The sequence below is a fragment of the Melozone crissalis genome, unplaced genomic scaffold (assembly GCF_028551555.1).
Source record: "Melozone crissalis strain CALT ecotype California unplaced genomic scaffold, PUWL_Pcris_2 ptg000029l_1, whole genome shotgun sequence".
In the NCBI taxonomy this organism is placed as follows: domain Eukaryota; kingdom Metazoa; phylum Chordata; class Aves; order Passeriformes; family Passerellidae; genus Melozone; species Melozone crissalis.
The window spans coordinates 18,334,749-18,460,519 of NW_026535807.1; the positions used below are offsets into that span (position 1 = coordinate 18,334,749).

A 125,771-nucleotide genomic window follows, 5' to 3' on the forward strand; every position below is an offset into this window, starting at 1 on the left:
ATATTACCCATCATGACTTACTTGCAATCATAAATTCACACACATAATATTTGCTTCTTATCCTGTGAGCTGAGCTTAGGAAGGATATGTGAAAGAAAAGAAACTTAAGTATGAAAAATAGGATGCCCTGAGGGAAAAAATAATGGGAGAATGACTACATTTATTTATGTAATGGGAATAAAACCATGCTCATATCCTCCTGACATCCATAAAGCCATACAGAGGAATACACACACAGTTCCACACAAAACTTTTAAATATAACATTCGTATAACATTTAAGTAAAATTTAAGAACATTTATATAAAGTTTAAATTTATATAACAGATACATAAAGAAAACTTTTATAAATGTACCTATTCCCTGGGAATTCTGGACCTAGCCAATGAAAATTACACATTTCCACCTCTCAGGGAGTTTCTCAGCATCACCAAAATGAACATCACTAATTATTTTCCATCAGACACCAGAAGAACTCTTCACTGCCATCAGGAGAACTTCTCCAGGTGCTGAGACAAGAAACTCAGCGCAGCTCAGGAACAGCCTGCTGAGAATCACCTAAAATAGGGAAAAAACTGAGAATTCTTCCCTCCACTGCTCCTCCTGTGACCACTGCAGGCACAAAGGAGAGTGGCTCCTCAACACTGATTTATTTTTTTTTATTTCCCTTGCAGTGCTGAGCTCCAGAATTCCCTGAAATTGAGCTCAGGATTTGTGTGGAATCTTGCTCAGGAAATGCAATCAGCCACTGTTCCTTCCTACTGAAACCATGCCACAAGAGTCTGAAGCAACAAAATATAAATAAATAAAGAAATAAAGAAATGAAGAAATAAATAAAGAAATAAAGAAATAAAGAAATAAGGTTTTTAAAATTATATAGAAATAAATAAATGAATCAGAGAGCTCTCCTGGCAGGTCTGTGTCATTCCCTACATGATTAATTGTGACTATATCACCCAGAAGTAATATTTAAGCTCATAAATTTCTAGCATATATATTCTCCACATGCACACACACCTCCAGGATGTGTTGGACTTCCTGAGCCAATTTTCAGGATTAAGAGTTTTGCAAAAACTTCTCAATAAAGAAAAGCAGGGAGGGGGAAGATTCATCCATAAAACTCAAAAGTATTTGTGAAAACAACTCAGTTTCTCTTCGCTGAATTCAGTCGAGGCCAAATTCAAGTTTCAGCTCCTCCAAGCCTCTTCAGGATCTAAAATAATTTCCTTTCCTTTTGCCCCTGGCCCTCTGCCACTAAAAACCAATTGAATGTTCTCATTTCCACCACCTTCCTTCAATACAGAGGGGCTGAATATAATTTTGTTTTCCTTATCTTGAACATGAAAACCTTTCTTCTTCCTTCACAAAACACAATTACCAAACATTAATAACTTCCCAAGTATCTAAAATTTAGGACTTTTGAGCAGGAATGGTGAAGTTTCTCAAGATTGCACATTCCCCCAGACTGCTTTTCAGGACACAAAACTCCTCATGATTTCCAGTATCAATAAAACACAGATTTAAATTAATATTTTAAAAGTGTAAGCACCAGACTTATGAGCACTTTCATGTGGTTTATGGTTGTTTAATGGCTAAAAATAGCTCTGTGGGTCACTAAAAAAGCACTTGTGTGTTTTTAAAAGGCATTTCTGCATCAGTGCCTGGTGTGGAAGGAGGCTCACCTTTCAGCTCCAGCTAAAAACAGATCCTCTCCTGCAGACAGTGGAATTAGAAAGGAACAGAATCCTCTCCCTGTCCAGTTTCTGTTCATCCACAGAGACAACCAGCCAGTATTGTCTGAAATTCATGGGCCATTACCCACCTTAACAGCTCCAGTGTGGAGGCAGGAATGTAAATAACATTTATGTTGGAAATTACAGCAATGTAAAGCAAACACTCACTTGACAGAATCAGAATAAAGAAAGACAGTGGAAAACAGCAACCAAAATCCAGAATTTCTGGGAATCTCCAGCAGAGCCAACTCTTAGAAGCTCAAAAGCAGAAATGCTGGAACAGTCCTTAGCAGAAGCACTAATAAGAATAAACCATCTATCTATCTATCTATCTATCTGTCTATCTATCTATCTGTCTGTCTATCTATCTATCTATCTATCTATTATCTATTATCTATTTAACACTAGAAAGCACAAACAAACCAAAGAAATCCCCCAAAAAATTCCCCCCACAAGGTGTTTCCATTCTTTACAAAAACTATAAAAAGCAAAACATTGCACTGTCACAGATCTGAAATAATCAAGGTTCTTTTAGTTCTTCCTTCCAGGAGCTTCCACAATACTCCCATGATTAGGAAATTGATTTTTCTTGTCTCTCATCACAGTCTGAAAAAAAATAAACTCATCTCCTTCGGAGAAAACTCTGCATATCAACATCATGCATGGAGAAATGGAAGTACTTTCACTCAGAAATATTGACTTTGATTGCATTAGAAAATTGAATCTGATGTCTTTATTTGTGATTAATCACGGATGCGACCTTTCAGTTTTTGAATTATGTTCTGTTCACAACAGGAAAGTTGGAGGGTCTGGAAGGAGGATAATTTATTTTCACCAGAGATTCACCCTCTACCCTTTGTATGCCTCTGTGGAAAAGCTCAGACTGAGTTGAAAGACCCCAAAGAAATGAATGACAATGAAATGTTGTCCATCCTTCCCACACTACTCTGTGACTCAGCCCCACAGCCATGACCATCATAATTTTTAGGCTGACAGTGTTCCCTGGCTCACAGCCACCCCCAAACCATGCAAGGGCATTTAAACCGCAGATGTAAACAGTGAGTTCAGGATGAAAGCATGATTTCCCACACCAAAAAGTCTTCTTTTTATATTTAAACTGAATAATTAAAATAGTGCTTTTAAAAGGCATTTGTAATTACACTTTCTTGCCTTGTTCCCTTGGTTAAAATGAGGGAGATTTATTAAATATATACACTGCCATAATAGATTTATTGTATGGTGTTAAAAAATGTTCAAGCTATTTCCAGGCTGCCCATCTCATTCCTTCCTCCACTTCCATTCCAAATGAATTCCCCGGAATGAATTCCCACCCTCAAGGATGACCACAACCCTTTTTAGTGTTTTACCCCAAAATCTCATTTATTCAGTGCCTGGACCTCACGTTAGGGGAGCAGTGCAATGTGGCAGTCATATTTTCTGGAAAAATCTTTCTGCCCAGGACTTTTCTCCTGGGAAGCTGAGAAGCCTCAGAGAAAAGGAAAACAATTCTTATCTCATTTGCTTCTCCTGTGTTGTGCTGATGTGGAATGTGTTTGGAGATTGTTTACCCACAGGTGATTGTTCCATTGCATTCTGCTGGGAGTTGTTTTCACTCCTTGGCCAATCAATGCCAAACTGTGTTGAGGCTCTGGAAGGAGTCACAAGTTTTCATTATTATCTTTTTAGCATTCTGTAAGTATCCTTGCTGTATTCTTTAGTATGGTTTAGTATAGCATTCTTTAATAATATAATACCATAAAATAATAAATTAGCCTTCTAAGAACATGGAATCAAATTCACCATTCCGTCCTTTGTCTGTGAACCCCACAAATACAATAGTGCAACACCAGAGCGACCTCCACAGAGAGGAGCTGGAATTCCCATCCCTGGAAGTTTCCTAAAATTAAACAGAGCCAGGGCTGGCCAGGTCCAGGAGGGGCAGGGATCCCACTGGGACAGAGTCTGGGTTAGGAACTTCCTTTCACACTGTGCAGAGCAAAGTAGAAGGCACAGGATTTCTCTCTGGTTTCTGTGGTTGAGATTATTACTAAATATTACAAATATTTAATAATATAGATTATATATTTAATGTATATAATGTCTATATTATAATATATATAATTTTTAATATTTATTTCATTATTAAAATTATTTCTATTTATTTATACAGAATTATTTTTATGTCTTTTTAATTTTTATATTTGAAATTATTTTATATTTCTTTATAATTATAATTATTTATATTTATAATTATTTTATTTATTTATAAATTATATTATATATATAATATATAATTTATGTATTTAATAATATATAACCCTGAGGTGTTAGAAAATCTCGTTTTTCCCAGCCCCATGATCAAAGGAGAAGTTGAGATTCATTGGTTCTGCTTTTCAAGGTTGTTTATTTGCTCTTATCCATTATATTCTTTCTCTGACCTGCTGAGATCAGTCCAGCAGGTCGGGTTGTGGCACAGTCCCTGCCCTTGGGTGGTGTTAACATTTAATGCTAAGAACTGTGTGTACTTTATTTACAATAATGTTCCAGTACCTATCACCTATGTTAGTCTGTCTCTACTCTAAACCAATCCAAAAGTGCCACCATCACAGCAGAAGATGAAGGAGAAGGAGAAAGAAGAAGAAAGAAGAACAACAAGAAGAAGACGACATGTCCAGATTCCTCCATCTTACTTCTTGAATCTCTGTAGGGGACAGAATGTAAGAAAATAAAGATGGTGTAGAAAGTAATCTCACCCCTAAGGAACTACAGCTGGGCCAATTACCAAAGATCAGGAGCAGGCCTGACTTTACCAGGCCACAGCTGTAAGCAATGAGACGAAGATGCTATAAAAGGGTGGGGTGGCTGGGTGAGAAGGGAACTGGGGTCAGTGGCTGCTTTGTGTGGGAGAAAGAGGCAGTGCTTTGAGGAGATATCCATGAGAAACACCAAGAAGGTGAAACTTTTGCGATAAGGAGACAACAGCATGGAACCCCTGTGATAAGATGACAACAAACCTCCATTCTAAATCCCCAAAATTCTACTTTTTCACTCTGTGATAAATTCACCATCATTCTATTCAAACTCTTGTGGCTTGTATATCCTCACACAAAGTTGGTAATTGTTTCCATGGACTAAAATCAAAGGCACAGGTGTTGGTGATTCTGTGCCAGGGTCTCAAGTCCTCCAGGGCAGCCAGAGGAATGTCCTGGGTCCCAACAGATTTCTGCCTGAAGGAGCTGGAATTGGGTGCTCAGGGTCTGGGACTGTGCATTGAGTGATTACACAAAACCTCTGTCCTTCAGCGCTTTTCTTCCTCCCCTATTCCAGAACCAAGGAGCTTTCAGACACTGTCACAGATATATTTTATGAAAAATCCTTTTGCCAGGATTTTTTCTCCTGAGAAGTTGAGAGGCCTCAGAAATGAAATGCAAACAATGGTTATCTGCTGCTGTGGAATGCAACAGGTGCATCTGTGATTGGTCTCATGTGGCTGTTTCTAATTAATGGCCAATCACAGCCAGCTGGGTCAGACTCTCTGGTCAGTCACGAGATTTTGTTATCATTCCTTTCTATTCTTTGCAAGCCTTCTGAAGAAATCCTTTCTTCTATTCTTTTAGTATAGTTTTAATATATCATTTTTTTATTATAATATATATCATAAAATAATAAATCAGATTTCTGAAACATGGAGTCAGATTCTCATCTCTTCCCTCACCCTGGGACCCCTGTGAACACAGTCACAAGACAGCAAAACTCCTTTTTTTTTTCTGGTTTTTATTTCCCTGCTTATGGTTAATGTATATTCAGGCCTTGTGGCACAACAGAGCCCTTTGAAGGGTAGAAATCTGTTTCTTATCTCCCCTGGTTTATCTTTGCTGGGCAGTTTCCCTGACAGCACTGTTTTATCCCGTGCCAGAATAAATCCCTCACTGTAAGTGCAAAGAAAGACTGAGCATGTTTATAAAATAGAATAAATCTCCGTTTATCTGGAGATTAAATCTCCTTTTATCTGGATCAGGGCCTCTCACAACCTGCAAGACAACAACCAGGCAATCTCAGTCCCAAAAGCCAAGTTCTTAAGTGCTTTCTGAAGACTATTTTGAGATTTCTAAGAAAATTTTACCACACCATAAATCTCTAAGGGTGTAATTACTGGTAATATTCTCAGAAACTTTGTTTCACCTTTTCCATGGGAATATGTTTGACCTATGGCAATGGAAAAATTGATGACCCAAATGGACAGTAGGGCATTCACTAACACTTAAACAGGTTTATCTGCCATGTTGAAACTATAATGGCAATTTTATATGGGATAAAATTTCATTTAATAATTATATTTTATATTATAATTATATAGTATATCGTATATGGCATATAGTATGTCTTAATTTTATAAAATTATAATTTTAATTTATAGTTTTACACTATTTATACATCCCAGAGCTCCATTTCTCAAAACTCAACACTATCTGAACAAAATACCCACCAGACTGTTGAAAAGAAACCCAAACAAAAAATTATCATTGGAGACAGATTAGCAAAGACTCCATGATATCAATTATACCTCTATTCATTGATTTATATTAAAGGCAGCACCAGAAATATTGCCTGTATTAAATACTCCCTGTTTATACAGCAATGCCATGGATCCACTGATAACAAAGCAACTCCTAAGGACAAAAATAACACCCGAGAGATGAAGAAGCAGCACAAAACAAATGAGGAGTCAGAATTCAAACTTCAAAGCAGAACTCCTGGTCAGGGAGTGTCAAACTTCACCTGCCTGACTCATTTCCTGACACCTGAAAGGGGCTGTGGCTGAGCCCATTATAAATTCATTTATAATGAATGTATTTATATATATTCTTTTTTTTATATATATATATGTATATATATATATAAATATATATGTATATATATATGTATATATATATGTATAGATGTATATATGTATATGTATATGTATAATATATATTTTATAATAGCACAAACAGGGCTGGGACCCACCTGTCTCCTTCTGCAGCTCCATGAATGCTTAGGATGTTCTAAAGGTGATTTTTTGATTTTTTTGCATCTCAGCTTTTGCTTTGCAGATGTTTAATTTGAGATTAAGACACATGGGCTCCATTTTCCACTCCCAGAATCTTTTGGTGCAGAGCTTCACATTTATTGGGCTCAGTCAGGAATAGCCACACAAATATGAGTACAAATAAAAATATAAAAATATAAAAATATAAAAATATAAAAATATAAATTATAGGAATATAAATAGTACATATGTGAACTAAATGTTTTAGTTATTTTAAAAAGAGAGACAACCAAAAGAGAGGGGGATAAAGCCAATGCAACAGGCAGTTTTTCAATGAGAAAAAAAAACCTGTTAAATGAGTTTAATGATATTAATAGTCTCCCAAATTGGCAAATTATCCACAATACCTCAATGGTTTATGTGCACTGGAAGCAGCAAATCATGGAGATCATTAAAGACATAAAGCTTACAGATATTTCAAATACATGCTGGCAAGAGAAGATTGCTTGTATCCAAAACAATCAATACAAGAAAACACAGAAAAACAAGCACAGCACATATTTCAGCTATTACAAATTACTACTTTTGGCATAATGGGCACTAAAAAGAATTCACAAAGATTTACTCATCTGCAAGGGCAGATGAATTTGTTATGTATTATTTGTTATTTATTATTTATATTTTTATTTTATTAATAATTATTAATTATTATTTATTTTAAAGACAAATCTGAAAATTCAATCAAAAATCTGCTTTAATGATTGCTTGCAGTGCTCCGAAGTTTAACAAGCAGAATTAAAAACAAGAGTAGTGAGCGTGCAGACACAATGAACATTTAAACAAAGTCTAAAAAACCCTGACAAACACTCAAACACTTGCACTATTATTAGCCTGTTGCTCAGTTTTCCCAAATAAAAACTAATGGCAGTGTTAAATCAAGAGGGCTCTGTGTCCCAGACCATAATCCATTTGCTTTGTTTGAAATTCCATCAGGGCTTGTTTGAAACAGGATTTCTTCAGAATCCTCCAGCCACAGGAGTCCGGGTTGGAAGTTTTGAGGAGGAAGCTTGAGAAGTGATAAATTGTTAACAGCCTGCTAAATTTGTCAGAGTGTTTTGTGAAACTTCTGAGAGCTTGTTCATGTTATGGCGAATTTTTAGCTTCGTCCGGCAGTATAAATCACAATTTCAAAATAAATGCAGAGCTCTGGGCAGGAGACAATGGAGGCACATCCCCCAGGCTCCTTCCTGTGGCAGCTGGGGCTCCTCAGGTGTGTGACCAGCTGGGGACAGGGGCCAAGGCATCCTGGGGACATCAGGAACAGCATTCCCAGCAGGGCAGGGAGGGATCCTGTCCCCCTGCTAAGCCCTAGGGGCACATCTGGAGTGACCCTGCCCACCTGGCTGGCCTTGGGGGCACATCTGGAGTGATCCTGCCCCTCTGCCCAGCCCTGGGGGCACATCTGGAGCCATCCTGCCCCTCTACCCAGCCCTAGGGGCACATCTGGAATGTCCCTGCCCCTCTGCCCAGCCCTGGGGGCACATCTGGAGTGATCCTGTCCCTCTGTCCCTCTACCCTGGGAGCACATCTGAAATGATCCTTCCCCTCTGCCCGGCCTGTGAGGCAGATCTGAAATGATCCTGTTTCCCTGCCCAGCCCTGGGGGAACATCTGGAGGATCCTGCCCCTCTGCCCAGCCCTGGGGGAACATCTGGAGGATCCTGCCCATCTGCCCAGCCCTGAGCAGAGAGCAGAGAGGCCGTGGGCTCCCCTCCCTGGGGATATTCCAGAGCTGTGTGCCCACAGTCCCATCCATGTGCCCAGGGATGGCCCTGCTGGAGCAGGCAGGTGGCACCAGCTGAGCCCTGTGGTCACCGCCAGCCTGAGCCATGCTGGCATTCTGTGATTTACTTTGGTAATTTCTATATAAACGCAAATTTCTGTTCTACCTTCAGCAGCACAAAGCCCCTGGCACTCTGAAGGAGGTTAAATCTAGTTTAGAACTAGGATTTGCTGGGAGACAGGAACATCCCACAGCAACCCTTCAGCAGGGGGCTAAGCCCAGCACCTCTGGGGGGCCTTGCAGGAAGCATTGTCTGCATGGAAGAGGTCAAAAGGAGAATAAAAACACACAGAGCAGCTGCAAATCAGTTTTCTATAAAAATAATTGTAATATAATATAATATAATATAATATAATATAATATAATCATTATACTATAATATAATAATATAATATTATATAACATCATATTATATTAATATTATAATATTATTAAATTGTATATTATAGTATTATATTATTGTTATTTTGATTATAATAATATATATTATTATACATATAATCTATATAGTACATATAATATATAATATATGTGTATATACATTATAATAATATAATATAATATAATATAATATAATATAATATAATATAATATAATATAATATAATATAATATAATATAATATAATATAATATAAATTTTTGCATATATTATATTAAATACTAAAACTATACGAAAGAAATAGAAAGGATACATCAGAAGGCTTAACAAGAATGAATAATAAAATCTTGTGACTGACTCCTCAGAGTCCAACACAGCTGATGGTGATTGGTCATTAACTAAAAACAACTCCCATGGAACCAATCAAAGATTCACCTGTTGGTAAAGGATCTCCAGACCACATGCCCAAACCATCAGATAATTATTGTTTTCATTCTTTTCTGAGGCCTCTCAGCTTCCCAGGAGAAGAAATCCTGGTGAAGGGATTTTTCAGAGAATGTGATGGTGACACCTCCTGTGCAGGTGGAACTTCCTGGGCACCAGGTCCTGCCTGTGCCTGTTCTGTTTCTCTGAGCAGAGCCGGGTCCCTGCTCTGACACCCAGAGACAGGACCCAAGCTGGCTCCCAAACCCAAAATGGGTTTATCATAATGGCAATGGGACAGGGAATAACTCAAGAGCAAAAAGATTGCTTTAGTAACACCAAAAAAGAGTTCATGGATGTCACACTTTGCTGAGAGTTGCACTTTTTGGCAATGGGTGTTATCCTCTCAGACTGAGGGCAGGAACACGGGGATTTCCTGCATTTTCCTGTTTGCTCATGGTGGAGAGCAATTGTGCAAAGTTTACAATTCCTCTTCACCAGCTTCTCGAACAATGAAGTTACCAAGTGCCCAACAATGCTGTTTGCAAAAACATCATTGCACAAGTTCTTCGTGTCCTGCATCACAAAATTCCCCCTTTGAACCCACGGAGAGTTTTGTGCAACACATTTCTAAACATTGTTTAAAATGAGGGAAAAATAAGCGTGATCTTAAAGAAAGGAATGAATATTGCAATAAAATCCTCCAAGCCCTGCACGCGCGTTTAACACAGAGCAGATGTGCTGGACCTGTGTGAATCACAAAAACATCACTTTAGCTAAATATGCAACAACGTGTTACACATCTGGGATTTTTCTAGGTCTTGAAGTAGTTGTGTAAGACATCTCCACTAAAAGAAGCTCCAGGTAATTCCGTAGTGCTGGTGACAGAGCAGGGTGACAGCGCCGTGACTGATGGGCTGGGCTGCTCCCGGATGCTCCGCAGACTCTCGGGTTACCTCAGGTGAGCGCTCACAGCTCAGCCAGCTCTCATTCCCACGGCTCTGCGGACACACCCGGGGCTCTCCGGCGGGCAGGGAGAGCGGAACCGCGGGCAGAGCCGGGATCTTCCCCGGAGAGAGCGGAGCATCCCTCGGCAGCGTCCCGGGGCACAGCGGCGGGACGGAGCCGGGCATCCCACCGCATCCACCGCCTCCCATCAGATCCCACCGCTTCCTATCGCTTCTCATCGCTTCCTATCAGATCCCACACGCATCCCACCGCCTCCAATCAGATCCCACCGCTTCCCATCGCATTCACCGCCTGTCACCGCTTCCCACTTCATCCCACCGCTGCCCATCTCCTCGCACCGCATCCCATCCCATCCCATCCCATCCCATCCCATCCCATCCCATCCTACCACTTCCCACCTCATCCCATCGCCTCCCACCTTATCCCATAGCCTCCCACCTCATCCCACCGTATCCCACCGCTTCCCACCACACCCCATCGCTTCTCATCTCATCCATCGCCTCGCCTCCCATCGCATCCTCCGCCTCCCCCGCGTCCCAGCCCAGCCCAGCCCCAGCGGGAGCGGCGGCTCCTCCCGGCCGCGCTGCCCGAGCTGCCGCAGCCGCTGCCCTGCTCCTGCTGCCCTCGGTGAGTGACCCGCGACGGGGACAGGGACAGCGGGAGGGACTGGGGGGATTGGAGGAGCTGGAGGAACTGGGGGAATTGGAGGAATTGCAGGGATTGGAGGAACTGGAGGGTTTGGAGTAACTGGGGGGACTGGAGAGATTGGAGGAACTGGAGGGACTGGAGGAATTGCAGGGACTGGAGGAACTGGAGGGTTTGGTGGAACTGGAGAGACTGGAGAGATTGGAGGAACTGAAGGGATTGGAGGGATTGGTGGAACTGGAGGCTGGGGGAGCGCGGGTGGCTCCTCGGGGCTCGCTTGTCCCCCCTGAGAGCAGCGAGAGGAGCAGAGGAGGAAAGCAAACAGGAGCAGCACAACTCACCAGCAAACCCAGCCCGCTTTTGAGAACTCTCCCTGCTTTTGAGAACTCTCTCTCAGCACAAATCAGGGGCAGCAAACCCACCCCGCTTGTGAGAGCTCTCCCTGCTTTTGAGAGCTCTCTCTCAGCCAGCACAAATGAGGAGCTCTGGCAGGTTCTGGCTGCTCCTCACCCTGCGCATCCCAGCCCGGAGCAGCGGAGGGGAGCGTGGAGCAGAGGGGCTCCCTAAGGGCAAACCAAGCGGGAGGAAAACCCCAAGAGTGCAGCAATAGGCTGCAGGAAGCTCAGCCAGCTTCTCCCTGGAAGACATTTGTCCCAGCTGCAGATCCAGCAGCCCCAAAGGTCCCCGGGGCACAGAGGAGTCGCTGCGGGTCAGGCACGGAGGGGATGCTCAGGTGGAGATGGGAAGGAAAGGAAGTGTTAGGAAAATTAACCCACAAACAGGTTTATATCCAAAAAGGAGAAAGAAGAGTCCTTTTTAGGCTTTATTTGAATAAAGGGAGAGGCCATGGGGCATTCCCCTGGGGTCTCTCACTTTTTTGGAGGATGCAGCCTCCTTTTTATCCCAATTTCCCATTTCCCTTCTCTCTTTCCCCATTTCTGAGGTACCTGAGAGGTTCAGACTTCCCAAAACACCAGATATTTCCCTCTAAAGCACAACCTTCCCTTTTAATTTTTAATTCTTATGGCATTTAGGGGTTTTTATTCCTCGTTGTTTCTTTCATCTTTCAATGTCTAATTTCATTTATCATCAAACCTACAGTTTGTTTGTAAAAGCAAATATCTTTTTCCATTCATCAATCAGTGGAATCCTTCCCATGGTTTCTTTTATCTCCCAGTGCTGGTTTTATCCACCTGCAGACCCACAGCTGGTTTGGAAAGACACATCCAGTACTCCTGTCAGAAGGGAAGCAGATAAAGTCCAGGTTCCCCATTGCACTCAGCAACTCAACACTTGAATTAATATGGTTTAGGGGAGCTCCTTTCAGCACAGAAAATATTTCTGCTCTTGTTTCAAGCATCTTTCTGGCAAGGGAAGGGAAAAACAGGCAGGGAGGGGTTGGTTCCTGGTTTAAGGAGAACAGGGGCTTGGCTGAAGAAAGAGGACGAGAAAGAACTGAAACCCTCAGGACCTTCTGAAAACAATTGTACTCTTGAGAGGAAAAATCCTAAATGCATTAATTTCATAGAGATCTCTCCTCAAACACAAGTGCAGCACATCCTGAGGGGGGTGACCCTGCAGCAGGGACATTGATGGAGCCTTCCTTTATGGACAGGAATGATGGAGAGGAATGGGAATTCGTGGAAAAGATCTTTTCAAAGTTTTTACTTGCATGACACCAAGCTCTCTCAGACTCTGTTCCCCTTTGCCATCTGCTTAATTCAACAAAAAACCATTAAAACTGTCTGGGGGAAAAAAAAAAGAAAAAAAAAGAAGCTTGTTTAAGTCAGATCTGGTGAACAGTAACTTCACCAGATGTTGGAAGAGACTGAAAATACAGATTCCAAATTAAAGATTTAAAAAAACCAAACAGGTGTAAACAGGTTTCAGGTAGCACACTGTACATCATGGACGTTTATAACTTTTTATATATTATATATATAAAGTCAGATGAGCATTTCTATAAAGGAAAAACTTTGTATTTTCAATTATTTATTGCTAAAATATGAAGGAACTCATAAAATTACTACAGATGTTTGAAGAGACTAAAAACACAGCTTCCAAATTAAAGATTTTTTTTTAAAAAAAGTGACCTAAAATAAAAATAAACCTTTCAGTAACAGGCTTTACTTTTATTCCCAGTACAAGGAGACAGTGACTCCTCACACCCACTAGGACTTCTAAATCTGTGCATTCTTGTGATGGTTTTCATACAGTTCCAAAGCATAAAAAGCTCACTTGAGCTGAATTCAAGTAAATCCCCAAAGAGTTTTCATAGTGATCAATCTCACCACTGAAAAAACTCCCACCTCTTACTCTCATACATTGTTTTTTACTTTTGTGAGTAGCGATTCCCAAGCCACTTGGAAAGAACCAGACTTTAATGTTTGAATGACAGCATAAGTTACATTTTTAAAAGTTAATCATATTTCTGATGCACAAGGATTAAACCTACCAAGGTTTACAGTTGTCAGGGGTTGGAGTCCAAAAAAAAAATCAAGTTTTTTTTGCTATCCTTGTAGGAAAAATGTCCTGTTAGACTGCGTTGGGGTAACAGATTGAGAACCCAGAGCAGAAAGGCAGCACTGCAGCTGCTCAGCTCTAAAGGAGCCACATTGCTGGGAAATTCCCTTTGTTTATAAGGGATTTTACAGCTCAAGGGTTTATTTCCTGCATCACAGCACAGAGGACTTTTCATCCATCACAGCAGTGATTTCACAGGTCTGGCACCTACAGCAAATTCCCTTTTTACACACAAGTAATGGAGCAAAGAATATAAGACAGCACAAATTATATTATATTATATTGAAGAATATTATATTTAAATATTATATATTATATTGAAGAAAATTATATTTAAATACTGTTTTGCTAAGAGATCACATTGATGACCATTTTTTTGATATTGGTAATATTTAGACTAGCAGAGAAAATTAATGCCATATCTGGAAGCTTTGGGAATCTTGTCAAGATGAGACTTTCCTCCAATCTCTTGGTAGAAATAACCCATATTTGGGAAATGCTATCACAAGAACAAGACTGGGTTTTGTCATGGAAAAACTGACATTTAGTATAATTTTTACTAGAAAATTCAGCTGCTAAAAGAGGATTTTCATGGAAGCCTGAGCTTACATTTAGAAGGCCAAAACATTCTTTGGATTGTGGCCATCTTCTGTTAACTCTTTTTAATATTAATGGACTATAAGCCAAGTGTTAAAGAGAGTTGTTTAAAAAATGCCAGCCAGTGTCAAAAAAAGTCTGTATTTGTCTCCTGATAACTTCAGGTTAAGGATGAAACTTAAACACAATAAATTTACTTAGGGGAAAAAATGAAGTAAACACAGCGGTGTGTAGAAAATTGTTTAATTAAGTAACTGTTTATGCTGCTTGAAGGATACTGAAGCTGCACTTCCAAACTGTCCTGGCTGGACTGAGACATTGTCATTTCAGTGGGAACAACAGGCAGCTTTACCAAGTTTTTCATTTACTTTTTATCAAAAATATTCCTTGAATATTGGCAGGCATTGAATAGGGACTGTTCCCTTACAGAGAAATAAATGAGTTTTTGAGAGAGAAATTAATCAAACTCCTAGCATGTTTGTACTTTCAACAACTCAAGGATAATTTAAAGGGGAAAAATCACTATAAAAATAAGTTTCTTAGGTACAACAGAGTGAGTAAAGGCAATCTGAATCAAAATCTCACTTTCTGCTTGAATTTAGCCTGAATCAAAATCTCATTTTCTGCTTGAATTTAGTCTGAATCAAAATCTCACTTTCTGCTTGAATTTAGTCTGATGAACAAGAATTTTGCTCTTTGCAGCTCTAATTTCTTAAAAATCTACCAGCAAGAGACTTGCCAATTTCTAGAAACTTTCTCCCACTCAGTCAGGGCTTAATAGATTGCACCTGCCCTAAAGAGGCACCAGGCATCCACTTAGCATCTCCCAGTAGATTCCTGCTCCTTGGAAATGTAACACAATAACAAATCATGATTGCTGAGCCTCCCTGTAGAAAAAGCTCTTCACAGACAGCAAAAATTAAGGAGGCATTTCACGGTGAGGTCAGGGTTTAGAGTTTCCACAAAGTAAACCAATGTTTTTGGTTGTTTTTTTGTTTTTAAATCCGTTCTTAGTGAACTTTGTTTCAGTGCAATTGAACTGTGCAAACATTAAAGCCCATTTATTCATTATTATTGCTTTCTTCTGCTGGGTTAGAGATAAGGAGTGACATCAGTAGCTCCTGAAGAAAGGGCACCTTAACCTGCTTTGGAGCAGGAGTTCCCCAGATCAATTCTGCACGTTGCTTCCTCAATCCTGCCCTCAGCAGTGCCAGGAGAAGGTTTGGGAAGCAGTGAACACCATTTACTGTATTCTGCTGGTTTATTCACCAGAATTGTCAGGGCTGGAAGGATCTCTGGAGATCATCCAGGCCAGGCCCAAATGCAGTTCATGGATTCCATTTGCAGCCAAGGAGAGCTGACTAACCAGGCAGATTTCTTTGCTGGTATTTTTTCCAGTTGAAGACTCAGTTAAAGTTGCCTTTTCTCCCTTTATTTTGTCATAAATTTAAATGGGAATACGAGGGGGTGAAGATCAGTCATTCCAGCTTCTTACATCAGCTCCTTGCCTTGGCCATGCCCCTGCACTTAAGCACACCTGAAGAGCTGGAGACAAAGACACAGACTGGGATGTAAACACTATCCAGACATGCTGGTTTAACTTCCATGGAATAATTTCTGTCCTCAGCATCCATTGAGTCATTTCTGTCCTCAGCATCCATGGCGTCATTCCTATCCTCAGCATCCATGGAATCATTTCTGTCTTCAACATCCATGGAGCAGTTTCTGTCCTCAACATCCATGGAATAATTTCTGTCCTCAACACCCATGGATTCATTTCTGTCCTCAGCATCCATGGAGTCATTTCTATCCTCAACATCCTTATTCCTGTCCTCAGCATCCATGGAGCAGTTTCTGTCCTCAGCATCCATGGAGTAATTTCTCTTCTCAGCATCCATGGAGTAGTTTCTGCCCTCAACATCCATGGAGTCATTTCTGTCTTCAACATCCATGGAATAATTTCTGTCCTCAACACCCATGGAATAATTTCTGTCCTCAGCATCCATGGAGTCATTTCTGTCCTTAACATCCATGGAGTAATTTCTGTCCTCAACATCCATGGAATAATTTCTGTCCCCAACATCCATGGAGCGGTTTCTGTCTCCAACATCCATGGAGTCATTTCTGTCCTCAACATCCATGGAATAATTTCAATCCTCAGCATCCATGGAGTCATTTCTGTCCTCAGCAATGGCTCCTGTCCAGCAATTCCTGTCCGCAGAAATGACTCCATCCATGGAATAATTTCTGTCCTCAACACCCATGGAATCATTTCTGTCCTCATTCTCAGGAGATGCTCTGTGAGCTGTGAGCAGCTGCCTCAGAGGAATTGTCCGGGCAGAGCCTGAAGGATCCAGGATCACAGCATTTCCCAGGTACTCCTGTCTCCTCTGCCTATGGATGCTGCTGGCACCAAGGACACAGCTCCTCTCCCAACACCCACCTGTGAGTAAAGCCCGGGCAAGAAGGAATTTGACCTCTCATAAGGCAGCACAAATCATTTGAGCTCAAACCCTGGTTACTGGAATAAAAGGGATAAAGTTAAACGAAGTATTGCATCACTGAGTTTCAATAGGAAATGCTGATTATTGAACAATCTGTTGCATTGTGTTGCTCTGGACATGTTTGGAGTTATGAGGGTGAGAAATCCCATGCATACCTCAATGCTAGTTGTGTAAATACTTTGAGCAAATATATGCACAGTCTCAATTTCCTTCCGTATTGCTTTAGGAGACTTACCAGAACATAAACTCAGACAAGCTATGAAATGGCACAGAATGTGTGTCACCCTCACAGACATTTTTCATCAATGGACAGGAGGCAGAATTTGGGCACTTATCATTTGCTCCAAAACATAAAATATCATTAATTAATCCTGCACTGCGGATGAAGTTAGCAGTTGGGAAGCAGAAGATGCTTATTAATCCTGAAAAATCCTAATATTCTGTATTTAATCTCGAATAGGCCTGGCATCTTTAAATGTTTGAAATCTGTGCGAGCCTAAATTGTGTAGGAAGAGATTACTCATTACCTATAATTTGAACGATTGCCTACTGACTGCCAACTGCTGGATTCTCAAACTGTTGGAGGCTGTAAATAAGCACTGGCTTGTTTAAATTATTTAGTACAAAATATGTAAATATTGCTTTTACTAGCACATTTTAAATTGGTTTGCCAATATGGAGCTTATGTTATGGTTCACAATCAGCTGTTTAATGAGATATGATGAATTAAAACTGTGAGGGATTAAATTTTTTCTTTAGATTGTGGGATCTGAAATAGATGAAGCTCTATGAAAACTGTTTGGGATTGGTTAGTGGGGTTTCCTAAAACACAAATCACCTGTATGTAAATGTCACTGTTGTATTTTCTGAAAAATCCCTTCACCAGGATTTCTTTCCTGGGAAGCTACGAAGCCTCAGAGGAAAAAAAAAAAACAAAACAATATTATCTCATTTGCTTCTCCTGTGTTTTGCTGCTTTGGAATGTGGTTGGAGATTGTTTATCAAACAGGTGATTGTTAGATTGGTTTAATGTGAATTGTTTTAACTTAATAACCAACCACAATCTGGCTGTGTTGGACTCTGGAGAGGAGTTGCAAGTTTTCATCATTCTTTGTAACCTTCTGCCTGCATCCTTTCTCTATTTAGTACAGTTTTAGTATAGCATTTATTTAATATATTATAAATAGCATAGAATAATAAATTAGCCTTATGAGAACATGGAGTCAGATTCCTCACCTCTCTCCTCATCCTAGAGACACAGCAAACTCAGCATGTAAAATGTCTTAAAAATTTGTTTTTTAGGAAAGCCCTAAAAGGGACAGTGCTAAGCTGAGGCACAAATTAGCTTTATTATCTTATTACTACAGTGACTGAGCAGGTTTTTTTCCTTTCCTCTAGTTGTGGAAATAAAAATCCCCAAGCAGCCCAACACGTTTTCACCCAGGAGTGCAAACCATGACTGAACGCCCAAGGCCTAGACGCCCATTCCGCTTCTCCCTCACCAAAAAGATGTCCAACAACACAACAGAGGCCTCCAGCAGCGCTCCCCGAGCCCTCCTAGGCCTGTTCCTGGGCAGCATCTCCCTGATCACCATCGTCATGAACATCCTGGTGCTGTGTGCCGTGAGGACGGAGAAGAAGCTGCAGACCGTGGGTAATTTATACATCGTGAGCCTCTCCATCGCCGACCTGATCGTGGGGGCGGCCGTCATGCCCCTCAACATCGTGGACCTGCTGAGCCCCCGGTGGCCCCTGGGGCTGGCAGCCTGCTTGTTCTGGCTCTCCATGGATTACGTGGCCAGCACGGCCTCCATTTTCAACCTCTTCATCCTGTGCGTGGACCGGTACCGCTCGGTGCAGCAGCCGCTCCGGTACCTCAAGTACCGCACCAAGATGAGGGCCTCACTGCTTATCCTGGGGGTCTGGCTGCTCTCCTTCACCTGGCTCATCCCCATCCTGGGCTGGCACGTCTTTGCCAACAACGGGCACAGGACGGTGCAGGGGAACAACAAGTGTGAGACGGAGTTCTTCGAGGTGACCTGGTTCAAAGTGCTGGCGGCCATCCTCAACTTCTACCTGCCCTCGCTGCTGATGCTGTGGTTCTACTGCAGAATCTTCAGCGCTGTTCGAAAGCACTGCCAGCACAGAGAGCTCAGCAATGGCTCCTACTGGTCCTCAGTGGAAAAAGCCACCACTCCTCAGACCAAGACGAAGGATGGGAAAAATATCTGCCTCCAGGAGCAAGTCGTAGGTGGGAACACCCCCGGTGCAGACAAGGAAAGCTCCCCAGAGCCCCATAAAGTGGAGGCAGAGCTTTGTTTCAGCTATCCTGACAGAGCTTCAAAGGCCCTGAGTAATGGGAAAGTCCTGAACTGGAGCTGCTTCTCTCTCAGCACAGCCAAGGCTGAGCCTGGCTTGGATAAAGCAGAGAAGAGGGGGGTGTGTGCCACAAAAGAAATTGCTAATGAGGAGCAGCCCGGCTGCCAGGACAGTGACTCCAGCGGGGCATCAGACCACCACACCTTCACTGAGGTGGCAGAGCCCAGCCCCAGAGGAGCCTGCTGTCCTCATGGGAGGACAGAGCGCAGGGACTCGAGGGGAATGGCATTCCTGAGGAAAACCTGGCACACGCTGCACAGGCACTCCAGGAGCATCCACTGGCACGGCAACAGGGAGAGGAAGGCAGCCAGGCAGCTGGGGGTGATCATGGCAGCCTTCATGCTCTGCTGGATCCCCTACTTTGTGCTCTTCATGGTGATAACCTTCCACGACCACAAACAGCTCTCAGAGCTGCACAGGGCCACCATATGGCTGGGCTACATCAACTCCACCTTGAACCCGTTCCTCTACCCTCTCTGCAACCAGAATTTCAAGAAGACTTTTAAAAAGATCCTTCACATTCATTGATGCTGGTCTGGGGTTTTGGAGCTCAAGTGCAGCTCAGGATTTTGACCAAACAAAATGTTCTGGTTCCAAGGGATGGGTACAGTGAAAGACTTTGGCAAACTGTAATCTGTAAAAGTGGGAAATGTGCATTTAATAGTTTTAACACATTTAAAGAGCAACTTCAGGTCAAGAATCTGAAAAACTCAAGGTCAGTACATGAACTGTTACACTGTTGTCAACCTTTCACCACTTGATACCACCACTTCCTTCACAGAAACCTCTTCAGTGATTATAAATTATTCAGCTACAGAAAAGGAAGAAATCACATTTCTGTCATTGGCCAAAAACATTTTTCTCTTTCAATTTACTCCATAACCACATTGCTTGTGAAGTGAGATTTGCAAGTGGAGGTACTTTGCACAGTCAAAGAAAGAACTTGCAACTGTCTAAAAAACTCCCCTATTTATTTATAGCTTCCTCCAAAGTACAAACTTTTCATCAAATGTCAAGTTTTACTGTGTATCCTACTGTATCTCTTTGATATCATGCTTATATTAACTGTACATTAACTTTGCTGGAAAAAAAGGTAGATTTTTTTATGTCCCAAAAGAGTTTCCATGCTCAATATACTGTCATCATCTGCTCCAGAAGGGTGTGCTGCTGTTTCTAGACTTGCAGAATATAGTTGATTATACATTAAATATGTTTACCTTTTCTACCCTTTGCATTTAATTGTATTTCATAAATCTTGCTGTTGTAAATTTCAGCAGAAAAACACAATAATTTAATATTTGGTATTGGAAAAGAGACCAAGAAGATGCTGAAGTACAACTGAAAGCTGGGCTGGCTTGGATGTTACGAAGAAAAAAGAAATTCCTCTCATTGCTTTTGCTGTGCTGCTGAATTTCCCACATTCTGAACAGTTTCTTAATTGTATTTAAAGGATTCATTATTAAATCAACCCCTAAAATGTCTGCATTTTAATACATTGGGGAAATGTGCTAAAGGAATAACCTTAAATTCAGGCTATATCAGTGTATCATGCAAGGTTCAGAGATTAATTGACTTTGGTTTCAAGTTGCACTCAGGAAAAACTGCAATTAGGAAAATTAAATCTAGGAGAAATAAGGCAAAATGCAGAGAGAGAACATAAAACCAACAAAATTCTTTGCAGAATTCAGACAACTTTTTCACTGCAGGAGGAACACCTTCACAAGGAGTGAAATGCACCTTTTTGGAGTAGAGAACAGAACCTTTTGAAACACATTCCCTAATCCCTGGCCTTCCACAAACAATTGCTGAGGTTCACAGCCATTAAATTGTTTTTTTTCCTATTCTGATTTGCAACAGCAATTCTGGCCAGAATGGATGGTAATTTAGATGATCCCTGAGGAAATAAAAGTCAGCCACAGTTATTAGTGCTGAAAAACACATTTACCTAAGGGCTGCTGAGAGTTATCAAGAAATCTATCCTGTTGCTCATGAAAATTGCCTTTCCTGACCTTAAAATGTGCTAATACGTGACAAAACCTCAGCAAGATCATTGAAAATTGGTCTAAAAATGGTGGTGACTGTAACAACAAAAATGTTTGGTAAAAATAAAGAACATTCAAACAGCTAAACCCAGGAAAATAAAGCTGCCTGAACATTGTTTTTTAATTTAAAGCCTTTTTAGCCATGATCTTTGTGTAACTGTGTTAACAGCAAAGACAGGGGATTTGTGATAACCAATTTTATAGCTATTAGATAACAATAAACAGGGAAATGGGACAGTGCATATTTTAAAAAGCAAGTACCTAAGAAAATTCCTGAGTTTATTTCACTGAGCAGCCAGTTCCAGTGGCTCTGGATGTGAGGGAAGCAGAGGAAAGCAAATTACGGTAAGAAATGGAGAAACCTCCCACCAACGTGGGGCAAGGCTCGAGAGAATATTTCAGGAGTGGTTTCCTGTAAAATGCTTTCAGTGTTTTCCATTTGACAGCCAAGGTCAGAGGACACTGAGCTTCAGAGAACCCAAAGAGAGTCTGGGGATTTCTTGTGAAAAACACATTCACTCTCCTGTGAGTGAAAAACACCAATCACTTGTTTCCAAAATTTTAAATGGTTATATAAATAGCAATATAATTAGAGTAATAAAAATTTTGGACAATTTGGATTTAGGACAATATGAGACAATAGAAACAAAGAGTTGCAGACATCCAGGTACCTTTTTCTGGGCAAAATAAACCCGAAAAAGAACCCACATTAACAGAGGATTAACTCTTAAAAAAATAACCTGTTGCATGTTCATACATCTCATACATGATGCATAAATTCCATTCAAACACAGGATTCTGCCTGGTCAGTGTCAGCTTCTTCCTCTGAATCCTGATGGCATTTTCAGGACTGAGTGAGGAAGAAGAAGTTCATTTCTTCTGATGAGGGAGCAATAAATTCTTTTTATCTGAAAGATTTAGGTGTCCTGTGGCTACTATCTCAGTGGGGGTACCTCATTCCTCTCTTTAAAAAAAGTATCTTACATAGCATAGTTTCTATTTTAACCTTATGTTATAACCTTAAACTATATTTAACACACTACTTAAGAGAATTAATACAACATAAGTCTCTAACATAACACATATACTATTCATTTTAATAATTGCAAGAAGCCAATAATAAAATACGCATTTTTCACATGTGGAAATTTAAAAATCACTGGCAGCTGAGCTATCTTGGGTGTGAAATAGATCTCCAAGAGCTTATGAGACCTGGCTTGAGGAGACCCCTATTTCACTCCAGTTATGGGCTTTGGTCCATAACTCTCCATATTTTGGTCCAAAATATGGTCCATATTTTCTTCAGAGGGTGAGTGCTGACAGTTGGCAGATGTGTACAGGCGTCCTCTTCATTCATGGAGGATTGAATGGATGTTATCCCATCCCAGCAAGCATTTTAACACAAGCGTACTTACATCAGCTATTTCACTGAGCTTATTTAACAACAGAAATAAAAACTGTATCTTTATAACAAAGTTACTTTAACACTACACATGCAAAATCCATTTTAACACTTGCGAAAAGCCAGTATTATACTATGTATCCCTGACAAAGGTGTGCTGGGATTGTGATGTGCTGGTTTACAGCTCTCGGAGCTCTCCGTGGGACAGCAGGGACACCTGGCGGGGCAGCAGCGAGCCCGGGATGCCGCGGCCAGCCGGGAATTCCACCGCGCTCTTCCACACCGGCAGCAAATGCCGCCCACAGGAGAGGAAACAGCAGTGCAGGAGCACGTGTGGGCATTTTCCCACCGTCTAAAATGGAATTAAATTAAATTATTAAATCTTCTGAGGGCTCTGCTGCGTGCAGGGGAAGAAGGAGCAGCACAGGGCAGCGGACACACGGACGGCAGCGGACACACGGACGGCAGCGGACACACGGACGGCAGCGGACACACGTGCGGCTCCGAGCGCTGCGGGGCGCGGGTCAGCCGGACTGCCCCGAAGCGGAGGATGCTACCGAGAGCGGACGAGCACAGCCGCATCCCGCCGGGATCGGGACCGGGATCGGTATGGGGATGGAGATCGGGACCGGGATGGGGATGGGGATCGGGATGGGGATCGGGATGAGGATGAGGATGGGGACCGGGACCGGCCCGCCCAGCGTGGCCCTCACGCCATCACCCCGCGCCGCCCGGCCGTCACACGCTCCGCCGCGGTAACATCACCGCTGTGCGCCGGCCGGGCATGCCGGAAGTGCGGAGCGAGCGGCGCAGCCGGTAAGGGGGAACGGGGATGGAGTGCCACGGGTCCAGAGAGCCTACACGGCACCGGCACCGTCACTGCCGGGTCACAGCCCCGGCACGGTCCCCGCCCTGCCCCTTGCTCCCCGCGGTCGGTGTGCCCGGGCCTCACCGGCTCCCCGGGCTGCAGTCAGGCGTACACGGGGCGGGGGCTGCCCCGGGCCGGGCCGGGGCCGTGTCAGTGTGCGGGGATGGTGCCATGTCCGTGTTCGGTGCCGGCGCTATGTATGTCCTCTGTCAGCCCGTGTCACTGTGCGGGTCCCGGTACCGTGTGGCTGTGCGAGGCTGGTCCCATGTCAATGTGCGGGGATGGACCCATGTCTGTGTTCGGGCCCGGTGCCGTGTGGCTGTGCCGTTCCCGTGTCCGTGTACGGGGACAGTGCCATGGCCATGTCCGTGTTCGGTCCCGGTGCCGTGTGGCTGTGCCGTTCCCGTGTCCGTGTACGGGGATAGTGCCATGGCCATGTCCGTGTTCGGTCCCGGTGCCGTGTGGCTGTGCCGTTCCCGTGTCCCTGTCCGGCCCCGTTCCCGTGTTGGACCTCTGTCCGTCCATGTCGCTGTGCGGGGCCGGTGCTGGTCCGGGTACCGTGTGGCTGTGCCGTGTCCGGTGCCGGTGTCCCTGTACCGTGCTTGGTGCCGGTGTCCCTGTGCCGTGACCTTGTCCGTGCTCGATCCCATTCCCGTGTGGTTGTGCCGTGTCCGTGCTCGGTCCCGTTCCTATGTGGCTGTCCCGGTGCCGGTGTCCCGGTGCCATCCCGGCTGTATCTCTGTTCACAGGGCCGCGCTCCCCCCGGGCCATGGCCGCAGCAGCCCCGTTCCGTGCCGGGCCATGCCCGCTGTGTCCGTGTCCCGGTGCCCATCCAGGCTGTGTCTCTGTTCACAGGGCCGCACTCCCCCCGGGCCATGGCCGCAGCAGCCCCGTGCCGTGCCGGGCCGTGCCGTGCCGGTCCGGTTCCGCTGCAGTTCGCCCCGTTCAGCAGCGCGCTGGACGCGGGCTTCTGGCACGAGCTGACCCAGAGGAAACTCAACCAGTACCGCCTGGACGAGACCCCCAAGCTCATCAAGGGCTACTACTACAACGGTGAGCACCCGCTGACCCACCCACCGGGATCTGCCAATTCCACCAGGCCCTGCCAATCCCACCAGGCCCTGCCAATTCCACTGGGCTCTGCCAGTTCCACCGGCCCTGCCAATTGCACCACTCTGCCAATTCCACCAGGCCCTACCAATCCCACCAGGCCCTGCCAATTCCACCAGGCCCTGCCAATTCCACTGGGCTCTGCCAGTTCCACCGGCCCTGCCAATTGCACCACTCTGCCAATTCCACCAGGCCCTACCAATCCCACCAGGCCCTACCAGTTCCACTGGGCTCTGCCAGTTCCACCAGGCCCTACCAATCCCACCGGCCCTGCCAATTCCACCCAGCTCTGCCAATTCCTGCCTCTCCTCTCAGCCTATTCTGCTCCTCTGGCACATTTCAGATGTTTCTGAGACACTACAAAGAGTGGCTGGGAGTTTTGTATGTTTCGCTGTAATTTACATCAACAAAAACCAGAAATAACCCCAATGTTTTGGTTTAAAAGGAGCTTTGTTGTTGCTTTTTTGTCCAGGTGATCCTTTGGGCTTGCCAGCTCGCTTGACACTGGAGTTCAGTGCCTTTGATATGTAAGTACAGGCTGGGGTTTGCCTCCATTTGTGTGTGGAGACACTTTCCTGACATAAAATTGATATATTAGTTAGAGAAACTCTATGTGAGAATAGATAACTCAACGTGAGAATAGATAACTCTACATGAGAATAAATAACTCAACATGAGAATAGATAATTCTACATGAGAATAAGTAATTCTGCATGAGAATCAATAACTACATGAGAATCAATAATTCTACATGAGAGTAAATAACTCTACATGAGAGTAAATAACTCTACATGAGAGTAAATAATTCTACGTCAGAATAAATAATTCTGCATGAGAATAAGTAATTCTGCATGAGAATCAATAATTCTACATGAGAATCAATAATTCTACATGAGAATCAATAATTCTGCATGAGAATAAATAACTCTACATGAGAGTAAATAATTCTACATAAGAATAAATAATTCTACATGAGAATAAGTGATTCTGCATGAGAATCAATTATTCTACATGAGAATCAATAACTCTACATGAGAATAAACTCTACATGAGTGGAGTTTATTTCCCTTTGGTAAAAAATCTTCTTACCAAAGGTTTTTGTTCTCACAGTCACCATCCTTTTTAGACCAATTTTCAATGATTTTTGTCGTGTATTAGTATATTTTAAGGTCAGAAAAGGCAATTTTCCTGAATAAATTAATAATGAACTTTATAGCAGTGAAGGGACTGCTTTGAGTCACAAAAAATTAACTCCTTCTGGCTGAATTTAAAATATTCCTTCTTTTTCCCAGGAATGCTTCAATACCAGCACGTTGCTGTCCTGCTTTTGGAACGTTGTATAACACCAACACTTTTGAGACTTTCAAATCCTGTGACAAGAAAGCACTTCTGGACAAGGAAGCAAATGAGGTGAGATTTAAAATCAGCTCACTGAGTGTTTTCAAATCCTTTCTACCCCTTGAAGTGCTTCACACTCTGCCCCAAATTTGGGGATACTCCAGTCCTGAGTAGCCTCAGGATTTAGCTTATTCTGGAAGGAAGAGTTTGGTGTTTGCTTTTTACTGTTCTCTACAAAAGATTTAATTTAATTAATGATAACTAATTCTACATGGAGAACTCCACACATTTTAAGCTCTGCAATGCTCTTGGAGCTGCCAGGGACTTGAATTCTGTAGAGCACATATTTTAAATTTGTGTTCATACCTAAAAACCAGCAGTGCCTGGTTTAAACCTCAGATTAATGCAATTTATCTGTATGACAGAGAGATGGGGGAGCTCCACAGGAGGAAGAAGCCTGAGATAAAGCAAGAAAAAGATGGGTGAGAGGGGCTGGTCTGCCTGCTCTGTCAGCAGTTAATTTAATGTCTTGGCCTGGGGAGAGGTGAAAGTCAAATTTAAGATGCTTTACTTTGACCTGTCCTTGATTCCTTTAATTACTTACCTTGGGTAACAAAGTTTTCATGCATATCTTCACTCCAAAATAGGAATTTTTTGCATTCCTGTGGCCTTGTAATTCCCTGTTGTCTGACCTTTAAAATCCTTTTAATGCAGATAGTTGTATGAATAAATTCAGTTAAAAAAAAAAAAAAAAACAGTGAATGTTTATCTCCAAACTTTAAGAATTACAGATTTTTGCAGCTGTTCTCATGTCCTCTTGGTGTTTCTCTGCCCTTTTTCTTCCTCCTTGTCCCCACAATCCATTGCAGATCTGGGAATCCATCAAATCTGGAGCTGCCCTGGAGAACCCAATGCTCCTGAACAGGTTCCTGCTGCTGACATTTGCAGTGAGTAAAGATAATTTGTGTCTCCTACTTGTAGTGGAAGTAGTGAAGTAGTTTCTTTTTAGGAATATTAGTATATTTTCTATTCATAATAATGCTGCATTAATTTATTTTTATATTATTTTCTACAAATTAGATTACCTGATGGCCTTACAGATATCAGTAGAAGTAGAGCAGCTGTTTCATGTTTAATTAATTGAAAACGTTACTAAATGTTCCTGCTAACAAAGCCTGAAGGATTGTACACATATTGTCTGTTTAAATCTTAAATAAAAACATTTACAGAGAATAGAAGTCTTTTAGTATTTTTATGATTTTCTAAAATCATTGTGAGGTTCCCATTCCCATGGTTAAAATCATAAACCATTAATTTTAATTAGCATTATATAATTTATTTTGATATGTCTCTTTATTACCTAATTTTACTTCTTTTTTTCCCCCTAGGATTTAAAGAAGTATCATTTCTATTACTGGTTTTGCTACCCTGCTCTCTGCTTCCCTGATGGAATTGAGATCACACAGAAGCCTGTCTGTCTTGGGGACAGGTTCTCACTAAATCAGGTACTCAAAATCCTAAAGATTGTGAATTCTGCAACACTGAGAACTCCTGTGAGCTTTAAAACTCAGTATTTTGGTCACCACATCCTGAATTAATTGGAGACTAATTTATTTCAAAAACTTCACTTTTTTATTTCTATGTTTGTTTTTTTATTTACCTTTTGTTCCATAACTTGTTTAAATTATCTCAGTTTACGTGCAGATATGGCAAACAATTCTTGAAGAGGTGATTATGCTAAGCTATATATTTTATATTTATTTTTGAGATATATATGTTAAGCTGTATATAAAAATGAATATTCATATGTAGTTATGGATACAACTTGGTTTTGAAATTCATTTAAAAAACCTTTATAAAGGGGCATCCCCTGAGTGAGGCAACTCATTAAAATTACAAAATTGTTAATAAAGTGCATGTTTAGATAAGAAAATAAGTTAATTTTTTAAATTTTTTAGGAAAAAAATAAACAAATTTTAGTTTCTTTCATATTACAGTGCAGAATTGTTAAAGCTGTTGGTTCAGTTGCGTTTGCTCTTTCAGATCCAAGCCCTGCAGAAAGCCTACGATGATCTCTGCCAGGAGGAGGGGGTGACAGCCCTGCCTTATTTTTTAATCAAGTATCATGATAATTCTGTCATGATATCCCTGCTGAAAAAGTGGGATGGCTTCTTTCAAGACCAAGGAGAAAAGGTAATGAGAATTTTATATGATTTTATATAATTAAATGTTTTATCTGTGAATGGTTTGAGGTTTTAATGCTGAGCTGGGCACGGTGGTTGAGTCCTGAGGGTGGCTGTAAAGTGATTTTTGTGCTGTTTTCCCTTTGATTTGTTCTCTTGCTGGCCTTTCACTTTTTGATCATCCCAAAATCAGTGCAGAATTTTGGGTTTGGAGCAAGGCTTCAGTTGCTGGGCTTCCCTCCTAATTGTGTTTTTAAAGTAATAAAAATGCATTTACTGCAGGGAACATCCAGTGTCCCTGAAGAGGCCAAACTGAAGGAATCTCAAAGCTGTGGCAAAAGCTTGAGGAAAACCTGGTGTGAGCATGGATTAAATATTTATAAATATGCAAAATGTGTCTGTAGGCCAGAAGTTTTAAATAAAAATGCCAAATACCCTTTGCCTGACTGTGGATGGAGGAGTTCTCAATTGAATAATTTCATTTGCAGGTGACAGTTGGAGTTTATGATCCTTGTAATTTATCCCAGTATCCAGGGTGGCCACTGAGAAACTTCCTGATCCTGGCAGCCCACAAATGGTACCTGTTTTATTCTTTCCCACCAAGATTATTTATTGGTTGATATTAAATGAGATCATTTTCTCCATGGTGTTTCACTAATATCAATATTGCTTGATATGAAATGAGATCATTTTCTCCATGGTGTTTCACTCATATCACCCACCTGAGATTTTCTTTTTCCCCTTGATATTCACTTGGAGTGATTCTGATTTTGTGCATTATTCTGGTTTTTACTTTTGTCAGTCACAAATTCCTGTAATCCTAAAATGAATGCATTTCCCTGGGAATGCAAACCTCACACCCTGCCAGTACCCTCCAGCTGTGTCAAATCTTATTTAAAATACTCTGTGAATTTAAATAATTAATTAGTGTCAAGTAATAGCAGACTTACATTTTAAAAAATTGATATTAGTAGGTTTTCTTCCTGTACCACTTGAATTTTTTTTGTTGGGGAGAAGATGGGAAGAGAAGACAGTTACATTCTGTGTTTTGAAAAAAAGGATTCAAATTATCAAATGAATTTGTGTTGCTGTAACAAAACTGTAATTAAGTTGCACTTCCATAGTTTTGAGAGTTACATTTACACAGCCTTGGGGTTGAGAAGGGTTTAGGCACTAAAATTCTCAATTTTTGTTTGGGTGTTTGAATCATAAGGAGGAAAAATTATATATATTGAGAACTCAGAGGATCATGGTGCTGATGTGTGCTCTGGTGCTTTTTTGCTTTTTATTCCTCTGAATCTGCAGTTTGTCCAGTGCTGGATGAATGCAAGGACAGGCTGACAGTGGAATTGCTTTGGAGCTGTGTCACACCAAACATTTACACTTCAGGGATTATTTCTCTTTCTGTACCTGATAAAGACAACACTCTCAGTACCAAGACAAAAAGGCTCATTCAGAACCTGCAAAGGACTAAACCTGTGTGAAATGCTGTTAAAATAATTCTCTTTTCTATGAAAGAAGTTGCATGTCTGCCTCTATTTCTCTTTTATCTGGCAGGGGCAGTGCTCTGCAGAGGCTGGAAGTGCTCTGCTTCAGAGACAGGACCATGCAAGGGGTGAGGGACATCACCCACAGCATCATCTTTGAAATCAAACTGCCACAGGCACCCCTGGGCCCAGGTGAGCCATTAAAAACTATATTTTCCCCTTTTTTTTGCCTTCTTAATCACTGCTGACATGGCAAAATAAATTACTACTAAAAATTGTTATTTATGCTAAGTTGTTTCAAATGGATTTTAAATTGTTTCAATTATCTCTAAAGGAAGTGGTTCCTTTTTCAACAAAGAAAGAAGAGGGAATATTCTCTCTTAAATTTTTTCCTCCTGTAATTGTGTTTCCAATTGAAAACTAAGAAAAATCCTCTTGGTGATATAGAAAATGAAATAGAACAGCAGTTTGTCTCATTTTTTCTTGTTGAATTTTTATGCAGCCCCTCAGGTAGGAAAAAAGTGATAGTGAATTTATGGGATGCAAAATTTCTGGAGAATTTCTAAAATGATAAAAACCTATCCCAGAGTGGAACTGTTGCTTTAATCCCATAGTGACACATCCAGGTGTATTTTAAAGCAGTAGACTTAAAATGTTGAAAAATAATCTCAGATTTAATTTCTAGGTACAGGACAGCACCACAAATTTTCTCTACCTCAGGCCAAAAGTTCTGAATGCTTCATATGTCCTTGTTGCAAATTATTTCATTCTATATAATTAAAATACATAATTCTCCACTGAATTTGCACGTGGGGTCTAGGGACCATGAAATGATGACTGAAATTAGCAAAATTGACTGAATTATGAATTTACTGAGCTTGGCATTAAAGATCCGATGGGGAATGATGCCAGGCTCTGTGCTGGGTTTGAAGCTGAACAGGCAAAAGCAGCACAGGGGACACCTGAGAGCAAATTAAACTGCAGATTATTTACTGGCAGGTTTAAAATAAGGGTTTTTCCAACAGGGTTAAGTCCAAAAAATTTCTTTTTTTATGTCCTAGGATATTAAGGTTTTTATTCTTTATTTCCTTTTTCTTCCCTTTTTTTATTTTTTTGTTTTGTTTTTGTTGTTTTGTTTGGGTTTTTAATTTTTTTTGTGTTTTAAATATTTCAAACAGATTGTCCAAAAGCTGTTGGATGGGAGAAGAACCAAAAGGGAAGCATGGGGCCAAGGATGGTGAATCTCAGTGAATGCATGGATCCAAAAAGGTTTGGTTTTTATCTTTTAAATCCCCACAGTTTTCTTTACTTGGGTTTAATCCATAGCAAGTTGAAATGTGAAATAGGGAAGAATATGCAGTAAAACATCCACTGGATATTGTTTGGACTTTCTTTTGGAGGGAAGGACCTTCACAGAGCACATATTTAGAATTTATCCTCATACCCAAAAACTGGATATGCAGTGCACTGCCTGCAGCAGAAATCTTGGCAATTTTGGGCTCTAGCTGAGAATTCTGAATGCATTTATTTAAAACTGAGTGAAATGTAGGTCAGAGTGTTACAGGCCTGTGGAATTTCATTGAATTCCATAACCTGCAGGGTGTTCATGAAAATGAGCATGGGGGAAAGTTCATCCTTTGGGGTTTGTCAGAGTGGGACAGGAAGGAGCTCAGGAAAATGAGATTTTAATAATTTTTATCATTCTGTACATGATGTTTGGGCAATGGATTGAAAAGAATGGGGTTACAGAGTGTCTGCAACTGTGTCCTTGCCTTGGAAAAACTTCTTGGTGTGATGGTTCAGGTTCAGCCCATCAAGCAAAGCCATTTTTATGAAGCATTTGTGGAAATTCTCAGAGTCTTCACAGATATTCAATAAAATTCATCTCAGAGTTCTTAATTCTTCAAGTTTCTTGACCTTCTTTACTTGATTACATTATCTAAGTGCTTCCCAAAGAGGTGTTGGTAAAATGCCAGCCTTGACAAGAGCCATTTAAATCCTTGTTGGACAAATCATTTTCTGGATGCTGAAAAGATTTTATTTAGGATGTGTGAGGGAATGAAACTTGCAGGAATCCGAGACCTGTGCTGGTCTGGCTTGGTGAGGGCTTTAACACTCTGTGCTCTGATGGATATAAAACTCTGCCCCTTGCTTGAACACAGATTTCCTACTTCATTTTCTTTCTCAAACTTCCACAAAGATGGCCCCATGTGCCTTAGGCACGTGTGGAATATTTCAAGTTAAGGGCAGGAGTAACTGGATACAGGAAACCAGGTAGTTTCAAAAAGAAACAAAAATTTATGGATAAATTATCTGTCTTAGCACTCATCTTAACAAGAATCTTGGCTGAGACACCATTTTTATTTCCTATTTGCATTAATTTTATTTTAGATTGTTACCTTTTCAGAAGCTCTTGTCTGTTTGTTTTTTCATATTACCTATGTGTTATACTACTTCATTTTTCTTTCTCAAACTTCCACAAAGAAGGCCCCACATGCTTTCTTTAGGGCACAAGTGGAGTATTTCAAGTTAAGGGCAGGTGTTACTGGATACAGGAAACCAGGTAGTTTAAAAAAGAAACAAAAATTTATGGACAAATTATCTGTCTTAGCATTCAGCTTAACAGGAATCTTGGCTGAGACACCATTTTTATTTTCATATTTGCGTGAATTTTGTTATTAAAATTTTAGGTTTAGATTGTTACTTTTTCAGAAGCCCTTGCGTGTTTTTCATATTACCTATGTGTTATACTGCTGAATTCTTTCTCTTCTTTAAAATAGTGTTTAAAAATTACCTCATTCAGCTGAAATATCAGTGATTTGTTTGTTGGAGAAGCACAGGAGGGTTCAGAGGTTGTTGTTATTTATTCCCTGGCACAGGTTGGCAGAATCCTCCGTGGATCTGAATTTGAAGTTGATGTGCTGGAGGTTGGTGCCTACTCTGGATCTGGAGAAGATTGTGGCTGCCAAGTGTCTGCTGCTGGGAGCTGGCACCCTGGGCTGCAGTGTGGCAAGGACCTTGATGGTGAATCCTTCATCTCACAAATAACCTCCTGCTTCTCATAAAATCTAAATTAATTTATTTTTTCTGTCCAGCTGCCATGACACATCAGATCCAAATTGCATTCTCTGCATCAGAATACACAGAATTCACATTAGTTATATTAGAAATTGCAAGGAAGAGGTGAAATCTGTACATAATGGAAATAAATTACTGAAGTTCTGCTGACATGAGATAGTAAGGGAACGTTGGCAGAATATTTTGAATTTATTTAAAAAAAAGAAATTCTGGAACAAATTAACAAGCTACAAAGGGCAAATTCACAGGAAGCACTTGAAATAACTGCGCTGGTGATTCCTTTCAGGGATGTTCACCCTATTCCACTGAATTCAGCAGGGTTTGAGGGATTTCTGTTAAATGCTATATTTAGCATTTAAAACCCAAATTATTTATATATATATTTATATAAAATTTATATATTTATTATATATAGACATTTAGCAACCAAATTTTCTGTTCCCTTATTTCAGTCACTTCAAAAAACTACAAAAACTTTGGTAGCTTAAAAAAAGTGAACAAAACTCAACGTTGAGTGTGTGACATTACACAAAAACATTTCCCAAGGCTGTTGTACTTACCTTTGTTAACTTTTGTTCTCCTTTAGGGCTGGGGGGTGAGGAAAATCACTTTTGTGGACAATGCAAAGATCTCCTACTCCAACCCCGTGCGGCAGCCGCTCTACGAGTTCGAGGATTGCCTGAGTGGGGGCAAGCCCAAGGCTCTGGCAGCAGCAGAAAGGCTGCAGAAAATCTTCCCAGGAGTGGTAAAATCATAATTTCCATGTTGCTATCACTGGGGGAAAGGAAAAAATGGGAAAAAAAAAAAAGTGACTTTAAATTGCTATTCCAAGTTGTAGTAGTTAAACATTAAAAACACTTTGCAGGTGTTATGAAATATTATAGGTGGTTACTGAAATATCTTAGTTGGTTACTGAAATATTTCAGGAGGTTACTAAAGTTTTTCAGTTAGCTACGGAAATATTTTACTTCAAATTTCTGTTCCTGGTAACTTTGTTGAGGTAAATTGTCACAATATGACACAAAATGAACGACACTCACACGCCGAGATGTCCAAGGCAAATAAATCTAGTTTATTTCTGGACCTCAATATTTATAGAATTCCAAAAGTGACCATGGATTGGAGGATGAAATTGCCAACCACACTGGTCAAACCAACAGTCCATCAATTCTCTCCTCCTCCAGAAAGGAGTGCAAACCAATCATTATTTACATGAAAAGTCCATTACAAAAATGTGAACATCAGAAGGCTCAGAAGAACTTTAGAAGAATGGGGAGACAGTAAATATTTGTAGTAATGAAATATAATTAAGGATCATTAAGTAAATTTTTAGCTTGTTGATAGTGAAGTGAATTTTTTTCTTGTCTAGGATGTCCTAAGGAGCTTTGAGTAATGCCAGGTCAGACATATTAGTTGTCTACTCTGGGAGCAGGTCCTGAGAGAAGTAATAAATGTATTTTTGAGATTTCCTTTTATTTTTCACACCTCAAATTTGCAATCTTCTCTAAATTGATTTTCTATATTAGAAGCTATAGCTTAATTTTTAGCAGCTGGCAAAGAGAACAACATACAGTCCCCTTTTCTAGATGTCATGCTAATAATTTATGAGATGCTAACTAAATATTTTGGATAATTTGGAGGCATTTTAAAACTTTTCTTAGATTCCTGAGATTTTGGGATTCTGTGGAATGAGCAAGATCTTTCACTGAGGATACGTATGGACATTTACTCTTCCTTAAAATAATGCCAATGTGCTCTTTGAGCTCTTTTTGCCATTGTTTGGCAGCCAAATGCACCTCAGCCACTTTGGCTGGTGACTGCTATCTTTGTTTTGAGGCACATTTATTCAAATAAAATTGTTGGAGCTGCCAGGCTTGTCTGTATTCCTTCAGCTGCAATGCCTGGATTGAGCTTTTTTTGGAATTCTGGTAGGATTTTAATATTTACAAACCACATTGACCATTTTGTGGTGCAGTCAATTCTTGCTTATTTATTTTAATTTATTAAACACATAAATTATCAAATCAATTATAATTGATAAATTAATAAGTTATTAACAAATAATTAAACCCTGAGTCACCAGCAGTATGAGTTGAGCTGATCTAATCAATCAGCACTTGAGCAGCACAGGCTTGATGGGTTATCCATGAACACTTTATTCATACACAACATGGATTAAGTTCTGTATTCCTAGCAGGAATTTTGGAGGAGATAATGACACTGGAATTAAAGCCTGCCCAAAAATTTCCTGATGTCTGTGGTGATGGTACAGAGGGGAGAAAAAGGTGGATCCTTTGGTATGGTTAATGCAGCTGTTACCCACAGGCATTTCTCCAAGCTGCTAGACGGGCCCTGGTTCTTTTTATCCTCAGGGTGATATCTGTCTGTTGTTTCTGTCTGTTATTTCTGTATGTTATTTATTTCTGTATGTTATTTCTGTCTGTTATTTATGTGTGTTCATCCTTTTGGTCATTTGACTCACCTGGATTTATGAGTTGTGCTGATCATTAATTGATCTGTGCAAAAGCACATCCCACCAACCTTCCTCTCCTCTCTTCCCGTGGAATTTTATGCTTGGTTCATCCAGTTTTTGTATTTTGGTTCCTAATTTTTCCTGCAGTGCCAAACAGGGAGGCTTTGGCAAGGCTTGTCCTTCTGTGGCATAAATGAGGGCTCCATCCTTCCCTTCCCTTCCAGCAGATGGCTGGCAGCTTGTGCTGCCACATTTCCAAAGGAGTGAATGAATTGTTTGCATTGTCCATGCATTGTGTAGATGCTTCTTTGGCTCAGTATTTGCTGTTAGTGTGTCCTGCCCAAGTCAGGGGCTGGAAGAGGGAAATGTTTCTGCCACAGGAACAAATCCTGCAGCTCTGCAGTGACAAGTCTCAGAATTGCTTTTTGATGTCTCAGATTCCCACATGGCTGGGGAATTACATCCAAGGCTGTTCTCCTGCTGAGGAACTGAAAATGAGGAGCAGAGTGTGTGATGCTGCACATGGCTGTGACTGAAGCAGAAATAAAAACTGCAGCCTGTTAAAATCATGTGGGAAGGGGCTGGAAAGAGAATCAGGACACAATTTTCAATCACTGATCATAATCATGTGTGAATGTGGCTGCTTGGCTTTGGGGTGCTGTTTGTAACCCCTGGGATCAGGAGCAGCTCCTCTCTGTTCTTGTAGTGATTTTCTAGGCCTGCTAAGACTTTGAGTGTGTTCTGCAGAAATCCAGGGTGAGAAACCCCAGCAGCGTGCCTCAGTGCCCAACCCTGCCCCACAGAGAGGTGCAGGGAGCAGAGCTGCCATTCTGACAAGGGGGATTGAATTTGTCCTCTGCTCTGTGCTGGATTTTACACCTGTTTCATCACAAGGTCACCCTCTGAACTGCTGGTTTTCTCTCTGCCTCTCTCCAGAGCTCTGAGGGTTACAACATGAGCATCCCCATGCCAGGCCACCCCGTGAACTTCTCAGAGGTGACCATGGCCCAGGCTCAGAAGGACGTGGCACAGCTGGAGGAGCTCATTGAGAGCCACGATGTGGTGTTCCTGCTGATGGACACCAGGGAGAGCCGCTGGCTGCCGGCTCTCATCGCAGCCAGCAAGAGGAAGGTGGGCCACAAGCTATTCATTGCTTTTCTCCCTTTCCTTTCATTTTCTTTCCTTTTTTTTCCTTTCTTTTTTTTTTTTTCTTTCCTTTTTTTCCCCTTTCCTTTTTTTCCCTTTCCTTTTTCCCTTTCCTTCCCCATCAATGGCCAGATGTGGTGTTCCTGCTGATGGACACCTGGGAGAGCTGCTGGCTGCCTGCTCTCATTGCAGGTGTGCTGCCAATCCATTCATTTCCTTTTCCCCCTTTCCTTTTCCCCTTCTCTTTTCCCTTTCCTGCTGTCATTGCAGCCAGCAAGAGGAAGGTGCTGCCAGTCCTTTCCTTTCCTTTCCTTTCCTTGAAATTTCCTTGAAATTTCCTTTCCTTGAAATTTTTCCTTTCCTTTCCTTGAAATTTCCTTTCCTTGAAATTTCCTTTCCTTGAAATTTCCTTTCCATGAAATTTCCTTCCCTTTCCTTCAAATTTCCTTTCCTTCACATTTCCTTGCCTTCTCCTTCCCTTTTCCTTCCCCTTCCGTGTCTCCTTTTTCCCCTTTCCTGCTCTCATTGCAGCCAGCAAGAGGAAGGTGTCCCACCAAGACACTCATTTCCTTCCCTTTCATTCTCCCTTTATTTTAAGTCCTTTATTTTATTTTATTTTATTATTATTTATTTCTTATTTTAATTCCTTTATTTTAAATTTCTGGCCCTGAGCACTGGATTTCTTTCTTTATAGCTTAAATGAGCTTCCCTTTGCCAGTGGAGAGATTCAGTGAGGGCTTCACTGGGTCACAGCCTCAGGTGTAAGTGTGTGTAAATTGATAATTCATTAGCTCCTCCCAAATCCTCCTGGCCTTTCTTGCACCTGTGCTCTTGCTTTCTGTTGTAGCTGTTTAAAAACAGCACAGAAATGACAAAAATGGCAAGTTTGCAAAGCTTGTTATCTCCTTATAAAAAATCTGATTCTATTCCCCAGAGGACTGACTCTCCATGTTTGTTTAAAAATAAACATCAATAATATTAACCCATCACACAGCCCAGGCAGGGTGTTCCTGGCACTGTGTTTGTGCTGCTCATGGACACAAAATTCCTGCTACATACTGAGCAGAAATTTGGAGCAGAAATCATGCGAATAAACCAATTTCTGGCCTTTCTGTTCTTCTTCAGAGCTGCCAATATGAGCATCTTAAAGTTCAATTTTTAAATCTCTTCAGAATTTTAAAACAATTCAAGTCAGCCAACTCCCAATTATTATAGGAGTTGGCTGATTTTAATTATTATTTTTATTATCATTACCACAAAATCTTTGTGTTGTTTTGGTACCATACAGAACTTTTTTTTTCAACTCAACCCAAATTCTACTTTCAACTGTGGTAAGAGTTTTTCAAAACTTCAGTTTTAAAATTTCAAAGTTTGAAGCTGGGAAGTGCCAGGGCCAGCCTACTCTTCCACGTGGCATGGCTGGGAATTTCCAGCAATATGTGGAGTTTTGTGTGCATATTTTGTATTAATCCTGCCTGGTTCAATCAGGATAGAATGATTTTATGATCTCCAAAACTTCCCTTCCTTGTTTTCTTATCCAGCAGTGCCCCTCTACATTTTACTTGCAGCACTTGTATAATTATGAGGATAAATTTTGAAACTTTTGGTGACATTTCTCTGTTACTCTGTGGTGCAGTGTGTCTGCATCACAATTGGTTGATTTGATAACATCCCTTAGATCTGAGGAGATGGAACTCTGTCACTGAAAAAACAGCAGGGAAATCTCCAGGTGTCGAAAAAAATGCTCAATATTTTATGTTGTAAACACTTAATGAGAGCTCCAATGTGATTTTGTGTGGCACCTGCAGAGCTCAAGTACTGCACAGTTTGGTCCCAAAGGTCTCAAAAAGAAAATAAAGAACATAGTGAGAGATGATTTGTGTGAAATGCACACCACAGATCCATGGGGAGCAGTAAGAGTTCTTTTCCCCACTCCACCATTAAAGTGCCTTGGGGATCTTTGCCATTTCCTGCAGTCCTTCCCCAAAACAATCACCTCAGACCAACCAACCCCTCAAATGCTAAATCCTCTTGTCAGATATTAAATCTCTGCTCCTGCTGAGCACTGGAACTTGTTAAAATGTCTTCTTGCCAAAAGATACTTTTTCATTTGTCTCTTGTACTTTTCCATTGTCTCTTTATCAAAACCAGATGGTTTTTTTTAATTAAGGCTCAATCAGTTAGAATGGAATAGTTACCTGTAAACTGAGAAGAAACAGTTGATGGCAGTGGGAATTGTTTAACAATATCAGTAATTTCTGCTAATAGCAGCTCTTACTCATATTTTGGTAGTGGAACACCTTATTCAGGTTTTACAGGTAGATGCAGTGAGAAGATGCAATCTTTTAATTGCACAGATTCAGCAGCAGGTTGCCACTTCAGGACTGAGGAAAAACAAACTACTCCAAGGCTGAAACAATATGCAGAAATAATGGGAAATACTGAGAATGATGATGAGACTCAAAGCTTGCTAATTAAGATGAGTAATTCTTGAGAGAGCTTCCCTTAGAGTTCTTTTAAACAATTCCTGGGCGGAAGAATGGAAAACGAGGGAGTGCTGCAGCAGAATTTCTACCTGCAGATGAAGCAGTGCATCTCCCTTTGTATTTGACTGGCTGCAGTCAATATAGTGTTGATATTTGTGCCCCAGATTCCCCAGTGCACTTGCCACAAAGTGGAGAGAGATACAGTGAGAAGATGCAATCTTTTAATTGCACACATTCAACATCAGGGTGCCACTTCAGGACTGAGGAAAATAAACTACTCCAAGGCTGAAACAATATGCAGAAATAATGGGAAATACTGAGAATGATGATGAGACTCAAAGCTTGCTAATTAAGATGAGTAATTCTTGAGAGAGTTTCCCTCAGAGTTGTTCTTTTAAACAATTCCTGGCTGGAAGAATGGAAAACGAGGGAGTGCTGCAGCAGAATTTCTACCTGCAGATGAAGCAGTGCATCTCCCTTTGTATTTGACTGGCTGCAGTCATTATTGTGTTGATATTTGTGCTCCAGATTCCTCAGTGCACTTGCCACAAAGTGGAGAGAGAGGGGAGATGAGGACACAGAAATTGTGCAGCACAGCTGCTCCTGCTCCCCATGTGACTAAGCAGATGCAGATGAAGCCCATAAGTAATCATTAATTGCTTTCCTTACTGAGCAGAAATTGCTTTGGATAACAGATGGGATTTCAGTGCTTGAAGCTGCTGTTGCTTTTTTTCTTTTTTGTCACAAGTTTGTGTAACAACTAGAGGGAGTCATTCATTGGGATCAGATTGCCCTGAAAGGCACAGAAAAGGACAAGGCCTTGTGACTTTCTGAAACAGACTTTTATTTTGGTTTTGGTTTTTTTTAAAGGCTTGACAGCTGGAATTCTGCACCTTTCAGAAGCTCTGTTGTTTATGGCAAAGGTGGTAAATATGCAGTTAATGGGTTGCTCATCCATCTACAGCCTGTGGGGTTTTTTGGCATTTTTAGTGAATAAAAACCTCAAGGCTGCTTTTTTCTTCCCCTCCCTTTTTGGCTCACTTAAAATCTGTTGTTCTCTCTTTATTGTTCACAGTTGGTCATCAATGCTGCCTTGGGATTTGACACTTTTGTTGTTATGAGACACGGCCTGAAGAAACCAAAACAGCAAGAATGTGCTGGTGATTCACATTTCAGCAACACCTCTGCTCCTTCTGATCTGCTGGGATCCTCACTGTTCTCAAATATCCCTGGCTACAAACTGGGCTGCTACTTCTGCAACGATGTTGTGGCACCAGGGGATGTGAGTAGAACATATATATAGAGTATATTCTATAATATATATTATATATATTATATATAGGGTATATTATACAATATATAGAGTATATAATATATAATATGTATATTATATATTATGTAATAGAGATATATATCTATTATATCTATTATATATTATATATCTCTCTATTGTTGCATTTATTTATATTTGGTTTTAAGGGCATTTCCTAAAGGGAACTGCTACTTCTGCAATGGTGTTGTGGCACCAGGGGATGTGAGTAGAACTTTATGCAAACAGTGATTATATATTATATATAATATATGATATATTATGTATTATATATTAATTATATATTATATACTATATATCTCTCTATTATATATTATATATCTCTCTTTTGTTGCAACTCGAATTTTTATTTGGTTTTAATGGCATTTCCTAAAGGGATCTGCTACTTCTGCAATGGTGTTGTGGCACCAGGGGATGTGAGCAGAACTTTATGCAAATGGTGATTATATATTATATATTATATATTATATATTATATATTATATATCTCTCTTTTGTTGCAACTCGAATTTTTATTTGGTTTTAATGGCATTTCCTAAAGGGATCTGCTACTTCTGCAATGGTGTTGTGGCACCAGGGGATGTGCATAGAACTTTATGCAAACTGTGATTATATTATATATTTTATATTTTATATATCTCTCTATTATGTATCTCTCTATTATCTATTATATATTATATATCTCTCTTTTGTTGCAACTTGAATTTTTATTTGGTTTTAATGGCGTTTCCTAAAGGGATCTGCTACTTTTGCAATGATGTTGTGGCACCAGGGGATGTGAGTAGAACCTTATGCCAACAGTGATTAAATCTCTCTTTTGTTGCAATTTGAATTGCTATTTGAATTTTTAATGGTGTTTCCTCAAGGGATCTGCACCTTGTTGATGCACATGAGTTAAAGAAATAGCAGGTTTTTATTTGGAAGGTCACAGATGTGAATTTGACCGCACTAGAGGTGTTTTGCACAGGGCAGCTGGTTCCTTTGGAGTTATTCTGCCCTCCCTTCAGGGTTGTCTGTGTTTGTAGTCCACCAGGGATCGGACTCTGGACCAGCAGTGCACGGTCAGCAGGCCTGGGCTGGCCATGGTGGCTGGAGCCCTGGCAGTGGAGCTCATGGTTTCTGTGCTGCAGCATCCAGAAGGGTGAGCCATTGCTGTTCTCTGGGAAATCGCACCAATCTAACAGAATCTGTAGTGAGGAGAGGGAGTTACACCTCAAGAAGGACAATTCTGTCAGGGGTGGTGTCTGTAAATGAATGCAGTGTGCAGTGTTGGAGGGAAATGTTTCATCAAGTCTTAAGTTTTTCTTCTGTCTCTGAATTTAACCTCAGAAAAGTATCAGGAATCTTTCTAAAGAAGAAAATGTGGCTATTAGAAATCTTGGATTTGCTTTGCCTTTCCCTTTTCCCTCTTTCCCTTTTCCCCCTTTCCTTTCTTTTCCCCCCCTTTCCTTTCTTTTTCCCCCCTTTCCTTCTTTTTCCCCCCTTTCCTTCTTTTTCCCCCCCTTTCCTTTCTTTTCCCCCCATTTCCTTCCCCCCCCCCCTTTTCCCACCTCTTTTTTTCCTCCCTTTTTATCCCCTTTTTCCCCTCTTTCCCCCTTTTTTCCCCCTTTTTTCTTCCTTTTCCTTTTTTTTCCCTTTCCCTGCGATGAGGAGCTGTTGTAAGTTATGGCAGGCACAGGAAGGGTTTAAAGGTAAGCCCTGTGTTGTAAATATTATTTAAAACTCAGTGAGTGGGACGCAGAAATTACTCTGGAATTCTGCACCCTGAACATGAGGCTTGTTTCCTCTCTTTAAAACCTGGAAGAGAAGAAGTGATTAGGAGTTGCAGCTGAGTCTCAGACTGATTTTTATATATATTTATCATGCTGAGTCTTGATTCCTATGAAACAGACTTTCCACACAGATTCCTTGACTCACTCTAATCTGTAGCAAAATGTCTGGAAGCTGCCTGGAAATTCTGAGTGTGCAGTCTTGCTCTAATTTCCCCTGTTGTGTTTTTGGCAGTGGTTATGCTGTGGCCAGCAGCAGTGATGACAGAATGAATGAGCCACCCACTTCTCTTGGGCTTGTTCCTCACCAGGTAAATCATTGGTGATAAAACGTTTTTGTTGAAGAGCTGGGAACTGATCATCAGTGGTGTTGTCTCCTTAAAAAAATGCTGATTCTATTTCCCAGAGGACTGGGTCTCCATGTTTATTAAAAAATAAATATCAATAATATTAACCCATCACACAGGCCAGGCAGGGTGTTCCTGGCATTGTGTTTGTGCTGCTCATGGACACAAAATTCCTGCTACACATTGAGCAGAAATTTGTTGAGAGCAGGAAGTTGGAGCAGAAATCATGTGAATAAAGCAATTTCTGAATTTTCTTTTCTCCATCACAGCTGCCAATATGAGCATCTTGAAGCCCACATTTTGAATCTCTTCAGTGTTTGAAAACAATTCAAATCTGCCAACTCCCAATTATTATGTTAATTGGCTTATTTTAATTATTTTTAATAATTCTATTTATTTTTATTTAATAGTATTTTAATAATATTTATATAATAATATCAAATATTTAATAATAATTTTATTTAATAATATTTTAATTATTTATTATTGTTATCACGAAGTCTTCACATTGTTTTGGTACCATACAGCACTTTTTTCTTCATCTCAACCCAAATTCCACTTTCAAACATGTTAACAGTTTTTCAAAAATTCAGCTTCAAAATTTCAAAATTGGGGTATTATTATTAATATTGTAGTGTTACTGAAGTTCTGTTCCTGGTGACACCTCTTCATTGTGATAAACAGAATAAAAAGGATGATCAATACTCCAAAGAGTTCCCAACTGGTGTGATCAAACACTGCTGCAAAGTGTTTTCAGAGCTCCCTCTGTTAGCAGAAATAGAGGTCTGAAATTTTAAAATTGCCTCTCAATAATATCGTATTAACATCATAACTGAGGAATGCACAGCAGTTAAGTGTTAGACTCTAGGTTATAGAGATGGGGAAAAAATGTGTTTAAGCTGTAACACCATGATTTTTTTTTTTTCATGGAACTTTGCAGTCAGAAAAGTCCAACTGCAGATGGTGCTGTGCCTCTATTTCTAGTGAAGTGATGCTGCATTTATTGTGCCATTATTTGTACAGAAAAGAAAATTCACTACAAGTTTTACTGGGAAGGACTGTTAGAATGATAGATGTTCTTTTTATGGAATGTATGTGTCCAGTTCATGTTGAATTTTGGAAATGTTTAAAATAGTAATGTGATTTTTTTTTTTTCATCTTCTAGATCCGAGGATTTTTATCCAGATTTGATAATGTTCTTCCAGTCAGCCTGGCATTTGATAAGTGCACAGCCTGTTCAGCCAAGGTAAGGCTGAGTTTGTGCTTTCTATTATTTTTATATTTCTAGGTCAATTTTGGGGAACTTTCTGACATTTTCTGACTTGGAATCTGTTCCCACTTCAGCTAAAAGTTCTTTTTCCCTCATAACCTTTTTGTTTAGCTGTTTTCTAAATTTCTTTGGCATCACCTCTTAGCATGATGCATTTTTTTTTATCCCCACATAAATGCTGCCATCAGCTGAAGAATCCAAGCAGCTTAATGTCTTTCCAAACAGGCAAAACTGTTGAAATTTCAAGTTTGTGATACAAAACAGACAAATAATGAACAATTGAGGGGAAAAAATTGCTTCTTACCATTTCTTTCTTGAGCAGATTGTTCATTTTGCTGCTGGTGCTGCCAGTCCTGAGTCACTTCAGAGTTCCCAGCTGTTTCTTGGCTCTCTGGGGCAGCTCTTGCATTGTTTCCCTCTCCTGTGGCTTTCCAAATTTCCCTCTGGCGAGTTTTTTCTGGCTGTGGAGTGCAGACTTCCAGAAGTTTTCCCTGGGATCTCTCAGCAGGGAGATTCAGAGGGTTTTTGCCTCATGTTTTGAAGTGCTTGGAGTGCCATGAGTTTGTTTCACCCTCCTGTACCTTGAGGAAGTGCTTGCAGAAAGTTCTTTTTGCTCCTTTCACTGTCCTCATCCTCCTTCCAAAGAACAATCATACAATAATGGGGCAATTTCTGGAGAACTTGCATAATAATTCTTCTCCAGTGATCCTTTTTTCCCCTCTGGGCTATCTGGGTACATCTGACAAGTTTTGAAGGACTCTCAATGTGCATTTTCTCTTCCAAAGTTGAAGCACTAAAGTTGGGTGTTTCTAAAAATAAACAGCAGTTGGATCTCCCCTGTTGAAGAGCAGTAGCTGAAACCTTGATGGTGGAGAGTTTAAACTGTTTAATGCAGCTTTTTTCTTTTAGTTTTCCTCTCATTTTCTCCTTATCTCCAATTCAGGAAACCCTGCCATGTAAAAACAATAAAAATGTACATCCACACAGATGAATTCAATGCAGGGATCAATTTTTCCTTAGCAAATCATTTCCTCTTGGAGGTCATTTTAAGAGAGCTTCATTTTACATAAACAGACTTGATGATTTAATAAAAAGTGCCTTGGATTTTAGCAGCTGTGCTATTCCCAGAGAGATCACTTTTCATGTGGTTTGGGGATTGAATTTCTTGTGTGCTGAAAAGGTTGCTCCATTGGCTCACAGATTTCCTTACAGTAGAAACACAGCCTTTGTTTACTTTGCTAACTTTATTTATTAGCATAAGAATATGTCACCCTACATTATGTGGAAATCTGATGCTGATGCTTTGAAATGACAAATCCAATTATGATTTCATTGTAGTCTCTGTGTTGGTTTGTTGTGCGAGGGTTTGTTTTGTAATAAGGTAATTTAGGATTTCATCCTGCTCCGTGTCAGAATGACTGGAGGTTCAGGCTTTCAGCACAGATAGAATTGAATTTGCTGGCACTGTGGTTTTCTTTTGTCAGCATTCTCCTCCTTGAGCTCTCTGTAACTCTTAAAGCACAAAATGAATGAATTAGGAATTTTAGAAGAATTCCAGTACAGCATGAAGCCATCCAGGAGGACTCAGGAGAAGCTGCTGATCTGAATGTTTGGAGATTTGAGTTCTTTTCATTTGGACTCACTCATTCCTTCATTTCTCTGCTGTAGAAGCTGCAGAGGCCAGACATGCAAGCAGCCAAATTTCCCTACCAGAACTGTCCTGCCCAGGCCACGTGCCAGAGAAGCTTCCTGTAGACAATTGTTCAGGAATTTTGGGATGCTCACAGCAGGAAACCAATCTATTTTTATTCTGGGCCAATTTTTCCCTGTACGATTCCCCCTCTGTCTTATACTGCTCCTGCAGGAGCTGTGCTGGAATGTCAAATATCCCTGTCAGGGCTCAGGGCACTGGGAGAGCACTGAGAGCTCTTCTGGAGCCAAACTTGTTCTGGCACCAGCAAGGGAGACTCCAGAGCTCTTTAGGATGGATATTTGTCAGGCAATATTTAGGATGGATATTTGTCAGGCAATATTTAGGATGGATATTTATCAGGCAATATTTAGGATGGATATTTGTCAGGCAATATTTAGGATGGATATTTGTCAGGCAATATTTAGGATGGATATTTGTCAGGCAATATTTAGGATGGATATTTGTCAGGCAATATTTAGGATGGATATTTGTCAGGCAATATTTAGGATGGATATTTGTCAGGCAATATTTAGGATGGATATTTATCAGGCAATATTTAGGATGGATATTTGTCAGACAATATTTAGGATGGATATTTGTCAGGCAATATTTTGGATGGATATTTGTCAGGCAATATTTAGGATGGATATTTAGGATGGATATTTGTCAGGTAATATTTAGGATGGATATTTGTCAGACAATGTCTGGATGGATATTTGTCAGGCAATATTTGGGTGGATTTTTTCATGCAATATTTAGGATGGATATTTGTCAGGCAATATTTAGATGGATATTTGTCAGGCAATATTTAGGATGGATATTTTCCATTTGAATGGATATTTGTCGGACAATATCTGGATGGATATTTGTCAGGTAATATTTAGGATGGATATTTGTCAGGCAATATTAGGATGCATATTTGTCAGACAATACTTTTTTCTGACCCAGAGATGGGGCAACTGAAAGGTATTTTAAAATCCTTTGTTCCTTTTTCAGTAATTTGAAGGGTGAGACAATACAGATGTTATAATTCATACTATCACAATCAGAAGTTAACTTTTTCTTAATTACAAAACACAATAAGCATTTCTTGGCCTATCAGCTTTTTACCACACCATACTATAGATGCCTTAAAACTAATAATCTAAAACAACTCATCAGTCTTACTACAATGCATCTTTCATAGTTCTGTTTCTCTAAAGTATCTAACCTTATTTACAGAGCCTTCCTTTGAAACTTTTTTCTAGCTCCATTTCTCTCTCACCAATATCTGTCCTACTCCATATTATTTCTAAATCAGCATTTCTTGTCTCAAAGTTTACATAGAAATACACACTGTGTAAACCTTCTATCAGGCCCTGAAACTCTACAAATCCATTTCCCACAGATATTAATTTGTAACAACTGCTTTACTTACAGGAGAGAACATTTAGCTAATTACTGACTGGGCTAATTAACCTGTTTACCCTGTTGGGAACAAAATGAGGCTGTTTGCTCATTATGTTGTGGTGAGAAGTGTTGCAATTCCTTGGAAAACAGATCTGATTAGAAAACTGGTTAAAGCCTTAAATCATGAATGTTGAAATATGTATTTTAAAATTTAAAAAAGGATTAAAAAGAATTTTATTGCAGAACTGCAAATGTTTCTATTTTAATGAGGGCAATGAATGTTTCCATTCATTGCTCCCCTTCTTGTGTATCATGGAATGAATGAGGAGACCCCACAGATGCAGAGTTTAATGTCACAAAAGATAATTGCCACCAAGCAACCTGGATATAAAGATGTAGAAACCCTCTGTTTTTCCCCATAGCTCACATTTCTTCCAGAGTTAAAATTGAGCACCCATGTGCTGGAAATCTGACTTTTCTCCTTTTAGAGATTTCTCCTTCCCCTACTACAGTCATGTACATGTGGAACCACCGCCACTATAAAATGTACCAAAATCAGCTCAATGTTCTCTGCTGATTTTCCAGTTCTTTCCCAACTTTCTCCTCCATTTGCTGGGAGCTGGAGCTGCTGAAAGGGTTTTTTTACCCCTTTTTACCCTCTGAGTTCCTGTTGGATGTTTCTCAGTTTCACTGCATGTCACAAAGGGATCAGGGATGGCCTTGTTGGCATTATTAGAATTTCTTTCAGGATATTCCCCTGCCCTTGCAGATGTTTTCCCTTTTTGCCATCTCAGGAATACATGAGACCCTTTTGCTGTGACATTTACCGAGCGCTAGGGTTGTGTAAGTTATTTATGAGTGTTTCAGTTTGGAAATGTGTCATCGTGGAGCCTCAACAATGCTCTCATTGTTCTCCTCCGCTCACTGCTGGGCCTGCATTTTTATTTGAAATTGTTGTGATCACTTATGACAGCAACCTGCAAGATTCCCTCTCTCACTGATGCTTTTCGGTTGAGATAATTTTGATTTTTTGATTCCAGGCCCTTCAGATTTACCCTGACTGCGCTAAGACATTCTTCTTTGCTTTCTCCCAGTAGCAATGGATGATCTGTCAATGAAACTCCTTCAAATATTTTTTATGTTATACACATCTTTATGTTATACACATCTTTATATTATACACATCTTTATATTATACATTTTTACATTACCATTGACAGTTCTCAAGTCAAGTATTGTGTGAATGTAAAAGTCATGAGGGGAAAAAGCCTTGGTGGTTCCTGTGCTAAGAAAAAAAAGAAAATATCATTTGCAGAGCTTCCAGAATTGATGAAGGAAACGGGGAGAAATGTTTGTCCTTCAGGAATGAACATTTCAAAAATGAAAAGAATGTTTTATCTGTAGCTGTGCTGTGAAGTCAGTGAAACAGAGCCCACATGTAACTTTCCTTATTTCCTGAATTTATATATGTGAGCATTTGACAAGAATCTGTACAAATTACTACTGGATAGATTTTATTGAGATTTGACGAATTAATTGTTAATACAGCCAGGCACATTTTCAGCATCCTGAGTTCTATGTAGGACACCTCTTAGAAATGAATAAAAATGAATTTTCTCCTTGTTATATTTAAATTTCAGAATAGTAGGGTTTAAAGGAGAGAGGAAACCTGCCATTGTTTCAGGCAATAGAATAATTTCTGACAGATGGTATTTCTGTTACATTTAAATGAAATTGTGTGGGTCTCATTTGGGATTTTTCCCAGAATTTCTTCTTCCAATTCAGTGAAATCCTAACTACAATTAGGAAAAAGTAAAGGACTATCAATGAGGAAAAAAACAGCATCACTGCAGTTTGTAATATTGACATATTCAATATCTACCTATGCCTACAATATAATTTTTAATTACTTATATTAGAGATAATCTGTGCTGTCTTGTCATCTCTCTGTGAAGTTGTTACACAATTCTTTTTCTGTCAGTTAAAACTCAAAATACTTTGGCTTGAATAACTGCAAAAACCAACTTGGATAACACTGAAAACTGGATTAAAACTCAGGAATATCCAATGTGTGGTGCTGAAGTGATGATGATGATGATGCTGTTCATCCCACCATCAATTCCAACCCTCATTCTCTAGGATTCCACCCTTCTGGAACTCAAATGATCAGTTGTTTATTTTGCTGGGTATGAGCATTTGTAGCTGTTCTTTTTTAATTCCATAAGATTTTTGCATTTTTGCAGCCTAGTGCTTTCTATTCCCCATTATTAGGGAGGGATGAGGGATCTCTGCAGAGGGTGAGCGATGCCAGAAGGAGCTGGGGCTGCTGATGAGCTCAGCACAGGCAGCAGAGTGGGAATAAATGAAGTTGTAAGCATCCAAGTTGGAAACATCCATCCTGTGGAAAACGTGGAGTGAAGGGACTGAGGGATGTACCCACATGCTCAGGGAGGTCAGGACCAGGATCTGATGGAGCTGGCTACCAAAAACCCCTTTTGTGCCTCTTTTTCACTCTCTAAATTAGATATGTTAATTTTTCTCTAGGTCCTTTTGCTTCTTTTCACATCTCTACACTCCTGTTTTCAGGCAGGGAATGCTTTCAGCTTGTGTGCTGTGCAATGAAACCCCCTTAGACTGACTGACATCTGGGGATGCTGCTGCATTTGAAATAAGTTGTGAAAAATATTTAAGAAAGTAAAGAGCAGCTGTCTTGAAAAACTTAAATCTTAAAATCTTAAGATTTAAAATCTTAAATCAAAATCTTGCAGTTTTACTTGTCAAATATTATCAGAGAAAATGGCTACTTGATGAAGCACAATAAGATTATTCCAAAAAACAATGCATACATCTCCCAAGAACTAAATGTTGACAAGGCCATGCTTAAACTGGCATTTCTTAAATTTCTCAGAGCTCTACTTTCCTCCTTTTCGTGATTCAAAAGAAACTGAAAAATCCCAAGCTAAAAAAAAACCTCCTGAGACCTTTGAGAGCTGATTGTTCAGTGAGTTAATTCTCCATTTTCTGCCCCTTGCAGTTCAAAATCAGGGTAGGAAATAGCAACAGGCAAAGCTCATTTGTATCACCCCTCTCCTACTCTGAATTAAAACAACAATCTCTTCCTTAAATGATTTTTCAGCACGTTGTACTTGGATTAGTTAAGCTTTTATACTGATTTGCTTTCATTTTTAATGCTGATGATGGGGAGGAAAGGCGAGAACTGTGTGTGTGCAGAGGGTGATTTCATTATTTGGACCTGAGCCCAAAATTTTGCCATTTTTGTCTCGTGGTTTCTGAATTTCCAGTGTTGGCCTTGTTCAGTGCACACCTGGAGCACAGCTTTCTGCAGAACTTTGTTCCCAGACTTAATCATAAGTGAATGCACAAGTTTTAGGTAATTCCATTTGAGGTAATTTTTGGAGTATTCTCTTTTTTCTCATGTAAAATTCTCAAAGTTTCCTGTTCCAAACCCATGAACTGAAAGGGCCTGAAAAGTCATTCCATGATCCTCACAAAAGTGCAATTTTATTGCTTTCTTTTTCATAGCTGTGTTACAGCATCACCTTGTTAGACTTTCCTTGACGACTTTTTAGGATCAGATGGCAATAAAATAAAAATTGGGAACTTTGTGAAAAGGAAAGAGTCTGGAACAGAGGATTTTTTAAGGAAACCAGAATTATGGGTTGTGTGATAAAATTCTGAATATTAACTCAGTGGCTCAGCTGGTTCTCTTCTCATTCAGGAGGATTCTTCACAGCATAAAATTTTCATTAAATTGCTCTTTTAACAGCAGATACATAGAATTTGGAGGAATGGAGCTGGCAAGACTTTTTCACATCTGTCTTATTTTCCAAATATGTTTTCAGCAGGTGAACAGTGATTTTCTATCCTTGCTGCCTGGCCTGTGATAACCAGGGAGTTAACAGTGTGTAAAAATATATCCACACCTATCCAATTTCTAAACAGAGCCTTGAATATTGAGATTTTTTGGGACTCTGAAATGTTTAGTGAAGTACCTGCCCCCTTTGAGGGAGGGAAGTGTTTAAATCCAGGAACTTGTTTGGGGGGTAAATTACCCAGAAATCTGATTTAGTGTAAATAATCCAGGAACTGATTTAGGGGGTAAATGACCCAGAAATCTTTAGTGTAAATAATCCAGGAACTTGTTTTGGGGGTAAATTACCCAGAAATCTGATTTAGTGTAAATAATCCAGGGATTTGTTCTGGGGGCTCAATCACCCAGAAATCTTATTTAATGTAAAAAATCCAGGGACTTGGTTTTGGGAGCTAAATTACCCAAAAATCTTGGGGGCTAAATTACCCAAAAATTACTTTAGTGTAAATAATCCAGGAATTTATTTGGGGGGTAAATTGCTCAGAAATTTTTAGTGTAAGTAATCCAGGATCTTGTTTTGGAGGTAAATCATCCAGAAATCTTTAGTGTAAAAAATCCAGGAGCTTGTTTTGGGGCTAAATTACCCAAAAATCTGATTTAGTGTAAAAAATCCAGGAACTTGTTTTGGGGGTAAATTCCCCAGAAATTTTATTTACTATTAATAATCCATGAATTTGTTTTGGGGGTAAATTACCCAGAAATCTGATTTAGTGTAATAATCCAAGAACTTGTTTTGGGGGTAAATTACCAAGAAATCTGATTTAGTGTAAAAAATCCAGGAACTTGTTTTGGGGGTAAATTACCCAGAAATCTTATTTAGTATAAAAAATGCAGGAACTTGGATTTGGGGGTAAATTACAAAAAAAATCTGACTTAGTGTAAAAAATCCAGGAACTTGTTTTGGGGGTAAATTACCCAGAAATCTGCCTTAGTGTAAATAATCCAGAAATTGGTTTTGGGAGTTAAGTTTCTGAGTAATTTACCCCCAAAACAAGTTCCTGGATTTTTTACACTAAGGCGGATTTCTGAGTAATTTTACTTAGTGTATATAATCCAGGAATTTGTTTTGGGGGTAGATTACCCAGAAATCTTTAGTGTAAATAATCCAGCTGGTAGCATTCATTCCTTGTTTTATTTTTCCTGGAAAGTAAACAGCACTGGTTCAAGCTCTGCAGATGGAACCTACTTTGAAAACGAAAAAAAAAAAAAAAAAAGAAAAGCCAAACCAAATGTAAACATTGGTAAAAAAAAGTTTGAAATTGATGTGACAGAAATAAAACAAGAGCCAGTTTTGCATCAGTAGCTCTTTGGGTTTGGAGCTTGGTTTTTGTGCTTTTGCCTAAGCAGATATTAACTTTTCTGCTGTAAAGCAATCCTGGAGCCAGATTCTCTCTCTGTACCCAGCAATTGAGAGGACTTTGTGCAGAATGCTGTTAAAAAGAATATAACACCAAGGCTGCACATCTGTTTCCCATTGCAAAGTCCTTTTACTCCAGGCCTGTATTTTTTTTCTTTCTGCCATGAGATTTGGGGTTTTTTTAACTTCAGTAAACAGGCCAGAATGAAAAGATTGCTCATGAAATGAATTACTGGGTATCATTTACTCAGAAAGCTTTGGATTTGGTCCTGATGGGATGGTGTGCATCCACGTATCTTGATTTTTTCTATTAAAATGCCATTGTGTAAAAAAAAACCAGTTCTGGAGCTCTGTGAAGTGGAGGCTGAAATCAAGGTTGTGGCATCAACCTGAGGGATTTCATGTGAGGAGAGGTGTTGTGAAAATGTGGCTTCTCCTGGCAGTGTTTGCAGCAGCCAGGAAATCCAGAAGGAATTGGTGTTTTCCAGTTCCTAAGCTCTGAGAAGTGACCTGCAGGTGAGGAGAAAATAAGAGTTCCTTAATAAATCCTTTCCTGCTCCAGCTTGCCAGGCTGCGTGCAAGAATTATGAATTTCTGGCTCTCTTTGTTGTGCTTTAATAGCTATTTTTTCTGCCTGGAAAATGAATTGCTGCCTAGTGACACATCACTGAAGGACTGGATTTATCCCTGAAAAAGTTCAGGTGGGATTTTGTACATCTGTGGGCAGACAGTGACTGGTTTGAGATCAAGAACAATACAGATTGTAACAACAATACAAATTATAGCATCTCTCAAGTATTCTGCTCCTGTAGAGCTGTTCCTTGGGAGGATCTCAGTGGGACCCAAGGATGGTGGGGAATTGTTCAGAAGTGCAAAAGCAAATTCATGCCAGCCTTGGGCCTTTGGGCTCTGCTGGACATGATGAAATAGGAGAAAATTTCCTTTCCATGCAACAACAAGTTAGTCACTTATTGAATCTGGAAAGATTTTTTAGAATTATTTTGTCTCTATTTGTTGTTCAGACTGGTTTTATTCCTGTGTGATTACTCTCTGTGTGGTCTGCTGGCATAGGAATCTCAGATTATTTTGCCTCATTCTTTTTCCTTCCTGAGGGCTGGTCAGTGGCTGCTGAACGAATCTGTGCCCTGTTCTATTTATCAGAGAAAAGCTGCTCCTGAATTTGGGGAGGAAAGGTTAAATATGGGCAGTGGAGTTCCTCCTTTTGTGCCACTGGAAAGTTTCCATCCTCTCAGTTGGGAAATAAAATCTCAGAGGGTGACAAAATGTTCTCCCAGTTGTGGTGGTGTTCACAGGATGAGGGAAGAGATGAGGATCTGACTCCATGTTTCAGATAGCTGATTTATTATTTTATTATATATATTATATTAAAATGATATATTAAAACTATACTAAAAGAATAAAAGAAATTATTTCATCAGAAGGCTTGAAAGGAAAGGAATGAAATGATAATAAAATCTTGTGACTGACCGGAGAGTGTGAGACTGTGATTGGCCATTAATTAGAAACAACCACATGAGACCAATCCCAGATGCACCTGTTGCATTCCACAGCAGCAGATAATCAATGTTTACATTTTGTTCCTGAGGCCTCTCAGCTTCTCAGGAGGAAAATCCTGGCAAAGGGATTTTTCAGAAAATATCATGGCTACACCCAGTCACTGCCTGTATCAAAAGGATTTCGTTATAGTGGATATTTTCTTCAGTGGTACCTGCTCAGGCAGCACATGTGCTGCTGCAGGTGGATTTTTGCCTCTCTGATGTGACATTTGTTGGCTCATGTGCCTGGAATTTGGATTTAAAACTATTTAACAAATACTTCCATTCAGCAGGCTGTCCTCATTGTAAAAAAACAAGTAATTAGAATCAGCAAGTGCACTTTTTAATGCTGCTTTTCAGGCTTCTGTGGTTGCTGCTAGGGGAAAAAATGTTCTTTATTCTTGTGCTTTAGGTTTTTAAAATCCTGTGTGTATGTTCAGATTTGTTACCCAAACCTGAATTTGCCATTGTGGCACCATGAAAGGTGTCTGCCACACAGGGGGAAGAGAAATGTTCAAATCTTTCCTTAGCAATAGATTTGGTCATGTTAATGTGCAGCACTACAAAAAATATAAAAATAATGTACCTGAAACTCCTGCAGCTGTGACCTTATTAATATTTTGTTAATTTTATAAATATATATATTAGTTTTAAGGTAATTTCTTATGGTTTTATATAAGCATTTATATTTATATAATTTCTGATATCTATAAATAGTATGTCAAATAATATATAAATATTAATAAATAAAAATATAGTATTATATAATGTAATAATATATAGTATAAATACTATATAATATATATTATATACTATATACGATATATTATATAGTATATAGTATATATAATGTATTATTATATACTATATGTTATATTATATAATACAATATATATCAATATATATTGTCTTATATAAATATAACAATATATTATATATAATATATGTAAATAATAATAGAATATATAAAATAATATTATATATGGATAATATTATATAAAGTAATATAATATATCAATAATATATAATGTAAATTTTAATTTGTGTAGTTATATATACATTTTGTTTTACTTTCTTTTTCTTTAATGATTTATTAATTTTTTTTAATTTTATTGATATTAATACTTTAAAAGGCACCTAATGAGAGACTTCCTGGCATTGTCCACACTGATGACAACACAAAGGGCACTTGGATTAATCCTCACTGCAGACTCAAATCCCACTTTTTGGGAGCAGGGATAAAAGCAGAGTTTGCTGAATCACAAACCCAGCCAGGTTTAAGGACTCCTTGATGGATGAGCTGTACGTAGGAAGTTTGCACTCAATTCCCTGCTCTGCTCATAATATTTGCATAGCCCAAGGTGGTTTGCATCTTTTAATAATTTTTGCCCCTGGGAAGAGACCAGAATATCTCAGTGGTGGTGTTGTCCCTGCGTTTCTCTGAGGTGCTGTAATAATTTCAGATAAAGCTGAGGTTCACTGTGCAGCCTGGGGATGGTTTCATCGGGCCATGAATTCTCATCTGTCCTGCAGCACCAAAAATCTGAGTTGTGCTTCCTCCAAAAATGTTGGGGGAAAAAAGCCAAAAGGCCAAAATCCCCCACCAGGGTGAAGAATTCCCACAGGCAGGGCTGTGAGCACACTCCAGGCTTAGAAATTGGTGTCTGTGCAAGAGACTGCTGCACTTGGGTTGTTTTAGTGGGATTTTAAAACCCAGAATTCTCATGGAATGTGTAAATCCACAGTGCAATCCCCACCGTATTTAGTGGGTAATGCTGAGAGGACACATCTCCAAAAAAATGCTGAAGTTGTTCAGTTCTCTGTATTGCATTGTGAATGTTTGTGTTATTTCATTTATCTCAGGAATAAAAAACCTAAGAAAAATACAAATAAATGCTCCCAATATTGTTTTTTTTAAATCCTTTTTCCTTTTCAAGTCATGCTTATATTTATCAGTCATTGCATACACACACCAAATCCCTATGGCAAAAGAAATCTTTCACCTATGAAGAACAATTTCTCTAGATTCTCTAGACTGCTGCGCTTGGGTTGTTTGAGTGGGATTTTAAAACCCAGAATTCTCATGGAATGTGTAAATCCACAGTGCAATCCCACCATATTTAGTGGATAATATTGAGAGGACACATCTCAAAAAAATGCTGAAGTTGTTCAGTTCTCTGTATTGCATTGCGAATGCTCATGTTATTTCATTTATCTCAGGAATAAAAAAAACCAAGAAAAATACAAAGAAATCCTCCCAATATTGTTTTTTTAAATATTTTTTTTTATTTTTTAATTCATGATTATATTTATCAGTCATTGCACACACATACACCAAACACCTATACCAAAATAAATCTTGAAAGTATGAAGAACAATTTCTGTAGATTCAGGAAGAGAGCATGAACGGCTAATTTTGTTTATTTTAGAAAAATAAGTGTGGTCACAAAGGGGCCAAATGTTTGATAATCACCTTTTATATCTTTTCATAGTTGTGTTTCAGTTGTTTGTTTGTGTTTTTTGATCCCTAATTATGTGTTAGATAGTTTTGCATGAAGAGCTGAGTGAGGATCCCAGTCTATTTTTATCATTAAGCTTAGAATCCTGTCAGCTAACTATAAATATGGTTTTCAACAAGCCTAAATTCCAGTGTAAGAGCTCATGGGATGTGTTTTGCTGAAGAATGTTGTTGGGCTGGGCAAGTTCCCACGCTTTTATCAATGAATTGGGTGTTTGAGACCATTAGGAATTGTTAAACTGGGAAGGAGTGAGATTGTTGTGAGAGTAAATTGTGATTTGATGAATTCTGATGGGAGTATTTCCATTTTTGTGAAAATACTGCCTCTTCTGAATCCTGGTGATCGTTTCCCTGTCACACATTCTGCTCCTTTCTATTTGAATGTTTGGTTTTGAGGTTCCTGCATCAATCCTGCTCTGCTCCTTGAGGTTCTGCAGGAAAAGTTCTGTTTGGATGAAATGATGAGAACATGGATCCAGGCTGATCCTGGTGATCCTTTCCCTGTCACACATTCTGCTCATTTCTATTTAAATGTGTGGCTTTGGGATCCCTGCATAAATCCTTCTCTGCTCCTGGAAGTTCTGCAGGAAAAGTTCTGTTTGGATGAAATGATGAGAACTTGGAACAAAAATAAACAATGGATCCTGGAATTGCTCAGGCAATTCCTTCCATTTTCTGCCTGCCTGCTGTCCCAAAAGGTGTAGGATTGGGGTCATGTTTGATATTTATCTTCTCTTCCCTCAATCTGCATCTCCCTGCTTTGAAATCAGCCTGGCAACTCCTGCCCTAAAGCTGAAATAAATTCTTCACGCTCAATCCTTGAGAGGAATATCAACTAAAACGTCACAGTTCTTGTAGGAGCTTGTAAAATTGTCCAAATAACAACTGAACTGGGAAAATTAAAGCAGAAAAATAGAGAAAGGTACAAGAGCCTCAGAATCATGGATCTCTGGAGGCTGGGGGATGTTGGGCTTGGACACCTTCGCAGGGAATTTTTCAGGCTGGCCCAGCATGGTTCTTTCCTTGCCCTGATATTAAAACAGGCTTTACTGTGTTTTGTGGTGCTCAAATGCTGCTTTCATGGCTGTGCAGCCAAGCTTTCCTTCTGGCCCTATCATCTGGCATAAAAAATGTGTTTAAAGCAGGAAATCTTAAACCTGATTATATAATATATATACAATATAAGATAGACATGCTATATTATATGTTATATAATAATATAAATATATTATAAAAATATATTATATGTAGATAATAATACAATATATAAAAATAATATTATAATATTTAGTGTTATGTTATACTATGTTATGTTATACTATGTTATACTATACTATACTATGTTATACTATACTACATTATATTATACTATGCTATATTATACTATACTATATTATATTATACTATATTACATTTATTATAATAATTGGTATCGTGTATTATATAAATTATATTATATATAGTATAATTTAGATAATATAATTATATAGATTACATTAGATATAATTATGTTTTATTTTGAATATATATTTTCTATATAATTATGTTTTATATTATATATGTATCTTATGTCTTCTTCTTTACCTATCATCTGTCATAAACAATGTATTTAAAGCAGGAAATCTTAAACCTTATTATACAATATATTTTATAACATATAAATGCTATATTATATATTATATACTAATATAAATATAATATTACTATATAGTATATATTATATATAGATAATAATACAATATATAGAATAATATTTTAGAGAAATAATATAATATTTAGAAGTATTATATCATATCATATCATGTTTTATTTTGTATATATTATATTTTACATATAATTATGTTTTATATTATATATATGTTTTCCTTCTTGCCCTCTCATCTGGCATAAAAATGTATTTAAAGCAGGAAAACTTTAACCTTATTATTTAATTAATACTTAATATAATTAATACCTAAATGATTTCTCTTCCCTCTTGATACCTTTCCTCACTGTAGAGACTGAGTTGGCAAAAATTATTGTTTTATTCTCTGTCATTTTTACCTGTTTGCAGTATCCAGGCATTTTCTGAGTGCTCAGAAACATTCTGCTTTTATTTTGCGAGCCAAATATGAGGATGAATCAGATTATGGGTATTACATGTGAAATTCTTCTCTGTTTGTTTCTTTGGCAGGTCCTTGAGCAGTATGAACGAGAAGGGTTTAATTTCCTAGCCAAAGTTTTTAATTCTTCACATTCCTTCTTGGAAGACTTGACAGGTCTGACTTTATTACACCAGGAGACACAGGCTGCTGAGGTAAGCAAATGAAATTTGGATGTTAATTAATTATGAGATCAAATGATAGAATTAAGCAGTGGTATTTCATTTACAGAATGATTGACACAATGATTTACACATTCTCTTAAATTAACTGTAACTTTATCTGAGTGTTTAAATATTATTTTTAAAGGAAACAGGTGACTTGGGTTGTGTGGTGTGAGGAAACCAATTGCAATTTTAGGTCAATTAAAATGTAATTATGCTGCTTGATGGGTTATAATATGGGGAGGAAAAATGCTGTTTACCTGCCCAGTGACAAAAAATGGAATGTGGGCAGAAACTTGGGGATGTTTGATCCCATGGACAGCAGCACTGGTGATAACTCAATATTGACTTGTGTTCCAGAAAAAATCAAACAGCTGCCTCCTAATATTGTATTTAACAGTGATTTGTGTTCCTTCCTCCCTCTGCCCATATCTCTACCCTTGTGCATCACCATTTAATTCTGGCACAGCTGTATCCCAGGGTTGCTGCTGCAGCAGGGATTATTCAGTCCCTGCAGGCTGTGCAAGGGCTGCAGCTGTTTTTTCAGCTGGAAAGGGCTCCACAGTGGTTCTTAATAAAGTTTGGGGTGGATCATGATGACTTGGCTCTCTGTTTCATGTTAAACCTTTGAAAAATAATTGTAGCAGATGCTGGAAACAGCTGTAAAATACGTAATGCATTCTGAAATCAGCATGGGCATACCTTGAAAAATTTCTAGGTATTTCTAGGTATATCTAGCTAATATATATGTATATATGTATATATATCCCTTATATATATCTTATATATATATTAACTGTATATATTTAAATATAAATATATATAATATATTATATCTCTTATATCTCATATAAATATATTATATATATATATTTATATATATTTTATATATCTTATACCTTATATAAATATATATTTTTATATATTTATATATTTTTATATATTTTATATATTTTATACATTTTATATATGTTGTATATATTCTATATTATAGATTTTTATATATATAGTATATATGTGTCTGTATATATGTATATATATCCCTCATATATATATATTTTATATGCTATAAATATTGTATCTATTTATAGTATTATATTATTATAATATTATCATATATATGATTTTTATCTAATATAAATGATAATATATATAATATATAATATCTCTAGTATAAATAATATATATAATATATATTATAATATTATAATATATAAAATTTTATTCTATAATACTAAAATATTAGATTTTTATATATTATATATATTCTATATTATTTATTTTTTGTATTTATTCAAAATATAGACATTTTTATATATATATAGATATATATAGATATATAGATATATATGAGGGATCCAAGAAGGGAAAACAAGCACCCTTTGACACCTGCCACTCATTAACAGCTGGAATAATTAAAGTCTGATTGCCAGGCCTGAACTTCAGTGTTGGTAATGTAAAATGTAAAAACAATTAAAATTAGTCATGTATTATTTAGCAGGTATTAATCCATAAATCCCTTTTGCAGTTTCAAAATAGGTGTTTGTTAATGAGGTTTTAGATATTCTCTACAAAATATAGAGTCTGGTGGGACTTACTGCAACTTATTGCAGTTCAAAGTTTTGCTTAAAACACAGAATTTGTGTCCTTTCAAAAATCCTGGGGTATTTTAGTGAAGTTTATGCAGTGAAATCACTGCTCAGAGGTGGAAAATCTGACATAAAATGTATTTGCAGAGCTCATGCTTTCAAATTAGGATAATTGCCATCAAACCAGGGAGCTTGCTTGATTCTTCCCTCTAGGATTGCTGCATTTTTGGGAAAATCCATCTCTTTCAGCAGTTGAGTAGTCTTGGTGAATCTGTGTTTCTGAATGGCATGGGCTGGCAGGCAGATTATTTATGGAGATTCTGGAGCACCCCTGCTTGCTTTGGGTTAAAAACCAGCTCTTTTGTTACACTTTGCCACTGAAAAACATTACATTGCGGCTCTGGTTGTGTTGTGCTCCTTCACAAGTCTCCCAGTTCATCATCTGGGGCAATTCTTAATTTTTTTAAGTGCACAAGAGAGTGCTTTTAATATCTTTTCTGCAGAATTATTCTCCTTTAATATCTTTTCTGCAGAATTACTCTCCTGCCTTGAGCTGCTTTTCTCTTGTATTTTGAGCTCCTTTTTCTCACGCTGCAGCTGGGGATTGTGAGTCTGTAAAATGATTTTTTTGGGTTTCTGGCTGCTTTGGAGCTGCTCTTGGCAGATTATTCCCTAAAATGGAGCCATTGGAGTTTAAGTTTGGTGCTCCTTTGATTTGAAATATTCTCATTACACTCTAAAGACTGCAGCAAAAGCACTGAGGGGTTTCACCAGGTGTGGATGGCCTGGTTGGGGATGGGAATGTTTCATTTTTCTGGTGGGAAATTCTCTGCTTTTCATCACTCAGAGAGATTTTGTGGATTATTGATGCGTTTAGAGGCCATAAAATGGCTTCTGGTAACTGCAGATTTTCCTTTCCTCCTGTCTAGTAAAACCTATCCAGAACTATAAAGAAAATAGACTTGTAAAGTTAGATGTCATCCAACCTCTTATTTACCCAGTAACATCATAATTGGGTTGTAATTCCATATATAAATCCCTGATATTTCCCTAATAAACCTGCATCTGATAGGGGAACCACTCAATCTTGTGCTTGTTTTTAGAAGGTTCTCTGTTAAAATGTGCATTCACTAAGAGCATTTCATTGAACATTTTGCCAAGAGTGTTTTGGTGTGGTCAGAAAAATGTTGTGCTTCTCTTATGTTTCAAATTTTTTAAAAATAGTTTTTATTTTTAGTCCACCTAAATGCTTTGCTGCTTTCATGATGTGTGTGTAAAAGTGCTTTAATGAGGATTTTTTTTTTCTAAATTTTGAGTTTGCCTAAAAGAGAATCTAGATAGGTTGTGCATGTTCTGTAGGAATGAATGTTAAATACATCATTTTTGGATATTATAGCCTGAATTTCCATGAAAACTGCCCCCACATTATTAGCACCAAGTGTGTTTGCCCAGATTAAAGGAACACAATTTGCACTTAGTGAAAATCTTTTTTTACTTGCACTGTTTAATTCTTATTCCAGGGCTGTGCTGTTGACCATAATATTTTAACATGTCCAAAGTTTTAATACATTTAAAACTTAATTAACCTAAACATTTAATACAATTTAAAAAATGTTTTAAATTTTAATACGTTTAAATGGATTTAAAGTTGATACAAATTGCAGGATTTTTAGTCAACAGAACACCTATTTCTTAAATCATAAATGCTCTCTGTGACATTTAAGGAACACAATTTGCAATAAGATATGAGAGACCTTTCACTTAGTGAAAACCTTTTTTTACATGCACTGCTTAATTCCTATTCCAGGGCTGTGCTGTTGGCCATAATATTTTAACGTATTTAACATATTTAAATAATTTTAAAATAATTTTAACATATTTAAGTATGTTCGAAGTTTTAATACATTTACAACCTAATTAACTTAAACATTTAATACATTTCTAAAAATATGTTTAAAATTTTAATACATTGAAATAGGTTTAAAGTTGATATAAATTGCAGGACTTTTAGTCAACAGAACACCTATTTCTTAAATCATAAATGTTCTCTGTGACATTTAAGGAACACAATTTGCAGTAAGATATGAGAGACCTTGCATTTAGTGAAAATCTTTTTTTACTTGCACTGTTTAATTCCTATTCCAGGGCTGTGCTGTTGACCATATTTTAATACATTTAAATATGTTCAAAGTTCTACTACATTTAAAATTTAATTAACTTAAACACTTAATACATTTTTTTAAATGTATTTAAAATTTGAATACATTTAAATATGTTTAAAGTTGATAGAAGTTGCAGGATTTTTAGTGAACAGAACACCTATTTCTTAAATCCTAAATGTTCTCTGTGACTTCCTTAGCATGCCAATTAATAAATAATAACACCATCAAGCTTTCCTACCCTGTCCTGAACTGACAGCACATTTCAGGCATCTGCTCCTTCTACATCTGGCTTTAATTTGGGTTCTCTGGAACATTTTTTTGTATTTTTTTTTCACATTTGGACCTTTTTGTGCAGCTTGGGCAGCAGGCTGTGATGCCCCAGGCCAGGGGAGCTGTGGGAAACTCCCCTGTCAGCACTCAGCCCTGGTTCCCCTGCATTTGTTCATCTGGGGAGCTGCCTGAGCTGATGGGAGCTGGGAATTTCTGTTTTCCACATCACTCAGGCTCCTTTCTGCAAAGCTCAGCTTTTAAACTGACCCTTGCTCGCCCTGCAGTCAGGTTTAGTGGCTGGGCTTAAAACAGAGGCAGCCTGAGCATCCTTGGGCTGTTCATCAGGGCTGGGGTGGGGAACTGGAGGCAGAAAAGGGAATAATTTCCAGGTCATAGCTTGGCTGGGCTGCCCAGGACTGTTCCATATCAATGCGTCCCTAAACCAAACTGCTTTGCTCCCCATATATTCCAGATTAACCCTGAAAAGGGTTAATATATAGATGTATAGATGTAAATATTCTATTCTATTCTATTCTATTCTATTATGTTATGTTATGTTATGCTATGCTATGTTATGTTATGTTATGTTATATTATGTTATATTATATTATATTATATCATATCATATTATATTATATCATATCATATCATTATACTTATATATTATATATATCATATATTGTGTATAGTATATATTGTATACTGTGTATGCAATATATTCATGCAATATATTCTATATTATTATACATATTATATTATATATTATGTATCGTATATTATATATTATAGATATTATATATTATATATTATATATTATATATTATATATATTGTGTATAATATGATATTATATTATATGATGTGATAATATAATATAATTAATATAATATAGACGTAGATAATGTATAGATGTAAATATGCTTTTCCTCTGAAATTTCTAATTCAATCTCAAGTTTTCTCATCCTAATTCACATAAAATTTCGAATTCAAAATTTTCTCATCTTCATTCGCATAAAATTTCTAATTCCAAGTTTTCTCCTCCTTATTCCCAGCTTTGCTGATATTGTCCACTCACTGCTCTCTGCAATTCTCTGTAATTCTCATTTCTCTCTGCAATAAGACACAAGTGTAAATAAATATACTTTTCTTACTTTGCGTTTCAATTCCTGAATTACTTGGATGCTTTACTGCACTTCCTGCTTTCATCAAAATGAAAGAAGATTATAAAACACACACCAGAAATAAAATTTTCACTCGGTTTTTCTGATTAAAAAACAAGAAGGGGTAGAAGCTGCAATCCAAGAGGGTCATAAAGAGCTTTGGAAAAAAAAATCAAATTTGTAGCAGAGTTCCTGTATTAGAATGTGAATTTAAAGCTCAGGTGTGGTGGCAGCAGGTCACTATGTCTGTGTTATTTTACTTCAATAATGTTGTATTTCCATGTCTGTGTTATTTTACTTCAGTAATGTTTTATTTCAAGTTTCTGTCTCTCACAAAAAGTGTGGGATCTGTAGTTTCTGTGACAAGTTCTTGCAGTCAGTGAATGAGGCCTGTTTGGCATTCCCAAAATCCCTCTTCTGCGTCCCAAACAATCCTAATGAATGAAAAAAAAAAGGATTAATGCTAATAAAACACTCAGAGAAAATACAGACAACTCAATTTTATAATTTCTGGACTTATCTGAGGTTTGTGCCTGAGCATTTTTCAGTCATTTCTTGAGGAACAAGGCTCTGCTGCAGAATAAGCAGCTGGTGTGAAAAAAGAACTTTGTGCTTGTCCTAATTTGGAAGAAAATTGAGAATTTCCAATGTGCTTTTCTATTAAAAATATCCTGCTTGTTTCTGATTCTGCATTATATCATGCAGTGGATTTGATGCTGAAACAATAACATGTGAAAAGCCAAAAAAAAAAAAAACCCCAAGCAAAACAGAAAAACTCAGCTACAACAATATTGTAACAGCAAATTCTGTAACTGGGCAGTTTTGCTCTGTTAGCCAAGAACTATTCAGAATGTAATTTTATTTGGTGTTATGAAAACTTCCTAAAGAAATCATTACTGATGGGTAGCCCAAAATTAATATTTGAGACTTTTCTGTGACTGGGAGCTTTTTGGTTTTCCTTCATGTTTTTAATCTGGTGCATTTCTGGAGAAATTAATTTTGACAGTTTCAGGCCTGCCCTGGAATTTCTTCCTTAAGAGATTAAGGGTTTAATTTGTTTTCTTTCTTTTTTTTTCTTTTTGAGTTTTCTCATGATGTCAATTAGTGTCATCATTTTTCTTCATTTATCAAGTAATGTTTCCTGGCTCTTTATACAATGGTAATTTTTTTTTTTCTGCTGATGCCTTTGCTGCTTTTGGAAGGGTTTAGAAGTACCTGTAAAGTGGTGCCTCTGTGTGCTACCAAAACATGAGCTCCTTGCCTTTCCCTGATACCTTCAATGATAATTTCAATTATTCTCATTAATTATATTCAAATTAATTATATTCAAATTATCTTCCTGGGACTGACATCAGAGGGTGATGTGCACAAATACTCCTGTTTCAGGAGATATCTGAATAAATGTGAGTTTGTCCCTTCAGGGCAGGGAGGGGTTGTGCAGACATTTATTTCTTTGGAGGGAAGGACAGTTGGTTGGTATCCAGTTATCATTTTTATTTGAAATGTCAAATATATGGGGAAAAAAACCAGAAAGAAATGGAATAATGGCATTTGGGTTACAAACAGGTTTTGTTGGTTTATATATATTTTTCATAGGGTTATTTTTGATGTCTCTTCATGAGGTCAGGCACAAATTAATTTACAATTAAGGGTTATTTTTTAAATGAATTGCTGTCTTAGTGTCAAAACATTGATAGAGCTTAAATCTCTATGTAAAATGCCACAGTCAATCTCCTGTAACTATAAAATGGAAAGTAATAGGAATAAATCTATTATCTATAATAATCTGTGGCTATAATAATCTATATTAGGAATAAATCTATTATCTATAATAATCTATGTCTAGAATAATCTATAATAGGAATAAATCTATTATCTATAATAATCTGTGGCTGTAATAATCTATAATAGGCATAAATCTATTATCTCCTCACTTTTTATGTGAGGGGAAGAGGCTTTGCAAGAAGAACCTGGGCAAACCTGGAGCAGCATTAATGTGCTCTCTGTTCTTCAGGAATAATATTGCAGACAATAATTGCTGGCTGGTTTTCCTCTTTGTGATCAGTATTGATCAGTGATGTGATCAATATCAGCCCTTCTCTCCCAGAGGGGATTTCTGGGCTTTTTGTGCTTTTCTTTTTTAAGAAGAATCCAGTTCAGAGGTGCCCTGCTCTACTTCATGCCTCATTTTCACTGCCTTGGTTAGATCAGCACCTAAACAAGGAGTACAAAATAATGTTTTGATTTGTGCTCTGGTGGTAAATGATGTTAAATTGTACTTTATTGAAGATTTGAGAGTAATTTTAGCTGATGATAAGCACAGCACCCCAAAATTTTGCTAGACTGAAGCTGTAAAATCTTTATTTTGGGGAAGCAGTTCTCTTCTAGAAAGAGTTTCAAACTCTGTTGACTTTTCTTCCTTTGAAGAAAAAATCTCCAGTACAGGAGAAGTAATGAAATTCAGGCATTAAATCTCTTCCATTCCAATTTACTTTGTCACAAAGAAGAATGAATAGGCTGTTCAAGATGCTTTCTGTTATTCTCATGTGAAGAATAAGAAATTACACAACACAAACACACTGATGAACTTAATTCTAATTAAGAACATAAATTCTGCATTGTGCATCTCAGTCCAAGAGTACGTGAGTGCTTGTTCAAATCAAATCAAATTTTCAAGAAGAGGAAATTTTGCTGCTGAAATTTTAGAAGAGGAAATCAGTGCCAGATTTCAATAAACACCAATTTTTGTGGCCTTGCCCAGAAGTGCTGTGGATGTCTTGGGGCAGGGCTGCCTCAGCACCCCCTCAAGGGTTAATTAAGTCACTTCATTAGGGACCAATGTGCTCTGGTCATCCTATTCTCACCCCAAAACTGCAAAAGCAGCAGCAGCTTCTTTTCAACTTTGGGGCCAATTTTTCTGTAAATATAGGTGGAATATAGGAAATATATAGGAATATATATAGGGGTCAATGTGCTCTGGTCATCCTGGAGCCTGTGGAATGTTGTCCACCAGATTATTTTCATTGTTAACCGTGTTTGCCTGCTCCTGACAATCCAGATTTCCTCTGGAAACATCCCCTGGACTTCTCTGAGGGCATTTCTGTCAGGGTGAGCACATGCAGGCAATTATCCCATCCCCCAAGTGCCTTGGTGCTCTGTTATTGCCACCAGCTGATTGTCACCCCAGAACCCCTCTGCACAAGCAGCACCAGCTTCTTTTCAACTTTGGGACCAATTTTCCTGTAAATACAGGTGGAATAAAGGAAAGATATGGGAATATATATAGAGAGGATAGGTTTAAATATAGGAGGAATATAGGAAATATGTGGGAATATATATAGGGATCAATGTCCTCTGATCATCCTGGAGCCTGTGGAATGTTGTCCACCAGATTATTTTAATTGTTAACCGTGTTTGCCTGCTCCTGACAATCCAGATTTCCTCTGGAAACACCTCCTGGGCTTCTCTGAGGGCGTTTCTGAGCCCATGCAGGCAATTATCCCATCCCCCAAGTGCCTTGGTGGTCTGTTACTGCCACCAGCTGATTGTCACCCCCGAACCCTTCTGCACAAACAGCACCAGCTTCTTTTCAACATTGGGGCTAATTTCCCTGTAAATATAAGTAGAATATAGGAAATCTATTGGAATATATATAGGGAGGATAGGTGTAAATATAGGTGGAATATAGGAAATATATGGGAATATATATAGGGATCAATGTCCTTTGATCATCCTGGAGCCTGTGGAATGTTGTCCACCACATTATTTTCGTTGTTAACCATGTTTGCCTGCTCCTGACAATCCAGATTTCCACTGGAAACACCTCCTGGATTTCTCTGATTGTCACCAGCTGATTGTCACCCCAAAACCCCTCTGCACAAGCAGCAGCAGCTTCTTTTCAACTTTGGGGCAAATTTTCCTGTAAATATAGGTGAAATATAGGAAAAATGTGGGAATATAGGAAATGGTAATAAATGAATTTGACTGAAATGTGAAGAGCTGCTGGAAAATCCTGTGGGTTCAGCACAGCCTCTCTTCAATGCCAGCAGTTGTTAATTCACAGAGGAAATTAAGCACCACAAATTTTAAGAACAGAACATCAATTTTAAGACATTCTCCTAGGTGGAAATCTCAAATGGAAAACTGTTTGTGAGCAACTTCTCAGCTTCAATTTTGACCCTGGCTCAGGTTTTCTTCCTTTGTAAACCATGAAATAATTTTACCAGAGTGAGTGTTTAAAGATTTGCATCCATGTTGCTACTGAGTTTTGGTTGACACTAATTTATAAAACAGGCAGATTTGAGAGCCTTTAAAATTAATATTAACCTGGCTCTTACTGGCCTGAGCTCACTTTCTATTTGAATATTTTCCTGGTGTTTCCTTTCCCTCACTGTAGTTCAGATTCTCCTGAAGTTTCCTTTTTCCAGCACTTTTTTGGAACATATTAAAACCTGGCTTCCAGCTGAAATCTGCCATGCAGAATAGTTGTGTTTATGGAATTGGCTGCAGTCCTGGAGAAACCACCTGATATCTTCAGAGTGATAAAAATTAATGGCCAATTCTGTAGTTAAAACCCAGCTTTGATTCCAAGATGAGCCACTTTGTGCCTGAGAAGATAAGGATTGGTTCTCTCTTATCTCTTCAGTGATAATTCCTCCTTAGCAGTGACTTCTCTTAGTTGATTCAAAGTCAAATTAGTTGGAAAGTAAAATCTTGTAAATTGTAAATTAAAGTTGTGCCTGACCTCATGAAGAGACATCAAAAAAGTTATGCATGTAATAAAAAATCAGCCAAGAGAAAAGTGTCTCACTTTTAAGCATGGGGATCATAACATTAAAAAAAATAAAAGTTTTAGGATGAGTTTCTGTTTTCTTGGTCTCTCAACCTTTAAAAACCCCACTCTAGGTATTAAATAATGTGCTTTAAAATAGTGCTGAGTTATTGCATTTTGTAGTGTTGAGTTTGGGACACCAAAGCTTTTCCTCCATGTGATATTTCACAAAGCAAAAGCTGCTTGTGAGTTACTGAGTTTGTTATTTTCATATACAGGAAAACTGCTTGTTATCCTACAGATGTGGTGATGATTTTTAGTCATTTAATTGTTACACAGCAACCTTAAAATAATGCCATTTTACTGCATGAATAGGAGTGTTTTGGGAAATAGAAAATGCTAGACCTGCAAATCTAACAACAGAACTTTTAAAGAGTTAGGCTGAGCTGCGAGCCTTGGTGGGAAGGAAATTCATGGCTAAAATGTGATTAGAATCAGCTCCCCGAGGTGATTTGAAGTCTGTGTGTAGCAGTTCTGCTGCCATCTCTGTGCAGGAAGGGGGATGTGCAGAAACTGTCTGATTATTGCAGTGTGAAATATTGCAAAATGCCATTTAATGGCACTCTCTAAGACAGCAGGGGAATTTACTCTATTCCAGTTAAAACACAAAAGTAAATGGAATAAAATTGGTCTAATTAGAATGACCTTAAAGCTGTGAGATTATGGATAATAATAATAATAATAATAATAATAAAAATAATAATAATAATAATAATAATAGGAAGAAGAAGAAGAAGAAGAATGATAATAATAATTAAAAATAAAATTATAAATAATTGTATAATAATAAAAATAAATAATAAATACATAGTAAATAATAAATAAAATCATTAATAATAAATAAATAATAATAGAATTATGTGTAAATAATATAAATATATAATAATAAGAATAATACAAAAATAAATAATAATACATAATAATAAAATAATAAAATTTTGATAATTATAAAAATAAAATAATTTTAATAATATTCTATTTAATAATAAGATATTTTAATAATAAGATAATAAAATTTGGGTAAAAACTCTAAGTATGCAAGCACATCAGTACTTTGTCATCTGAAAATGAGAGTCCTGTTGAAGTATTTGTTCTATACAAAATAAACTCCTGTAATTGTAAAGTAGTGACTCAAGCCCACCAGGCAATGAATTTAATCCCCTGCAAGTCAAGTGTGAAATCCAATAGGTTTGTCAACAAACCCAAAAAATCCATGGTTAGGAAATAGGTACAAAGTGTGATTTAGGTGGAGATAACTGCTTAGAGGCTTGTTTATTTTTTGGGAACTAAAGGAAGTCAGTCACAGAAATAGAGAAGGGAGGCACAACCAAACCTGTAAAGAATTAAGCAACCACTTCTCAGCCTCTCAGGGGGATAGGGGTTAAGAGATGCAGTTTTAAAAGTCTTTATGTTGTTGAAAAGTTTATTTGTCTGATGTCTGCTGAGACAGCCTGCCCACAACAGCAAAGCCAATGCAAGTCAGAGAAAAGTCCTACTGGAAGAGAACATGAAGGCATAACAAAGCTGCTTAGAAATATTACAGTGCAGCAGCTGGTTTTGCTAATGCTTCTTGGTTATTTAACAAAAAAAAAAAAAAAATTTGATCTCAATACTAAAACATAGATTAAATCCAGAAAGCAGAAATACCAAATGCAAAGAAGTTTCTTTCAGGGGCTGGAAATAACATCTCATTTCGCATTTGCATCTTCTCTGCCCATTACCCTTTTCAGATCTAGTGAGAATGAAAATCCAGCCTCAGCTTCATGAGTGCCTGGCCCAAGGTATCAGAATTTCTTAGATATGAACCTATTGCCTGTGGAGGAAGAGATGCAATTAGTTTCAGGAGTTACCCCCTCTCAAGGGCATGATAGGGGTTAAGAGATGCAGTTTTAAAAGTCTTTATGTTGTTGAAAACTTTATTTGTCTGATGTCTACTGCCAACAACAGCAAAGCCAATGCAAGTCAGAAAGAGAAAACTCCTACTGGAAGAGAACATGAAGGCATAACAAAGCTGCTTAGAAATATTACAGTGCAGCAGCTGGTTTTGCTAATGCTTCTTGGTTATTTTTTTTAAAAAATCATCATCTAAGTCCTAATTCCCTTTGTGTTCTCACTGTGAGTAGCTGCAGTGAGTGAAGCTTGCTGGCCCATGAGTCATTCTCCCCACTCCTGCTATTTCTTTGAATAGCCCTTGTAAAAACATGCATTTTGTGCTGGTTGTCTTAGCTGGCAGTGGAGGAGGGTTTTTCCCTGCCTGGGTGAGTGATTTATGTGTGCTAATCTCTGCATCTGCCTTTGCCACACATGGTGCCTGTGAAAACACTGCTGGGGCTGCGCCTGGCATTGCTGTGCTCACCTTTCTGCAAGAGGAACTCACGCTCTGAAACTCATTGCAGCTCTTTGTGCACAGGCATTAGGCTCACATCTAAGAAATTCTGATTCCCTGGGCTTCTTTTCAGGGCCAGGCAGTCATAAAATTAAGGTTTTTAATTCTTAGAATTTAAGGATTTTAATTTATGAATTTTCATTTTTACTAGATCTGAAAAGGGTAACGGGCAGAGAAGATGCAAATGCAAAATGAGATGTTATTTCCAGCTCCTGAAAGAAACTTCTTTGCATTTGATATTTCTGCTTTCTGGATTTAATCTATATTTTAGTATTCTGATCAAATTTACCATGCAATTTAATATGGTTTAATTTAAAGATCTATGCCTGCAGATTATGTTTGGATTGCTCAACAAAGTCAAATCTTGATTATAGCCAAACATGTTGATAAGGTTCAAGGAGCTGAATGTGACTTTTCTTTTTATATGGTAGAAATGAGAGATGGTTGTGGGAGACTGGGGAAAAGGAAGTAATGCTGTTAAATAGCATTTTAGTTAAGTTGAGGCATGAGGGTCGCAAAGTTTTCTGTTAAATATTTCAGGTAAGTATCATTTTATTTAAGTTGAGGCATGAAGAAACAAAGTTTTCTGTTAAATATCATTTTAGTTAAATATCATTTTATTTAAATATCATTTTAGTTAAGTTGGGGCATGAAGGTCACAGTTTTCTGTTAAATGAGGTTAAATCCCAGCCAGGTTTGTCAGTGGTAACATCCCTTCAGGTAACAGCTGCTGGAGGATGCTGCAGGAGTTTTCAGGACAATTCTAGGAAAAAAGTCAGTGTATTTGGAAAATTGCTAGGATTAAGCTCACTTATGAAATAGAAAAATGCTGTTTTCATTAAGAAATTTCTAAATTGAAAAATAAATGTTCTGATCATTGTGTCCTCTGCATTCGAAGGCCAATGATATTCCCAGTTCTAGCACGAATCTGCAATCTTCACTTCTGGTGAGATTTTTTTTTCATTCTTCTGTTGAAAAGCCAAGAAAAAGAGCTTGTGGCAGAGAAAAGTGCCTATAGAACAGCCTGGCTGTTTGGGATTGTTATTTTAATGGGAAGGGATGAGGTAATAGAGCACAGCAATATCCAGCAAGCTGCAGTCTTTGACTCCACCATCAGCAACTCCACAGGCCTGATCTTTATTGGACTTTTTTTAAAATTTGGGAGGAAGGGGGGGCTCTGATTACCATATCTGTTTCAGGAAGAGTATCAAGAGTTCTCTAATTTCATATTTAAATCTGGGAACTGATTAATACTGGAGGCATGCAGAGAGCCATAACATGAAGGCTGTTGTTACTATAGTGAGCTGCTATTACAGACATCACAAGACTTGTTATACAAGGAAACATGATTACCTTGGATTAAAGGAGTTGCCAAAGGCTTGAAGGATTTATTGGTGCTGCTGCTGCGTGGAGTTATATATAACTTCATTATTTGGTTGAAAACATTGAGATCTAGAATTAATGAAGCACAGCAAATGCTGCTGAAATGAATCAGCAGGTTTGACAGCTTTGAACTGACACTGAGCCTCTGATGAATTTTATGGGAGCATTCTTTAGGCCTCCAGATCACTGGAAAATGTACAGAAAGGAATAAACCCAGAGAAATGAAGCTTAATGAGTGCAGTGAGCTGCAGCAGAGTTGATGTGATCAGGTTCATATTTCTGAAATGAGTTGTAATTGCTGAGTTTGTGGGGGAGGAAATGGCCTGAGCTGCTGGGATGGGCTGGATCTCTGGGATCCGACATTCTGGGAGCAGTGGGAGCAAGGCTGGGTGACAGCAGTGGCCAAGGCAAGGAGGAGTGGGGTATCGTGGCTTTAGAAACCAAGGACTGGAATTTGTCGCAGGCAACTTTCATGAAAAATCCTTTCCTTAGGATTTTTCCTCCTAAGAAGCAGAGAGGCCTCAAGAATAAAATGCAAACAATGATTATCTGCTGCTGTGGAATGCAACAGGTGCATCTGGGATTGGTCTCATGTGGTTGTTTCTAATTAATGGCCAATCACAGTCAGCTGGCTCAGACTCTCTGAGCCACAAACCTTTGTTATCATTCTTGGCTATTCTATTCTTAGCTAGGCTTTTGATGAAATCCTTTCTTCTATTCTTTTAGTATAGCTTTAATGTAATATATATCATAAAATAATAAATCAAACCTTCTGAAACATGGAGCCAGATCCTCATCTCTTCACTCATCTGAAAACCCCTGTGAACACTGTCACAGGAATTGGCTTTTTTTCCTGCAAAACTTGGTCATGGGTGGTGTAATTAGAGGAGAAATGCAGGTTGAAACAGCTCTGCAGTGTGCTGAGCTGCTGTAAGGGCTCTTTTCTGTGTGAGCTTGGAGTTCAGTGCATCTCACAGCCACTGCATCATTTCATTAATCTCAGCTGGATAAAACTGGCAGCATTTTGACATTGCTTCCCTAACCCAGCTCAGAGAGTGCTGGGAGATCCAGAAATGCTTTCTAGACAGCTGCATTCCATTCCTTTCCTTTCTGTGCAGAGATGTTTCAAAAGGATTATTGCTTTAACAGATGATTAATTGCAAATTATTTTTTGCTTTCTTCAAATGAGCTCAGCAGTCATCATTTGCCCTTGATAGCACGATGCAGAATTAGTGCTGTGGGAATTAATGTGAGTCTGAATGAGCAATGAGCCATAATCAATGATGAAAGGTTTTGCAGTTTTGAAATAAGTCTTACAACATTAATCCCTTACAAGCAATACTATAAAGAGCAAATATGTAATGGCAGAATTGTTCTGGAGCTGCCTTTGACTCTTCCCCTCTGTAATGTGACTCAGGAATTTGGTTATGTAAAAATCTGACTGAGGGACAGCCCTGGGTGAAATGCAGGGTGAGATTGGATTTCAGTAAATTGGATAACTTCTTCCCCACTCTTTTTAACTTTGAATTTGGGACAAAACTACATCAAAAGTTGGAATAGCTTTCTCATCTAACTGTTCCATGGCTGAGTGTGTTTTTTTTTCTCTTCAGATAGTGTCTGATTACTAAATTAAGCTCCCAGCATCAATAAATCATCTCCCAGCAGGGTAAAACCTGTAATTTTTCATAGCTGTTGTCTTTTGTACCTTTTGAAATATCTCTCTGGGGGCTGTGGAGCAGCTCCCAGGGCAGGCTCAGCAGACAGAGAGCACAAAGGAACCCAGGTGCACCTTGTGCTTGGCTGGGGTGACAGGCTGGACACATGCCTGTCAGAGGAATTGGAGGATCTAGGTGAGCTCTGGGAGCACTTTGGGGTTATGGGATTGACAGAGAGAGGAGCCCAGTGAAAAAATAAATGAGGGGATTTGGAGGAGTCCCACACACCATGTGGTGTGACCCATGTGGGACTCACAGGGCACTGCTATTCCCAGGAAACAGCTGGGGAAGCACGGAGATCATCCCTGTTCCTGCAGGGATCATTCCTCATCCTGCAGAGATAATTCCTGGTCTGCGGGGATCATTCCTGGTCTTTCACACATCATCCCTGGTCTTTCAGGGGATCATTCCTGATCCTGAGGAGATCATTCCTGGTCCTGCACACATCATTTCTTGTCATGCAGGGATCATTCCTGGTCCTGCAGAGATCATTCCTGGTCCTGCAGGGATCATTCCTGATCCTGCATGGATCATTCCTGATTCTGCACACATTATTCCTGATCTGCAGATATCATTCCTGATCCTGAGGACATCATTCCTGGTCCTGCAGAGATCATTCCTGGTCCTTCACACATCATCCCTGATCCTGCAGTGATCATTCCTAACCCTGCAGAGATTGTTCCTGGTCCTGCAGGGATCATTTCTCATCCTGCAGAGATCATTCCTCATCCTGCAGGGATGATTCCTGGTCCTTCACACATCATTCCTGGTCCTGCAGTGATCATTCCTAACCCTGCAGAGATCATTCCTGGTCCTTCACACATCATTCCTCATCCTGCAGAGATCATTGCTGGTAGTGCAGAGATCATTCCTGATCCTGCAGAGATCATTCCTGGTCCTGTAGGATCATTTCTCATCCTGCAGGGATCATTCCTGGTCCTGCACACATCATTCCTGGTCCTGCAGGGATCATTTCTCATCCTGCATAGATCATTCCTGCTCCTGCACATATCATTCCTGGTCCTGAGGAGATCATTCCTGGTCCTGCAGGGATCATTTTTTTAACAGGACATTTTTTAACATACAAAAAATTGTATAAAAATTAAGTATAAATCAGCAGAGATCGTTCCTGGTCCTGCAGGGATCATCCCTGGTTCTTCAGGGGATCATTCCTGGTTCTGCAGGGATCATTCCTGGTCCTGCACACATCATTCCTGATCTGCAGGATCATTTCTGGTCCTTCAGGGGATCGTTGCTGGTCCTGCAGGAGCCCAGCTCAGTACCAGCCCATCCCAGCTGCGTTGGGGTGTGTTTCTCACCCTGTGGAGGTAAATCAGAGTTTGCAGAGGCAGCTGTGTGAAAGGCTGCCCTGCTCTGAAATGTTGCCTTGCCTCGGCCAAGTGGCACTGGAATATTTTAATTTAGGGCTTCTCATTCCATGCTATGAAGGACATCACAGAATCAAAACCTTCAAATGCAAAAATCTGTTTGTTCTGGATGTCACAGAGTTGGAGGGCAGAAGGGAAGAATGGCAATAATCTCTTGCCCAGATTATAAATTCATGGCAATTAAAAAAAATCTGTTGGTCAGCCGGGATTTCTCCAGCCCTGCAAGCCCACAGCTCATTTTTCTCTCTGTCTGCCACCGAAGGTATTTTTAAAGCTGAATGAAGACAGCTCTCATTCTTTATTGTGCTTCCATTGCCATGGTCACAGATGTTACTGCTGTGCAAGCCACTGGTATTATTTTTGTTCTTAAGTACTTTCCTGGTTTCCCTTTTGCTGTGACAATTTTGTCATTGTTGCTGGGAGCTGGAGCTATTTCATTCATGGGCCACAAATGTTTTCTGTTAAGCACTGAAAACCTCCCATCCTCCTATTGTGCTCCTCCAGTTTACTATGGAGAGCTCCAGCCCCATCCAACAGAGTTTGGTTTAATCCTTCTTCTTTTCCTGTTATTTTTAACATTTTCTCAGTTTTGCTTTAGTTACCCAAATGTATCATTGCTCTGAATTCAGTGATGAAATTCTCCTGTCTCATTCACTCAATCCAATCCCATCTTTTGCTTCTTTTGGGTTTCCCACATCCCAACACTTCTACTCCATGTCCTCTGTGCTCCATAATTTATTTGGTTCACAGCTGCTTGCATTGGCTTTGAGTGTTTCCTTTGCATCCTCTGCATGCTGGATATTAAATTAAAAAAAATCTTCTCATCTTCCAGATTTGCAGATTTATTTCATGGTAAACTCTCAGAATCAACATTTGCAGCTTCCTGTTATTTTTTATTTATTTTTGTCCTAATGCTATTTGTAAACTGATACAGGAATGCTTCTAGGCAATTCACTTTTCAATAATGGACTTGTTTTTTAGCAGAATGTTATAAAAATGCTGCTCATTACTGGCCCTTTCTTGCACTTTTTCTGAGCCTTGTCATGTTAAAAAAAAAGCCATAATTTTTCTTCAGTCTTGCTGCTCTTTCACAATACTCTGGTTGAGTAATGCAGCATTTATTCAATTTATGCTTGCAAGCACTTCCATATTAAACAGCTACTGGACAAATGAATCACATCAGTAATACTGTGGTGCTGTTAACTGATTTATACTTAATTTTTTTACCCTTTATTTGTTGTTGGCATTTAAATATTTAAATTTCTTCTGTAAAAAGACTGGATTTAAGGTTAGGATCAAGTTCTGTGTTTTTACTCCTTTAGTGAGAGGTGAGTGCCTTGCCCAGCATTTATTCTGTGCTCCCCATAAAGTCAGTTTAATATTCTGCTTGCTTTTCCATTCTTCTTGTACAAACATGCACCTTCCAATATTTGCATCCCCGTTGAGCAATAAGAAATTGCCAGTACCTGTTTTTCCTGCCTGCTGAGGATCAGGTGTCATTTAGGAGGCATTTTTGGGAAATATTCCTTCAGCCCATTGCCCCCTGTGTGCCTGGGGAGTTATTGCAATCCGCAGCTCTTGCCAAGGCCTGCTACCTCCACATTTGACAATTAAATATCAAAAGTTACACTTTAAACCCTAACATTTATATATTAAAAAAAGCTTTTTAGAATTTTTTTTCCTCTCTATCTTCTTCATGCCTGAAATTTATGTAATTCCTTGGAAATTTAAGGCTGTCCATAGGATACTGATGGCCTCAGATACCTTTTATTTAAAAAAAAAAAATTATATTTCCACTGTCAGAATGAGATGTGTGCCCTCATTCAGACAAGACCGAGTCCATCTGTTTCTACCCCTCTTTTTTCCGTCAGGATTTTTCATTTTTTCTGGATTTTTGCTGTTATTTCACCCCCATTCCATGGAAAGAGTGGAGCACAAGGGAAAGCTGGGCTGAATCTCTTGTGTTTCAGCTTTTGTAGCAAAGCTGCTGTGGGCCCTTGGGTTTTGTGTGTTTTTATTACAAAAATAAAAACATGTCAGAGCATGCTGACATCACCAACAGTTCCCAAATTTGTTTTCACCCCCCTCACACAAACAAAAAGGAGAAGGAGCCCCTTCCATTCCCATTTTCTGTCCACCTCAGGTCTCTCCATAGCTTTTTATTGAGCAGAAAATGCAAGGAAGTAAAAATCAGGGAGAAGTTTCTCATCCCTGTTCTCACCATCAACTCCAGCACGCTGAAAGCTGAATTTTTATCCCTGGCAATTGAGTAACTCTTCACAGAAAAATACTGGAAGTTCTTGGAATTACAAACATATCAGGCCACCAGCCAGGCTTTCCCTGGCCAGGCCCTGACAAAAGCTGCCAGTGGATCTGAGTTTTATGTGGGTTTTTATTTTCTGCTGTTCTCTCTGAGATCATCAAAACTTATTGCAGCAAGGATTCAATATTGGATTTTAATCATTGTTCCAGAGTTTCAGTGGGAATTCTCACTTCTGGAGCAGCCATCAGATCCTAGCTGAAAAGCTGTTCATCTGGAAATTTTAAATTAAGTTTTATCCCAGTGCATTGGTAATTTTTAGCAGAATGTTCTAATCCCAAATGAAAATCAGATGTTCTTCATGGAAATAGGGAAGTCCAGACAATGGGTATTGTGTTTAGGTTACAAGACTTGTGGTCTTCCTTTCTTTTCATTTTATTTTCATTGTTTACGTTGCAGACAAGTCTTTGTTCATTTTAAGGAATAAAGCCATTAGTTTAAAAGCAGTATTTTTTTTTGAAAGTTTATATCCAAAAATATTTCTCTTGAGCTATATAAAAAATTGGATTTTCTGGAAATTCATTGCCCTCATGAATGGACTCCTGGTGAGCAAGGAATTTTTATGACCCCCTTAAAAAAACAATTGCAGGCATTCCACAAATAAACAATACATTGATTTGGGGGGGCATTTTAATGGCTATTTTATAATTATTTGTTCTCCAGTGTTTATTTCAGTATGGTATGTTGTAATTTTTAACTGAGTTATCCTAAGAATTCCCTTGTACAGCAGAGAGCAGAGCTTTGGAGCAGGAGCCAATTCCCAAGTGCACACCCAGGCCTGACTCTGATATTTCACTGCTTTATTGGAGTCCTGCAGGAAGAGCTGGAATAGTTCAAGCCAGCTGCTTTCAACTTCTTTCTGCATCTTGTTTTGGCAATTTTGATCCCTTTTTCCTCAATTAGATTTTCCTCCCGTGTCTCTCATTAATAAATGTCACGTGTGAATTTTCTTTTGTTTGATTTTCCTCCTTTCAAGGCTCTTTTTGCTGAATAGCTGCCCGCATCCGCAGCTCCACTGGATTTGCCTTTTGCTGTAGAGTTCTGATTTTCTGAACCCTTGGCAGTTCTGATTTTCCTGGCACAAAAACCAGTGCCCAGTTTGTGTCCACAGCAGCACAAACCCTGACATTGCACAAGAGCCCTGTTGGAAAAATTGGGATAAGGGGGATGAACAATCCTTGTCCCATGGGGAGCAGCAATTCCATCACTGTTGCTTTTGGACAGGATTTCCTTTTTACTGCTCCATTTACAGATAATGCAGGAGCTGCACAGTTTGGGATTCAGCTCCCACTCAGTTGCTGCAGTATTTTTTTCTGATTTTGAGCCATGTCAATAATATTTTGTTCACCTTGAGAGAACTCAGAGGGAAAATGATAACATTTAGAAGATGAAACATGTTGTGCAGCCAGGATGAATGAACCAGGGGTTTCAGATTTTTGGGTCTTATTTTCCTTTTTGTCAAACCTTTCCGTGTGTCACATTCTCAGCAAGTTTTTCCTCAACTTCTATAATCCCTGAGGTAGAAATGTTGCTGTTTTTTACAAAAAAAAAGCAGATTAAGTGGCAGCTTTTGTGGTTTTGTTTATGTTTGGGAGCAGAGGGAACTGAAGTTCCATCAATAGCACAAAATATAAGTGTGGACAGCAGTGCCATCAGTGCTCAGACCTTGTCACTCCTTCCTCGTTTGAGGCAGCCTGGCAGCCTTTCAAAGCTTGCTGCTGTCAGAAAATCATGAAACAGAAAAAACCCCACAAATCAAAGATGCCCTGGTCTCCTTCCAACTCTGCAAGAGCAGAAAGTCAGTGTGGCAAAAAGCAGATTATTTCTCCATTTTCCAGGGCTGCTCTGGAGTTCAGGGGCTCAGGCAGGGAGCAGGATGCTGTGGAATAACAACATTATTCCCTGGATTTACCCACTCCCAGCAGAATCCTTTATTTTCCTGTCTGAATCAGTATTTCTGACCGAAATAAAGTGATTTATGAGCTCAGCAGCAGCTCAGCAAACAGATCAAAGGGATGGATGTGAAGATCAGGGCAAGGTGTCCAAAATGGGCTGGTCCTGGGTGGTTTGGGGAGGAGAAACCAATCTGGGTCTGTGCAAGTTCAAACTTGGCAGGACTCGGTGATTTCTAATTAATTGATGAATTTCACAGAGGTTTTATTTCATCAACATAAAAAACAAACTCTTTGCAAAAGACAAATGTTTTTCTTGTAGAGGAGCTGAGCAATCAAGTTCTTTGTGTACCTCTGCACGCTGGGGTTTCTGCAAAACCCCCAGCAGCAAAAGGAGAGTTATTGAAAAGCAGAGCCTCTTGCTGCTTTATTGCCCTACTAAAAATTGGTATTTATACTTTTTAATAACAATTGGAGAGAGTCAGCTTTAGTCAGCTGTATCCTAAAGCTGCAAATCTGAAATAATTTATCATTTATTTTGTGAATTTCTTGAAAATTTTAATATTTAACTGTCCCGACAGTTAAATAAATAATAAAATAATAAAATCTGCCTGCAGAGATTTCTTGCTGCTTTTTTTTTTTTTTTAACAGAAAAGCTAGTAAAGTGAATTATCAGAGAGAAAGTGAATTATCACAGAAAAAGCAACATCTGAGCTGTGCTGATCACTTCCAGGAGAATTAAAGCAGAGGAGAGCAAACTTGGGTGAAACTTGGGTGTCATTAATTAACAACACAATACTGAAACTAAGGACCTTTTCAATTTTCAGTTCCAACAGCTTCAGTTTTACTCAGCTATATCTTAAAGCTGAAAATCTGGAATAATTTGTCATTTATTTTAAAAGTTCCTTGAAAATTTTATTATTTAACTGTCCCAGCAGTTTTGCCTGCACAGATTTCTTGCTTCTTTCTTTTCTGGTAGAAAAGCTAGTGGATAATCTAATTAAACTTTTAACTTTAAATATTTTTTTTAATTTTATTATTTAGCTGTCCAAACAGTTCTGCCTGCAGAGATTTCTTGCTGCTTTCTTTAATGATAGAAAAGCTGGTGGGTAAAGTGAATTATCACAGAGAAAGCAACATCTGAGCAGTGCTGATCACTTCCAAGAGAATTAAAGCAGAGGGGAGCAAACTTGGGTGTCATTTATTAATTAGCAACACAATGCTGAAATTAAGGACCTTTTAAAATTTCAGTTCTAACAGCTTCAGTTGTACTCAGCTGTATCTTAAAGCTGAAAATCTGAAAGAATTTGTCATTTATTTTGCAAACTCCTTGAATTTTATTTTTTAATTTTTAACTCTAATTTTAATTACATTGAACTTTAATTTTAATTTCATTAATTAAATCTAATTAAACTTTTAACTTTAAATATATATTTTTTTAAATTTTATTATTTAGCTGTCCAAGCAGTTCTGCCTGCAGAGATTTCTTGCTGCTTTCTTTAATGATAGAAAAGCTAGTGGGTAAAGTGAATTATCACAGCAAAAGCAACACATTCACATTGGATTTCCCTCTGAGTCCTTCCCAACACAAAACAAACGTGCAGCCTCTGTTTGAAATAATTAGTTGTGGTTTACTGGGGGAATTTTGGGACTTTCATGTTGCTCTAGCTTTTGATGAAAATTTCCCTGCGCTGCCTTATTTAATTCTGGCCATCTGGATTAAAAGGCTCTCTTAATCTTAAATACAGATTGTAACTCTTTCTTTTGGAGTGTGCTGCCATAAAATTCGGGCAGCTTTCCAGCTTTCTTCATTAAAGCTTTCTTTATGATGGTTTGTTGGCCATTAAATGATTGTTATGCACAATGGGCACTTGGTTAGAATTTGCTGGGGCTGGGAATCAGTTACAGCACTAATGCAGTTCTGTAATTAAAATAAAAACATGTTTATACCTGCTAGCATCTCCTGAGAGTGAGGAGAACACAGACTTGAAAGGCACCAATTTCTGCTAATAAGACGTTGAAGGGCTCTAAATCTGCCAGTGTTTTGTGCTGGGCTGTGGAAGTTGGATTATTTTTTTCCATAATAACTGGGTTTGGACCAAAATCTGTGGTTTGTGACAGGGATAAAAGGGCAGTTTGATTTGTCATAAATCTCCTCAGATCTTTGATATTTTTTTTGTTTGAGGTTAGAAAGAAATGTGAATTTCTTGCAGAAAAGGAGTAATTGGGGATCCTCAAATCCTTTCAGAGTTTTGTTCTCCTCTTGTGGGTTTTTGTCAGGGAGCTTAATCTCACTCTAACTGTTTTTTCACCTGTAAAGTTTTAAAAAATTGTGAGAAAATTGCTTGCCTTCATATTATTTTAAAAGGCAGTTTTTCATGGGTGTTTGTGCCATTTACTTTTATATTTTGGCTGTTGGGAAGTTGAAAGAAGTAAATGTAAGCTTATCCAAGCTGCAGAGTTGAACTCTTATGGGCAAGTGTGGCATAGCTGATGGTGCAATTTAATCTGATTTTAGCAGTATTTTATGGATAACCTAGTAGAGACATTACTATTTAATAAATATTAGAAAATATTTCTTTATAACATTGAAGTTACGTAGCAGCTTTGTAATAATTTCCTTCCTGAACTTGTGTCTCCTAAAATTCCATCTTTGAGATACCTTCTGGTAAATCTGCACCTGCAAAACTTTCCTGGGAGCTGAATTTGTGCACATTTGGTGAGATGAGGCTGCTCAATGAAATAATTTCATTTTCAATTTTACAAGCATCTGTTTGGCTGGAAACCATTTTCTACCCCAGCTGAGAACTCAAGAGATGCAAACGTTGTGTGTGCAACAAATTGCTGTTTAGCAATTCAGTGTTGGTCTGCTGGAACTCTGCATTCAGGAGGGCAGAAATGTGGTTTTTGACATCTCAAATTGGAGCTCTCAAATTAGTAATTAAAACATTTCTAATGGACTAAAATGGATGATAATGTGGATTGTGGACTAAGCAAAAATCAAGGAAAGCTGCAGAATTTAAGTGCTTTGTCCCACAATTTTAATCAGAATTCTTACAGCAACAATTCTAATCCATAAAACCAGTTTTAATCAGAGTTCTGGATGATTTAATCAGGAATTTTCAGTCTTGTTAAACAAGTGAGGAACACAGACTGGAATAAAACCAGGAGTTTATAATTCTGCCTTTCCAGCTGGGAACTCGAGAGATGCAAACGTTGTGTGTGCAACAAATTCCTGTCCTGCAATTCAATGTTGGTCTGCAGGAACTGTGCATACAGGAGGGCAGAAATTTGCTTTTTAACATCTCTCAAATTGATCTCAAATTAGTAATTAAAGCATTTCTAATGGACTAAAATGGATGATAATGTGGGTTTGCAAGATGGTGCAAAAATCAAGGGAAGCTGCAGAATTTAAGTCCTGTCTCCCACGATTGTAATCAGAATTCTAACAATTCTAGTCAATAAAACCAGTTCTAATCAGAGTTGTTGATGATTTAATCAGGAGTTTTCAGTCTTGTTAAACAAGTGAGGAACACAGACTGGAATAAAACCAGGAGTTTATAATTCTGCCTTGTCTCACCATGGGAACTCTGCCATTGTGCTGGACACACAATTGAGATGTTCAGGTCTTCTGAGGAAAATCTTCATAACTTTGAAATCCAGAGTTACCTGGAAAATCCTTTCTTTTCCTTTTTATGAGGTTTGTTTTTTTTTTTTTATTTAATACCTTTGTTGATTTTGGAAAAAGTAGAAGGCTTTTCTTGTGAGTCTCATCTTCTCAGCAAAGTGCCTTTGCCAAGAGTTTATTTCACATGTGCTCAGGCCAGTTTTCTTTTCACATATGTGAAATAACATCTTGGCAAGTGGTAAACAAAATACATGCAGCAAAGAGAAAGAGAACCTGTGTTTTTCATTGAAGTGAAAAGATAGATTTTTATGAAATAATCCTTTCATTGAAGTGAGTGATTAAAGCTAGAATAAATCAGATCTCAGAAGAGATTGCAGGGTAATTATGTAAGTTTGAAGCAAAAAGAGTTGATGGTAATGAGGCTTTTTGCTTGGGTTTGCCTGGGTTTTTCTTGGAAAAGGGCAGGATCATGTGATGGTGGAGCACAGCGTGTGAGAGCAGTTTGCTATAAATCCAAACATCCCAAAGTGATTTGCAGAGCCCAGATGTTTATCAGGTCTCTCTCCTGGAAGGGAGCAGGAAGGGTTTTATTCCAGGATTCTCAGTGGTGGTGCTCCTCCTTTGTCCAGGGGAAATGGGCACTTGTGCTTGGCCACAGAGAATTTATGGCTGAGGAGAGAAAATTCTTCCTGTGAGAGAAATTCTCCCTTCCCCCTGAGAATTGTGAGAAAAATTATCCCAAGCGATCAGGAAAAAAAATTTTTATATATATATATATATATATATGATATAAAATAAGTATATATATAATGAAATATATACAAAATGTATAAAATATGTATAAATATATATAAAATGTAGCATATTATACCTGCTAGCATCTCCTGAGAGCTGCTGAGGATGAGGGGAAAACAGAGTTGAAAGGCAACAATTTCTGCTGATAAGATTATTTTCCTGTTGTCTTGAATCACTTCAGGAGTGTCCCCACAGCATTTATGTGACCCCCCTGAGATACTCTGAGGTGAATTTTTTTATTATTGGCTCAGTTTATCAGAACCTGGTACTAAAACCACCAAATTTCTGGGTTTGATCCCTGTGTGGGCCTTCACTTAAGAGTTGGATTTATATTATTATTATATTACAACTGAAAATACACTGAAGATATTTTAATCACATATCTACCTGTCTGCTTTCACAGACTAACTAAGATTAATGATGTTGATTTAAATATTAGATATTTAAATATTTTAAAATATTTAAATAATTAAATAATTAAGTCATTAATAAAAATAATTTTAAAGTAATTAAATAATTAAATAACTAAAATATTTAATATTTTTTATATTTTTAAAATATTTAAATATTAGATACTTTTATCACATATCTACCTGTCTGCTTTCGCAGAATAACAATGATTAATGAAGTTGATTTAAATACCTAATCCTTCCAGATAACATGATCATTTCAAAGGAGGAGGGAAAACCTAGAAAGCAAGCAAAACCTAATTTAAAATTTAAAAAAAAATTCAAAACAAAACCAAATGTTGATCTTTATTTGCTGTGTGATAATTCTAGTTCCAAACACAAAACCAATGACATTGAAAGTGCATATTGTGAGTGGGGGATGCATTCTTTTACCATTTATTTCTATAATCCAGCAAAAGAGAGGCATTTTTCCAGTTTTTATTTCAGCATTGCTGTGCTCTCTGTGCTTGGCTGGAAATGCAGCTGGGCCTGATTGGACATGGGCAGTTCCAGTCTGACAGCAGCACAACAAAAATTCACCGTGAATTAAAGTGAATTTGGCTCCTCTTAGCTCTGAAATGGATATGGCAATCTGCAATTGGAGCAAATAAAAGAATGTTTTTATAGTTTTTGTAGCTTTTATAGGAACCTGCTGTTGATCAAATATGTTAAGGGCGCTCCTAAGCAAATACTGGGAGATTTTGGAGGCTCTTTGCACAAAATTTGTACCATGAGCTCTTTTATGAAAGGGTTTTATTTCAAAAATCAGAATCAAAGAGCTGCTGAGGGCTGTGGCTCTCAGAAATTCAGGCTCATTCAGGCTTTCCTGTTGTGGTTATTGAGAATAAAGTCAGGGTTTAGGGCAAGGTCTTTCCATGATCATAACTCTCAGTATGTTTTGGCATATTATTTTGAATTTTAAGCTAGGTTTTGCTTGCTTTCTAGGTTTTCCCTTCTCTGAAATTATCATGTTATCTGGCAGGATTAGGTATTTAAATCAACTTCATTAATCTTTCTGTGAAAACAGACAAGTAGATATATGTGATTAAAGTATCTTAAGAGTGTTTTTAGTTGTAATTATATAAATCCGACTCTAAAGTTAATTTATTCCTGCAGTTCTTTCCAAAGTGCAGGCAGATCCTGTTATTTGTATTTATATAGGTATCTGTAGTAACAATCAACTGCTGAAAAATTATCATTTCAATTTATTTAATGGTATTTCTCTGATGTCTTAAGGTGCAGTAATCTGCAGCCACTGTCCCACTGCAAGAGCAATAAGTAATATAAATAATATAAATAATATAAATAATATAAATAATATAAATAATAACGGCCAGATCCTGTTTGTATTTAAGGTAGGTATCTATAGTAACAATGAAATGCTGAAAAATTATCATTTCAATATATTTAATGGTATTTCTGTCTGGTGTCATGAGGTGCAGTAACTTTGCAGCCATTGTCCCACTGCAAGGGCAATAAATAATATGAGTAATATAAATAATAATAAGCAGATCCTGTTTGTATTTAAGTTAGGTATCTGTAGTAACACTCAAATGCTGAGAAATTATAATTTCAAGCTATTTAGTGGCATTTCTCTGATTTCATAAGGTGCAGTAATTTGCAGCCATTATCCCATTGCAAAGGCAATTGTTGTGATAATATAAATCAAAATTTTTAGTTGTAATGATATTAATCTAACTCTTAAAATAATTTATTCCTACAGTTTTTTACAAAGTGCAGGCAGATCCTGTTATTTGTACTTGTATAGGTATCTGTAGTAACAATCAAATTATAATTTGAACAATTATAATTTCAATATATTTAATGGTATTTCTAGTGTCATAAGGTGCAGTAACTTTGCAGCCACTGTCCCATTGCAAGGGCAATTGTTGTAATAATACAAATCTGAATTTTTAGTTGTTATAATATAAATCCAACTCTAAAGTTAATTTATTCCCGCAGTTTTTACCAAAATACAGGCAGATTCTGTTTAAATTTAAGAGAGGTATCTGTAGTAACAATGAAATGCTGAAAAATTATAATTTCAATATATTTAGTGGTATTTTTCTCTTGAATCTCCTCACTTTGCAGCCCCTGTCCCACTGCAAGGGCTGTGCTTTGAACAATTTCAAACAATTTCCATATTTCCAGAGAACTTTACAACATGCAGCTCTGTTTGATTTGTTCTGTGGAAGGGAATTAGGGGAGATAACATCTGCAGTCTTGATGTGGTGCTTGCAGTACAGTTGTGTCTTTTTGAAGGATTAATTTAGAACTGAAGCCTCTGGGGGATTTCTCAATATCTATCAGAATTTTCACACACAGGCATCTTGAACTCCTTGAAGTTAACTCCATTCCAGTCAATATCTTCAGGTTATAAATTAGCTCCTAATTAGCATGATGGAGTTTTGACAGAAATTAATGAAGTCTTGAGAGCTCTTGCCTGTGTAGCAGACTTTTCCCAGCTGTTCTGCAGAACTTCTCTAGGGAAAATCAGGGAAATAAATTCAGATTTACCAGAGTGCAGGTATGACAAAATGTGATTGCCAGTTGCATTGTCTCACACTCCAGCTCAGTTCTCCTGCCTGGAGTGCCCATGGTTTCTCACATTCCCCTCTCCAAGGAGGAAGAAATTTAAAAAATTATTGTATTTTCAGCAACTGGGACCCCAGTATTCCAACTTCTTCAGTTCACTGAGAAATGCTTTTCTTTAGGGAAATCTGGCACAGGAGAGAAAAGAAGCCACTCTAGCAGTGAAAATGGAGGTGACAAATTCACTTTGCTTTTTATCTTGGTTGCGCTTCGTTGCTACGGAAAAGAATTGAAAAATCAAAGTATAAAAACTCGGTTGGAAGTAGCTGAAATAGATTTTTATTCATTCAACAGTCAAATGTATTAAAATTCCCATGCATTAAAATACTCATCTTCAGATATTTTGGGGTTTTTATGGGATAAAAATAACCCTAATTGCAGATTTGGACTGTGCCTCTTGTGTGCACTCATCTCCTGAGCTGTGCTCCCAGTGACATTCCTGCTGCTGTTATTCCAGAGGAGATTCTGTTATTAATTCTGCAGCCAAACTGCTGGAGTTTTGTGTCTGTGGAGCCTCTTATCACAATTTAAATAGTGATTAAAATTGTGAATGTGGAAATGTCAGGCAAATATCCCAAAGCTGAGAGAGCTGGAGCTTGGCTCACCCTCTGCACGGGGATTCAGCCTTTGGGGTACTCAGCAAATATTTGGGTAGAGCAGCAGAGGAGGGAGCTGGGTGATCATTTCCAGCTCCTCACACTGCAGCAGTCTGTTGGATTTGTGTTCCCCCAGATAAAGGGGGGAATGATGAATCTGACTCCAGGTTCTTGGAAGGCTAATTTATTATTTTATGATATATTACATTACATTACATTACATTACATTACATTACATTACATATATATAATATCTTATATATATAATATATATATAAGATATAATGTTATATATTAGTATATTTATATAATATATATTATATATTATGATATTATGTATTATATACTCTGTTATTTTAAAGAATACTATACTAAGCTATGCTAAATATATGGAAAGGATACTTACAGAAAGCTAAAATGATAATAATGAAAACTTGTGACTCTCTCCAGAGTCCTGACACAGCTTGGCCCTGATTGACCAAAGAGTGAAAACAACCCACAGCAGAATGCAATGGAACAATCACCTGTGGGTAAACAATCTCCAAACACATTCCACATGAGCATAACACAGGAGAAGCAAATGAGCTAAGAATTGTTTTCCTTTTTTCTCTGAGGCGTCTCAGCTTCCCAGGAGAAGAATCCTGGGCAAAGGGATTTTATCAGAGAATGTGAATGCCACAGCAGCCCTCTCCGATTTCCAGGCAGTCACAGAAAAGCAAAATTACAGCCCCAACCCAGCAGGCTGCAGAATAAACTCAGTGCATGGTTGAACAGCAAATTCAGTCCAGTGATGGAAACTTCCTGCAGATCCATCTGCCTGTGTTCCCTGAGGAGCAGATGAGGAGTAAATGCTTCCCTCTTCTTCCTCCTCCTCCCCCTCCTTTTCTTCCCCCTCTTCGCTCTTCTTCTTCCTCCTCCGCCTTCTTTCTCTTCCTTCTCTTCCTTCTCCTTCTCTTCCTTCTCCTTCTCTTCTTCCTCCTCCTCTTCTTCCTTCCTTCTCTTCCTTCTCTTCAGTCTCTTCCTTCTCTTCCTCCTCCTCCTTCTCTCCCTGCTCTTTCTTCTTCTTGTCCCTTCTCCTCCTCCTTCCTTCTCTTCATTCTTCTCTTCCTTCTTCTCCTCCTCCTTCCTCTTCTTCCTTCTCTTTTTCCTTTCTTCTCTTCTTCCTCCTCCTCTTCTTCCTTCCTTCTCTTTTTTTCTCTTCCTTCTCTTCCTCCTCTTCCTTCTTTTTCTCCCCCTTCTCCTCTTCCTCTCCTCCTCCACATGGTTGGAGGGTCCTGGTGCAATTCTAAGCTGCCAGGACCTGACCCAGGCTTATTCTACTCTATTTTGACTTTTTAGTCAATTTTCCAGCTCCCTGTGACTCAGAACTGGAGTTGTGGCATGTGAGCCTTGGGATGTGGGATAGAGATAAAAATAAATAAAAATAAAAAATAAATATAAATATAAATATAAAATAAAAATAAATAAACCCCAAACTCTTGGGTTTATTTTGTAGAGATACATCTGGCTCTGGATTGTGTAAGATGCTGACCAAAATTGATTCTATTAGAATATATTTGAACATGGAAACTCAAGCTTCGGTTGTGTGTGGTGGTTTGAAAATTAACAGGGAAAATTTTCTCTGAAAAGTGCTGGATTTTGAAAGTATTTCTGTTGTATGCTATCTTTATTTTAGTTGTCTTGAATAGAAAAATATATAGCAATCAGGGAATGGTTCTTTATTGTGTCCAAGCTGTCTTTTGAGGGATTTCAATAATTGAGGTGGATATTTTAATATTTAAAGGAAAAAAAGTCAAATGGCATTTGACTGTAAAAATACTCTTTTTTTTCCTTTTTTTTGCCAGGAGGAAAATAATCCTAAATTGAGAGGTGTCTTTAGCTTGTTTGGACTTGTTAGTCTTAACTAAATAAAACAACCTCCAAAGTGTTTGGTTTGATTGAATTTTTTCTCATAGTTAAAAAAGCAAGGTTGCACCTGTGCATTGTTTCCTTTACTCTAGGGTTTGTATGACATTGTTTAGAGGGAAGTCATGTCCTTGAATTGGTGTTGAAACCTGGTTTCTGATCGAGGTGAAACTTAAAGAAAAATGGCAGTTTACAGGACAGGCTTATTTGTGTGAGGCTGAACAAAAATCACTCTGCTGTCATGAATAAAAAACCTTTAGTCATAAATATTTTTGATTTTACAAAGCAGAAGTTTTGAGTTTTGTCCCCAGGAGTGTGGTGAGTGTTGGGATTTTTATTTTAAATTTCCAGTGCAAACAGAGGGGTCTTCATTCTGAGGGTAATTTATAGGATCCTGAGGAATGGGTTTGGGTTAAAAGTGATTTCATTCCACACTTTCATCTAATTTAAATAATTTTAAATAATCCTATAATTAAGGCACTGCACCTGGAACACAACATTTCTGTCTTTCTAAGCAGAAAACTCTGTCAGAGGTGGGGAAGGGTAAAAAGGTGGAGACAGTGACATTATCCCAGGGGAGATTTTTCCATGGGATGAGTTTAATACAATAAATCACCTCCAGCTGTCCCTAACTTAATTTTTTCTATAATTCTATGCAAAACTCAAATAATTGTTGACATAATGAAAGATTTAAAGATTAATTAAGTATAAATGTGCTGAACTTTGTGCCTGTAATGGAGACAGCAAGATGAGGAAATTATAATTATAGAAATCTTGGAGCTTTCAGAAGACTGTAGAAATTTAAATTCTGGAGAATCAATGCATGTTAATAAACCAGAAAGAAAAAAGCAAAATGACAAAAGGAATGCTGGAGGTCAGTCTTTTCAAAATGTGTTCATGCAGGACCCCTCAGAAGCCTGGAGTGCTTGTGCTGAGGATTTGCTTTTGTTTGATCTTTTCACCTGTGCACTCTGCAAATGCATCAGATTGTGCAGGTGTGGAAAATGGTTGCTGCCTTTTCTCTTTCCCCTGGAAAGAGCTTCTAATTCCATCTGTGATTCTAAAATAACCTGGGAAACAAACAAAAACAAATTGTTCTAATATGTGGTGAAAATATAAGGGCATGGTGGTAATCAGCACACCATGGAAAAAATTGTTTTCCACCCTAATTAGTTCCCAGAACTCTTAGAAAGTATTGCTAAGAACACCCTGAGCTTTTTTTGGTGGCTTCTTGTTTTTCATTGGAGCAACAGAAGCAATTTTTGGAAAAATAAATATCATAGCTTATCTTGAGGAGGATTCTTCCTCCAGGGGAAAACCTTGCTAAGTTCATGAACTTCTTCCAACAGTAGGATTAAAATCTTGCTGGGCCAGATTTATCAAAGGCACTATTCCGTGAGTGAAGATGGGAACAGGAGCAGCGTTTCAGTGCTGCTGAGTCTTTACAAGCTCCTGCTTTGAATGCTTGCAGGAACAGGAATTTTGGCTCGTGAAACGTGGGGAGCATGTCAGTGCCTCTGCCAAGCAGCAGCAGCCTGCATTTCAGCTGCAAGAGAAATGCCAGATACTGGGATGTGTCTGGGAGGCTGCAAATAAATATTTGGATTGGCCATGTCTTTAAAATGCATTTCAATGGATTTTATGAAGGCTGGCATCCTTCCAGAAGGGCTGAACAAACACTTTGGGATCCCATCCTTCATCGGGGAGATAAATGCCAAAACTCTGGCTGACTTCAAAGGGAGCAGAATGAAGATCTCAGTCCCCAAAGACACAGAGTGATTTTTATCTCCTGAGCAGGAGGAGTTGTGTGATATATGGGAATATTAGGATTTTTTTAAGTTTAAGAACAGATTAAACAAAAGAAGTGAATCTCAAACATTGTGATATGTGGGAATATTGTGATTGTCGGAGTTCTGGGCAGGGTTTGTTTGACAGGCAGGAATCAGGACCTGAGTGATTCCTCAGTGTTCCAACCACTGAAGGCACGTGCAGCCTGGGCTCAGCCTGGTTTGAGCCTGGTTTTAAAGATGTTTTCTCTCTTTAGGTGTGTTGTTGAGCAGTCAGGGTGTAACAGCTTGCACTGAGCAAGAAAACTCCTCCAGTGATCCCATTGTCCACATGACTGCTTGCTTCAATCCTTTGTAATCTGATTTTTCAGCTGGAGCTGGTGATGTGGAGCAATGGGTGTGCTACAGCAGGGGCAGGCAAGGAGTAAGCACAGCAGGGCTAGCAGGGTGGGAAAAACCTTGGAGTAGGGAGGGAATAACCTTGGAGTAGGGAAGGAAATGCCTTGGAGTAGGGAAGAAAATAACCTTGTAGTAGAGAAAGAAATTATTGCCTTGTAGTAGGGAAGGAAATAGCCTTCTAAAAGAGAAGGAAATAACCTTGTAGTAGGGAGAGAAATACCTTGTAGTAGAGAGGGAAATAGCTTGTAGTAGGGGAGGAAATAACCTTGTAGTAGGGAGGGAAATCCCTTGTATTAGGGAAGAAAATGCCTTGTACTAGGGAGGGAAATAGTCTTGTATTAGAGAAGGAAATACCTTGTAGAAGGGAAGGAAATAACCTTGAAGTAGGGAGGGAAATAACCTTGTCGTAGGGAAGGAAATAACCTTGAAGTAGGGAGGGAAATACCTTGTATTAGAGAAGGAAATGCCTTGTAGTAGGGAGGGAAAAATACCCTTTAGTAGAGAAGGAAATAACTTTGTAGTAGGGAAGGAAATGCCTTGAAGTAAGGAGGGAAACAACCTTGTAGTAGGGAAGGAAATACATTGTAGTAGGGAGAAAAATCCCTTGTAGTAGGGAGGGAAATAACCTTGTAATAAGGAAGGGAAATAATCATGTAGTAGGGAGGGAAATGCCTTATAGTAGGGAAGGAAATAACTTTGTAGTAGGGAGGGAAATAACCTTGTAGTAGAGAAGGAAGTGCCTTGTACTACGGAGGGAAATTGCTTGTAGTAGGGGAGGAAATAATCTTGTATTAGGGAAGGAAATAGCTTGTAGTAAGGAAGGGAATAACCTTGTAGTAGGGAAGGAAATAACCTTGTAGTAGGGAGGGAAATCCCTTATTGTAGGGAAGGAAATGCCTTCTACTAGAGAATGAATTGCCTTGTAGTAGGGAGGGAAATCCCTTTTAGTAGGGAAGGAAATAACCTTGTAGTAGGGAGGGGAAAATACCTTGTAGTAGAGAAGTAAATACATTGTAGTAGGGAAGGAAATAGCCTTGCATTAGAAAAGGAAATAACCTTGTAGTAAGGAAGGGAAATAACCTTGTAGTAGAGAAGGAAATGCCTTGGAGTAGGGAGGGAAATAACCGTGGAGTAGAGAAGGAAATCCCTTGTAGTAGAGAAGGAAATCCCTTGTAGTAGGGAAGGAAATCCCTTGTAGTAGAGAAGGGAATCCCTTGTAGTAGGGAAGGAAATAACTTTGTAGTGGAGAAGGAAATAACCTTGGAGTAGGGAAGGAAATGCCTTGTATTAGAGAAGGAAATCTCTTGTAGTAGGGAGGGAAATAACCTTGTAGTAAGGAAGATAAATAACCTTGTAGTAGGGAGGGGAAAATACCTCATAGTAGAGAAGGAGATAATATAGTATTAGGGAAAGAAATAACCTTGTAATAGGGAAGGAAATTCCTTGTATTAGAGAAGGAAAGGCCTTGTAGTAGGGAAGGAAATAACCTTGTAGTAAAGAAGAGAATAACCTTGTAGTAGGAAAGGAAATCCTGTGTAATAAGGGCACTGAGTAGCTGGAAAAGCGAAACAACCTCTGGGTGTAGAATATTTACATGCCAAGAAAAAGCTGCAAAACCTGGGGTGGCCGATCTCACTCATTTGCTGCGTTTGAGCACACAGCTCCGTCCTCAGCCATCCCCGTTCCCTTGTGGGACTGCTGTTGGATTCTGTTTGGGGTTTATTCCTCCCAGGTCACCTTCCCACTCCATCTCCCATTTTCCAGGCCCTCCAGGGAGAGTTTGGGGGCTCAAATTCAGCAGGGGCTGGAGGGGATTGAGTGGTCAGGGCAAAATGAGGAGTGTGAGCTCTGAGATCTGGTGGGGATTGGTGGATTTGGGCTGATCTGTTGGGAATTGGTGGATTTGGGCTGTTCTGGTGGGAATTGGTGGATTTGGGCTGATCTGGTGGGGATTTGGGCTGTTCTGGTGGGAATTGGTGGATTTGGGCTGATCTGGTGGGGATTTGGGCTGTTCTGGTGGGAATTGGTGGATTTGGGCTGATCTGGTGGGGATTGGTGGATTTGGGCTGATCTGGTGGGGATTGATGGATTTGGGCTGATCTGGTGGGGATTTGGGTTGTTCTGATGGGAATTGGTGGATTTGGGTTCGTCTGGTGGGGGTTGGTGACTTTGGGCTGGTTTGGTAGGAATTGGTGGCTTTGGGTTGATCTGGTGGGAGTTGGTGGATTTTGGACTGGTTTGGTGGGGATTGGTGGATTTGGGCTGATCTGGTGGGGATTTGTGGATGGTTTGATGGAAACTGTTTTGCTGTTCATAGCTGGATGCTTCTCGTGTTCCAAGCAGCTTTTCTTTCATCTTGAGACTGTTGGCTGTAAAACATTCTCCGGAAAATTTTAGATAGAAAGCCTAAATATAGCTCTTTGTTAACGTCCTCCTTCCAAATTCTCCCCATCTCCTCTCCTGTGTCTCACTGTATCTCACTTTCTCTTCTGAGTCAATGATGGCAGCCATGCCCATTTATAATTTTCTAATTTAAACAGAGTTTTCTTGCCTTGTGCCAAGCCAGGCACCAGGTTTTGTTTTATTTTAACTTGCACTGATTGAGCTCATTATTTTCCCTTCTGCACATTGCTGTTCACTACTCAGTTAATACATGGAAGAAATGATCCATTTGAGAATCATGGATTGAAGAGAAAATTTTCACTAATTAACTCTATTATAAAACATTTAGGAGCAGTTGTAACATTAGTAACAATAATTATGTCTCCCACAATGAATAACCTGCTTGTTTTCTTGCATTTCCAAGTCAGAATATACAGATATTTGTGGGGAGGATGTGTGCAGCATCCCAAGACCCAACTCATAGGTAAAGGTTTCTCTTTTTGATGGGTGGCTTCTTTCTAGCTCAACAAATAAACAAAAAATAAAAAGTTTTCCTTTGAGCCAGAGATGGGGATTTCATTCAGCTGTGGAGACAGCTGCTGTGCCTTGGGGCAGAATATGGGAAGAAACAGATGGCCATAAAAGGAGAAGCAGTAGAGAATAAAATAATTGAAAATTCCAAGCAAGAGTTTATAAATAAAATCTGTGGGAGCTTACTGTACATAAACAAAAATCCAAGGTAAGAATCCTGCATTTTGTTTGAATTTTAAAGGGAATAACCCAGGTAACTTGCTGGGTTTGCATTCACAGTCTGGTTTTGGGCTTTGTGCTCTGTGGAAAGTTTTGCCATGTTCCACAGGGATGTGCACATCATGTAAATTAAAAGTGTATTATTTTAAATTGAATCTTACCTGCATTTGTCTGCAGGATGTTTTGACTGTGTTTGTTATTAGAGTGTTTTCTGCTCATAAAAAATAATAACAGCATGAGTCAAAACAGTTAAAAATTCAAATTGGCCTTGCAGTGTTGTGAGCTCCCTTTGAATTTTGCAAATTCATCAAAGACATCCTCTATGTCCTTATAATGTCTGCAATTATAAATATTTCTCCTTAGGTAGAGGGATAATTTTTCAGCATTAAATAAGTGATTGTTCAGACTTTCTATTCTGGCTCTTGGTGAAACATTTGTGTGCATCCAATCCAGGCCATTTTATTATTCTGTGATCTTGGTCATGATTTTAATTATTATAGTTGAAAATTGATGATCTTGATCGTGATTTTAATCATGATTATATTTGAAAAGTCTTATTTGGGTATAATTTGGGTGTTCCTGTGGGTCCCTTCCAACTCAGAATATTCAGTGTTTTTTGAGCACCGTGACAAGCCACTACAGCGTGCTGGGGTTGTGTGTCTGTCTGTCCCAAATTCTAATTTATGTGCTGTCAAAAAGGTATTCTCCTCCTGAAACTGAACTTCTGTTCACTCATTGAGGGGGAAAAAAACTCCCAGTGTGTAGGCCAGCATAAAACATTGCATTTTGGCTTCCTTTCAAGAAATGCTCTTTATTTCTTGGTTGGCTGTTTCTTTCCAGCGTCTCTGAAGGAGGCAAACCCTGATTAAAAGAGCACTGAGCGCATATCAAAGGCACAGAACTGTTTCCAGGGACGTTCCTTCATTTTTTTGTGTTGTAAGAATAATTACAGCAAGTTTGATTTGCAGCTGCTGCCAGAGCAGCTCTTCCAGTCGAGCCGACTTGGAGAAGGTTAAAAATACGGTGGGAGGGAGGAAAAATTGTGTTCCTACTTGCCCAGCATGAGCGCAGAGTTCCCTCCTGCCCCTCTCCTCCGTCTCCCCCTCGTAGCCACGAGCACTCTGTCATGTTGACACTGGCACCGGAGCTTTTGGAGAGAAGCACTTTTATCATTTCTAATACACAGCCTGGGGCCAAAACAGACAAAGCAATTTGGGAGGACGAGGTTCAGCAGGAGGCTGGAATTCCCATTGTGCAGCCCTTTGGGAATAGCAGTCTGGAGCGGGTTTTGATCAGTCACAAGTGATAAAAGCTGCCCTGCTTGGTCAGCTGAGCTCCACTGGGGTGGGGCCACCAGTCCTTGAACACAACAATTGCTGTCTGCTTTGTTGGAGCTGTCAGAATTGACCCAGCTCACTTAATCTGGTTCTTAAACTTCAATAATCATAATATTCCCACATATCACAATATTTGAGATTCACTTAGTTTGTTCAATCTGATTTTTAAACTTCAAAAATCATAATATTCCCATACATCCCAATATTTAAAATTCACTTATTACTTTGGGGTGGGGACAGGCTCTTGGCCTCCAGTCCTTGAACACAACAATTGTGATCTCCTTTGTTGGAGCTGTCAGAATTGACCCAGCTCATTTAATCTGCTTCTTGAACTTCAATAATCATAATATTCCCACATATCACAATATTTGAGATTCATTTCGTTTGTTCAGTATGACTTTTAAACTTCAAAAATCATAATACTCCCATATATTCTAGTATTTAAAACTCACTTCCTACATTGGGGTGGGGCAGGCTCGTGGCCACCAGTCCTTGAACACAACAATTGCTGTCTGCTTTGTTGGAGCTGTCAGAATTAACCTAGCTCACTTAATCTGGTTCTTAAACTTCAAAAATCATTATATTCCCACATATCACAATATTTGAAATTCACTTCTTTTGTTCAATCCAGTTCTTAAACTTCAAATCTTGTTATATTCCCCATACATGACAATGTTTCAGATTGACTTATTTTGTCCAATCTAGTTTCTTAAACTTCAAAAATCATAATATTCCCACATATCACAGTATTTGAGATTCATTTAGTTTGTTCAATCCAGTTCTTAAACTTCAATAATCATAATGCTCCCCATATATCATGATGTTTCAGATTGACTTATTTGTTTGATCTAGTTTCTTAAACTTCAAAAATCATTATATTCCCATACATCCCGATATTTACAACTCGGTTATTTTGTTCAATCCAGTTCTTATACTTCAAAAATCATAATGTTTCCACATATCACAATATTTAAGATTGACTTATTTTGTTCAATCTGATTCTTAAACTTCAAAAATCATTATATTCCCATATATCCCAATATTTAAAACTCACTTATTACTTTGGGGTAGGGACAGGCTCGTGGCCACCAGTCCTTGAACACAACAATTGCTGTCTGCTTTGTTAGAGCTGGCAGAATTAACCCAGCTCCTTTAATCTGGTTCTTAAACTTCAATAACCATTATATTCCCACATATCACAATATTTGAGATTCACTTAGTTTGTTCAATCCAGTTCTTATACTTCAAAAAATCATAATATTCCTACATACCACAATATCTGAGATTCACTTATTTTGTTTAATCTGATTCTTCAAAAATCATTATATTCCCATATATCACAATATTTTTAACTTACTTATTTTGCTCAGTCCAGTTCTTAAACTTCAAAAATCATTATATTCCCACATATCACAATATTTAAAACTTACTTATTGCACTGGGGTGGGGATGGGCACATGGCCACCAGTCCTTGAACACAGCAGTTGTGATCTGCTTTGTTAGAGCTGTCAGAATTAACCCATCCTGCTTTGTCTGGTTCTTAAACTTCAATAATGATTATATTCCCATATATCACAGTATTTAAGATTCCTTCATTTTATTCAGTCTGGTTCTTAAATTTCAAAAGTCATAATATGCCCACATATCACAATATTTGAGATTCACTTATTTTGTTCAATCTGGTTCTTAAACTTCAAAAATCATAATATTCCCTATATATCACAATATTTCAGATTGACTTATTTTGTCCAATCTAGTTTCTTAAACTTCAAAAATCATAATATTCCCACATATCACAGTATTTGAGATTCACTTAGTTTGTTCAATCCAGTTCTTAATCTTCAATAATCATAATACTCCCCATATATCATGATGTTTCAGATTGACTTATTTGTTTGATCTAGTTTCTTAAACTTCAAAAATCATTATATTCCCATACATCCTGATATTTAAAACTCGGTTATTTTGTTCAATCCAGTTCTTAAACTTCAAAAATGATAGTGTTCCCATATATCACAATATTTAAAATCAGTTATTTTGTTCAATCCAGTTCTTATACTTCAAAAATCATAATGTTTCCACATATCACAATATTTAAGATTGACTTATTTTGTTCAATCCAATTCTTAAACTTCAAAAGTCATCATATTGCCACACATCCCAATATTTAAAACTCACTTATTTTGTTTAATCTGCTTCTTAAACTACAAAAATCCTAATATTCCCACATATCCCAGTATTTCTCAAAGATGCTGGTCCAGATTTTGCACAAGGGATTTTTTCATTCCGGCACCTTTGTCCTTTATGCTGTCAATCACCACAGCCTCCTCCATGTTTTGATCTGTGCATCTCATGACCAAACTCTCAGCTTGTGTCAAAAATTATTTTATTTTATTTTATTTTATTTTAGTCTCCTCTTGAGCTCTGTTCCCCAGTGCTGGCACCTTCCTTCCCCTGCAGGACGCTTCCACTCTGCAGTGATTTTAGGACCCAGCCAATAAATCTTTCATCTCAGTTTCTGTGAAACACTTCCAATAAATCTCCTTGAACTCATTTTCTCAGAGAGTTGTCAGCAATAATCAGACAACCTAAACATGTTTATCCTCCAGTCTCACTGCTGCATGATTTCATCTCTTTAGGTGCTGCCCTTTCTGGAGATGCTTCTTATTTCCCTTTTTTATGGATTGTAAATCAAAGTGGCACCACCATTTTCTCAGAGTAGCAAAAATTCCCTTTATTAGTGTAATTGTGAATAAGTCAAGAAACACAATTATATCCCATTATCCTGCTAGTCTGATGTCCTTTGAGCTCTGTTACAAACATGAAGAAATAGAAATGCAACACTTATCCCATTGTTTTTAGTAACCCTTGACTCACTGCATAATTTTCCATAAGTTTTTATGGTACTTTTCATCTTTGCATGAACTTTTAGAATTCTAATAACTTGTTACTTGTGCTGCCTTTTGAGTGATTTGTTGGGGTTTGACTCCTTCCTTTTGTTAGCAGCAGTGCCAGAACTGAAAATTCAGATTTCCCCCAATGAGATAATGGGATGTGCCTGCCCAGCTCTGAACTTGGGCTCCACATGAATTTCATTTCTCCTTGGTGTGGGAAATGTTCTAGGCTGGAGATAAATCCCTTTTGGATTGGCTGCTCTAAATAAAGCAAACAGCAATTGTCTCCAAAGCAATGGCACTGATGTTATCACTGGCCCAGATTAGAACTCGGAGGCATTGATGGAGATAAATAATTTCTTTTATTGAACCTGATCTTTTACGGTTTTCTGCTTGTGAAAAATAAATCTTGCTCAGTTCTTTAATGAGACATGGAGCCTAGACAAAGCTTTTATTCAGAAGGGATGAAGTTTAAACTATTTATTAAATGTATTTTTATATATTAATTAGGAATTTAGTTAAATACATTGTGTTTGTATCACATGCAAGGCTTAAAATTCTCCAGAATGCAAAATTAAGCTGAAGGGAAGAGTGGAAATTTCCATGTAAATATAAAAACTCCAGCAGAATCAGTCCACCTTTGGTCATCCCATGCTCCCAATGAGACAGAGAGATCCAAACCAGTAAAATTTGTGAGCTAATGTATTAGCACCCAAATAATGTGTGTAATCTGCTAATTAGCACCCAAATAATGTGTGTAATGTGCTAATATTAAATATTTTGCTGCTTTTGGGACATGAATCCAGCTTTGTGGAGCAGGAGGAGCTGTTGGCTGGTTGGGAACATGGATAAAAACCTTTCTAGAATATTTTAGAAAGAATCCTGCTACCTGCTCCATCCTCTTAGCAATGAAGACAGCAGTTAGAATTCCTGCCCCAGTTTGGTCTGTGGGCACTGCAGCTCAGTTTGGGGATCTCTCCAAGGATTCCTAAACCCAAACAGCCCCATAAAGGACATGTGACACAAAGCACGGGTTTCCCAGGAGCAGGATTCCACCCAAACATCCTCACTGGGAGCTCAGAAAAGTCAATTTTGTATTTTCAAACCCCCTTCTGCATTAACCTTTCAAGTGCTACTGCTTTAGCACAAAAGTTATTTAAGAGCTGTTATGTACCTCTGATATTTCTCTAACCTGAGGTTTTGATTTCCTCCACATCAGGCATGGCTGCTTTCCCCATTTCATTTTTTATTATAGGTAGCAGAAGATATTTTCTAATGAGCTAAATCTGAATTAGAGACATTCTTCTCTGCCCCTCTGCACAACATTTAATACAGTTTAAAGATGAAGCAAAATTTGCCTTCATCTTTAAAGTCATGAGCTGTTTCCTCCACAGATAAAAGTATGTAGTGACCAACACCTGGCACAGGCAAATAAATATAGTTTAGTTACATTGTAAAGATTTTTATATTTCAACTAAAACCTGAGGTTTTGATTTCCTCCACATCAGGGATGGCTGCTTTTCCCCATTTCATTTTTTATTATGGGTAGCAGTAGATATTTTCTAATGAGCTAAAACTGAATTAGAGACAATCTTCTCTGCCCTTCTGAACAACATTTAATATAGAATTGTGAAGATGAAGCAAAGCTTGCCTTCATCTTTAAAGCCATGAGCTGTTTCTTCCACAAAATCCCTGCAGCCATGTGGGGATTGTCCTTTCCCTGCTCCTTTGGGCACAGGCTGGCTGAGGGGGTTCTGAGATGGAAATAAAAGGGTGGAAAACCAGCTTTGACCTGTGTGGAGAGAGGCAGTGCAGATGTGTTGTAATATCCTTCCCCCTGAGCAGACATGACTAAACAGACTTTGTCTGCTCCCAACAATTAAGGATTTTACAGGGCCCCACGCAAGTTCCAGCTTGCTCCCAACTGGGAGAGGAGTTTTTCACTTTGTGCACAGATGTTTGAGCTGTTCATGGGCTCTTCACTGGGGGGTTTGCTCAGGAACTTTTAATTTTTCAAGCAACACCTCAGTCTACACTGCCAGCCTCTGGGTTTTTGGGTTCCCTGGAAGCAGGTCTTGTTTTTTGTGAGAACAAATTCAGAAAATGCAGTGCTGTTTATTCATGGCCACAGCAGCTTTGGTGACACCATGACTCACAGGAAAACCCTGAGAAGCTCTGCTCAGGTTTTTATTTATTGTGGAGACTGCTGAGTGTGAGGCTGGAGCTCTGCAGGGACATCCCCAGGGGCAGCTTTTGCACAATGAATAAGAGAAGGAGCAGGGAAATCACTAATTAAGGCTCAGACAGAAATAAGGTTTATCTAGTATTAGTTTTAGGGATTAATATACCTTGTAATTATGATGTTTTATTATTTACCTTGGTTATTTCTGCTTCAATTTCAGTGAAGTTCTCATTTTCTCCAGCCTAAAATTTTGAGGTTGTTTTTAATGGGCAGAGAGTAGGAAAGAAATGAGAGTGCATAATTGTGTAATTGAGTATCTCAGGGATATAGTTTCATTGTAAAATGGATGTTGTTAATGAAGTGAAAATCTTCAAAAATGAGGTTTTCCATGCTGGATGGGGTGATCACCTGCTGCCCTGGCACTGAGGGTGTGGTTTGGAGGACCCAAAGCTGGACACGCACAGGGATGGTGATGATAATGATAAAAGGGATTTTGAGAAGGGCTTTGTGCCCTCACATCCCTCCTTGTCTCTGGTAATTAGAGGAGATTTCTGAGCCAGTCTGAAATCCTGACTGCTCTTCATCCCAGAAAATGAAGCGTGCAGATGCAAACCTGAGATAGGATTGTTAAAGTCTGGGTGGTTTTGGTGTTGCTGATTAATGTTGTGGAACTTTTGTTGTTGTTTTTGGAATTTTATTGGGGCTGCACAAAGGGATACAGAAATTGCCATGAGCAGCTCCTGCCTTACATCACCAACCTCACTCTGAGCAACGTTTAAGGATCAGATCAGTGGGAAATGAGCACACCACAGTAGGACAGCTTCATTTAGTCCTTCAGGAACTTTTTAAGCTAGAAAACATCTCCTTGACTTTCAAAACAAGAACTACAAAGCATGGGTTTGTACTAATTATAGATTATTTATTTATTGAAAAAATTAGACAGCACTGGGTTAAATATTTAAATTTGCAGTGTAGGTTTTTCAGCTGGAGCAGCACATGAAAAACAAATGCCACCCTTCCTTCCTATAGCAATCCCCCTCTGCCAGCAAGAAATAAGCTTTAAAATAAAAAAGATTCATATAAGACGCTAAACTCACTGGAAGATTAAATTTTTTGACATCATAATGGCAGCACAGCTTAACTTGTTTAATAACCTTATATATATATACATATATATATATATATATACATATATAAAGAGTTTGAATTCAAACAGAAAATGGTCAAACACTGCAGACTATATATATATGTTAAATATATAATTTATGATTTATTATATTATAAATTATATATTTAATTATATAAGTACATAATTTATAATATAATATAAGATTTTTATATATATATGCATATATATGTATAAAAATGTTGCATTGATAGTTTGTCTTAGAGAAGGAAGAAATTGCTTTTTAAAAGGAAGTTATTCCTTTAGGTGACTTACATGTGAGCAAGAAGATTTTTAAAGCTTGCTTTATCTTAAAGAGTGCACTGATAGAGCTGTGATTTGTAAAAATCACCCCTGTAAACAAGTTTATTCTCTGTGTGTGTGTCTGGAATGATTTATCAAGGTTGTCTGTGCTAGATGTTGGCCGCTACAAACTTTTATCTGTGGAAGAAACAGCTCATGACTTTAAAGATGAAGGCAAATTTTGCTTCATCTTCACAATGCAACTAAACTGTATTAAATGTTGTGCAGAGGGGCAGAGAAGATTGTCCCTAACTCAGATTTAGCTCATTAGAAAAGATCTTCTGCTGCCCATAATGAAAAATGAAAAGGGGGAAAGCAGCCATGCCTGGTGTGGAGGAAATCAAAACCTCAGGTTGTAGATGAAATATAAAAAATTTATACAGTTCTGAGGACAAAGAACTTCAGTAGAATAATGATGCTTTTATTTATCACACCAGAGGAGAAATATCAGAGGCACATAACAGCTCTTAAATAACTTTTGTGCTAAAGCAGTAGCACTTGAAAGGTTAATGCAGGAGGGGGTCTGAAAATACAAAATTGACTTTTCTGAGCTCCCAGTGAGGATGTTTGGGTGGAATCCTGCTCCTGGGAAATCCGTGCTTTGTGTTCCATGTTCTTTTGGGGCTGTTTGGGTGGGGGTTTGGGTTTTTTTGAAGACTCTGCATTACACAACAGCTGAATGCAGCGCTGGCATTTTGCAAGGACATTCCATGGAGCCAGGAAAAGGGATGTGGGGATTTGGTGTGGAATCAGGGTGGGAGTGAGGTGGTTCTGGAGCTGAACTTGGGATCCCTGGCAGTGCCCCAGGCCAGGCTGGACAGGGCTGGGAGCACCTGGGACAGTGGAGGTGTCCCTGCCCATGGCAGGGGTGGCACTGGGTGGGCTTTGAGGTCCTTCCAACCCAAACCAGTCTGGGATTCTGTGATTCCAGAAGTATAATGTGATTTTAAATGTTTATAAAAGAGTATAAACCTGCTTTTAGTTTGGGGGGAAGGAAGTATATATAGATGTAAATTTTAGATAGATAGATAGATAGATAGATAGATAGATATATAGATACATAGATAGATAGATAGATATAGATATTTATAGAGATATAGGGGAGGTATATATATAGATATAAATTTTAGATAGATGGATATAGATATAGATATAGATAGAGATAGAGATATACATCTATATAGATATATATAGATATATAGATAAATACAGATAGATATATAAATATATAATTCCTATAATATAGAATATAAATATATCATAATTATAATACTATAAAATATATAATTTCTATAATAGATATTTTATAATATATAAATTTTTATTTTTATATACATAAATTTTTTTTGACACCTCTGAAGGTGTCACTCCTGGCATATTCTGTGCTCCAAGAGCTGCTGGAGCCTGCTCCTCCTGGCACCAAATGGAGCAGGATTGGCAGTTCTGGGTGGGTGCTCTGGGATATGTCCCTGCTGAGTGCTGATGGATCCTGGAATCACCTGGCTTGTGCATCCTGCTGGGAATCCCAGCTAGAGAGGGATAACCATGAGGGCCCTGCAGTGTTTGACCATTTTCTGTTAGAATTCAAGCTCTGAATTGTTCAAAATTATTCATAACAACCTCATAAGTGTATTCCAGCTCTTTCTTTGCAGGGGAAGGAGAGGTGAAGTGACAAAAATGAGATATTTAGGGTAATGTAGATTCAGTGCCATGAAGAAGTGAAGTTTGACCTCATAGTACAGGAGATCTGTTGTTTGATTTAGGATGAATTTTATGGCCAATCCATTGAACATCCCAGTTCTACATTCCCATTTTTAAAACACTCTCACTCAGTTTGCTGCCTGCTATCAGATTTTACAGTGGCTTTTCACTCTGTCCCTCCCAGCTGGACTCAGGAGTTCTCTGTGATCCCAGAAACTCCTGGGGCTGCAGTCAGAGCAGGCCAGAAGATCAAAGGCAGCCCAGATGGGGGAGCAGGGAATTGTGAGCCAGAACAAGCTGTTAACCCTGCAAGCAGCTGGGAGCTCTGCTGGGGCACATCTGGGACAGCCCCAGAGCTCCTGGGCCTGCAGCTGGGCTTTGCTAAGCCTGGCTGGACAGATAAACCTGGAATCACAGGGCTGGTTTGGAGCTGGGTCACTCTCCAGGGGCTGTGTTTGCCCCTCTGAGCCCAGCTGAGGAGGTGCAGCAGGGTGGGCTTGCTTTGGGGTCACTGAACAATTCAGTGCCCTCAGAGACCCCAGATGGTTGGGGTGGTGATGGACTCTTCCAGCAGCTTTGGGAGGAGTCATCCTGTGGTCATCCGTGGTCATCTGTGGTATCTGTGTCCATCCTTGGTGACCACAGTCACCAGTGACCACCCATGGTGATCCAATGTCCATCCTTCATCCTTCCATGGTCATTCATGGTCATCTCGTCATCCATGGTCATCTGTGTCCATCTGTGTCCATCCTTGGTGACCACAGCCACCAATGACCACCCATGGTCATCCAATGTCCATCCTTCATCCTTCCATGGCCATCTGTGGTCATCCATGGCCATCTGTGGTCATCCATGGTCATCTGTGGTCATCAGTGTCCATCCTTGGTGACAACAGCCACCAATGACCACCCATGGTCATCCAGTGTCCATCCTTCATCCTTATGTGGTCATCTATGGTTATCTGTGGTTATCCATGGTAATCTGTGTCCATCTGTGTCCATCCTTGGTGACCACAGCCACCAGTGACCACCCATGGTCATCCAACGTCCATCCTTTGGTGCCCATGACTTCCGCCATGTCCCCATCAGCTGAGAGACCACCTCCCTCCTTCAGGAGCTTGGGAGAACATTGCTCTGCTCCTGGGAATGAAAAACCAGCAGCAGAGCAGGAGGGCACCCACTTGGTTACAGCAGGTCCAGAGAAAAATTCAAATTAAACAAGATTTGATAGCTGGGACACAACTGCTTGCAGACAATGTGTCAGTGCAGCAGATGTGGAAATTCTGTGGTCAGAAAATCAAAAGCAATTCTGAAAGGAATTGCAGAATCCAGATCCCTGCAAGAGCCTCCAGGCCCAAAGTCTCTGCACAGTCTCATCAAAGTTTTTGTTTGTTCCCTTTCTGTGTTGATTGAAGTGCCACAGGAATAAATCTGACACTTGGACACAGGTTTGCAGCAGAACCTGGGTTGGAAATATGGTTTTAAATCAGTACATAAGGTTCTGAGTGAAGTTGAGGCTTCCTGTGTTGTTTACTGTTAATTTATTGTTAATTTATTGATAATTGATTGTTATCAATAAATAACAATAAATTAACAATAAATAATTTATTGTTATCAATAAATTAACAATAAATTAACAATAAATTATCGATTATTGATAATTTATTGTCATTGATCATTTATTGTTAATTTGTTGATAATTTATTGATAATTTATTGATAATTTATTGATAATTTATTGCATGGGCCTAGGAAATGTTTCCAGAGCAGGGCAGGTGCTTACAGAAGTCTCTCACTGCTGAGGCACCTTCTGCTTTTTCAGGTTTTTCTGTCAAACCAAACCAGAAACCTGATCTGCCTGTTGTATTTCTAGTACATCATTACCTTACCTTTAATTACTGGGGTTTTTTTCCTCTTTGAACTTTTATCCCAGCAACTTGCAATTTTCTGGGTAGTATTTATTTTGATAAAGCAGATGGGAAAAGTGACAGGAAAAATCAGGAGGGAAACTGGCAGTAAGATTTTAAAACAAATGGATTTATCTCCCCTAATTTCTGAAGTATACAACATGAAATAAATCTGATAATCCAGTATCCTCTGAGCATTTAACACTGCAAACTATGTTATTTAATTCCCTCAATTAATATTTTCAGAAATTATTTTATTTCTAACTGTATGAAGAGCATTCCTCCTGTAAAAGAGGAGAGATTAGGAAGTTTTCCCTACCTCCTTCTGCCTCCCCCACAAGATAGAAATGTTGTGTACACACACATGGATCTCCATGGAAGCAATGATGAGATTAGTGAGGTCACTGGGTAAATCCAACTTTTCATGGATTCATATTTTGAGTGCATTTCAAGTTTTCTGTTCCTCAGTGCATGAGGGGGAGTTGGGTGATGCCAAAGCTGTGCACAAAATTCTCATGTAAGATGACATAACTGCATGTGGGACATGTGCTCATTTTCCTGCCAAATGTTCTTTTCTGATAGTGGGAATTGAGCTGAGAAGGATCCCTGTTGTTGGGTTTGGAATTATTTAGAATAATGTATTTTTTGCTTGTGTTTGCCGAGGGTAGAGTGGGATTGATCAAACTTGAAATGCTGAAACTTGTCTCAGTCTGGGTTAGGTGACCTTCCAATAATTCTTTTTATTGGTATGGGAATCTCTGCTCATCTGCAAATGATCTGTGCTCTCCAATCCGTCACTAAACCCTCGAGGATTTCTGTGAATTTTTTCCCCCTTGTAGAATTTTTTAAAAAATACTTTCTAACTTCCTCTAATTCAGCTATACCCAGAATCAGGCCACAATCTGAATATTTACCTATCACACATTTCATCCTGACACATCAATTCCAAACTTAAACATACAGAAATTAACCTAAAAATAAAAAAAAAATCAAATCCAAGGAGTTGGAGTTTTTTGCCCACTTCTCAGGAGCAGTGTCCCCTTCATGATCTGATTTAAAAATGTCAATCCAAGTTCCTTCTCCCACCCAAAATCCTAATTCCATGAATGCTGCTGGAATGGTTCCTCCCACAGTGGCAATTCCTGGAATAAATGAGAATTGGCTGCTCTGAGGTGAACAGAATTCCAGAATCAGGCCACAATCTGAATATTTACCTATCACATATTTCATCCTGACACATCAATTCCAAACTTAAACATACAGAAATTACCCTAAAAAACAGAAATCAAATCCAAGGAGGATTTGATCCAAAAAAAAAGTTATTTATTATATATATTATATTAAATTATAAATCAAAATCAAATCCAAGGATGAGGAGTTTTTGGCCCACTTCTCAGGGGCAGTGTCCTCTCATAATCTAATTTAAAAATGTCAATCCAAGTTCCTTCTCCCCCCCAAAATCTCAATTCCATGAAGGCTGAAGGATGGTTCCTCCCACAGTGTGTGCCCTGCTGGGAATAAATGAGAATTGGCTGCTCTGAGGTGAACAGAATTCCAGAATCAGGCCACAATCTGAATATTTACCTATCACACATTTCATCCTGACACATCAATTCCAAACTTAAACATACAGAAATTACCCTAAAAAAAAATTAAATCCAAGGAGGATTTGATCCAAAAAAAGTTATTTCTAATATATATGATATTAAACAATGAATCAAAATCTAATCCAAGGAGTTGGAGTTTTTTGCCCACTTCTCAGGGGCAGTGTCCCCTCAGGATCTGATTTACAGATGTCAATCCAAGTTCTTTCTCCCACCCAAATCTCAATTCCATGAAGGCTGAAGGATGGTTCCTCCCACAGTGTGACCTGCCTGGCCAGCCAGTGGCAATTCCTGAGATAAATGAGAATTGGCTGCTCTGAGGTGAACAGAATTCCAGAATCAGGCCACAATCTGAATATTTACCTATCACAAGTTTCATCCTGACACATCAATTCCAAACTTAAACATCCAGAAATTAACGTAAAAATAAAAAAATCAAATCCAAGAGGAGGAGATTTTTGCCCAGTTCTCAGGGGCATTGTCCCCTTCATGATCTGATTTAAAATGTCAATCCAAGTTCCTTCTCCCACCCAAAATCTCAATTCCATGAAATTCCTGGAATAAATGAGAATTGGCTGCTCTGAGGTGAACACAACTCCAGATTTCAGCATCTTTAAGCTCTTGGGAAGATTGGTCTTGCCAGGAGGGTGTTGCTCTGTCAGGGGCTGTGAAGAAGCATTGCGAGGATGATGATGGTGAGGATGATAATGATAAAATAAATATTTATGGATTTGTGCTAGCTGTGGGATAATTTAACCAGGATGATCCTTGTTTCAAGAGGTGATTTAATCTCGTGTTTGGATGTAAAAACACAGGAGCAGGGTTCTTGGAGGGGCTGGGAAATGTCAGAATTGTTAAAACTCCAAAGTGGACAAACCATTCTGGAATTTGGGGTGTTCTGTGGCAGGAGCTGAACTCCCTGAGGCTCTGGGCCCTGCTTTGGGTGAAGGGTGGACAAAAATGATTTCCAGAGGAGTCCTGGAGCTCAGGGATTCTGAGCCCCTTAGAGCACTGAGTGTCCCTTGAGTCCTATCTTTTATAATCTCCTCATTATTTCTGCATTGTTCATTCCTGCAGCTCAGTTGTGGAGTTAATCTGCTGCTCCTTTTTAATCAGTAATTACCAAATGTTTGGTTTTTATCACCTGAAAGCTCATTTAGAGGCCTCTGACAGCAGTTCTGCATCACCTGGGGGTTAAAATGGTGCAGTGGGACATGGCAAATTCTGGATTTACAGCAAATTCAAATGTAGGTGTAGAAATGGTTGCATTATTCTGAGATCCATTTATGTGCCCAATCCATATTTCCTGTACAAGCCTTGAAAGGAAATTTGACTTTATATCTGTTCTATCAATTTTTGTGCAGGTCTTATAAATATGATGACTATAGAGTTTTATTTTTAACCTCAAACCTGGGCACATCAAAGGAGGAAGGTGATAGAAGAATTCAAACATACACTATTCAACACTACAATTTTATTTTCATTTCTGTCAAAGGCTTTCTATCAGATTTAATTATCCCTATGACAGGATTTCCATTAATTGTGGCTTCCTTCAAGCACACCTTCTCCTTGGACAGCTGCCTGTTGGTGGTAGCAAAATGAAATTAAAAATCCCACCCAAAACACAAGCATGGCATCATCAAACATGCTTGGGGGTGTGATTATTTATTTGTTTATTTATTTTCCCTCTTGTTTGCAGTTTTCAAGAGCCTGAAGAAAAGGCTTGGTAATAGAAATTAAATAAGATTTGATATTCTTATTAAAGAAAATAATTAGAAAGTCTCCTCTTGGAGGCTTTGCAGCAGTTCCAATGCTGTGCCCTGAAAAATGCAATTTTCAGCCCAAAAACAGGAGAAAATGGGGTTTATGTTTGCTGCTGCTGTGCTTTGGGACTTTTCTTCCCTCATAAAAAAGGAACAATGGAAGGAAATCTGTCTGGGGCACTTTTATACCAGAAAAACCCCCGTGTGCATTTTTGTTTGTTTCTTTTTTTTTTTTGTATTGTTTTGTTAGTTGTTAGTGGTGACCAAAAAAATCCTTTTTGTGAATGTTTTCATGTCCTTTTCTGTGAATACCTGGGAAAACTGCTCTGAACCCAGGAGGGATAAATTAGTGCTTGGTGCTACTGCTTGGAACTGGGGATATGAAAAATACTTTCCAGCTAAAGGTTTATTTGTAAATAAATATTTTCTGTGCTGTTTAATTGCCTTTTTCTGTTTTGCTCTTAAAAACAGCTTTCAAAGCCCTTCAGGTACCAGTTCTACAAGATATTTAGGCTTTAAGGTCCCTTCCAACCTAAATTCTGTGCTTTTAAGTGTTGTACATGTATTTTAAAAAGATTTACACAAGAGGAACCTGTAGAAGGGTTTCTGTTTGCTGAGATTGAAATGAGAATCCCCATTACCCTCACCTTGCAAGCTGGGGCTGTGGGCTGAAAATACAGAATTTTGGAAAGGTTGGAATGGCAAAACAAGCAGCAGCCAAGGCCACCAACACTGAAAAAAACCAAAAAAAGGTGCAAGGCTGATGGATTTAATTGTATTGCAAGACAGTGAAGGGAAAACTGAGGGGCAGAGGCAGAAAAAGAGAATTTGTGGGGGTACAAGGGAAGCCAGGGATTTGTCAGCCCGCTGGGATAGGGCCACTGTGTGCAGGGAGAAATTACCCATGCTTTGCTGCACCTGCTGCTTAAATAAAGAGCTTGAAGAAAGAAATGCAGTTTTTAAAAGCCTTGGATTTGATTTTTTTTTAAGGTTAATTTCTGTATGGTTAAGTTTGGAATCGATGTGTCAGGATGAAATATGTGATAGGTAAATATTCAGATTGTGGCCTGATTCTGGGTATAGCCGAATTAGAGGAAGTTAGAAGATCTTTATTTAAAAAAAATTGGGGGAATGACTGCAGGATGAGGTCTTGGAGCACAAGTGGGTCCTTGCTGGATGCACTGTGCAGCTACAGGCAGCCAGAGGAGAAGCCATAAAATGGGAAAATAACAAAGCCTGGCTGGGTGAGCAGCGGTTCTGGAGCTGTGGGTGTGGAAGTTCAGTTTGCAGGTACCAGGTGTTCTGTGCTGGGGAGGAAATGCACGACTCAGTTCCGCTGGATTTATTGAAAGTGCGGTCTGGAAAATCAATCAATCTGTGGGAATTGGGGGCTTTCCCCTCCTCATTCTTCCTATTATTCAGTATTCAATATTTTCCCTTTCTTTCTTTCTTTCTTTTTTCTTTCTTCCTTTCTTTCTTTCTTTCTTTCTTTTTCTTTCTTTCTTTCTTTCTTTCTTTTTCTTTCTTTCTTTCTTTCTTTCTTTCTTTCTTTCTTTCTTTCTTTCTTTCTTTCTCTCTTCCTTCCTTCCTTCCTTCCTTCTTTTTATTATTATTGATAATTCTTGGATCTTGGACAGCGAGGAATGCCCTGAACACTTCCTATAATTTATTATTCTATATATTCCTGATATTTCTTATTTATTTCTTTATTTTAAATTTATTATTTATTTATTGTTATTTTTTATTCCTGGATCTTGGACAGAGAGGAGTGCCCTGAGCAGGCTGAGCAAAGCAAAATCCCCCCTTAGTGGGAGATTTTGGGGATTTCATCTGTGGCTTCTTTCCTGTGGAAAAAAAGGAGTGGGGAGGGAATTGCTGAGTGTGCAAAACTCAAAATGTGCTGGGCTTGAGGAAGATGAGGGAAGGGATCCCTGTGCAGAGGGAGGGATGAGAGGAGGGTGCTGAGCTTTGTAATCACCCCCTCGGTGTGTCTGCACGGGCTGCAGGCTGGGACTTGCAGGGATTTCATGAATTTCAGGGTGCAGTTTGGTTTTTGGTGCTGTTCCTGAGGTCCCACAGAGGGTGGTGCAGCCTGGCCAGGGCACCTCAGCACATCCAGCCACGTATCCACACAAATAAATAAGTAAATAAACAAATAAACAAACAAATAAATAAATAAATAAATCTGCCACATGTCCACATAAAATAAATAAATAAATAAATAAATAAATAATTCAGCCACATGTCCACACAAATACGTAAGTAAATAAATAAATAAATAAATAGTCCAGCCACATGTCCACACAAACAAATAAATAAATAAATAAATAAGTAAATTAATTAATTAATAACAGGAATATCTAGAATAATAAATAATAGGAAGAATGAGGAGGGGAAAGCCCCCAATTCCCACAGATTGATTGATTGATTGATTGATTGATTGATTTTCCAGACTGCTCTTTCAATAAATCCAGTGGAACTGAGTCCCACAGGAGGTGATGCAGCCTGGCCAGGGCACCTCAGCACTTTCAGCCACATGTGCACACAAACAAACAAACAAACAAACAAACAAAAAACCAAACAAACAAATAAATAAATAAATAAATAAATAATTCAGTCACATCTCCACACAAATAAATAAATAAATAAATAAATAAATAAATAAATAAATAGTAACAGGAATATCTAGAATAATAAATAATAGGAAGAATGAGGAGGGGAAAGCCCCAAATTCCCACAGATTGATTGATTGATTTTCCAGACTGCATTTTCAATAAATCCAGTGGAACTGTACAGGGGTAGGTGCAGCCTGGCCAGGGCACCTCAGCACATTCAGCCACATGTGCACACAAATAAATAAATAAATAATAACAGGAATATATGGAATAATAAATAACAGGAAGAATGAGGAGGGGAAAGCCCCCAATTCCCACAGATTGATTGATTGATTTTCCAGACCGCACTTTCAATAAATCCAGTGGAACGGAGTCGTGCATTTCCTCCCCAGCACAGAACACCTGGTACCTGCAAACTGAACTTCCACACCCACAGCTCCAAACTGGTGTCACCCAGCCAGGCTTTGTTATTTTCCCATTTTATGGCTTCTCCTCTGGCTGCCTGCAGCTGCACAGTGCATCCAGCAAGGACCCACTTGTGCCAGATATCCTCACTGCAAAGTGATTTAGGCTGCCAGAATCCTCATGTGTCCTCTGTGTGGAAAAACACAGAGCTAGAGCATGATTTACCTCATAGCTATCAAAAAACTCACATTTTACTGCTGTAAAGCAGCAACAAGTTGCTTGAACGTGTTGTCTATTCATTAAAAACCCTGATTGTTTCTAAATCACAGAGTGAGATTTGATGATTGCTCAGTGAAGCCTCATGTGAGCCTCAGCTGTGCTCTTTGATTGATGGCACATTTCATTCTCAGCCTTTAGAATTTTACTTCTTACTCCCCACCATATGTGAAGCATTCACAGCACAGCAAACCCTGTGGTTTGCATAAAAAAATCTCCTCCAGGTCCTCCTGAGCAGCATGTTTTGCTCCATGTGTCTGTAAATTAACCTCATTTGTGTGTAGAGAACAACACATGTGGGGTTTGCTTGCTTGGTTGGCACTTTGGAGGCAAGAAACTCCTCAGAATCCCCTCAAGGTCCATTTCTACTCTTGCAAGTTTATTCAGAAGATAAGCAATCATTATCTGGTTGAATCACAGATGTTAATTGGGAGATGCAAAGCCTGCCTGGGTGAGCACCAGTTCTGGAGCTGTTGTTGTGGAAATTCAATTTGCAGGTGATGCTGTGCTAGGGATGACATGCAAGACTTCAAATTCCATTGAATTTATTGAAAGTGCAGTTTGGAGCTGTGCAAAATCAGTGGGAATTGTGGCTCTGGAGCTGGGTTTGGGTTTGCCTCACCCAGGTGTGCTGAAGGACAGAGGAGACGTGAAAAAAATCCAAATTTACAGCTTGGTTTGGAAACCAGACTCTTTTGACAGTCATTTCATACAATGTCTTTCTTGGCTTTCTGTATTTTATTTCTTCTCTTAAAAGGAACTTAATTGGAAGATGCAAAGCCTGGCTGGGTGAGCACCAGTTCTGGAGCTGTTGTTGTGGAAATTCAGTTTGCAGGTGTTCCTGTGCTAGGGAGGAAAGGCAAGACTCCCAATTCCATTGCATTTATTGAAAGTGCAGCTTGGAGCTGTGGAAAATCAGTGGGAATTGTGGCTTTCCCCTTCCTCATTCTTCCTATTATTGACAAAAATAATAGTTGGACTTGCAAGGAAACAAGTGTGGGAATTCTTCCCTTCTCCTGAACATGCAGAATTTGCATGTGAAATTTCAGAAGCTTGAATGGAGGAGCAGGTATTGGAAGGAGGAGGTGAATTCAGCTCATGTGCCCAAATTTGTGCAGGCTGGGTGGGGCTGGCAGCTCCTCCATGATCTCCTCATTCCCTGACTTCTCTCTTTGCCTGGAGCTGGGTTTGGATTTGCCTTTATATCTGTACTATCCATTTTTTGATAGTACACAGAAGAGCAGGTGTGCTGCAGGACAGAGGAGACGTGAAAAAAATCCAAATTCACATCATTCAAATCCAAACCAGACTCTTTTGACAGTCATTTCACACAGTGTCATTCTTAGCTTTCTGTATTTTATTTCCTCTCTTAAAAGGTTCACTCTTTTGAAGTCATCCCCAGAGTTTGCAGAGTCATCACCTATTAAAGTTTACACATCATTTTTGACAACATCTATTGCTCTTAGTCAGGAGCCTGTGATGATTCAGCTGTCAGTGTTTCACACAATTTCCTTTGCACAATCCCATGGAGTTTGTTTTCTTGAAGTCAATTTGCAATTGTTAAATTCTGCATTGAATTTTCCTCTTTTGTTTTGGGTTTTCCTCTTCCCTCTGCGTGTACTTTTTAAAGATATCTCTATATCTATTTGTTAGATAGATTTAATTTATATTAAATATAAATTAAATTGATATTATTTAATTAATTAAATATATTCATACTTATATTTCAATACATTATGTATTTATATATTATATTTTATATAAAATATAATATAATATAATATAATATAATATAATGTAATATAATATAATATATTATAATATAATTATATTGTATATTATTTTTATATTATTATATATTATATATGATATATATTATATATCATATATATCATATATTATATATAATATATTATGTATAATATGTACTATATATTATATCATATATGCTATATACTATATAATATATAATATATAATGTATATTGTTTATATTTACTTAATTAAATATTCATATTAATATTCAATTAAATATAAATTAATTAATTGAATGCGTTCTCTTTTCATTAAAAACCCTGATTGTTTCTAAATCATAGAAAATGCTGTGCTGGAATTTTGGACGTGTCCAAGGCCAGGTTGGATTTGGGTTGGAGCAGTTTGGGATAGTGGAAGTTGTCCCTGCCCATGGAATAAAATCAGCTTTAAATCCCTTTCAACCCAAGGCATTCTATGGTTTAATGGTTCTGAGATTGCATGAAGTGTAAACTGCCTTATAAAACTCTGTTCTCCTGGAGAGAAAATACTTTCAAACATTTACAAATCATCCTACTCAACCCAGGATGTTTGAGTGTTGGTTAAGTACCTGTGAACCTCATTTTCAGTGTTCTTGTGAATATTTTTTGCTCAAAGCCTCCTTTCTGTTCAGAGAGAGCTGAGCTTTGGGTAGGAGGGAGTTTCCTTGTCAGTCCTGCTTTGTTTTCAGGCTCTGGGCTAGGGGGACTGTCTGAGCTTGGGATTTCTGCTTTTCTCTGCCTTGAATCATACCCTAAACTCTATTTAATGATTTGGTTTTTTGTATTTATTTTCCACATCCTTGACCCTGACTGGCGAGCTGGACATTTGTGTTTGCCTTGGCAGGCTCCGAGCTGCTCTTCTAGGGCAGGATGAAAACTCTTTTTTTTTGCTTTTGTAAACAAACTGTTCCTCAGCATTTTCCATAAGGATTTACACCACCATTTTGTGCCTCTTCTAGGAACAGACAAAACCTTGCCATTAGAGTTTTCCTTTGATTTTATTTCTTTCCCCAGTTGGATTGGAAGTGATTTTTCAGAATGTTTCTAAATTCCAGAAGTATTCCATTTTTTTTTTCCCTCTGAGGGTTTATTAAAGCTATAGGTCAATTGTTGCCTGTGTAGAAAAGGGGTTATTTGTATTTTTTATTTGTCTGCCCACTGCAGTGAGAACAGTGCCCCATTGTCCAGGCACTGGGTGCATGTCAAACCCTGCTTTGTGCCCTGAAAATTTACAGCCCAAGGAGCTGCTGCCAGGGGGGCTGGATGGATTTTAGTGGCCAGGATGTAAAATGAGAGATTAACTCAGCTGGCCACTGCATGCCAGCACACGAGTTGTGTTTGATTTCCCCTGGGGCACAGAAATGCTGCTGCTCCTTGCTCGGGGATTTCTGGGGGATTCTGTGCTCTGGAAAAATGGCATTTTTGTGCTGCTGCTCCAAACCACTTGTCATGTGTCATCTGCAGCACTCCACAAGTGTTGCAGATCATTTGGGCAAGTTTGAAATGCTCCCAGCCACAGATGCAGCTTTATAAACTCGCTGTTGGTGGGATTAAATCCAGCACAAGGCTCAGTACCAAGTTAATCCTGAGCTTAAACCCTGCCAGGTGCAAAGAGGAGCTTTGCCATGAGCTAAACCTCTGAGAAATATCAAAACAAATATCAGAATAAATATCAGAATAAATATCAGAAAAGGTGTTTTTGCAGCATCCCTGTTGCTCAGGAAGGAAAAGCTTGGAGGATTCAATGAGAAGATTTTCTCCCCACAGAGAGCTCTGCAAATCCCTGCTGGGAATTTCCACCACTGCATCTCAGTGTGTTCACAGGACACCTGGATATTCTGGGAAAATGTTCATTTTTCCCCCACTTCTAGAACCATTTACTGGCCAAGGGAAAGTCAGAAAATAAAAGTACAATAATGTTATACAGCAGGGAAAAAAAAGGTGTCGTTTAATTCCTTTTTAAGCAGCAAAAAGGTACAAATTTCCACATAAGTTTTTGTCCTTCAGGTGCTGTTTATGCGATATAATATCTAGGTGGAAAAAGACCAATTAATTCTTCATTAATGTCTGGAATTTCTCTGCAGTGTTTAATAAAATAAGCTGTTTATTAGAAGTGATTATTCACATGAAGTGTGTGCCAATGCCAAACTGTAAATGATAATAAATAGCAAATAGCCACATTGATTTATTTATTATCTGTAAATAATGATAAATACCAAATAACCAAAGTGACAAATGCTGAAAAGTAGATGTTAAAAATAGCCCCCAAGATTACAAAAAACTCTTACTTTAAATGATAATAAATAGCAAATAGCCACATTGATTTATTATCTGTAAATGGTAATAAATATCAAATAGCCACATTTATTTATTATCTTAAATACTAAATAGCCAAAGTGACAAATGCTGAAAAGTAGATATTAAAAATACCCCCAAGATTATAAAAAATCCTTACTTTGAATGATAATAGATAGCAACAGCCACATTGATTTATTATCTGTAAATGATAATAAATACCAAATAACCAAAGTGACAAATACTGAAAAGTAAATGTTAAAAATACCCCCAAGATGACAAAAAAACCCTTGCTTTAAATGATAATAAATAGCAAAGATCCACATTGATTTATAATCTTTAAATGGTAATAAATAGCAAATAACCAAATTGATTACTTTTCTGTAAATGATAATAAATGCCAAATAGCCAAAGTGACAAATGCTGAAAAGTAGGTGTTAAAAATACCCCCAAGATGACAAATACTTGTATGGTTGTTAAGAGAAAAATACTGAATTTTCTGTAATGCTCCATTGGTGCTACTCAGCAGTTCATAAAATGCTATTTATTATTGCTTTTAAACAGAAACGTGAATTTTCCAGAGCGTTTTAAGAGCACATTTCAAGTGCACAAGCTAAAATTCCTTTTCTTGTTGCAGATCTGGGACATGAGCGATGATGAAACAGTTTGACATCAGGTGCTGAGGAGGAGGAGGATGCTCTGGGGTGCAGCCCTGCCTTTTATCTGTGCTTGGAGGAGTTAATGATTGCTTACCCCTCCTGGCTGCTGGAAAGACAAACAAACAGAGCCCACGTCCCGCCACGAATAACTCCTCTGCAACAGCAGCTCTTCTCTTATGGACAGAGCTCACCATGTTTTCATTTTATTGTGTAAATAACTGCAGCAACAGCCTTGTGTTTAAACCTGGTCTCTCTTTTTTTTTTTTTTTTTTTTTTTTAAAGCTTCTAAATACGGCTTACATCTAAAAAAATGCTGCTTAAGTAACTTTGGGTGGTTTGTTTGAGCCAGGTTTTATTTTGCTTCTCAGTGGCCATGTCCAAGCAGCATTTCTGAATGGCTTGTTTCATCTCTCTCAGATTTGGGCCACTTCAGTGGGAATTTGTGAAGATTTCTGCTCTTGGGAGTTAAATTCAATGTTTAACTGTGGGGAGGAGTGGGGAAGGAGCTGAACCTGCTGTCTCCACCACAGGAATTATTTGCAAACACGAATTTCAGGTGCAGTTGTTCTGGATGTGTCCATGGAGTTTTTACTATTCCCTGTGAAGATCCCATCTTGTCATGCTATGGAAACAAAGTGGTTTGGCTGATTTTTGCCCAGGAAACACCAAAATACATTTATATAATGCTTAGGCTCCCCTGAAGCTCAGAGAAATCTCTGTTCTAAGGTAAAAAAATCACTTTAGGAGGTGGTGGGTCACTGATTCAGTCAAATGCTTCAGTGAAATGAGAAATTTGTTCCCTGACTTTGCTGCTCTTGGGTGTGCTCATGCAGAACCCTGCAGGTGTTCAAAAAGAGAAATTCTCTTCTCCTTTTTTGTTGGTTGAATTTTTTTAAGTGGCTTCATAAGCAAAAACAGGAGTTTGAGAATCCTGGAGTTTAAAAAACAGCTTGAAAAAAATGGAGTTTTGAAATCTCAAAGCACATTTTACTGTAAAGTTGAAAGTGAATCTATTTGGCTTAACTTGGAATAGGTTTTAGAAGGAAATTTGAAATCCCTTTCGTAGCTTTATATTGTGGGGTCTATGAGTTAACTCACTTAGAAAAAAATACAAATCACTTTATCTGCCAAGCAGCCTCTATTTCCCAGATATATTATAAAAATTAGTTGGTCAATCCAATTATTTTAGTTCCTTCCTTAAGATAAGCTGTGAAGATTTTTATTTTGTAGAGAATTTCCCAGAATTTCCCAGTCAGAATAAGATCAGTCAGGTCAAGAATATGCAACTCCCATCCTCTGATCAGAAATTATTTACTGAAACCTGCTGAGGTTTGCACCAAGTGTCTAAAATAGCCATTATTGTCTAAAATAGCCATTATTATCTAAAATAGCTATTATTTCTATTTATTTATTATCATAATCATTTTATTTACATGATTTCTTACCTAGGGGAATGTCTGGTGAAATATAAAAGTGAAAATATAAAAAATATATATGAATGCAAGATATTTGGTAAATCTGAGCTGGTAATCAGAGCAAATCTCTTGGTGGTCAGGCACTGAAGACTTACACTGAAACCCTGAAATGTGCAATTTTAAAGCTTTTTTTTTTTTTAAACATGGCTTTGCAGCCATGGTTTTAGCCATGCCATAGTCCAGCTGGAGCCACGAGCTGGTGCCAGGAGAGTTTAAAGGGAATAATCTGCTTTTTTTATCTTTGGGAGCTGCTAAGCGTGGAGTGTGAATGGCTCTGCACTTGGGGGTTATCTGAGACTTGAAAGCTGCACATCTTTCTGGGCCTGGTAAACATTAATGATGGTTTGGAGAGCCTGAAACTCAGCCTGGGAGGTGTCTGTGCAGGGAGGGTTCAGGGTCAGTGCCAGGTGCCCTTCCCTCCCTCTGCCACTGCCTGCCCTCTGTCCTGCCCTGATGTCAGAAACTCCTCACTCTGCCTTGGAATATCTGTCCTTGTCTCACTCAAATGTTGGTTTTGTTCTCCTCATGGCCCAGAATTGTTCTTGTTCCAGCAGAGCTGCTGGGATTGTTTCCTCACTGGAAAAGAAGGGGGAAGCTTCCATGTCTGTGGTCTTGTAACATTTGAACTCTGGGGTTTAATGGGTTTTGGTGTCCTTTCTTTTCTCTTTCCTTTTCTCCTTTTCTTTTTTCTTTTCCTTTTCCTTTTCCTTTTCCCCTTTTCCCTTTCCCCCTTCCCCTTTCTCTTTCCTTTCCTTTCCTTTCCTTTCCTTTCCTTTCCTTTCCTTTCCTTTCCTTTCCGTTCCTTCCCTTCCCTTCCCTTCCCTTCCCTTCCCTTCCCTTCCCTTCCCTTCCTTGAAATGTCCTGAAATTTCCTTTCCTTTTCTCTCCATTCCCAGTCCATCTCCATTTCCAGAGGCAGACTTCCCCCACATTAGCAGGGATGGATTCTCCAAAGCAGACTGTTGTAAATCGCTGCTTTTTTCTGAATTTCTGGGCATTTACTGAGTGAGAATCCATTCCAATGCATGAATGAATGTACACTCAAATACTAACAACAGATAAACACATTTATTTGCTGCCTTTTAATCACTGGCTGCAGGATTTCTGCACAGAGCCCACGCCAGTGCTTGCTGTTTACTGGGACAAGATAAACTATCCCTTTCCTGGGATTTTAATGCTATTTGTGCTCCACCATGGCACAGGGAAGAGAAAAATACTGAATTCTCTCCATTGGTGCCAGTCAACAGTTCACAAAATGTTGTTTATGATTCCTTTTAAACAGTAAATATAAACAATAAACAGTGAAGAACCTGAACTTCCAATGGAGAGCCCAGCCAGGGCTTCCCAGGTGTGGACCAAACCTGTTGGGAAGAGGGAATGAGAGGCCTCAGAGGATCCTGCTCACATTCTTCATTATCTAATAGGAATTTCCTGGCATTTTATGGCACCTGCAGCTGTGACACCCCCATGCCTCATCTGGGGACATTAATTGTGTTAAATTAGGTCTCAGTGGAGAGCTCTGACAGCACTTTTGTACTTGAGCATTAAAGGAACTGATGGAATGAATGGCAGCTCCTGTTGTCATTTCCCACTTGTGCCAGCTGGGGTTTTGCTTCTCCATCACCCCTGCAGTGTGTTCTGCTGCCTGGGGTGTAGGATTTGGGAACCACATCCATCAGAGGGAGGAGTGTGAGATTCTGGGGAATGGATTCCCTCAGGGACACCTGGGACTGTCCTGGTGCCACCACAGCCGTGGCCACTCTGAGGCTGGAGCTTCAGCTCTGGGATATTTGCCCAAATATTTGCAAATCCCACTGAGATCCAGGGAGGAAGGTCCATGGGGCCCAGACAGGTTGGTTGAGAAGGACCCACAGGAGCTCCATTCCCAAGAACCAAGGACATTCTGCCTCTGCACTGGAGATGTTTTGGCACAAACTGCAGTGACTGTTCCAGGCCTTAAAACCATGGAGTTTGAGCTTGGAAAAATGTTTGCCCTTCCCTGTGTCCTCAGAGAAGCCCAGGTAAACTAAAATTCTCATTTTGTCATCTTGGATACTCTCATCCCACTTTCTGCATGTCCCTGCCCATGGCACTGGATCATCTTAAGGTCCTTTCCAACCTTTTAAGATTATATGGCTCTAATCTTGTTTCTTTGTATGAAGTCTGGCTGCTCACCTTAAATGGATGCAACAGAAGTATTTGCAAAATGGAGTGACTCTGCCATCTATAATCCCTTTATTTTAGTTTTTCACTTGTGCTCTTATTTAGAAAACTCACTGAGATGGGGTTTATTTCTGAGCTTTGCTCGGTGGAACCATTTGCTGACTCTTGTTTCTGGCTCTTAGTGAGCCAGTTCCTCCTGAATCTCTGTTAGCTTGGGGTTGGTGATGGAGTGTCTTGGTTTGGAAAGCCAGGAGTCTGCCAAGGAAGGCAGGAGCCTCCCCTGAAATGGAGAATGTAAACCTTCCCCACCCCTCTGAATTGCTATAAATTTTAAATTAAGGGGCTCTGAGGCAAAAATATGGGAGCAGGAAACAGCAGTTCTTTAACAGGGAAAGGAAAAAACTAAAGGGATAAATTAAACAATGCAGTGCACTAGAACAACACTGACAGAGTCAGAGCCCAACCTGACACCCTGTGGGTCAGGGTGTTGGCAGCAGTCCCATTGGAAATGTGGCTGCAGCCGTCCTGCAGTGTCAGGGGTGGTTCTGTTGGAGCAGGGGGATCTGTAGAGAAGGATGGATTCTTCCTCTGAAGATCCAGTGGAAGGGGAGGCAGCTGCTGTTCCTCTGGGGAATCCCATGGAGAAGCCGTGCTGGTGTCTCAAACCCTCTGGATTATATCTGGGCAGCAATGCTTGGCTCCTCCCTCTGGATTATATCTGGGCAGCAATGCTTGGCTCCTCCCTCTGGATTATATCTGGGTAGCAATGCTTGGCTCCTCCCTCTGGATTATATCTGGGTAGCAATGCTTGGCTCCTCCCTCTGGATTATATCTGGGTAGCAATGCTTGGCTCCTCCCTCTGGATTATATCTGGGTAGCAATGCTTGGCTCCTCCCTCTGGATTATATCTGGGCAGCAATGCTTGGCTCCTCCCTCTGGATTATATCTGGGCAGCAATGCTTGGCTCCTCCCTCTGGATTATATCTGGGTAGTAATGCTTGGCTCCTCCCTCTGGATTATATCTGGGTAGGAATGCTTGGCTCCTCCCTCTGGATTGTATCTAGGTAGTAATGCTTGGCTCCTCCCTCTGGGCTCACATCTCCCAATGGGATGCTGTAGTTCTTATCAGCCATGCAGTGACATTCAATAGCTGTTATCAGCAATGTCCCCTCCCCAGGGAGGAGTGAATGTGGTCACTCAGAGAGAGATAAGGCAAACTGCCCACTTGGCAAAGGTAATCTGCCATACAGATGGGAATGGAAAACAACTTGCATTGGTATCTTCGACATGGAGCCAGAGAAGCATTTGGTTGGAAAAGACCCTTTGATCACCAAGGCCAGGGGTTCTGCAGCCCTTCCAGCTCTCCATGCCCTGGGGCTGTGCTGGGCCACAAAGAGCTCACCCAGCTTCCAGTTTCCCTTTGAGTTTATTCCCCTTTTTCCAGCCCCACCATAAAACCAGTGAGATCCTGAGATGGTTTTTGGGAGATGATTTTGCTTTGCAGGATTCTCACCAGGGCCAGGGATGGCTGAGGTCACTGCTCAAGGACACTCTGCCTCTCACACAACCCATGAGTTTATTTTTATGTAGCTCCTCTTCAAAGAAGAATCAAATTTAAAGAGCTCCAGGCAAGGCCCAGCTCTCAATTCTGGTGGGAATAGGAAGGATTGTCACATTCCTGCAGAAGAAAATCCATGTCAAGCTGGCACAGCCCCAGCCTGTCTGCTCCCTCCACGTGCTCCAGGTCACTCAGGATTGCTGCTCTGGGACTTTGCATTCAGGGTGCACACAGGGAGAGAGAGCAGGAGCAGCTCAGTGGTGGAACTTCACTGCCAGATTTTGGATTTCTTCTTGAAATAATAATGCAAGGCTTTCCTTAGAAACAAGTGAGCACTTATACTCCAAAGAGAGCCATTAAAGGAGAATTTGCAACATGGGAAATTTTAGCTGGCTTCATAAGAAGCAGAGTCTGGAAGATGTCTCCAGCCTGTTGCCATTTGGCTTCATTAATTCCTTTTTTTTTGCTTTTTCTTTTATTTCACTTTCAGTGCAGCTGATGTGCTCATGCACATCGTGCCAGGATGAAACTTTCCTTTTCCAGAGGCTGTTGTGCACCTTTGCCCTTGCAGAGCACCTGGATTAACTGTTAGGAAAGGCACAAACCCTACACTGGGAGGACTTTGGACTGTGCCAGGGTGTAAATCCCCAACCCATGGAAACCCTGCCCCATTTCCAGCTCTCCTGGCCTTCTGCAGAGCCCAGAAACACCACTCAGGCCATGCTTCAGGTTTGAAATTCATTCAGGCCATGCTTCAGGTTTGAAATTCATCTGAGCTGCCCTCTCTGCTGCCTCTTCAGCTTCCCAGTACAATCATTTGTGGAAAGTTCATTTTCTTACCTGTGCAGCACTTGGCAGGTTTGGAAGTAAAAATACACTAACAGTTTATTGACTTTTTTTCCCCCCTCATTTTACTTTTATTGCTAATTTGTCAATAATCTCTCTGAGCTTTGTTCTCAGTTTCCCTGGCTCAGAACTGTTGTTTTGTGACCATGCTGAAGGCTCAATAACCAGCCTGGGGCTCCTGCTGCCCTTTTCCTTCATTGCCACCCAGCAATGCCCATCCTTCCACCAGTCCAGCTGGAAAGGAATCCCTGGATGAGGCACCTAGGGATTATTTCAGCTCCTCCCAGGAGAAGGAGCAGCTCCAAGCTGCAGTGGCAATGCTTTAGGCACCCTCAGCTGTTCCATGGCTTGGGGCAGCACTTTGCTCACCTTATTCCCCAGCCCAGCATGAAGGTGCAGGATGCTCCAGCTGTATTTAAGTTAAAAACTCTAATTGCAGCCTCACTAATTACATTATCAGCCTGTTGTGATTTAATTTAGCACTTTCTCAAATGCACTGGGATTATTTAGGAGAGAATTTCAGAACCCAGCAGTTACTTGTCAGAATTTAACCAGCACAGGCTGAATCAAGCCAAAGCTCCCTTGTCAATGGAGCTCCTTGGGTTTAGGGAGAAAAGGACAAATTTTTTTTTTTTTTTTTTTTTCTAAAACCAGCCTGGGCTGTGTTTCCTGGCTGGCAGGGAGCACCAATCCTTCCATCCATGTCCCTAAATGCCTGTTTCCTCCTGCTCCTGCTGGATGTTTGTGTGGGACACTGATAGGAAGCACAATGGGCTTTGTCTCTGCAGTGAAGGTCACATGCACCCGTGCCTTTCATTTTCAATGTAAAAAATGTTAAATTGCTTCTTAACAAAATATTGTAGTGAGCTAACAGGAAAGCACAGGAGCAGCTGTGCTGCTCCAAATCAAAAAAGAGTTTTCAAAACTGATTCCTTGTCATTTCCCTCCAGTTCCTTTCTGTTCTTGCATTCCTTGGCTGTGGCTGGCTGCTTCAGTAGTCTGAGCATGCAAAAACTCAGGCTCGTGTGGAACTCCAGCCTTGGCACTGGGACCTGGACTTGTGCAAGGTCCCAGCAGGATGATTCATTGTTGGGTTTGTCAGTGAAATCCTGCTCTGCACTGAGGAACCAGGACAGGGAGACATCAAACTGGGCAGCTGAAGGTTTTACCTTCATTTCTCTTTTGGTCTAAAGGTTTTCATGGTCCTCTGATGGTCTTGACTCATCTCTCAGGAGCTGCAGTGGTGCATCCTGCAGGCTCAAGGCACGTGAAATGCAGGCTGGAGGCTCCTTGCTGCAATGGTTTTGATTCCCAGAGGAAACCAGTGCAGGCTAAAGCTGCCTGGAGCAGAGCTGCTGGGATCGTTTCCTCACAGGGAAGGAGAGAAGGAAGAAAAGAAGGGAAGGAACCCCATTTGAACTCTGGGGTTTGATGGGTTTTGAACTTTCCTCTTTCTGTTTTTTTTCCTTTTCCTTCTCTCTCCACATCCCAGTGCTGCAGGCTCCCTGCAGGAGGGCTCTCAGTGACTCCCACCTTCATCTCCATTCCCAGTCCATCTCCATTCCCAGTTCACAGAATCACAGAATAATGAGGTTGGAAGAGACCTCTAAAATCATCGAGTCCAACCCATGCCCTAACACCTCAGCTATAGTGTAGCACCAAGTGCCATGTCCAGGCTTCTTTTAAACACATCCAGACATGGTGATTCTACCACTTACATGGGAAGAGCATTCCAGTGCTTTATTATTCTTTCAGTGAATAAAGTACTGCAATGTACAGTTCATTCCCAATTCATTTCCATTCCCACCTTCAGCTCTATTCCCAGTTCATTTCCATTCCCACCTTCATTCCCAGTCCATCTCCATTCCCAGTTTATCTCCATTCCCAGTTCATCTCCATTCCCAGTCCATTTCCATTCCCATCCATCTCCATTCCCAGTGCCAGACTTCCCCCACATTAGCAGGGAAGGATTCTCCAAAGCAGGCACCATTTTCCTTGAGGTTTTTCCTTTGTCTGGGAGTGTTTTTATTTTCATTTTGTGCTCCCAGGGCTGCCTTTTCTCCAGCAGTTCCGTAGGTGTTGCCACTTCCTCAGGAAGCTGTGAGTCAGGCCACGTTTAAATGCCCTGACATCACAGCATCCCCTGGAGCTGCTGCGTCCATACACAGGGCCCCTGCCTGTGCTCTAACACCGCCAGCTCTGCTCTGTGTCACTGTCACTGCCGCTGTGTCACTGCCACTGTGTCACTGTGTCACTGCCGCTGTGTCACTGGGTCACTGTCACTGTCACTGTCACTGTCACTGTGTCACTGCCACTGTGTCACTGTCACTGTCACTGTCACTGTCACTGTGTTACTGCCACTGTGTCACTGGGTCACTGTCACTGCCACTGTCA

At 39.0% G+C, this 125,771-nt stretch overlaps 2 protein-coding genes across 2 annotated transcripts; both read left to right on the forward strand.

Moving 5' to 3' along the window:
- Nucleotides 1-16,497: 16,497 nt before the first annotated feature.
- HRH1 (histamine receptor H1) lies at nucleotides 16,498-21,102 on the forward strand. The gene is made up of 2 exons (XM_054281312.1): nucleotides 16,498-16,585; nucleotides 18,043-21,102. Exon 2 carries the CDS (start codon nucleotides 18,100-18,102, stop codon nucleotides 19,549-19,551), a length of 1,452 nt encoding a protein of 483 aa, XP_054137287.1. The 5' UTR covers nucleotides 16,498-16,585; nucleotides 18,043-18,099; the 3' UTR covers nucleotides 19,552-21,102.
- A 3,094-nt stretch (nucleotides 21,103-24,196) lies between these two features.
- Nucleotides 24,197-118,571, forward strand: ATG7 (autophagy related 7). The gene is made up of 18 exons (XM_054281308.1): nucleotides 24,197-24,388; nucleotides 24,918-24,972; nucleotides 25,738-25,855; nucleotides 26,653-26,730; nucleotides 27,172-27,288; nucleotides 27,827-27,976; nucleotides 28,455-28,543; nucleotides 29,524-29,645; nucleotides 30,632-30,722; nucleotides 32,333-32,477; nucleotides 33,118-33,276; nucleotides 35,941-36,135; nucleotides 39,712-39,918; nucleotides 40,991-41,106; nucleotides 41,970-42,045; nucleotides 43,247-43,327; nucleotides 57,930-58,052; nucleotides 117,314-118,571. The coding sequence occupies exons 1-18, from the start codon at nucleotides 24,211-24,213 to the stop codon at nucleotides 117,344-117,346; spliced, it is 2,133 nt and encodes a 710-aa protein (XP_054137283.1). The 5' UTR covers nucleotides 24,197-24,210; the 3' UTR covers nucleotides 117,347-118,571.
- The last annotated feature ends 7,200 nt before the right edge of the window (nucleotides 118,572-125,771 follow it).

What these genes read in the sequence shown, in the direction of transcription:
- HRH1 (XM_054281312.1), top strand. Translation starts at nt 18,100, where the DNA reads ATGACTGAACGCCCAAGGCCTAGACGCCCATTCCGCTTCTCCCTCACC.
- ATG7 (XM_054281308.1), top strand. Translation starts at nt 24,211, where the DNA reads ATGGCCGCAGCAGCCCCGTGCCGTGCCGGGCCGTGCCGTGCCGGTCCG. An exon ending in ACAGGTTCTCACTAAATCAG is followed by an intron (nt 27,289 to 27,826) that starts GTACTCAAAATC and finishes TTGCTCTTTCAG; the next exon opens with ATCCAAGCCCTGCAGAAAGC. An exon ending in ACAGGCACCCCTGGGCCCAG is followed by an intron (nt 29,646 to 30,631) that starts GTGAGCCATTAA and finishes TATTTCAAACAG; the next exon opens with ATTGTCCAAAAGCTGTTGGA.